The 144,179-nt window shown below is 40.8% G+C and overlaps 5 protein-coding genes across 10 annotated transcripts; 2 read left to right on the top strand and 3 right to left on the bottom strand.

Annotated features, from left to right (window-relative positions):
• Positions 1 to 28,620: 28,620 nt before the first annotated feature.
• LOC308084037 (protein lifeguard 1) lies at positions 28,621 to 38,024 on the top strand. The gene is made up of 11 exons (XM_080426508.1): positions 28,621 to 28,653; positions 29,650 to 29,767; positions 30,472 to 30,646; positions 31,166 to 31,244; positions 31,586 to 31,639; positions 31,981 to 32,071; positions 32,225 to 32,262; positions 33,626 to 33,713; positions 34,275 to 34,364; positions 36,546 to 36,593; positions 37,676 to 38,024. The coding sequence occupies exons 2-11, from the start codon at positions 29,666 to 29,668 to the stop codon at positions 37,826 to 37,828; spliced, it is 918 nt and encodes a 305-aa protein (XP_080282634.1). The 5' UTR covers positions 28,621 to 28,653; positions 29,650 to 29,665; the 3' UTR covers positions 37,829 to 38,024.
• A 1,171-nt stretch (positions 38,025 to 39,195) lies between these two features.
• On the bottom strand, positions 39,196 to 85,901 carry LOC308083245 (ankyrin repeat and IBR domain-containing protein 1-like). Of its 4 annotated transcripts, XM_080425498.1 has the most exons (21): positions 85,748 to 85,901; positions 85,362 to 85,537; positions 83,798 to 84,080; positions 82,733 to 83,033; positions 81,829 to 82,011; positions 78,519 to 78,636; positions 75,838 to 76,046; positions 73,066 to 73,154; positions 70,569 to 70,713; positions 65,098 to 65,264; positions 63,409 to 63,497; positions 61,074 to 61,204; positions 57,357 to 57,491; positions 56,244 to 56,330; positions 55,806 to 55,872; positions 54,339 to 54,484; positions 53,727 to 53,905; positions 53,062 to 53,113; positions 47,784 to 47,889; positions 46,897 to 46,940; positions 39,196 to 43,262 (listed from the first exon to the last, which is right to left on the bottom strand). In XM_080425498.1, exons 3-21 carry the CDS (start codon positions 83,983 to 83,985, stop codon positions 42,297 to 42,299), a joined length of 3,402 nt encoding a protein of 1,133 aa, XP_080281624.1. In that variant the 5' UTR covers positions 83,986 to 84,080; positions 85,362 to 85,537; positions 85,748 to 85,901; the 3' UTR covers positions 39,196 to 42,296. The 4 variants fall into 4 exon arrangements, with proteins under 4 accessions (XP_080281624.1, XP_080281627.1, XP_080281626.1 ...); XM_080425501.1 differs by lacking the exon at positions 85,362 to 85,537 and having other exon boundaries at positions 83,798 to 84,071; positions 85,744 to 85,901; XM_080425500.1 differs by lacking the exon at positions 85,362 to 85,537.
• A 2,233-nt stretch (positions 85,902 to 88,134) lies between these two features.
• LOC308083300 (eomesodermin-like) lies at positions 88,135 to 95,206 on the bottom strand. Of its 2 annotated transcripts, XM_080425575.1 has the most exons (10): positions 95,183 to 95,206; positions 94,955 to 95,016; positions 93,708 to 93,798; positions 93,096 to 93,373; positions 91,786 to 92,076; positions 91,024 to 91,178; positions 90,492 to 90,610; positions 89,915 to 90,079; positions 89,626 to 89,687; positions 88,135 to 89,361 (listed from the first exon to the last, which is right to left on the bottom strand). In XM_080425575.1, the coding sequence occupies exons 4-10, from the start codon at positions 93,356 to 93,358 to the stop codon at positions 88,581 to 88,583; spliced, it is 1,836 nt and encodes a 611-aa protein (XP_080281701.1). In that variant the 5' UTR covers positions 93,359 to 93,373; positions 93,708 to 93,798; positions 94,955 to 95,016; positions 95,183 to 95,206; the 3' UTR covers positions 88,135 to 88,580. The 2 variants fall into 2 exon arrangements, with proteins under 2 accessions (XP_080281701.1, XP_080281702.1); XM_080425576.1 differs by lacking the exon at positions 95,183 to 95,206 and having other exon boundaries at positions 93,708 to 93,795; positions 94,955 to 95,156.
• Positions 95,207 to 113,258: 18,052 nt separating this feature from the next.
• On the top strand, positions 113,259 to 124,579 carry LOC308084029 (COX assembly mitochondrial protein homolog). Its single transcript, XM_080426496.1, has 4 exons — positions 113,259 to 113,355; positions 114,504 to 114,593; positions 122,977 to 123,067; positions 123,987 to 124,579. The coding sequence occupies exons 1-4, from the start codon at positions 113,319 to 113,321 to the stop codon at positions 124,105 to 124,107; spliced, it is 339 nt and encodes a 112-aa protein (XP_080282622.1). The 5' UTR covers positions 113,259 to 113,318; the 3' UTR covers positions 124,108 to 124,579.
• Positions 124,580 to 125,600: 1,021 nt separating this feature from the next.
• On the bottom strand, positions 125,601 to 143,610 carry azi2 (5-azacytidine induced 2). Of its 2 annotated transcripts, none has more exons than XM_080426628.1 (8): positions 143,457 to 143,610; positions 140,938 to 141,170; positions 139,206 to 139,322; positions 137,382 to 137,487; positions 135,609 to 135,742; positions 135,073 to 135,122; positions 133,661 to 133,785; positions 125,601 to 128,420 (listed from the first exon to the last, which is right to left on the bottom strand). In XM_080426628.1, exons 2-8 carry the CDS (start codon positions 141,154 to 141,156, stop codon positions 127,975 to 127,977), a joined length of 1,197 nt encoding a protein of 398 aa, XP_080282754.1. In that variant the 5' UTR covers positions 141,157 to 141,170; positions 143,457 to 143,610; the 3' UTR covers positions 125,601 to 127,974. The 2 variants fall into 2 exon arrangements, with proteins under 2 accessions (XP_080282754.1, XP_080282755.1); XM_080426629.1 differs by having other exon boundaries at positions 137,388 to 137,487.
• Positions 143,611 to 144,179: the final 569 nt, after the last annotated feature.

The following is a 144,179-nucleotide window of genomic DNA, read 5'->3' as shown; positions in this document are numbered from 1 at the left end:
ATGGATTCTCCTGTGTCTTTTCTTCTTGTCACAGAAATGTTTGGGGGTAATGTATACGTCTGCTGTGTAATACATCTGGCAAACTTGACATTTTACATGTTCTTAATACTGTCTGTGTTCTCTGAACTCGAGCATACAAATGAAGCAGGGAGGAAAGTGTGTCACATAAGACGTTATCTTAAGCACATGATTGAGAACATTTTGTCCAAGGAAGAATATTCAAATGTATTTCTGTAGCTGATCATGTGATATGCAGTGTCAGCTTGTGAAACGGGCCTACAGAATGTATCACCCTTATGTCACACAGAGACTAAAGGATATCATTGCTGTCGCGCAGAAGCCAAGGCTTGTATCTCCATATTTCATCGTATACCCCCCCCCCCCTCATGAATTAGTCCTCTATTTCATACTTTGGCATATCAGACTGTCACGCAAAAGTAGCGAAAATAGACGATCTTTAAGCTCCCAATGTGTCGCGTTGTGAGGTTATGCTATTTTAGCTGTTTTTGAATAAAATAAAAACTTAAATTAGAAAAAGTTAGTGACGTGCCCAAAATATGGAAGCCAGGTTGAAAGTGGTTAAGTTTGTTTCTGAGTTTTGTATTAACAAGAGCTTGTGACCAAATAATAACGGCATTTAGTCCATGGGCCAAGACCCCATGAAATGTAACAAATCGGTACCATCTGGGTGGGCAAATTCTAGGTGTGATTTTGTTATTCCGAGGCATCCCTGGATTATATTTTTTATATAATAGACCTTGCTGACTGGTAGCTTATTAATGTTAAGCTACGACTCTGGGGCGGCCATAGCTGAGTGGTTAGTGAGCCCACCTGGGGAGCCATGGGGCCTGGTTGTCCCACTGTCCCAGGTACGATTCCAGGCCAGGCCATCAATGTGTCGATGTGTGTCCCTGAGCAAGACTCTTAACCCCTAATTGCTCCCCGAGCGCCATAGAATGGTGCTCACTGCTCACTGCTCCTAGTAGTTATATATAGCAGTAAATGCAGAGGACAAATTTCATGTATGTGCAAACCTACAGTGACAAAAAACACCCCAAGGAGTGGCGACCAAATTATTATTTTGTTTTCACTAAAGTAATGGATTGATGTCATTGAAAAACAGGAAAGCGCCTTCCCTGGAAATAATCTTTATTTTATTATATCCTCTCCCTGGGGTGTGTCTGCACTACTGGCCACGAATCGATAATTGTAATACGCTCCTATGTCATGTTTGAAGTAATTTGTCTAATACACAGTGGTATTTAAGCTGCCATACTCTTTCAGGTTTAAATAATTGCAATGTAGTTTCCAACAAAGGTAACACTTCCTATGTATTTCATATAAGTAAATAAGTCGGAGAGGATAAATGCATTATAAACATACTTATAATGCATCATATTTATACAAACTCATAACAACATAACATAACACATAGCATTTTACGATGACTTCATTAGGTCAAGTATTATAATACTTCATAATTACTGGACACTCAATAGACTGTTTTTGGCAAGGATCATAGTGTTGTATAATTCTCATAGTTGTAAAACATTATAAAAATGTGATTGTTTATTATACTGACTGTTGCATGCATTATAGAGTGATTGTGAAGGCTCTATGAGTGGTCAATGGGTGTTTTAACCTTTCTCCAGTGTTCGTTGCCATCCCGACTCATTGGTTGTCACAGTGTATTTTGGAGTCTAATCAACACCTTTAACACTTCACTTTAGCACTTTAGCATTCACCTCCACTGCTCGCAAAGTGTTTCTGGACATTGGGTGGCCTTGAGTGGACAATTTCACCTGCTGTGGTAATAATAGTAATAATAATAATGAATTGCATTTTTATAGCGCTTTTCCAAGTGCTCAAAGCGCTTTACAATGGTTCATTCATTCATATAGGGGGGGGACATTGGGAGGTGGAGCGGTGAACAGTTGACGCCAGCGTTCCCACTTTTCCCACATTCACACACCAATGGTGGCAAGCTAGCGCCGACCGAATCATTGGAGGCAATGTAGGGTTCAGTGTCTTGCCCAAGGACACTTCGACATGTGTACAGGAGGAGCCGGGATTCGAACCGCCGACCCACGGATCATTGGACGACCTGCTCTACCTCCTGAGCCACAGCCGCCCATGGTACACAAGTCTCTTTTGATTTTTTTATGATGTAGGATTTTTATCATACACCGAAGGGGCCAGTCATCTAGGTGTGTGATGATGATGATGACGATGATGAATATTTCATTAGAAGACTACATTTTCATAAAGAGACTGGGAGGCAAAGACACTTCAAATCTGTCAATTCATAAGATTGGTGCGTGCGTGTGCATGTGAGTGTGTGCGTGTGTGCATGCGAGCAAGAGAGAAAGAGAGAGTTTTCCATCCACTGGATATAGTCTTACCCATTCATTTCTGTCCAAATGGCGGTGACTTTTGACCAGGTACGCAATAACACAAGACTCGACACAGAGGTCCCCCAACCCTGCATCTTGGAATCTTTAGACTGCAAATGGTGTGGAACTCCCCCATCCTGGTGACATGATGGGGGTGTTGTTTTAACTTGTCACACTATTTCACACTATTTCTGTTTCCTTGACGTATAATGCCGGGTCAAACACACATCTTTCTTTTTTCTTTTTTTTCAAAACAGCAAAATGTGTATGCAGATTCAAACACATAGCTTTTATTACCTTTATAAATATTTGCTCATTCAAATGGTACCAATATCTGGTCTGGCCCATGGGCTAATTGGATCCACTGGAACACAGGTTCTTTTTTTTTCTTCTTTCTTTTACGGTTATGGACATACAAGGTTTCCACCCAACTGCAACGATATTTGTTTTATTACCAGAAAATCCTTTTGAAGTCATACTCAAAACACACACTGTTTTTTTTTTTTGTTTCTGATATAGTGCAGAAGGGTTTTTTTTTTTTTTTAGCAAAGATTGAGGTTGAAATATTACAACAGAATACTTACGCACTTTCATAGACAATGCACATAAAAGACCATGTACATTTTTATCGAGTAAACGATGAAAGAAAAAAAAAGGTATATATTTATACAAAGATTTCATAGCACAGTAGGCAGTCATGTTCCTTCAGTCAAGGGAATTGTTTAACTTCAATATGTCCGTTTAACTAGGAAGCAAGCTGTGTCTTTAAACTGACATTTGACCACTGGCTGGTGGCAGCAATGGTTTGTCACGTCAAAGCCGAGACGAGAGTGAAATGCCAGCGTCAGTTATTGTTCCATGGTTGTCATGGCTTATGTGAAATCCATTTTTACTGTATGAATATGTTCTGTCAAGGAAGAAGAGTCCCAAACTCTAATCTTCTCCCTTTTCTGACAGGGAGAATGTGACATGAAATAGTTGGCTAGTATCGTCTGTCTAATGCCCGATTTATGCTTGGTTGCACATAGTGTCGCGCACCAAAAATAGCCGATCTACAACGTCACAACGCATCACAGCACGAGCTTGTGAGTTTGTAGATGGGCTATTTTCAGTGAGCGACACGGGCATGCAACTAAGTATAAATCAGGCTTAATGTTCCCCATCTTTCACTGTGGGTTCAATAATAGTACACAGGTTAGGCTTTAGGCAGTATGATATAAACCTCATCAAGTTTGTTTGACACAATCTTAACAGGCCCGATGGCCCGTTTCATTTGCACACTACCATTAAAGGGCATTATAACCTGATTATGCTCCGTTTGCTATGGATTTTGAGATTGTTTAAATGGATTTGCAAGTGCACATATTGCAGTTATGCAGTCAGAAAAAAAGGATTCTGTCCTCCATATAATGAGAGCAAGATCCGATTACATGATTGTTGTTCCTTTTAGATTTCAGTCCATACAGATATATTTTTCTTCCATATGATCAAAAGGATTTTTGAAAAATGTTTAGATTCTGTAAATTGAAGTAGTATTGTAATATAGACTGGATATTTACAATGATACTAAGTAGATACAAACAGGACCAGAGTGGTGCCAAAACAAAAGACAATTAAAACAAAAAAAACAATTCCATATCAGTCCAGACCCCATATCTGTCTGTCTATCAGCTCTATATAGTGAAAAGAATAAAAGAAAACTAGAGGTTACGTATGTAACCCCAGTTTCTTTACTTTCGGAGTAATATACTCACTATGGGATAACAGCACCCCCTGGCGATGCACAGAGCACAACACACATTGACTCCCGCGACAATTCTGATTGGTTAGGGTCATGTTACGCGATCCGGCAGTCCGGAAGAGGTATATAGCCCCTCGTGTAACTATACCACACCCTCTTAACAACTTCCCTCTGCACGCCAAATGAGCACAGAAGGGGTGTTAGGTGAGTATATTACTCCGAAAGTAAAGAAACTGGGGTTACATACGTAGTCACACGACCCTTACAGACCCGCACGCCCTCAGCCCCAGGTCCCGCCCCACAGGCGAGACCCTCCGGGCATGGGTGCGATAAGTACCAGAAGGAAAGACCCTGACAGACCACAAGTCCAGGGGGACCTAAGAGGAAGGAAAAACCAGAATATAAAGCAAGACCCCTAGGCCTGCTCACCCCTCCCCTGGCTCGTAACAGCTGCTACACCTAGGACAGTGTGCGCCATTGACGACGACGCCACGTCCAAGCTGTAGAAAGCCGCAAAAGTTGACGGAGACGACCAGTTTTCCGCCAGCATATTTCCTGCATCGAGACCCCCTTGTAGAGGGCCCAAGATGCAGCCACGCCCGAGTAGAATGAGCCCTCAGTCCCACAGGAACTGGAGTGCCACTACTCACGTAGGCCAGCCTGATTGCCTCCACGATCCATCTGGACAGCGTCGGCTTAGCTACCGCCTTCCTCTGACCAGTCCGGCCAAAAGAGACAAAAAGCTGTGTCGACACACGGCCGGCCGCTGTCTTGTGGCAGTAAAGCTTCAAAGCCCTTACTGGACAAAGGCGAAAGGAGGCGCCGAGGCGAAAGGAGGCGGATGGAAAGCCACCAGCTCAACTGGGGCCCGGGCCACCATCCCGGTCTTAGATACAAACGCCAAGTTGGGTTTAAGCAGAACCCTCTTGTCGTCCTTCGAGAACCACATGCATTCCGAACTCACTGAGAGCGAAGGACGGCAGAGTGCATCCAGCACCATCGCCAGGTCCCATGTTGGGAACAGAGGCCTGTTTACCGGCCTGGCCCGCCTATCACCGTTCATGAAACGGGGCACCAGCGGATGTTGACCAACCGCCTTGCCATCGAACCCCTCGTGACAAACGGAAATGGCCGCCAGGTACACTTTAACAGTTGAAAAGGCCAGATCCTGACTTAACCTGTTTTGCAGGAAAAGGAGGATGCTGCATACCGGGGCCTGGAAAGCCACCACTGACGGTGACTGTTCCAGACACCAAGACACAAACATGTTCCACCTGACGTCATACGCCAACCTCGTGGAAAACGGCCCTTGCGCCCTGGATGGTAGCCACTACATCAGGAGGTAGACCATGCGAACTCAAATTCGCCCTTTCACGGGCCAGACCCACAGGTCCAGGTCCTGAGGGCGCTCGTGGATCACCTCATCTCCTCCCTGTCTCAGCAGGTCTCTGAACAGGGGAAGGGGCCACGGCTCGCCGGAGAGGAGGGGAGTTATCTCTGACCTCCACACGCCCCATGCCGGGGCCACCAGTAACACTGATAGACCCTGGAGCCTGATCCTCTCCAGCGTTGGAGGGATCAGTTCCATTGATGGGAAAGCATACAGTAGTACGTTCGGCCAACTGTGTGCCAGGGCGTTCAAGACTGAACGAACCGACTTCCGGTATGGCGACGAACAGGACGGTCGCATAGAGCAGTGAGCTCCCGATCACCAACTATTTAAAACCGCGCTAAAAACTAGAAAACAGGACAAGAAGAAATATAAACTGATGGGAAATGAGCGCAAGACAAAGTACGAGAAACCTTGACAGAAAAAATAAAGAAAAAGACCAGAAACGAGACGAAGAGGAGCGTGCGCTAGCACCCGAAGCTAACAAACAAATCATGGACACACTTCAGGCTAGTTTGGATGGGATCAGTAATCAGATATCGGCCCTTCGGAAAGAAATGAAGGAAGACCTGAGATCATTCAAAGAAGAAATTACAGCCCAGATGGACAGTAAACTAACCGGATTCAGTGTGGACATTAATCAGAAATTCACCCACGTTAACACGGTGATTGAAGAACAGAAAACTACAATGGAAGCCGCGTTGGAACGCGCAGAAGAAGTGGAGCAGTGGAGCACAGCAGTTAACCAAACACTACAGGAGTTGCTGGAAGAAAGAAATAAGATCATGATTAAAATAGACGACTTGGAATGCAGGCAAAGACGCAATAATTTAAGAATCTATAATATGAAAGAAGAAGCTGAATCAGAGAGTGAATCGATGGCACAATTCATGGCCGAATGGCTAAAACAGGAGTTGGCAATTGACACTGATTTGTCAATACAGCGTGCCCACCGGGCACTGGCACCGAAACGTAACCCAGATCAACCACCGAGATCAATAATCATCAACTTCCAGCAATTCGATGTGAAGGAGAAGGTTCTGAAAGCAGCTTGGGGGAAGAAAATAGTGAAATTCGGCGAAACAAGAATCTACTTTGATCATGACTACTCTGAAAGGGTGATGCAAGTAAGAAAATAATTTGCAACAATTAAGAGCACATTAAAAGAAAAGAACATTCGCTTCAATACACCCTTCGACAAGCTGCATATCCACTGGGACACTGGGAAAGTTGTCTACTACAACGCCGAGGATGCAGCCATGGACATGCGTAGGAGAGGAGTGAGGAACCAGGGCGCAGAGGACGGCGGCGAGGGCGACACAGAAGGAGACAGCGATGATGGCGTCGCGGGAGAGGAAGAAAAAAGATCCACTCTTATTGAGAATCTCAAAGCAGCCAAACTCGCCTCTTGGATAAGAGTTGACAAAAGAAGGAACCGAACCACGGAGGCAACAACAATATATCGACGTTAACTTTTTATCAGACATGTAATCCAACGACGTGAGTTTAATAATGGGAAAAATAAATAACTGAAGTCAATTAATGTTAGCGTGGAGTGTTAAACATGTACATTCCTCGTTAAGATGTGTGCAAATGGGTGGGGGGTTTGTGTGTGTGTGTGTGTGTGTGTGTGTGTGTGTGTGTGTGTGTGTGTGTGTGGACGCTTTGAGCAAGGAGACAGTCAGCTGAGAGAGAAGAATTTGAGGAAGGTAGGAAGAAAGTAGACAGAAAGGTGGGGGTGAGGAGAGAGAACGGAAAGTTAGAAAAAGAAAATAAGGAGACGGAAGGGGTATGGGAGGGTGGGTGTGCTTGTGTGTGTGGGCGAATGTGTGTGTGTGTATAATTGGAGGAGGGAGGGGGGGTGAATGGGGGATGCTTTAATTTTAAGAGCGCGGGTGCACCGACGCTCGGTTAAATCTGGAGACTAATTGGGTCTGAAAATATATATAGCATAACTTGTTTAGTTTTTTCTGTCACTGGGAAATACCTTAAAATATTTTGGTTGGTTTGAAGGGAAGCAGAACAGCTTTCAACCTAGTATGGGTAATCCTTTTGGGGTAATCAATACTGGATGGGGGCCCCTCCTTAATGAAGGGCTTTCCCCCACAAAATCAGAAGGGGGTCAACGGGGGAGGAGGGAAGTTGACAACTCTTTTTGGAGGTCCAAGATGTTTTTGTTTTTGTTTTTGTTCTCATTTCGAGATACAACTGAAGGATACTACTTTATGTTTGTGCATTTTACGTTTTTGATCATTAATAACTTAGTATGTGACCGCAGTAATAACCTAGGGGGGAAACGCCATGACCAAATTTTCGTACCACTTTTATATAACCATACATGAATACAAAACAAGAGATTAGACTTATGTCTCTGAATGTTAATGGATTGGGAAACCCAGTCAAAAGAGCTAAGATTATGACTAAGATTAGAAAAGAAAAGACACAGATAAACTTTTTGCAAGAAACTCATCTGTCACGAACAGAGCATGAAAAATTGAAGAAATTTGGATACAAACATACCTATTACAGCTCGCATACTAACACACGTAAAAGAGGGGTTGCAATTTTAATCTCCAATCAAGTTAAATTTGAGTTTCAAAAAGAAATAAGAGACAAAGAGGGAAGATACATCATTGTCAAAGGAACGATTGATGAGTCAAAAGTAACACTGGTAAATATATACGCGCCACCGGAAAGCGATAAACAATTTTTCAAGTTGTTATTTGATACTATAGCACTGGAAACAGAAGGAGTATGTTGGTGTGCAGGGGATCAGAACGTGATTATTGATTATAACCTGGATACCACCAGCCTAAATAGAAGTAAGAAATCTATATCAAAATTAGTGAAACATACATGGGAGGAAATGGGTTTTATAGACGTTTGGAGGGATCTCCATCCCTTACAGAGGGACTATAGCCATTATTCACAGACTCACTCTGTATATAGCAGACTAGACTATTTCTACACGCAGAAAGAAAACAGGGAACTAATTCAGGACTGTTATATTGGAGTAGCTGATGTGTCTGATCACAGTGCGGTGTATATGAGGGTTTGTTTGTCAGACAGAAAGAGGAATACGTTATGGAGATTGAATGTTGGGCTATTGAATAATAACCAAGTTGTAGAACAAATCAAATTAGATATAGAAAATTATTTGATTGAAAATATTAATGATGAAACTAATCCGGCAATTTTATGGGACTGTTTAAAATCTGTACTTAGAGGAAAACTTATTGCAACCGCAAGTAGAATTAAAAAAGAGAGGATAGCAAAATATAAGCAACTAACAAGTGAACTAAAAATTTTGGAACAAAAACACAAATTAAAGGCGGAGAATAGAATATATAAGCAAATGTCAGAGGTGAGGAAAAAGATAGGTGATCTTCTTCAACAAGAGGTGGAGATGAAAACTAGATATTTAAAACAAAACTACTATGAAACAGGCCCCAAGGCGGCAAAGCTGTTGGCAAGACGCCTAAGAAAACAACAGGCAGACATAACCGTTCATAAATTACATGACCCCGAAACAAATCAATTAAAATACAAACCAGGAGAGATAGAAAATATATTTAAGGATTACTACAAATAATTGTATACTCAAACACCCACCTCCACCGAAGAAGACACCAGGAATTTTCTAGATAATTTGGATTTACCCAACATTGGCAAAAAACAAAATGAGAGAATAACAGAGGAAATAAATATAGATGAAATCACTAAAGCCATAGGGAAATCAAAAACAGCTAAGGCCCCTGGAACGGATGGGTTCCCTTGTGAATTCTATAAAAGATTTGCTAAAGAACTAGCTCCAATCCTGCTCTCAGCTTGTAACTGGGTTAAACAGAATGACTCTACTCCCCCCTCCTGGAAGGAAGCTGTAATAACAGTCTTGCCTAAGCCAAATAAAGATAGGACATATTGCCAGAATTACAGACCAATTTCTATGCTGAATGTTGATTATAAAATCTATACCTCGATTCTGTCTGACAGGCTCCAGTCAATCATACCAGAGCTGATAGACGAAGATCAAACTGGCTTTGTTACAGGCAGGCAAACACAAGACAACATTAGAAGAACGCAACACATTATGCATAAAATTAATAAAAACAAAACACCGGCAGCAGTGGTTAGCCTAGATGCAGCCTCTGCCTTTGATAAGGTTTCTTGGAGGTTTCTATTCCTAACATTAGAGAAATTTGGGTTTCAAGAAAAGGCGATTCAATGTATTAAGTCAATTTATACCAAGCCAACGGCCAGAATAAAAGTAAACGGCTCACTGACAGATAGATTTGAGCTAGAACAAGGTTGCAGACAAGGGTGCAATTTATCACCATCGCTCTTCGCGATTTTCATAGAACCACTGGCTCAAATGATTAGACAAAATGAAGTAATAAAAGGTATAGAAATTAATAACCATAAGCATGTCATAAGTCTATTTGCAGATGATGTAATGGTATACATAAAAAATCCACTGTCCTCAATTGAACATCTGATACAGACCCTGGACCAATTCAGTTCATATTCAGGTTATAAATTGAACAAAACCAAAACTCAGATTCTCTTGCTTAATTGCACGCCAGACCAAAAACTTAAGGACATGGACATAAATTGGGGAGCAAAATCAATTAAATACTTAGGCATAAATATTACTAAAAATCTATCCAAACTTTACAAAAATAACTATGAAGAAATTGACAACAATATAAAAAAAGACATAGAAAGGTGGACTACTTATCCAATGGGACTCAGTGATAGGATATGTTCAGTGAAGATGAACATATTGCCACGCCTACTATATCTGTTTCAATCTTTACCTGTGCCGGTTCCACTAGCTCAGTTTACTAAATGGGACAAACTTATATCAAGATTTATATGGGAAGGAAAACGGCCTAGAATAAGATACAGTACATTGCAGTTACCTAAAGATAAAGGGGGGATGGCTCTCCCAAACTTGAGAGAATATTACCATGCAGCACAAATACGGCCACTTATTTACTGGTGTAGTGCAGATTACACAGCTAAGTGGAAGGATATTGAGACACCTGGGTTTGCATTCCCGATTCAAACATGTATTGGAGAAAAGGAGGTTCCGGCAGGGGTGAAGAGTGCAGTAGATCTAGATCCAATAACAAGCTATACTTTAAATATATGGTACTCTATTGTAAAACAATTGAAACTGGGAAAAGAGCTTGGCCTGCTGAAATGGATTGCATACGATGGGGCATTTAAACCTGGAGTGCTGGACCTGAGGTTCAGGCAATGGACGGAACTGGGTGTAACAACCATATGCCTGTTGATTAAGAAAAATGAAATGAAAAGTTTTGAAGAATAAAAAAACATGTACAATTTGGCAAATCAAGATTTATTTAGATACTTCTACAGAGAGAGAGAGACTACTACAATAAAAGAATTAAAATAGCAGAGGGTGAAATACATCCGATAATAAAACTCTTTGTACGGGCATATGGTGAGGTTGTACCCAGGACTGTATCTAAAGTATATTCATGTTTGATGGAATCAAAAAAACATTCAACAATATATGTCAAGAATAAATGGGAAAAAGAGTTGGGTGAGAATATTCCAGAGAAGACTTGGCATGATATGTGGGAAATGCACCAGACAACAACACAATCAAAGGGATGGAGGGAATTTATATGGAAGAATCAAATTCGGTATTTCATCACACCCCAGATTAAGAGTAAACAAATTAAAAACCAACAGTCATGCTGGAGAAATTGTGGAAACATTAACTCCAATCATGCACACGTCTTCTGGAATTGTACAAAAATTCAACCTTTTTGGGAAACTCTGCACTCAACCATATGTGAGGTTCTAGGTTACGAAATTCCATGTACTTGTCTTGTATTGTATTTGGGTCAAATGGAAGGAACTGTACATCCAGGAGACTGTTATCTAGCCAAAATCCTCCTGACGGCGGGGAAAAAGGCTATCACCAGGAACTGGCTCAAGACTGATACACCGGACTATAAACAGTGGAGAAACATAGTGGACAATATTCAGGACATGGAAAAGTTAACATTCAAACTGAGAATAAGGGAAGATCTCTATGAAAAAAGATGGGAGAAATGGTTGATATATATACTCCAAAAAGGAGAGATGTGAAACTGGAGGAAATAAGGTACATGCGCACCCTCACAAAGGTTATAATTATTTAATTTACTTTATTTATTATATTTTTAATTTATTTTTTGTTTGTCTTTAAGTACGTGTAATTGTCTGACTTTTATGTTTTGTATTATTTTATTTTTTGAAGTGATATATGTAACTGTTTGGAAGTATCCTCAATAAAAACAAAGTTATAAAAAAAAAAAAGACTGAACGAACCAAGACAGAGGCAGAGGGTTTTGAGTGCACAAAATAATAGATTTATTGGGGGGATTCCTTACAACAGCAGGGTGAGGGGGGGATTAATCAAACAATTCCAACAAAACTTCTTCCCGGATCGGGGTATCGTTCCAATTAGGTATGAGCGTCCTATGTTGCCTACAAACAAATAGAAAACATCAAATTAGTTTCATGTCTTAACTACACAACTAATATTGAGGAAGTGGAGTATGTCGCTTACCGCCCAAACAGAGTCCTTCCACCAAGGAGAGCCAGCCAGAACTGAGGGAGTGTGAGCACCTTTATAGCTAGAGCTTGATCAGACCCAACTCAGTGCAGCTGTCTCCAGCCTGTTAGTTGGAGGGCAGGTGTCATCACATCAAACTGATTAAGAACAGCCCTAGGTACATACCTCCCCTCAATGAGCTGGCCCAGGGGCCGGACCTGGACTTGGTGCTGAACTCCTCCCTCAGAGCTCGGGCTAACCCGGTGGAAGCGTTCACCTGGCGTTCTAGACAGCGACACTCCACAGCGTCCACGCCCAAAGAGAGGTCCCCTTCCTTCATCGAGAAAAAACGAGAGCACTTCGCGTTCTCTCTGGATGCAAACAAATCGACCTGGGGCCGGCCAAACCTGGCCCAAATCAGGTCTGCTACCCGTGGGTTGAGGGACCACTCCCCGTACCGAAGCCCGCCCCTGGACAGCAGGTCCGCCTGCAGTTCAGGAGACCCGGTACATGAAACGCTCGTATTGACGCTAGGCGCGAGTCGCACCCAAGCGTCAGATCGCGTGCTAGTCTGTCCAACACTAGGGAGGCCAAGCCCCCCTGTTTGTTGACATAACACATAGTCGTGGTGTTGTCTGTTCTGATCGAGACATGGCAACCCACGAAGTGTTCGAGAACGAGGTGTATAGCTGAAGCCGTGAGACCCGCTGCTTGCATGCACAGCCTGTATGTGATTTGTCGTCTCACGCGAGAAGACCACAGGCCGAAAAGCTGTCTATCCCGTCCCGGGACAGACGTGGCGTGAGTGTGGTCAAATCCAGCGAGATCCCCCTGAAAGTGGTCCGCTGAGACGGGACCAAAACGCTCTTAATGGATGTTGATGGTGAAAACCCCCTTCTTTTCCATCAGAAAGTATTTTGAAAAGAAAACCAGTCGGTTCTGATTCGTAGATAGTTCTCTGATAGCGCCCTTGCTCAGGAGAGAGAACCTCCACTCTCAGAGACATGGCTGCATTACCTTCCGCATGAGATAAACCACACTTTGTCTGACATAGGAGGTTATGCATAAAGGCACTTGGGAAATACACCAGTACAAACCCAGTGTGTTGCTGTTGTCCAGGGGAGCTGAGCCGTACAACCACAGTGTGTTACTGCTGTACTGAGCATGACCAGTACAAACACAGTGTAAAACTGATGTACCGGGATTGGCCACCACGGTGTTGCAGTAGCAGGTGCTGCACTAAAACAACATTGTGTTGTTAGTGAGGCTAGTTAGCCGCTAAGTGAAACAACAGTAGCCTGACTGGGGGCTATGCTAGCATAGTAGCTATCAAGGCTAGCTCACCACGAGCGAAGAAACGTTGATGTCCGTTTCCAAGGGAGCCGGTGATGTCGTCACGAGATCCAGCGGGCCCGGTCGTGCGGCGCCCGTTAGAGACCGTGGAAAGGGTAGCGGTGGTAGGTGGCCAACGCGGTGTTGCTTTAGCGGGGCTGGCAAGGTGCTGCACTAAAACAACGCTGTGTTGTTGTTAGTGGGGCTAGTTAGCTGCTAAGAGAAACAACAGTAGCCTGACTGGAGGCTATGCTAACATAGCAGCCATCATAGCTAGTCAAGGCTAACTCACCACTAGCGAGGAAACGTTGATGTCCGTTTCCAAGGGAACCGGTGATGTCGTCACGTGATCCAGCGGGCCCGAACGTGCGGCACCCGTTAGAGACCGTGGAAGGATAGCGGTGGTAGGAGGCCACCACGGTGTTGCTTTAGCGGGCTGGCTAGGTGCTGCACTAAAACAACGCTATGTTGTTGTTAGTGAGGCTAGTTAGCCGCTAAGAGAAACAACAGTAGTCTGACTGGGGGCTATGCTACCAAAGCAGCTATCATAGCTAGTCAAGGCCGACTCACCACAAGCTAAGAACGTTGACGTCCGTTTCTATGGGAACCGATGATGTCGTCACATGATCCAAAGGGCCCATATGCTTATGCGTGGCGCCCGCTGGAAACAGTGAAGTCGGGAGAGTCGGAAAAGTCACGTGACTGGTACACGAGAACATTCCACGCGTCCGTTCCCATAGGAACCGGTGACGCCGTTACTCTGATCGACGGGGCCGTAGGTGAGACGTCCGCTAGGGACGGTAGAGGTAGCGACAGTCCGTTCGTGAGACATGGGGAAGTCACGTGACCAAACACGGAAGTCTTCCGCGATGTCAACATCCGCCCTGCCTTGGTCGCCGCCATCTTGTCCCGGTCTGTCGGTCGCGCTGGGAGTGACGACAGAAAGGCCCTCCCCGAAGGAGGCGTTCTGCCGCCCTCCAGAGGCGAACGAGGCACAGTACACAAATGGTTGTAAACACGACAGGCTTCCCGACCCACCATTTTGGAAGGACTCGGGGCCCGAGCGGCCATTTTGTGTTCCTCCCGTCTCACAGTGGCGCTTGGGCGCCCCCTGCTGGACGGGGGGGAAAACCGGCGTGACCCTGTTAGAGTATAGGCGTTTAAGGGTGACATTGGTTTTATTCTTGGATTTGATTCATTGCATACACAGGATTTGTCCCAGCAGTGTTTGGAACGTCGCCAAATGGACATTTAAAGCACTGTGGGCTCATAGAAGTGGGGTGACGATATCGAGGGCCTCCCTTTTCGGGGGCCGACCCGTATCGCTCCCTGACAGGTGAAATAATGTTCACTTTGGGCTTATAGAGGAAAACCATCGATGCTGAGGGACCACCTTGGGACCCGCCATGCATCGAGGCCTCCTGACCTGGGGCTGGATAATGTGCTTATGTATGTTGACACATCTTTAATGGAACAAAAGGAAGCACAGAAACAGTGTAAACATCATGAACAGTTTTAACATACACTTATGAAAACTCAACATGTGTCTCAATGGCGCCCGATGAAACCTGTTAGCGGTTGTTCTTCTCATCCTGGAGCCTCCCTGGATGCTGCTGAGAAGGCTAACAGGTGATGTGCTAGTGAGCCAGGTTAAGCTAGAACAACACTGCTAAGAATCCGTTGCTTAGAGAGGCCTCCCTGGATGCTGCTGTGAAGGCTAACAGGTGATGTGCTAGTGAGCCAGGTTAAGCTAGAACAACACTGCTAAGAATCCGTTGCTTAGTGAGGCTAGCTAAGCGGTAAGCCCACAAAAACCCTGCCTGACTGGGGCAACGTTAAACTAGCACTGCAGCAGCTAACGTAGCTAGTCAGGGCTAACTCACCCACGAGCAAAGAAACGTTGGTTAGATGGGGCCTGTGCCGCCACTCGCAGCCGATGGGCCTGTGGAAGTGGGGCGGGAGGGCTGCCACGGAGCATAGCACGACCGCTAGCCATCCGAGCGCCGCGGGCCCCGTCGTGAGCTGGTGCTCGTCCGGGTGTGTCTCGAGCAGGGCCGCTTGGTCGGCGACAGAGAGAGAGAGCCTCACCGTGTCCACCGCTCGTCCTGCCTGCAAGAGTCCTAGCTCAAGCTAGGCGGGCGTCGAGGTGCTTCATCAGTTGGAGTTGCCTGGTTGGTAGCCTCGTGGCACCGCTGACGACCAGCGTCCTGAGGCGCTACTGCTGCCGGCGGGCCCATGGCCTGGGGCCGCTCATCCTTGAGCGGGGCCGCAAGCCCCGCGGTGAGGAGAGCTCTGGGGGCGACGCCGCGCCGTCCTCTGCTAGCACCCCTGCTCCTCGGGGCAACGTCTGTTGGGGGACCCATGGCCCCACGGCTCTCGGCGAGGGGAGCTCCGCTGCGTCCACCGCTGACTATGGCTGCGAGGGACCTAGCCCTCGTGAGTCGGCCGTCGAGGTGGAACACGGTGTATATCTCACACGCTTTGCAGGCGTCCAGGTCACCGGGATGCCATCTGGCGACGAAAGCGTGGTCCACCCCCAAGCATGATAAACAGATGCGGTGGGGGTCGTCTGCGGCGACAAGGAAGACGCAGTCCTCCAGGCCGCACTTTCTTGGAGACTCCATCCCGTGGCGAAACAAAAGGCTAACTAGCCGCCTAGCCTAGCCTAGCTCGTTAGCCTAGCCTAGCTTACACAGTAGCCTAGCCTAGCTTACACAGTAGCCTAGCCTATAGCCGCTAACTGTAGCTTCAAGGCTAAAACTTTGAGAAGATAGGAAAGAAAATAAATAAATAAGCCGCGGGAGCGTGCTTAAACGATAAAATAAGTTACGAAACTCCCGTGGGGGACACATTGACCCCGCTTTGGGTTAAAGGTTTTCGTAGAATTTTATCCGGAGTGTGTTCTTGGTTCGTGCGCATTCGCGTAGCAGAGTGAAGTAAGTAAGAAGGCGTGGTATAGTTACACGAGGGGTTATATACCTCTTCCGGACTGCCGGATAGCGTAACATGACCCTAACCAATCAGAATTGTCGCGGGAGTCAATGTGTGTTGTGCTCTGTGCATCGCCAAGGGGCGCTGTTATCCCATAGTGAGTATATTATGGAGAAAGGAAAAGAGAACCTGCACTGGCTATTCCACTACTCTCCCCTATGTGCAAACTTAATACAAATACTGGCAACTACACTCTTACCCAGAGTGCTATACAACCGGTTATCTATATGAAAGTGAAAATCAATAATATGCACTTACAGTACTTATCTTGGTTCAGTACTCCTACTATAATGCAAGTATGCTTGTTACCACTCAACCTATATTAGCTAATCTGAATTCACACAGAACGGCACACTGTCTCAATGATAATCAAAATAGCCACCTCAAATGGATAAAACAGCAATTTTCTACAGGCAAGGTGAACTTTGATTGAATGAGTCAGTCTTGGGAGATGGGAACTATGGAGGAGATGGACTGTAGTGCTGAGCTGGTACTCAATTTGACTGCTCAAATCATAAGAAACAAACCTTTTGGTTTATTTAATAAAACCTGATAAATGATTAACCTTACACTGGACAAGTGGACAAGGCAGCAGCCAATAGATTCTCTGTTCCGTTCTTATGTCGAATCTCAAGGTTATACTCCTGAACTATTAAGGCCCATCGCATCAATCTTTGATTGAAAAGTCATAGCTGCCTTGACAGGCAGTGATAAATATCTGTTATAGCCAAGATGACTGTGTTGAGACCCCACAAGCCTTAGTCAGTCGACTGCTCACCCCTTGTCTGTCAGTACTGCTGATATGGAAGGATTCCTGGGTCCTTTTTCCATAACTTCCTCTCCCTCTTCTGCTGCGATCACCTAAAATGTAATATTTCTGCATGTCACACTAATCTGATCTTTTTTTTATTGCTGTCCAACCAGAAAACAAAAAAAACTAAAAACAAAACAATATTTATGTGGGATTTTCATCTCGAGACAGCAGTGGAAAGATTGAATCGGTGTCACATGATGGATGAAAATATACTGTAAGGTCTGAGCTAGCCAAGGCTATATATTTTTGCCCTTAATATGAACAAGAAGAGCATAGTAATCCATACTGCAAGGAAGGGCCTTGTAAAAACCCAGCATGATGTGATTGCGGTATACCTGTGTACCTGCTATGAACTCTGATGGAGACTTTCCATGAAAGTGCTTGCTCTAGGCCCAGAGGGAACTAAACGCTCTCTAGCCGGCCTTTGAGATGGCAGTGTGTACCCAGCCTGTCAGACACTCCCACTGCTGTGAAAAAGCTTTCCTTCACCCCTTCACTGGCATCTTGACACTCCCTCTTGAGTCAGCCCCAAAAGCTCCAACTCAGCATCTTAAGCCGCTTTTCCATCACAGCTTAAGCACGACACTGTCCAGTGCAGTCCAGAACCGCACCGCACCGCTTCAAAATGTCTTGCGTTTCCATTGCACAAAAGTCCCCACTCGCAAAATCCCCACCATCCCCTCCCCTCCCGAAGGAAATCAACGCCCCTTTCTTTAACACACCAACTTAGCCTCAGGCTACAGGGTTAGCCTAAATGCTAGCGTGTTTCCTCAGAGCTAGTTTGGCTCTTAAGTTATTATTTGGCCATGTTCACCCTGACTTTAATCTTCGCTATTGTTGGGAAGACCTGTGTGGTGTCTAAACACGTTGCCATCACTTATATAAAAAACATTATTAGCGTGTATCGTCGCACATTCATTGTTGCCAGGTTTAGCAGAAAAAAATAAGCAATTAGGTCTATGAAAACAATCCCAAAAGAAGCGACTATCTATCTTTTTAAATAGCAGATCTACAAACTCACAACGTGTAGCGATGCGACGCATTGTGAGTTTGTGCATCTGCTATTTAAAAAATATCTATACATATATAATGTTGACAAATACATATTCATTTGGGGGTCCTTGACATGAAAATGTTTAAGAACCACTGGTTTCAACAACATATGGAAACAAGCCCCAAATAATCAACTACATTTTAGAAACAAGCAGTGGTGGAAAAAGTACTCAAATGTTTTACTTAAGTAAAAGTATCAATACTGCAATGTAGAAGCACTCTACAAGTGAAAGTCTGGAATTACTTGAGTAAAAGTACAAAAACTATTGGTATCAAAATTTACTTAAGGTACCAAAAGTAAGTACTAAAATGTTTGAAAATAGCAGATCTACAATGATGCGATGCGTTGTGAGCTTGTAGATCGGCTATTTTCAAATAGCCTAGGTATAAAATAGGGCTTAAGTGGTTAATGTATGTTTTATAATGTAATCATTTATATCTGAAAAGTAACTAGTAACTAGTAACTAATAAGTTTTCAGATAATTGTAGTGGAGTAAAAGTACTACCAATATTTACAAGCAACTTTACAGAAAAATAAGCCCTATGTCGCTTATAATAAGTGGACATGGCAACACTGCTACCGTAGTGTTTACATTTTACAGAGACCTGAGTGGACAGACACAGCTGTGAGCCGACCAATCAGCTTTATCACAGCTTTAGCCCCGCTTAGCCCAGCTCAGACCTACCCAAGACTGGGTACTTTTTAGGCACCAGTTTAGTACCACTTACACACCACTCTACCCACTTCATTGTAGTGGAAACCGTTGCTGTGGTGGGCGGTGTGGGGTGGGGCTAGGTAAGTCCATGTATATGGAAAGCCGCCTTTAGACACCTTCACAAAGCTGAGCAGTTAAGAGTAACTTTAAATCCATTTGAGATACTCAGGTCAGAGAGGAACAGGGAGTCATTTTGTGTGACATGAATTTACACACCTGGCTCCAGAGTATTTATTTTACCAAGAGACCGTGAGCTTTTAATTGAAAAAGGGATCTTGTGTTCCACCGCTCCATTGATCATAAGAACAACTTGCAGTTTAGTAAACTAGTTTAGTTTGAACTTCCTAGTTTTGAAATCTATATACTAATAATAAACTTTATTTGTATAGTACTTTTTAACGACGTTACAAAATGCAGAAAAACTGAAAAAATAAATAAACTAATAACAGGTCAAGAACAATAGATAAAAGTGAAAGAAATGTAAGCAACACGAGGATAATAAAACATCCAGGGTTAAAATAAAGTATACTGTATACTTGTGTATATATATATATATATATATATATATATATGTGTATATATATATATATATATATATATATATATATATGGTTAGGGGATTTAAATGTCACTAATAATGTAGCCTGTCTGATTTCAATAGGTCGAATGTTCCACAGTCTGTGGTCACAACCTGGGATCTAGGAGTAGAGCAGAGCTGCATCCACAGATCTCAGAGAATGGCCATGCATATATGGAGTCAATAAACCCTTTATATAATCTGGAACAAGGCCATTCAAAGCTTTAAAAGTGATCAATAACATTTTAAAATCAATCCAAACTAAAATGGGCAGCCACTATAAGTTTTGATAGATGCTAGTTAATACTATGCAGATAGTTGCTCACTTGTATAGCCTACTGATTTTATTGTTAGTCGTCTCCGCCAGGCTGAAGGCATGGCCGAGACTATGTTTTGCACCCTGTCCGTCCGTCCGTGTGTCCGTGTGTCGCCCCCTCCGTCTGTGGACAGCTAATCTCCGGCACTGTTAGCTTGATCGCAGCGAAACTGTGCACACATACTCCCTGGATGCCAATTCAGAACTTCTGCCCTAAATTTTTCACATGGGACTGTTATAGCGCCACCAGGAGTTCATTTTTGGACAGTACTCCTACAGATTTTATCCAAACATCACACAAATCGGTGCACAGTATACAGACTATACTCTATAGTCATTAAACAAAACCGGTTTTTCAGATTTTTCATATTCCATCCTGATTGGCTAAGCTTCCAACGTTTACAAGAGTTCTCCGTTTTGAACAAAATGCCTCAAATCATGAACACAGCATGCAATTTCCGTGAAATTTTGCACGCACATTCTCACTAGGCCGAGGAAGAAATGCCACTTAAAATTTTTAAATCAGCCTCATGGTGGTGCTATAACTGGCATATTTGTGTTTTAACCTATAACTGCACCAATCTGTGTAAAACGTTGTACATGCACTCCCTAGAGGCTAAGGAAAACCCTTTCCCCTGCATTTTTCACATCTGCCTTTTATAGCACCACCAGGAGGCCGACTTATGTAAAACACATTTTTGGATATTACTCCTTCAGATTTTATTCACACAAATCGGTAAAAATATTCGAATTCCGAACATTGCTGGCCCGCACTAACCTGCCTGACCTGGCGGAGACCTGTGTTCCGAGAAGCACTTTTTCTATTGTTCTATTTAGATTGCATGTTTGCACTTTACTTACAGCATATGACTATAATTAATTTGGGACGTTTTTGGTCAATGTATATTTGCACATACGTATATTTGTCCTCTGCATTTACCCATCCTATAACTACTAGGAGCAGTGAGCGTCATTCTACGGCGTGCTGGGAGAGTTAGTGTTGTTAACTCTCCTGCTCAGGGACACAGTGCTGTGGCTTGGAATTGAACCTGGAACCTTTGTCTTCCCAGGCGGGCTCTCTAACCATTCAACTATGGCCGCCTGACAGAGTTTTTACCCTGCCGTTTGTTGAATAGAGTTCATGCTTAGGCTACTCTGATTTCACACATGTCACACCGGATAAGAGCATCTGCTAAATGCCTAGCACAGGAGTCAAGTGTTCATATTTCTTGGTATCTGTTCAAATTCAGGCAGCAGCTTTCTACACTAGTATAGTTGCAGTTGTTGAAGCCTGATACTGGCATAAAGTAACAGTAGTGCACCAAGAATGGACCCTTGAGGAACACCACAGTTCAAATCAGCAACAGAGGAACTGGTATTTTCTACCACAACAGAAAAGGTTCTATTGGACAGATATGAACAGGAATTGTAAAGAAGTTCCCTTAAGACCAACCCATGTGTAAAGATGGTGCAGGAAGACAGCGTGATCAATTGTGTTGAAAAAGCACAAGGACAGAGCAGTCACTCTCTGCTGTTAACAGTAGGTCATTTGAGACCTTAACAAGGGCTGTCTCTGTGCTGTGGTGAGCTCCAAAACCTCACTGAAATCTGTTAAAAAATAATAGTGCTTATAAACGTGATTAATTTGGTTTCAGGACTTCCTCCAGTGCCTTAGATTAAAAAAATATATATATTGAGGATCCAAATAGTTTTTTGCTGAAACTGGAAATTGGCCAGTGGTCAATAAAATAAAAGGACAGTGGAGAAAACCTTAAAGACGGGGTGCCGTGATTTTCAGTGATCCCCCCCCCCCCTAAAACATAATCATCAGGTATTATGGTTATACTAGGAGGATTTCTTTCGCCTCCAGTTCATTAAGTATACCTGGTTCTCACCTCAGCACCTCCTCCACCACATTAGCACCACCCACCTGTCCTAGTCCCTCCTCCTCCTCATGCCCACACCTGTTGTGTTATGATAATGAGGGGGAGGGTATGTTTTTACTGTCACTAAAGCGCTGTTTCTCTATTGGCACGTTTGACCCTCAAGGTTTCAGCCTCCAGGTAGAAACTCAAAATAGTCAGAGAAGACATAAAACACCATAAAAACACCACCAGGGGGCTTAATGAAGTTCTATCAACCTCATAGACACATGAATAAAATCACACTCTGTGTGAAGTGGGCGGTGTCTTGCTAGCTAATCACAATACTGAATGGAGTCAACCAATCATGTACAAAAAATAAATACATTTATTGAAACACTTTATGATGGACGAAACCATAACTTAAAAAAAAAAAAAAAAATTAAGTTATGGTTTCTTATATAGGGCTATGCACATGTGTCATGTGACACTGGCCAATCACAGTCCTGAATAGACTGTGATTGGCCAGTCACGGTGCAGGGTTAGGCGGGGTACTTTTTGGCCAATCACAGCGCAGGATTTGTTGTACAAATATCCAAACCTCACTTATAGGGGCGGTTTCACCGCCCAAAAAACTGAAAAAGTGCAAAACCATGGCACCACCTCTTTAAATGGGCAGAAAATGTCTCTATCCTATCATTTCCAGGTTCCAAATCTGTACTGGTTGGACCATTTATTGAGAGCTGAACCAATAATATTGAGTAACATTTTGGGGTTATGATTGTTTTTAGATATTATGTCAGAAAAGTAGTTTCCGAATGTATTCATATTGTTTGCAGAGGTGTGTCATTGATCAGGTGTGGTGCAATGTATCCAGAATGGAAAGACATTGACTGATAAGAGATTAATAATTCATCCAGATTTTGTGGATGTTGTAATAGGAATGAAACAATTGGAGAAGGTGTCACTGAATTTGGCCCCAGAGTCAGCAGGAAAACTGTGAGATTCTTTGATGAGTAGAGATTTAAAAAATGAAGAAGTTTATAAAGGAGCTTCAAAATAACAGTATAGCAGTATATATGTTAGTACAACAGTAGCAGATGCTCCTTTATTCTGTCCCAGGGGGGGGCATGGTGCTGCTGGTTTTCTTTCTAATCTTTTCTAATCAGGAACTAATATACACTTGGGAGTTGGGACAGAATGTGAATGCAATTAACTGAATGGTAAAATAGAAACCCATCAATACTCTCGGTCCCCAGGACTGGAGTGGAGAACTGCAGTCATAAAGCATTCAAAGAACTAACCAAGTTAAAATAAACAATACACATAAAACAAAAAGTTTGGTAGATTATTTACTTTGTATGTACCCAATGTATCCACAGATGCCCCCAGATACAGTACCATGTGTATCTTAGAGCACATGGGTCATGAAGCTCAAAACAAGATTCAATAGCAACAGCAGAATAAGCTGTTTGGCATTGGCAAATTTTTCATGGGTGCAACCCACATACTGTACTCAGCTGCACTGCTCATACCACAAATGCTGTTCCTTACAATGGGGCACTATTTAAAAGGGAAACAAACAGGCTTTCTAAAGATATATAAGTTATTGTCAAGAAGCATTGTTACAACTGAGAAATAGTCTATTAAACACACATTTCCAAACGTTTTGTTTTTTGTTTAGTTTATTTATCGACTTTCAAGTGAAAATGATTTTGTATTCTCACGACTTAATATTTGGTCTGTGTTAACCCATTGAGACCTGCTGCTACCTATACGTTGTTATACCTTTCAATCCGGATGCCACCTCTGTGTCTCATTAGTTGTTGCTATAATATAGTAACATAATTTTTTTTATTTTTTTTTGTAAGAATTTGAACGTTTTCAGAAAACTATGGTTGGGTTTTAGAAGGCGTTTTCAGAATCAGCCTCAGGTCTAAATGGGTTGTTAAGTGTTAATGACATAAAGAATAACATTGGTCTGTTTACCTCACAGATGCCTAGATATGCTAAACATTAATTTGATTTAATTATTTCCCTCACCTTTAGAGTGAGGTTTATTTTAGGAAATCATTCATCAAATTGTTGGTAGTGTTATGGTATCGTAACCCATTTTCTATACATTTAGTTCAGGAAAATAACAAAGTAATAGCTTTGTTAAGTGCTTGACGATGCTCAATCAATAAAACGTCCAATTGAATATGATTATATAGGATCTTCCAGGAGCTTATTTGCAAGTCATCTGATGGAGAACTCAATGTGGATAGTGCTAATGTAAACTATGACCATTATCAGAGTAGAGTTTTGTAAAATGTTACGGTCACTCTGTTTGAATAAATGTATTGCATAAATATATTTTATGTCCCTGAACAAGACTCTTAACCCCTAATAGCTCACAGGCCCTCATTGAAAACAAGACCGCAAGGACTTTCATGAACGGACCTGTTAAAGGAATTATCCTTATCCTTCCCTTCATTATGTGAGTTAATATGACGTACTGGTATTTTTTTTTCATTTTTTTTTGCATTAATTCACTAAATATAATGTACGTCATTTTTAATCAAGCACTCATCTCATGTCCATTATGTACGTTTTACGACATTTCCCTGAAATAATTTGACATCGTAAAAAGAAACGCAGATAAATTGAGCATTTAATTTTGAGTATAGATTTAAACAGTGTTGTACTGGGAAATCTCAGTGTAGGTAGGTCATGGTACAAGTCCCTCCCATCGTGCATCTATCTTCTATCTATCATCTCTTATAGTCCATTTTGTTTCTGACCTGTAAATCTGATCGAAAGGTCATCGTATTATTTCTGGTACCTTCTGATGACTGGAAACAAGACCACCGTTTCCAGTCAGTGGATATTGCGGCAGTAACTCACTGAGTAAACACGGGATTTATGTGATGGCTATATCTGTTCTTCCCCCCCCCCCCCCCCACACGCCTCTGCTGGAAAATCCCAGGCAAGCGCCTTTCCCATTTTCCAAAAAAGAACCCAGTTGGTCACCATCTAGCTATCATCACCCTGTATCACAGAATGTAGACAGACAGCCAGTGCATAGAGGCATACAACACCCGTCTGTCTAGTTTTGCTAACTAGCTATTTTCCCACATTGTCTCAGGATGTTGCATAACAGCTACTGTATAACTGCCATCAGATAGGGAACATAAGTCGCTATGTGACATTGGTCTGATGTGATGGGGTTTTTGTGTTTGGACAACACTGTGACAAATCAGATCTGTGTTAAATGCAGCATCACACTCAGCACCATGTTAAATGCTGTGTCAACAACACTGGCCTAATTCAAACTGCCTTCCCAAATCTGACTTTGTTTTGTCACCATTCCAAGCAAACCCCATGGAAAGAAAAAGAACGGATCAGATTTGAGCAGACTGGTCAAAGCCTGTATTGACTGACACGGCAATCAGCACAGAGCAGAGTGAGTTTGTATTTGTAATTTAAAGAAAACCCTCTGTCAGTTCAGCGCCTACATAATAATATATTCATTTTCTCCTCATTTTCAAATGTCATATTAGTTATCCTGTACAGCAAGCAAGACATGCCATTTGTACTGATGTCTAAACATAGGAAAATGACAGTCTGCCTCATTTACAGTACCTCCGTGCTGTGACAGAAATGAAAAGAGCAGTGTGAAAAATAGATTTGATCCAACAGTTAAAATGGATAAAGCCCAGTGCAGAGAGCTCTGTGGATACTTCAAGCCTAATTTATACTTAGTCGCAGATCGCGCCTGTCAGCGACGATAGCCGGTCCGCAAGCTCACAACGTGTTTCATGGTGACGCGTTGTGTGCTCGTAGATCTGCTATTTTCGGTGTGTGACACAGGCACATAAGTAAGTATAAATCAGGCTTAGTGGTAGCAGAGGAGGATATGGGGATAAATGATGTACAATCCAATCAGAGAAATTAGTGGGAGATGCACTGGAGACTAGTGCCCTCCAGTGTTTGTTGACTGTAAGCCTATATTAATAGTCATGCTGTTTTCATATGAGACCGCTTTATGATAAAAGTACACACACATTTGAAATGCTGTGAAATAGTCCCGTGTGTATGGGACACAGATTGATACTGTGTCTTTGGAATTCATTTATTTCATTGTTCAAGACCTCGTGACAACTCATTTGAAATTATTGATAAAAAATGATTCATGGAGCAAGCTTGTGCTGTACTGTACAGCATTCAAAATGCATTGGAATGATTTTGTGAAGACAAAAAACTGTTTTGTGAACTCACACCAGCTACAGTTAGGCTACTTCTGGCTGTTGGTTCCATGCCAGGAGATCTATATTTATATTGATCTCTTGTCAAGATGTTGGAATGCCTTCTAGGGGAATCAGTGGGCGCTTGAGTGTCCTGCTGTTATCTGCATTATGATCACCATCAGTATATACTCACAGAGAAATATATAGAATTAAGTTTAGATCTCCCAACAATTAATTACTAGTTAATTACTATTTTATCTGAAAATGTATTAACCCAGGGTCATTTTAATGAATTAAAAGAATAAAAGTCCGGGGCGCCCGCTGGCCAAGTGGTCCAGGCGCATACCACATACAGTATAGGCTCTATTGCCACGACCTTTGCTGCGTGTCACCCCTCGTGGCCTCGTCTCTCTCTCTCTCGCTGTTTCCTGTCTCGCTACCCTATGTAGGCTACTATCAATAAAGGCAGAAAAGCCCAAATATTTTTAATAAAAAGAATAAAAGTGTTTAGTTTATTTTTAAACACAGAAAGAATTACACGGTTCGACGTTTCGGCCACAGTTGGCCTTCATCAGGTGACATCATTTGTGACCCACCTCCCTTATACTGTACGTTTAGTGGTGGGTCACAACACGGGACCACGGTGACGATAGGGCAGAAGTAGGTTACTTTTAACACCAATCTGTTAATGAATAATTACTATCGTGGGTATCCCACACATGAAGTATAAAGACATGGTTAGACATTCTTTTGCATTTAAAACAAATATCTTTTAAAGTTTTACTTTTTTTTTAATGAATTTTCTTTTTTTTAGTACTACAGTGCTTGAGGCTTAGCAACCTGCTCGAGGAGCACAAAGAGTACATTGTACAATAATAAAGGTGATGAAGAACTCTAATAAAGGTGCCTTTCGAGGCACACTAAAGGACAAGGAGGCAACAATCCACAGCAAATCCAATTGTGGCCGAAACGTTGTTACCATGTAATTTTTTTTGTGTTTCAAAGTAAACTAAACACTTAGGAGCAATGCTGTTGGACTTTTATTCTTTTGAACTGTCACTTTGTGTCCAGCACCAGCAAACAACTGGATGTGCGCAAACAAAAAGGATGTGCGTTTAAAACAAATAATCCTCATTGATTCCCATGTTAACTGATACTTAAGTTGTTTGTGATAGTAGACCTCCACAAATGAGTCATTGGATGTTCTGAAGTGTCTTCATTTTGTACAACTTGGTATGTAAAAAGTGCAAGTGGTCATCATGAGGATGCCGGCGTTGCTCAGTCAGTTGGTCCAAACAACGCTTTGGTCTAAAACAAGAAATCTCGAAAACTACAGCCTCATTTATACTTAGTTGTAAAACGAAGTAAAACAGGGCTTTACAGGCTACTGGAGCTCATTCATTCTCCCAGTATAAGACCTTCCCATTTGAGTGACCGACCCCATGGCCTTTCCTCTAGTGCCACCCTTTGGCCAAAAGGCACTTTGTAGCTTTGTAATTATGGTACTTAATGTGATTTCACTTGAAAGAAGGACTTGCAGACTAGTGGGATGTGCAGAGAGGAAATTGAACTGGGGGTTTCATTGGCCCTTAAGAGCATTGCTTTCAATGGTGATTCTTCATTAGGAAACATGTTCCCTCATGTTCATGTTCATTCCGTATTAGGCTAGTATAATTGCACTGTTTCTCAACGTTGGGTCTGGGGACCGCCAGGAGGTCCAAATGGACCGTTTTGCGTCTCTCTGAGAGTGTACAAATGGAATGGATTTCATTTGTACACTCTCAGACTTAAACTAACACTGGATTTTACAGTGGATATCGGGGTCCCAGAGATAAAAGAGGGGGGAAAAAGAAAGAAAAAAGGTATCTGACAGGAATCTGTTTCACCGGAGAATGATTCTCAGTCGGTAGTGGATCTTCAATGTAGCTTTTATTTCATGCAATGTTAGGTTAAAAGAGCATAGCATAAGTGAGCAATGGTTACATTCTGAGTCTCCACTCTTCACATATTAACTTTGATATCAACTAATTTCATGTTGTGTCTAACCCTTTATTTTTTTCTCAGATGGAGAACTGAGATGAAAAGGGGTGAGAATCTCTGATATATTGTATGATGTATTTTCATCACACAGTAAGTCTTTTGGTATTATCAGCCATGGCTCTTTAACTGTGGAATATCCCTACATCCCTGGATGATTAACTGGGCAAGTTCCCATCAATGATTAACAAAGGTGAGCCATGAAGGTCATGTGACACTGACACAGTTTGAAAGGTGCCATTGGAGTATAATTGCCTTTAGTGCCCCTTATCACATAGAGAACATAGAGAAGAATAATGATTAATAAGGATGTATAATCACAGGATATAAAAAGGAAACCTCGTTGTTGAGGCGTATGAACATTCCCAAATTAAATATTAAGGCTTATGGATCAATGTTAGAAGAAAGGATAAAAAAAATAATGAATTTATAAAAGGGCGGGGGGGGGGGGGTCCTGAACTTCATTTGAACGTCCCACTGAGCCTAATGAGGGATACATCCTTTTTCCCCTGGAGCCAAAGTCCTGTCTCCGTGGGAACAGGCTGATAGCAGGTAGACTTTGCCCTGAAGGGAAACCAACACTACAGGAAGCGCCGCCCAGCAGATTCCTGGACATCACGCACCAGAGGTAAGTGACGATATCATGAATTAGAATTGTTATTAATTGAAACACAGGGACAAAACCTGGATCGACTGGCAGCTGAACTCATTCCGAAGACTTGTGAAATGTCTTTTAATGTTATCTTGCAAGTGATGAGTCCATCTGCAGTGCTGTTCAAGTACAAGGTGCCCTCAAGTACAATAAGCCTTAGCCAAGTGCTCCTGATGTTAAAAAAAAAATAAAATTGAATGATATGTTTTACCCAGTTCTGAACGTCATAGTTTTTTTTTATTGTAGTTTTGTTTTTTTATTTTTGGTGGTACAGTGTAACCATCACTGATAGGTAGCTCTGTGTTCCTGGGCTAATGCTCATTATTCCATAGCACTGACAAGGAAGTCATGCTAATGCTATAGTTTACATGGCAACGCAATGACGTAAATTAAACTATTATGCTTTAGGCTTCACTGTCAGTGTAGTCACGGACAGTTACTGTTTATGTGACATTTACTGACATTTTTTATCTCCCTTAATTCAACTTTTTAATTGCCAAAAGCAATTTTGTTACTCAAATACTGCACCTGACCATAGATTATCATTCCTCACCTCTCCTTCTTGATGATAATTACATTTCCTCACAGACTAATAAAGCCTATTTTATCTGACCATAAAACAGCAATGTAGTTTCCAATGGGCGTCAAGGCCATAAATGGAAGGAAAAAACCTGCACTCTCCGTTCAATATATCTGAAATAACTGATTTAATGCAGCACACAAACTAGCATGTGTAGGTATATAGTCTTAACATCTTGTGAATTGGGAAATTCGCCAAAATATGAATGTTTTTGTATTATTCACATTTATTTACATTGTTCCGGTTGCCAATCGATGACCATATTGAAGGGTTATTATCTTTCCCCTCTTTGTATCCTGGCTTAAGATGTCTCTTTATCACTAAACTAACACATACACACTCACATCTCTACTGTGTCTCCTCTCCTATTTCTAATTTATGGAAAATTCCAGTTGAACTCCAGGAAGAATGGACCAAACTAACGGCAGCGGTGACCATGGACCTCGTCCCCCACCTTATAATGCCCAGGATTATGGTCCCCAGGGCCCTTATCCAGTGCCAACTTACCAGGTTAGTAGTTCTTGTTCAACGTATTAATAAAGCTCCTGTGGGCTTGATGTAGTTATGGTGAAACTAATCATTCAGGGGGAAAATAATGTACTATTTAAAACTAAATGCAGTCAAGAGTCAGTACTGGAGAGACTGAGTTAAAACATTTATTTTTGTGCTGTAAACTTATATTAATGTAATATACATTTACATCAAAATATTAACCCATTCAATCCGGGAAAGCATCTCTATCATTGTAGATGTCTTTGGCTCTTCAAAAATAGCAGATATACAAGCTCATAGTGCGGCACTCGGTGCCGCGCTGTGAGTGTGTAGATCTGCTATTTTTTGTGTGCAAATCTTTGGATATATATTTTATAACATTTGTAAATTATTTTGTTCCAGGGACCTCCAGAAGCCAAGATTTGAGTTACAAATGTTAGCTTTAAAAATATATATATTCAAAGATTCAAAGAGACACATTTTCACGATTTTTCAAAAATAGCAGATCTGCAAGCTCATAGCGCGGCACCCGGTGCCATGTTATGAGCTTGTATATCTGCTATTTTTGAATTGCCAAAGTATAGAATAATGGTTATAGCTCAAATCTAAAATGACACAGATGTGTTCCCGGATTGAATGGTTAATATGATTTTAGTTTTAGTTTTAGAATCCACCTCCTGATTTGATTAATTGAAATCAACCTTGTTTATATCTTTGACGAGGTTGGGAAGGGGAACATCGCCGTCGTCTCTCCCGCTGGTCCCTATGATAACGCGGTTCATCCAGGGGGCCGTAGTACAGCTGGAGATGGTCTCCAGTTTACTGAAGCCCCCGACTATCAAGACTTCGGAATAGAGGAGGATGAAAACAGCTTCAGTGATGGTGGTATAAGGAGAGGTGAGGAATGGAGAGATTCCCCCGCTCTGGGAATAGGGAGTGAGAGAGAAAGAGGAAGGGAGATGGATGGAGACAGCGGCAATCAGTGCATGTGTGTGTCTTTTTGTCTGTGAGTTTGCATATGCGCTCGCGTCTGTTCATTTGGCTACATCTGGACATGAATAATCCCTATTTGCTCCCTCATTTGCTTTGTGTTTGCAATGTTTTCTTGAAATTGATTTGAAATTGAAACTCGGTTGCTCTGTGGCTGCACCCTGTCCTCCTCTTCACCTCCCACACAGCACACTTCATTTATACAAGAGGACCAGTGGATTCAATGAAAATAGAAACATTTCTCAAATGCTTTGTGGCATAAACAACTGAGCCTGCTGCCTGCCTCCCTTGCTGTGTCTCTGTCTGTCTGCCTTTTTGTATGTCTTCTTACTTCTTCTGTTTCAATCTGCTTTCATCTGCCTGAGTCTCACCCCCCCCCCCCCCTCTCTCTCTCTCTCTCTCTCTCTCTCTCTCTCCCTCCCTCAGCTTTCATAAGGAAGGTCTATCTAACCTTGATGACACAGCTTCTGGTGACTGTTGGGATTATCTGTGCCTTTCTCTATTGGTGAGTCATCATTGCACAGGGGAAGGAAAATAAACCACATTACAGCGTGAACTTCATCTGTCTACCCTCAGTTTAGCCTGTTCCCATGTAAGAGCACCAATTTACCACAAGTGGTAGTTTGAAAAGCTTTATGGGTTCAGTATAATGTATGTGGTCGAAAGCTAGTCCTGTACTTCTTAATCGTAAATTGTACATGGCTCCCATGTGCACAATGCACTGTCCTCTGTTAATATTTAATAATAAATAAATAAAACATTGCAGTGGTTCTACTTCTATAACATAAATGCTGCTCCTATAAAGCTGTAACCCGCTCACAATCTCTTCCTTTCGCTGATTTCCAGGGAACCCCTCAGGGAATTTGCATGGTCCAGCTCCTGGTTCACCTCTGTCATGATGTAAGCAATCACAACAAATCAACACATCTAGTTATGCTGCTCAGTATGTTTTTTTCACCCCTCACTCTCTCCCTCTCTCTAGCTCTCTCTCTCTCTCTCTCTCTCTCTCACACACATTTCAACCATCAGTAAATTATCCAAATGAAAACATCACCCTGTGAAAACCATGGGGGGAAACCTTGGACTGCCACTGTGCTCTGATTTCTGTCTGCACTAGCAGCTAGTATATACAGTATACATAAATAATGCACTCCAGAAATTAAAATTTTGAGCAGTGTTTCTTCACTTTATACCCTCTTTATTTCCTATTTACGAGGCACTCTATATTCTCTGTGAAACAGGGTGAGTGTGGTGGTACTCATCGTGGCCTTGTCCTGCTGTGACAACCTCCGACGTCGAGTCCCCCTCAACTTCATTGCCCTGGGCTTGTTTGTGAGTACCCATCAGCACCAGCCAGGCATCAAATTAAACTCCACCACACCTGCTCTACTTCACTGCGTCCCTGGGTTCTTTTGAAATGCATTTGTTTTCTGTGGTATTGTCCCTTTTCTCTCTTCGATCTATCTCTATCTGTCTGTCTTCCAGACTATCGTGGAGGGCCTGATGCTTGGATCTGTTGCAGTGTGAGTACACAGGACAGTATGCAGAATGTGTCCTCGGACAAACCCGCTACTTTGATACAGATGAACAAACAAACAAAACAACAAAGCCCCGATGGCCCGTATGTCTGTGATAGTTTTTCCCATGAAACATGGAACGATAAAATCGGATTAAAGCTGTATCACTGCAGGTATAGCGCTTTTTTTCCTGGTTTATAGAGATTCCGTCCTTGTGTTGCTTTTGACCTTAAAAGCAAAGCTCGTAGGGGAGCTCAATACTAATAAAGACTATGCAGACAAACAAACAACAAATATTTCATTGAAAACCTCAGATGAATATTCACTGAGAACAGAAGGAGGAGCTCTCTCTTTGTGGCAGAGTAAAACACATTTCATTGCAACTTTATTCACCAAGATTTCAGTATATTTTCTTTATAGAGAGTCTTTATAGATGTGTGCTAGGGAACAGAATCTCTTGGTGCCTTTGTAAACACAGACTTTAGATCAGCCATTCCCCCCCCACCCCGCAATCAGAATATAATAACTCATCCCAATTAGCATATTTTTGGCATATTGCAGTAACAGAACCTTTTCAGTGATATGACAAGAACACAGCTAACGCATTACACAAGTCACCTCAGTCTCTGGCACATACAACAGACTCTATCATGAACAACAACACATCTTCATGAGAAGAATTGTGTTTTCCTTTTGGGGTAACATTACAGCATCGTAACGATACAGTAACTGCATCGATACATCGATTTTAATTTCAACAATCGAAGTATATCGATATGTAAACAGCCACATATCGTATCGGTTGACTTTGTATTGTATCGTTTTGCAATGCAAATAATCGGTATCAAATCGTTTTGCAATGCAAATAATCGATTATATCGATACTAAGTACTTACTTACATACTGCGTTGTATTTAGCAATTTTAAGGAAAAAAAAGAAAAAGAGGGCTTTAATTACTTTTCCATTCCATATAGCTACACTTGGTCTATCGACAAATGTGTGCATTCTCTGTGTTCATGTCAAGGTGCGGGTTTGTCCATACTGTGTTCAAATACAATGTCCATGTATTTGCCAGAGAATCACTGTGTTTACTTATTTATATCCATAATAAATGTTTCCCTTAAAAAACACTATCCACACGTTTAACACAGATTTGATTTCTTTGCTAAATAGTTACTGTATCGATTTTAAATAATTGAATCGTATCGCCATGAAATGAACCAATAGCGTCCATGTATCGTATCGTCAACCATGTATCGTGATGCGTATCATATCGCTGTCAAAATGTATTGTTACACCCCTAGTGACCAGGTAAGCATGCCACTTTTGGATTCCATTGCCAGTACATTTGTCTATCTATCTGTGCAGATTCTTTGACGCTGAGGCTGTTATGTGGGCTGTGGGGGCCACTGCACTGGTGTCCTTCAGTTTAACATTGTTTGCTATGCAGTCAAAAGTAAGTTCTCTCACATATTATGAGCTCTTTTTAAATGCAAGAGAATCCAGAGTTGCTTTTATTTATGTAGACATAAATACATATTTTAATGGAGTATAAGGTTTTTTGTTCTGTATTTGCCATGCATCATGTCATACAATTGTTACATACAAAGTGTTTTTGTGGATTTATTTTGGCTACTGTACCTACTCTTCGTTCTCTTTGTAATCCAAATTAAGTTTTGTCATTCATTGCTCACCGTTTATTCTATTTACTTCAATACAACAAGGCCAGGTGGTTATCTTGCAACTGACTTATTCAAACACTTAAGCACCGAATAGGTGTCTGTTTTCCCTTGAACTGTCTCCTGGATATGTGCTGCTGAACTGCAGTGCGAGTACAGTGCCCTCCATGATATAGCCCTCTGCAGAGCTGCACAGTACAGCTGCAATGCAGAGGACCTTGTGTGCCCTCGCCTTTATGACAATGACGAGTTTTAATGAGAGACATTCGGTCTACATTTCCTGTTTGAGCTGCTCATCATATTCAATCACCCCCCCACCCCCCACCACCCCCACCCAGGTGGACTTCACTGCAGCCTACGGATGTGTTTGGGTGTTTGGCTGGACCCTCATGTCCTTTGCATTGCTTTGTGGAATCATGCGATCCCAGGTACAGTAAATCCATCCAATTTCTATGGTGTTTCTTTCTGGGAGAGTGCCCTGATGTTGAGGCAATACAGTATTATTGTTGCTGTCGGGTCGATACCTTGTATGTCCAAAACTCTTACTTTCAGGGAAATGTAAAAAAGAAAACTGTGTTCCAATGGATCCAATGTACTTATTATTTAGTCGCAAGCTCTTCTTAATACTTTTCATTGGCTCAATATTTATAAACTTTCTCTTAAAGAATTTCACAAAAATAGCATATCTACAAGCTTATACATATCACATCACAACTCGTTTGAGCTTGTAGATTAGCTATTTTTGCAGGACACTATCGTACAAAAAAAAAACAACATAAAAAGTTGTAATATGAAGATACAAGGTTTCTGCCTGACAGCAACGATATCCACAACACAAAGAGAGTGTTTGTCCACAGGATTGGCACCTCATGAGACATCACTGACCTGTGGGTGAATTTGAATACATTATGCATGTACACAGTAAAGTCCTCAGTGTTATGGTTCCATTTGCTTCCATTTGTTAAATTAACACTTATAACTTTACTGTGTATGCATACATATGAAAATGAACTTGAAATTATACAGTACGATATACAATTACAAATTGACACTTTCTAGCACGGGACATGGTTAATTAACCAATAATTGTTGTTTAGTAAAGGGTTAATAAGTATAAAATAACATAATATGGTTTATAGTATGTGTTTTTAGACATGGCCTCAATTTAGTATGCATCTCATATATTTAGTAGCTACTAAGCTCTCGAAAGTACTAAAAAGTAATTTGGCATAGCCTACTAAATAGTATGTTAGTAGCGATGTGATTTCGGACAGGGCATCAATTTAGTATGCATCTCTCACATACTATTTATTAGCTAAGCTTTTGGATATGCTAAAAAGTAATTTGGCATACTAAATAGTAGGTGATTTCGGACAGGGCCTAAATTTAGTATGCATCTCACATACTATGTAGTAGCTACTAAGCTTTCGGACACACTAAAAAGTAATTTGGCATACTAGTATGTTAGTACCGAATGTGATTTCTGACAGTGCCCAGTCTTCTTGCAAAATATACAAAATGGCTCCTCGAATGGTGGTTACACCACCTTGACAATTCAGTTAGTTGACTTGACTGACATTATTCCCCAAATTAATTATTATATTCAGAGCTTTGGTGATCCATTTCTTTCAATGAATATTAAATAGTTCTAATGTAAGATCATGCCCTTAACTAGTTGATAGTGTTTTTGGAAAAACATTTTTTTTAATACTATACTGTTATACAACAAGGCAACCTAGAGGTATGCATAGTTGAGCAAAAAATTTAATAATAACTTCAGTGGTAGTATACATCATTTTACAGCGTCTAGGAAAGAACGCCCAGAATGAAAGGGCTCGAGACAAGCTTTCAAAGGCGATCAATCAGTCTGGTCCTTCTAGTCTGATTAGTTATGTACAACAATGCGGTAATTAATCATTTACTCATTTACCTTTGAACGTGTCATTGATCCATAAGTCTGATACAGAGTTAGAGATCTAATTTATCACTGTTACTCAACGTCTTCCCGGCCAATCTGCACTGTAAAATCCAGTTAATTTAACTCAGAGTGTAAATGGCTAGGTTTGCAACAAAGGAGGAAGCTCACACAAACCTTAGATGTTCAAAGGAACAAACCAAACTGCAACAGAACTCAAAAGTGTGCTCCTCGGAGCACAGGTCTCTGCCAGGGCGGGTTGCCAACCCAGGACCCGCAAACTTTGGAAGGCAGTCATAGCCAAATGGAATGATAGAGATAAAGTGCATCGATTTGTGTGAGTTTTGGACAAAATCTGTAGGAGTAATTGCAAAAAGTGTGTTTTGAAGAAAATGCAAAATGGCAGAAAATTGAATCTGGCACAAACGGGCCATGATCCAAGGAATCCAAGGAAAAAAGCTGTTGATTGTATGACCTACGGTTGAAGAGTTATAGGCCAAAACGTGAAGTGGGCTGTTGTGTGGCATTTTGGGCAAAGCAGGCCCCTCCCGCAAACTTTGAAAGCCAATCGGAATGCCCTGTGGAGCACACTTTTCTAGTTTATTTTAATCTTCTCATAATTTCTTAGTTAAATTACATATATAAGAGAAGAAACCCTAAGCCCTTTGTTTTGTGTCTCCATCTCTTTCAACAGTATCTTTACATTACATATGCCTGCCTTGGAACCTTGTTATTCTCCCTGGTAAGTAAACTATACAATCTACACAGAATCACTTTCCACACTCAAGATCAAAAATGACTATTTCAATACAGAGAGGTTTAATGCCAGTTGAGCCCATACATTATATGAGACTTGATCCAGAGCCAGGCAGCCTGCTTCCAGTGTCTGTCACAGTGGTTAGATTTAAGAGAGAAGCTGTGGTGCCCTCGTGCCCTTTAATTTCAATTATGCACAGCTGAACAGCAGTGGTCTACATTTTCATAGCTACAGTAGCTCTCTGCGGCCCTGTGGCATTAACAGCAAAAGTGGTGACCTGCTCGTTCAGCTGGTGGAACGAACTAGGCCTACGCACAGCTGAACAGGCTGTCAACAAGCAAGTTACAACTTGCTTTGAACTGATTCTCAACACACACAGTCACATACCCAACCTGCCGCACTTATAGTACATCTTATCCCTTGGACATCAGTGTTCTCTGTGTTGTTGCGATGTCACACTTGCACGCTGTGGAAGCATCTGATCTGTTCTGTAACTCAGTGGTAGCAAACCTTTTTTGTCTCATGTACCTCTTGAGCTGTTTTGCCATGCCGATAGTACCCTCACTCGTGCGTTTTGATGATTCTCTTAAATTTGTTCTATTACTATCCAACAATATTAATGGACATATCATAGATCTGACAGGACACAGTGTCGTTTGATAATGGAACTGTCTTCGGTGCATTGGCTGCTTTCTTGTCAAATGTGATGTGTCAAATGTTTCATCCAAACCTATGACTGCAGGGAGAAAGAAAGCGACAGCGACTGTTGAGCCATTTATCCATGTTTGTGCACTAATTGTTTTGGGTGCAGATTTGACCATGGATGTATTAGTTTTGACATGCATGATCATGACTTCTTCCCATCGTGTAATAGGTGAAACCTGCTGAAAACTAGTTACGCACACATAACATTTTATAAGATTACATGGAATATTTTCTCATAATTTGGGAAATACATTTTGATAAATCCCCAATCATTCCATGTACCCACTGCAAGCTGCTAAAGTACCGGTTGGGAACCACTGCATGAAGTCTAACGCTCGCTCTCTCTCTCTCTCTCTCTCTAGTACTTGGTGATGGATACTCAGCTTATTCTAGGAGGGAAACACAAAAAGTACTCAATCTCTGCTGAGGAATACATATTCGCTGCTCTCAACCTGTATCTGGACGTCGTCTCACTATTTCTTCTACTGCTGCAGCTCATTGGCCTCTGTCGCTGAAAGGCTGTCTTGAGTTGTTTCCCAGATGCTGGTTATCACTTTCTGCTTTAATCAGTTTGATTCCACACTAATTCATACTTTGTCGGATGACTGCATCACTCAGTGAAAATAACTGATCATTATCAGTTACTTTCATCAAAGGACATGATCGCTCAACTGAAAAAATGTATTTTGGAAAATTATTTGCGAATTAGGAATTGGGCTTAATCTTTGAGATGTTGGGGACGGAGTCTGCAGAGAGATAAAACTTAAAAGCTACATTATACTGCCGATCTACAAGCTCACAACGTGCCATGCTGTGACGCGTTGTGAGATTGTAGATAGGCTATTTTTGGTGTGACACTGGCATGCACGATATAGTATAAATCACCCTTAAAGACAAATTGAGGTGGTAGTTTGAGAGCATTTACTTTCCGTATAGTGACATATTTCCTAGTGAGACGGGAGCTAGCAGCGTCTCAGCCAATCACAGCAATGGGGGACAGGGTTGGAACGCATAGAGCTTTCCAACCCATCTCCCCGTTTCCAACTTTCACATACCAGCTGTCCGCACGTCTTTTATCTGCTTTTAAGCACAGATTCTGAGCATTGCCGAGTATCTGACCCGCCTGGATGTCATGCTGCTCTACAAAACTTTACAAAGTAAAAACATATCAAACAAGGCAATGCTGCATCATGTACTGCATTGCCTATTTCTCGCCTCTAATGTTCTCACAAACGTATTTTAGTGTACTGTTTAACTTTAAAAATAGATTGATTGTAATAGATCGTTTGTAATGCGCATCTGTCATGTTTGTTGATATTCAACAGAGTAGCACCGCCCTCTAGTGTCTAGCTGAGCACAAAAAATCATTAACATCGTTCCCGAACGTTTGTATTACGTGCCGAAAACGCTGTTTTTATATAAAGAAGTGTGGATGTTGGAGGATAAGTGTTTTGACATTGCATGGCAGGCACACTTAATTACTTTGGCATCTATTGTTAACCATGTCCCCAATATGACCCCACATGCTCTAAAAGGGTAGAAAACATGTTTTTCATTTCAGCTCATCATCTTTAAGGGCCTCTGTACTGAAACTTTTCACCCCAAGCACTTTCCACAAAATACAGGTGTTCCTGAATGTTTGCCCAGTATGCAGCTTGAGTATTATTCTGGTTGTTATATCCTGTAGAATCTGACATTCATCACAGTGAATGTGGACTTGGTTATTCTATAAGCAGTCATTTTAATAACGTAAATAGTGAAAATGATACCTTTGTTGACCACTATTGTGTTTCTGTGCATATTATTAAAATATGGAATTTTAACTGGACATCTGAATGTGTAATAAATAGTCTTTTTTTTAATCAGAGCACCATTAGACCACTTAAAATTCAACTCGTAGTTTATTGGCATCGTCACACATCAAACATTTTTCTTTCATATAAAGAGGGAATGTATCAAGTATAGGCTATGAAAGTGCAAATAGCATTTCAAGGATTAGTTGCTTTACAATAGAAAATCTCCACGTGTTATAAAATGTGTTTGCCATTTAAAAATAAATCACCTGGACATTGGAAGTGAAATGCAAAGGAAAATATGAATTCCATGTAGATTTGTACCCATTTCATGCACAGCATACTGTTGGGTGGCCGTGTCCACCAAGACGTTTTTTTCCCCCTGAGCGTAGTGTATGTTTTGAATTTCTTACAATGGGAGCGCAGCTTTTTTGGAAACCCCAGCAGTGTGACTAGGCGCTGAGCATTTATTTTGTGCTCCAGCGTTCACGTGTGGTGTTGTCTTTACTTGCCGAGAGCTAAAATATTTTCAACTTGGGCGTTTGGGTACGTTTTTAGGCGAGTGCCCCGGGAAAAAAACGCCTCGATGGAGACGGCCCCTTACAGAAAAAGGACAAAATATTTTTGTTAGCCGGCTCCTCCACTTAACAAACCAGTTTACATAACTTAAGACCAACAAACCTAGAGCCACTAAAGCCTGATTCTTACTTTGTTGTACGACGAAAATAGCTGATCTACAAGTTTGCAATGCATTTTGAGCTTGTAGATCTACTACTGTCGTATAACAAAGTATAAATTAAGCATAACCGTATGGCACTCACAGCTTCACAATGTCAACACTGTACATTAAATTACTAGTGTTCGTGATGAGAAATGAAAAGAACTTCAGTACAGTCAGGTATCAGTTCGGGGGAAAACTTAAATCAATAATTGAAACTTACAAATATTGATCTTACTTATATGCCACATACCTTGTAGACAATTTTCTATATCCTTATTCTCTGACAATGAAGGAAATAACTAATTTATATGGCGTGTTTCTTCAGTTTTAACGCCTTCAGCTAAGATACGCTGTACACATAAATACAGTAAGTCAAACTCTCCAATGTCAATACCCACAACTTTTAGTTTCTAAAGTACAGACGAACCAATTGTACTGTATACGAATTACCAATGTGAAGAAGCCCTACTGCACAATAATGAGAAAGAAATACAACTATTTTATATATTTAAAAATGCGATGGATTAACCAACTGCTACCCACAATACAGGTAAAGATTGTGTTCTATATTAATACCTTTTGAAGACAGAACAAAACCTCAAAGACCCTCAGGCTACAAATATTGTTGGGAAACAAAAAAAAAAAAAAGTCACATTTGGACATTGGTTAGCTCAATGTTAGAGAAATAATCTTAAATTAAGGTGTTTCTTTTGTACACACCATTAGAAATTACATTTTAAATAAGCACATGATAAAAGTGGCAATAATTTAAAAAAGTGATTGACATAAAGGCACTGTGATTAATTGCGTAGAAAACCATCTACGCAAGGGTTCTCAATGTTTTTTGAGGAACAGAACACTACACATACGTACATGTTTTCTACAAGTATGATACTGGGGTCCTACAACGGCTTAAGCATAAGGAGTTTACAGGGACTCAACAAAGTAGGCTTCATTAATTAATTCGCAGGATTCAATGTGATCACCTGATTAGATATTTTACTGGCCTTTCCTGTTTTATGCTAACAGCAGCACTGCTTGCAGTATATTTAATCTGATTTATCACTTGGAAATGTGCCACACTCCCAGGTTATCTTAACAAAATGAATCCTTCAAAATCAGCTACAATGTAATCAAGAGTATACAGTTACATAGCGATGAACTGTTAATCTACAACCCTGATGTGACTACATTTATTGTATCTGAAGCTCATAGAAGGCTTACTGACAAACGAACAGTACAGCATTCTGGAAATTGAGGCCTTGACATGAATAAAGTCCATTTCAGCAGCTTTCAGTTCAATAGAAGAATCCCGCTCATTCTGGGTTATGTGTGTACAGTATACATTACTGTTACGCACACAGTACCTACTGTGTCTATACATTTATTAAACTATGGTGGGATTTGACAAAAATCTCTCACCTTTAATCTAAAAATGGCATTTTTCTGTTTGAGGCAATATTAACTTTTGGTTGGGTCAACTATTGGGATTGTAGCAAGCAGGCACAATTTGCTTTAGAGAATCCACTTGGTGATAGCAAACTACGCTTTTGCCATTCAGTGTTTGGCACCTATAATGTAGACAGAGATGGACAGGAGTGAAAGTATTTCTCAGACTGTACAGTACAAAACTTACATTAGATTAAAATAAGTCCACTGGGTACAGCTGAAATAAAACAAAAGAAAAACACCCTCAAACCTGACCCACCTCATACAGTAGGCTTTTACTCCAGTGGAAAAAATATATATATATAAAAAACACAAACCTGCATATGCATGAGGCTAAATCTTCTAAATATCTTATCTTACTTTCTAATCTATGACAGATTTAGAAAAAGCAACTTGCAAATTTTTTATCAGCACACGATTCATTTTCAGATCTTGTATCAATTTGAATGTCTACATCTCTTTCAGTTAGTGCCCATTTTCCAGGAATGCAATCTCTTAGCCATCAGTCCCCCACCAGGAGGGCACTATCTGCTTATGTGGTGGATGAGATAGTAAACACAGGCAACTGATCTGATTGCAACTGTACTGTCTAGGTCTCTGCGCTACAGCTGAGAATCTATCTGTCATCCCCTGACCTCACGTCACCAGGCTTTCTGCAGTAGCTGTGGAAAGCCTGGATTCGATTTATTGTTCAGTGCTCATATCCGCTCTAGAGTCCACCTACTGTATCCAGTCATTTCCACCCACCCACACACACATATGCAGAGACACAGGCCATTTCCGTGTCCGCTCTAGACTGGATATGCAAACTGCAACAGGGATTGATCCTAGTCTAACCATTAACCAGCCTTACTAACTACCTATTAGCCTGTGAGGAAACTCCTCATTTCCACATACATTCCAGCAGAGTGCTCAAGGAATATGTTGAATCTATACATACTCCCTAAGTCTGCTTTGCATTCCAGAGTGGTTTTTGGCCTTCACAAAGTGTTCCTCCCTGTCCCCGGTCAACCAATCACATCACACCAAGTGCACTTGGTCCTCCCACTCGGAGGAGCTGCTGCTGGGCAGCTGGTCGGACATTGTGTCACATGTCGGAGTGTCGACGCGGTTGCAGACCTTTGCACTGCCCCGCTCAGTGTCCTTGCCACCTGCGTCCAAGGTGGCCATGTAAGGTAGTGACACGGTGTCCAAACCTACCAGATCTAACTGTGTGGGCCTCGTAGCAACAGCAGCAACCTCCTTCTCCTCCAGGTCAGTCAGTCTCTGAGGACAGAAAGAAATGTCCACCATCCCTTCCTGAGGCTTCGGGATTTCCAAAAGCGCATCGACCCCTTTCTCCTCCTCCTCCTCCTCTTCCGGGTACCCTCCTTCACCACCTCCCCAGGCTGGGTGGAGTGTGCCCGGGTCTGGGTCTGTGTCAGTTTCAGAGGAAAGGGCAGGGACCAGCGTGATGCCTTGGGGGTTCATGTCATGGAACCACGCCATGATGTTACCCAGCAGATTGGCGTTTGTTGCTGCCAAGGAGGATGAGGAAGGGTCCTGGCTGCCACACGTAGTGGAGTCCAACGTATCACTGGAGGAGGAGAAGAGACCCGTTGATGAGCCGCTGCCGCCAGGAGCCAACGGCATTGGCACAGAACCGCCGAAGGGCCGGTGGTGATTGTCGCAGTACTGCAAAGGGACAGAGGTGGGAACACCTGCAGAAGCAGAGTATGGGCTGGTAATGTTGTAGTTGCCCAGTCTTGCCAGGTTATCTCCCAGCTCCAGCAGCTCGGTGCTGCTCAGAGACGCTCTGTGGAGGACGTCCACACCCGGGTTGCTCTGTTCTAACCTAGAGGGCAGAGATGTGCCGATAGCGCCGAGTGATGCTTCATTGGCTAGGGAGTCCTGATTGAACCCATCCCCTGTCATCCCAGACTCCTGGAGTGACAGCTGAATGGCCAATAGAATGTTGGGATCGTCGTCCTCCAAAGAACCGAGACCCTAGTAAAAAATAACAAAATACACAAAAAAATACATGTTATTTTTGGAGGTATTTTAATTTGACAATAAAAAATCTTATATTCGCTAACTAACTACAGTTGACTGTACGGTCAGCTGTTATGGTCGAACAGAAACAACTATTTGTTGAAGGTGGAAAAAACAAAAATAAGATAAGACGGGGGCCCCAGTCTCAGCAAAGGACTGTGTCCCGCATTTAACCTGCCTATCCGTTAGTGTTGTCTGAGTTTTTATGGTCTTCATTTAATTTAGCAGTTTCAGTTTACAATAGTCCCTCAATAGAACCTTATCTCCATCAACATCCGAGAACAGAGCTGGGGTTACCATGACTTATTATTTTCACCTTTTCACTCCTGATTTTAGTACACATAGCTAAATGTAACGGCAAACCAGAGTGGCAGTCTGCTACTTCACAGCCGTTGACACGCAAACATAATTGTTGTTGTCGGGTGGAAAGCTTGTATGTCCTATACTCTTTCTGTTGCTCTTTTGTAAAGCAGGGTGGCCAGTGAAGCACAACTGATGCCCACATTCAGAATACTATTCAGAATTCAATAGGAAAGTCACAGCCAAAATCTTTCGAGACAACATAAACTTTTGCAGCAAACTTTTCTCATTTCCACTTATTTTGGGGACTGTGGTGTCAGTGTTTCCTCTACAATAGTACATGCTTGGCACATTGCCAGACCAACAACCTAACCCAACAAATCATTAATGCAAAATAGCCAACCCAATCACTTGGGAATCGATCATTTTCACTTGGGAGCGTCTGTGTGGCTCTGTTCCAACTCAAAGAGTGTGCAAATGCCATTTGAACACTCAGAGTTAAATTAACACTGAAGATTGTATTGTGTACTCTTTTGATTTCAACCGGCGCTCGTGTCAGGACTAGGATCAGTACATAACCGACTGCTGCAAAGCCAATCAGATGTAGCCTGGTTCCAGCCGAATCTGCCTTTGCAAAATCGCATCGCACTTTAGCCCTCGGCAGATTAGGTCTGGCCCCCCTCCATAGAGATTCCATTTCTCTCCCTCCGCAGTGGTGTGGAGCCAACCAGGGCCCAGTATCCAAATGTGGGCGGGCTTATCACCTTATTTGGAGCAATGACGTACAAGGAAGCACTGCTCTGATTAGTTCGTGAACAAGGAAGCACTGCTCTGATTGGTTTAAGTCTAACCAATAGAGTCCGTTTGGATCTTTTTGTAACCGCCCCTTGGAAAAAAATCTATCGTTGATAGGGACCAGACTAATATCCACGCAGTGTGTCGTGTGATATTGTCTGGCCACGCGAGGCTAAATCAGATGAAGCTTTGGAAAAATGGACTGTAACAGCAAGCGGGGACGCCACCTTCCTAGGCCTGTCACAATTATTACATAATCATCTAATCGCAATTATTTGAGATCGCAATTTTTTTTTGCATAATCGTCAATCATTTCCATGTAAAAAAAATTCAAATAATTTCAAACATTTTCAAAGATTGTGGAAATAGCCGATCTACAAGCTCAAAGCGTGTCACGATGAGACACATTTTGTCGCATCTGCACATCGTCTATTTCCACCATTTATTTTTTAAGAATTAAGTTATTAAATATGAATGTTATTTGTCATATCTGGCCTGTGCAACTTTTGCTTGCGAAGCCTAAATGCCCAACAGAAATTATTTTTTTATTCTTACTGTTCCAATGGTCAACGACAGAAGCAATTATTTGATTGACAATTAATCGTCAAGTAAAATGTTATAATTGTGACAGCCCTAGTTATGAACCGAGCCCATCGCTGGCACCCCTTCAAACTGTGCTGCTTTCCCAACCTACTGTACCTACACATTATTGCTTCTCTATTGGGATTACTACTAGCTATAAACTACTGTATACAGATCTCTGTGCAACAGACTTTTTGGTAAAAGTCTGTTGCACTTTAACACATTAACTGCCATTGGTATTTTCATATTTTTTTTGCCAGTGCCAGAGTTTTTCATTGAAAAAAAAAAGTACTCAGGAGCCGAACTACAGAATTTTTAAGTTTTAAGTTAAAGTTGTACAATGCAGAATCACAAATAACGATTTTTAGCAACCTCTGCTGGTCACTACCGTCACTGCATACAATTTCCCTAGTCCTCGATTACCCAGAATTCCATTCGTTTTCACCGGAAGCCGGAAGCGTTTCAAAAAGCGTTCTTTTAATTGTTTTATACTATCTACGGATCGTTTCTCTTAGCCAGTGGAGCATTAGTTACCATGAGCTGTGCTTTCTTTTTCTGTTCTTTTTCGATCTTCCAATCCTACATTATCTTAAAATCAGCGTGAGGTTCCTTTTTGTTAATAGCGCGGTAGTTCCTGGCCAAACAGGAAACCGTGGCGGTAGTTCCTGAGGACGTCGGCCACGACGTCATGACGTTGGCCAGGAACGTCATTATCCCGGGAAAGTCCCCCCCGTACACGTTCAATAGAAAATATATAAATAAAAGGCTTCCGGGGGTGAAATTCACGGAGTGGGTGTTGTGAAACTTTTGCCACTCGCAAAAGATATACAATTTAACTTTAGTTTTGTTGAAAACGTTACCTAGTATTACTTTAACAAGGAAGTGGATAGGAGTCTAGATCTTTGACTAATCATATCTCCTTGGTCTTTGGGTCAAATTGAAAAAAAAAAAAAAAAAAAAAATCACGTAGATCTACGCGATTGGCACGTGGCGGCTTTAAATAGGTTCGCGTAGATCTACGTGATTGGCAGTGAATCAGTTAAGAGCGTCCATGCAACCTGATAATGAACTGGAATAAATTAACCACTTAAACCGTCTATACAAAGTTGACCGGGGTCCCCCAGGGGGCTGTACTTCACCTTATTCTTGGCCACGGCCACTGTGGCCACATCTTTTATGTCAAGGACCCCCAGATCAATATGTATTTGTCCGAAGGACCCCCCATCTGAAAATATTTTGTGCCAGGGACCCCATACATATTACATGTTGTTGCATGTTTCAAAAATATTCAAAATATTTCACTTTTTTTCAAGGCCCCTACAGGAGAGGAACCAAGAATAAGGTGAATAGAGCACTGAAGTCTGACATCACTGCCGCTAGAGGGCGCTATCCCCCTGGGTTACAGTTATTTTTTACATTGGAAATCCCATAGGGGAATCTTAGATCACGTCATATAAGAACTGTGTTCCAAAAATAAACAAATCAGCTGGGTGATTTTACTCAAATGGATATGAAGCATCAACTGGCAGTGAAAAAGTACTAATTTATCCAAAGAGTAAAACAATTTAAGCAAAATCCACATACATACGTACATACGTTATTAAATGTAAGTCAATATCATAAAAGACACAGAGTCGGATACTTGAAATAATCTCCAGGCAGATTTGTTTATTTTTGGAACGCAGTTCTTGTATGATGCGATCTAAGATTTCCCTATGGGAATTTCAAAAGAAAAAATACTTCCGTGACCCAGGGGTAGTGGGAGTGACATCAGGACTTCAGTACCGTATGTACAAGCTCGCAAAGCATTGTGAGCTTGTAGATATGCTATTTTCTCCAAATGTTTGCCTATTTTATACAAGATGCCCAGAACAGGGTCTTGGAGACATGAAACTGATGACAATCCACTTACCGTCAGAGGACCGTGTCTGTGTCCACTTCCAATGTCCTGCATATCTGTATTAAAAAAACAAAAGTGGGAAATTGCCAATAGGCAACAGTACAGAAGCATCCTTCAGTAAACACTGCAGAATTAGCAAGTAATGGCTAACTGACAAGACATTTACAATGTGCCATTCAGCATTTTGCGTGGAGAACACCATCTAAAATTGACTGAGTTATTTTTCTGCCCTCCATCAATCTTCTTTGGCACAAAAGAAACTAATAGTTTATCTCTTAAGTGCAAACCTATCCATCTTCAACTCCATGGGCAAAAGCAAGTAATCAGTGTAATGGGCATGAGTTAAATAAGTGATTGCTGTCTATTGCTCATAAGTGAACAACTGTCTAAAATTGTGGTTTTAAAATTTTGGCTCGTTTATCCAAAGTTGCGATGAAAGATTAAAGATGGATTCCCAAATGCCTCTGCCTACAGTAATAGCCCTTCAAAAGTTTAGTTATTTCTTTTTTTTTCACACTCCCTGTAACATAAGGGGATCATCAACATAAAATAGTATGTATTCTAAAAAATATAATGTTGTTGGCAAAGAATACACCAGTGGTGCTCAACCTGTGGTCCGAGGCCCACTAGTGGGCCATGCAGATATTGCAAGTGGGCCAGCCAAATAACTGGCAAAAAAAGATTTAACTAAAAGTAAAAATGTCATGGTATTTGTGATACAGATAAATAGGAACTAAAAGTATACTACCAATGATTCAAGCCAGATCCCAATCGATTGATTGATCATTAAAATAAACATGCTCTGAAAATGCTTGTGGCCCACCCATCTGGGCCCTGATCCAGAAAAGGTTGAGAACCACTGGCAGTCTGGCATACACAATCCTGCTGGAGTACTGTACCTAAAGGGCTCTCGTCATCGGGGTCAGGAGTGTTGCTACGCAGACTAGACATGTCGCCTCGTCTCCTCTGCCGGTGTCGCCGTCGGTACTGGAACTCTGCATACTCCTACAAAAATAATGACATCAAAGAGCACCAATAAAATAAAAAATAAAAAATCACTTTTTTGTCCCGCTGTACTGTTTTCATTCCGTACAGTTAGTTCCAACCAAGCAATTTGATCTTCTATACGTGGAATTCCATGAGTGCTGATAAGAGTATAACAGCACAGGGACGTTTGCCCATCTGTATCACTCCACTCCAGATGTTCTGATTACCTAATGGTCGGTTGTTATCCATCTTAGCTACACTGCAACAAATTATGCAGTGCAAAGATGGACATTTTCCACAAATACCTTTTCAGCTAAATTATGAATGGTCATCAGAAGAGGACAAAGGGAAGGAAAGAAGAGATATATAATATTCTGTGACTACTTGAAAAGGTAAGAAAATCGCAAAATCCTGGCAGTCTGGGCTTTTTTTTTTTTGGCAGTGAATGAGTTAACAGACTCTTATTTCACTGGTTGCACAAAGTCAATGTAAACATACAAATCAATGTGCATGTTACAAAGAAGCTGGCTAACTGTACCATAGACCTAGCATTCCCTCATGTGATATAGCAATAGATGCTCTTACCATGCTATCATCCCACAGATTCTGCTTTTCCCTTAGGAGTCAAGTCAGGTTCACTATCAGTGCCAATCTCAAACTAGATTTTTTTTTCTCCCTGCATTATTCATGTTGGACTCACACAAGATACAGATTTAACCAAACGGTTAGTACTTCTAGAACTCTAATTTAAGCTAAACTCTGGTGCAAGTCATATGTTCTTTCATAAGATCAATTCCTTTAAACAAGAGCTCCTTTCATCTTCAGACCTGGCCAACACACACAGCAAGGCGAAGATTGGGGTTCAAATGTGTGTACAGCAAAAGTCAAACCATCGTCAAAGGGTAGGTAAATAAAAGTAATTTAAAGTTTACTTTGCAGAGCAGTTTAAAATGTAAAATTTGTCAAGATTTACAGTGCATACAAAAAGTAGTCTTTCAAATTTTCCACATTTTTCAGATTCATGTTAAAATAGATTCCATTTTCTTCTTATTTTTCTACCCTGTCTACACACAATACTCAACAATGATGAAGAAAAAACTTTTTGGGAGTGTTTGTAAAATGTATTAAAAATAAATCAGATAAGTACTCAGACTCTTCACATGTAGTTGGTTAAACCCCCTTTGGCAATAATGAAAGCCTCAGGTGTTGGGAATGATCCTACAAGCTTGGCACATCTTTTTTGGAAGTTTCCCATTCTTCTTGGCGGAATGGTTCCAAGCTCAACCAGGTTGGATGGGGAGCATTGGTACACAAGCATTTTCAGGACTCTACAGAGATGCTCTGTTCTATTGCGTTCAGGTCCAGACTCTGTCTAAGCCACTCCAGCGTATTTTCTTGGCTGTATGCTTCGGGTCGTTGTCTTGTTGAAATGTAAACCTTTGCCCCTAGCCTGAAATCCTGAGCACCCTGGAACATCTTTACAATCAGGACTGCATTCATCTTTCCCTCTATCCTGACTAGACTCATGGTCCCTGACTGTCGCAGAAAATAATCCTGACCGCATGATGCTGCCACCACCATGTTTGTCTATAGGGATGGTATTAATGAGGTGATGCTCAGGGCTTGGTTTCCTCCATACACACACACCAATAGGAATTGTGGCCAAATAGTTCGATCTCATTTCATCAGACCAGAGGATTGTGCTATTTATGGTCTGAGAGTCGGTCACGTGCCTTTTGGCAAACTCCCAGCTGGCAGACATGTGACTTTTTAGTGAGGAATGGCTTCCGTCTGGCCACTCTACCATAAAGGCTTGATTGGTGTAGTGCTGCACTGCCGGTTGTCCTTATGCAAGGTTCACATCTCCACAAAAGGAACTTTAGATCTCATTCATACACCAGAGGGTTCTTGGTTACCTGTCTGACAGGTAACTATCATCCCTGATTACTCAGTTTGGCTGGGAGTTTGGAACTACGAAGACGACTGTCGGTAGTTCCAAACTTCTTCCATTTGAGAAGGATGGAGGCTATCACGCTCTTAGGTATTTTCAATGCTGCAGCAATTGTATTGTATCCTTCCCCAGATCTGTGGCATGACACAATCTCTCTCACAAGGTCTATGACGATTTCAAGTGTCACAACAATCTCTGGAGAGTCTTGAAAATAGCTGTTCACTGACGCTCCCCCATCCAACCTGGCTGAGCTGGAATGAGTCTGCCAAGAAGAATGGAAGAAACTTAAAAAATAATAATTAGAAAAATAAAAGGTGTGCCAAGCTTGCAGAATAAAAAGACTTGAGGCTGTCATTGTTTCAAAATGCGATTTAACCAAGTACAATGTGAAGAGTATGAGTACTTATGTAAAAATGATATTTCTGTCATTTAATTTTTATACATTTACAAAAAAAAATGTTTTTAATTGGTCACCGAGGAGTATTTTGAGTAGATTTATGAAATGCGAGTCTGAAACACAAAATGTGGGAAAACTTGAAAGGGTCTAAAAACTTTCCATATTAAAATAATAATACATGTCACATCAGCAACACTGGCTGCAATAATGGATGCATGATAGTGCCAATTCTGTTTTTCTAGCCTAAAAGCCATCCTGTGCTTTGTCCATTTTAAGTAGTAAATATAGATAGATGCCATTTTCATTACCATTACCTCTAATTTGCTGTAGATTTCCGTCGCACTTTGACTCAGAATCAATTAAAATGTCCCTTTCACCGAGGTAGTGGTAAATCACTGTAGCTAGGGTACATCCGTAAGCACATACAGTATGTCAATGAGAGAGACAGGTCGTGCAAAATATACACTGTGTAGTCTGGTTGACACTGTACACAACCTCAGCCTCATACCGTATGTGCTGTCCAATAGACCAGTGTTGTACAAAATCACAACCCATTTAAACCGCAACTTGGCCGTGTATAAATCTGTGTATTTGTGCGTAATAATGAAGCGCTTTTCATTGATGAAAATGTTGCGTATGGTGCAGTTCATGTTTTTAGTGTTCCTGCCATGGTGTTTTGGTGTGCACCCTCATGAAAATGAAATGAACCCCTCCTGTTTATTTGCTCTGGCGCTGGGCCTGGTCAGAAGATTTCTTTGGCAGGGGGTGTGGATGTTTGGGATGCATGCAGAGAAGCACCAGGCACAGAGGTGCAATGCAGCCCACATTTTAATAAACAATGTGGAAAATACAACAACAACTATTTGATGCCATGCTGTGAAAATACTTTCCTATATTACAGTGCATACATAAATTGTATTAACTTATTAAGGCAGTGACTTTGTAATAGTGGACTGCTATGACCTCTTTCATAGTTCGGAGCAGTCATGTACTTGTTTGCAACTTCTGCTCCAAAACTCTGCTGAAAAAGTATGCCATCTGGCTCTCATTTCGCCGCCGTCGGGTAGAAACCTTGTATGTCGAAAAACCATTCATTTTTTTATTATTATTTTAAAAACATTTTAAAATAGTTACAATTGCTGATCTACAAGCTCACAATGCAGTGAGCTACAAGGTTTCTGCCCAGACACCAGTGATATGGTTCTACAGTTGGAGTCTCCTGCGGCCAGTGTTGCTGATATGCTGTAGCATAGTTTTAATTTAACTGTCAAAATGGTGCTTAGAAAATGTAATAAGTCCTCTGGTTTCCTAACGAATATGAATGGGGTGGATGAATGTAATATTGAATGTAATAAAAAGTGACAAGAAAGAAAAAGTGAAATGCAAGTAAAACAACTATATTGTAGAGAAGAATAGGGGTAAGCAAAATCTCAATTTGGCTCAAGTGTAAAAAAATAACCAGGCTACAGCTACTATGTGGAATATGTAATCAAGGAAGCTAAGTTCAGTGTCTTCTGGATTGTGCGGTGGTGCTGCAGCAAAGTTAAAAACAACAAACAAAAACTATTGTAGAAAACAACAAAAAATTAAATACCCATAGTTGAACCTTGAATAGACTCTGGGGGAGAAAATGCACAGTCAGCAAAGAAATATATATGTAGGCGTGGCTACCGCTTAATGTTTTATAATGACAATTCAAACAAGGCAGAGCATGCTGACCGTCTTCCATACTGTGTAGCCTACATTGAGTGCATGTGCAGAAGCCAAAACACATTCCACATTCATAACAAGACTGAAACCCCCAAAATCCCCAAGATTCAAGTGACGTGATTATTTGTATCTGTCCGGGATGAATGCACATCAAAAAGGACTTAACACTGGACAAACAAAACAGATTTTGGTGGACAAATAAACTACTGCAGAGTTTAGCTGACTTTGGACAGGTGGGCAACTATAAACTATAGCAGAGCCATTATGGGCTCTATAACCATATCTATATCGTTCACCACTGCCCTCGTTATTGTGGTGTGGACTCTGCCATCCACTTGAGTTGAAAACAATATATTTATAGTTATGCTTGGTGTGGACAGCTCTTTACACAATCTGATAGTTCTACTTGAATGCTGTTCTTGACAATTGTATGCGAGCGCCACCTTGTGGATATAACGGTAGTTCTGACAATTTATGTGCATAGTTTTCTGTGCAAGTTATGATAGAATGTAATCGAAAGTCGGACAGTTCTAAAGTCATTTCTGAGGTCAGTTGACAGCCCCAATGGATATACATACCGACGTGTATGGAAACATACATTCCCATTCCAATTCTAAAAATAGCCGTTGTGATCTGATGAAGTGATCCGCAGGCATCGTAGGAACCATGGAGAGGGCCATCTGTAGCTGTGCCTCTGAGCCAGAGTCATCAAGCTTTGATTATTAGTCTGGTGTTCGTCTTAACCACTTTAGCGAGACAGAGACTCTATGAGAGTTATTGTTAGGACGGTTTAATGTTGGGATGATGGTACCATTTCCCATGAACCTCCCTACAGACAGAAGCATTTTCATATTAAGTTGTTTACTGAAATGGAATAATGACAGGCTTTCTTATTTAAATCATGTGAGGAAAAGAGGGAGGGAGGCTACCCACACTAATCTGATATATTGGTCTTTTGAAGATACGCCTCGTCTTTGTAGTGTGTGTGCCTTCAACGCACAAAGTTGTCCTTCAGGTTTTTTTGTTTTTTTTTCAGTCAAGCCGTTTGCTTGGCTGAAAATAAACAGTCGAAAAAGCATAACACAGCACAGGACAGTACATACAGTATAAAGATGCATATTAAGATCAGTACCTCAGGTGATGCGAAGCCTAAATATTCCCAGTCCCATGTTCCGCCAGCAAAACTGAAAGTTAAGAGAATAGAGACAACATTATGAACGAGCAAACAATATGACACATTTACTTTCCATCAGTGGTGGAAAAAGTACTCAAATGTTTTACTTAAATAAAAGTATCAATACTGCAATATAGAAATACGCTGTTACAAGTCCAGAATGAAAAATGTACTTGAGTAAAAGTACAAAAGTATTGGTATCAAAATGTACTTAAAGTACCAAAAGTAAAAGTACTAAAATATTTGAAAATAGCAGATCTAAAATCTCACAACACGTCGCGATGTTACGCGTTGTGAGCTTGTAGATCGGCTATTTTCAAATAGCCTTGGTATAAAATAGAGCTAAAGTGGTTAATGTATGTTTTATAATGTAATCATTTATTATATTATTTATCTCCAAAGTAACTAAAGTTTTCAAATAATTGTAGTGAAGTAAAAAGTACAATAGTAGCCTCTGAGATGTAGTGGAGTAGAAGTAAAAGTATAGACAATTGGAAGTACTCCAGTAAAGTAAAAATACCTAAAAATTGTACTTAAGTGTACACCATTGCTTTCCATTCCCCAATGTCTATAGGCTTTACTATGCAGTGAACCTGTACAGAACCAACAGCAGTGTCCCGCACCTGCGTCTGGGGGCTTCTGGAGAGTCGTTGGGCGCAACTCCTCTGGCAACCGAAGCCAGGAACTCCTGTCTCTTCTGCTGAACTAAACATGCTGCACGGATTATCTTATGGCGCGGTGTGCGTAGGTATGGTCGATTCACCTTCTGTGCAAGGTCCTCAGTCACCATCTCCAAGTCCGTCTATTGACAAAAACACAGAAGAATGATTAATTGTCTGGATGACAATGAGGTTTGCTGATAAATGAATGAAGCAAGGAAGCGATGAGAGGTTGATTGTTAATATTGAAATTCTCTATTTGTTCGAAAAGGTAATTCAGAGTTTCTCAATTTAGGCAGTAAATTCTATAATTACAAACCCTTTATTCATTTCTAAACCCAACGCATCTACCTAACACATAAGACAGCAGCGGCATGCATGATGTGTTAATACCGGCTGCTATAAAAATCCAATATACTATATATTTGACTAAAAGCTGGCATATCTGCATTTAGAACTGGGTCACAACGGGAAAATTGGCAAGCACAATACTTTGGTCCCTTATCTCTAATGATTCATACAGGACTGCCTGCTGTGAATTCTTTACATCTTTGTATCTGGGAGCAGGTCCAGCACCTGCATAAGCTCGTAGATCTCTTTCTTTGTGCTTTTAGGTTCCAGAAAGAACCCATAAGGATAAGAGCACTTGAGGATGCGACGAGTCTTCAGCAACTCGAGGACAGCGTCTTCGATGAATGTAGTGTCAGGTGGGCCTCCTTCCCCTAGGAAAGAAACGAGAGGAAATGGTAGGGTGGGCGGGGGGGTTCAGAGGGATGAGGGGGTCAAGAGAAAGAAACAGATCAGTTGAATTACAAACATTAAAGCCTTTTCCACTACCCTCCACCCCCACACACACGTTATTGAAATAAGGCCTTGTGCCAACCTCCAGAGGTTACGCATCTTAATAGATCAGTATAAAGGGATGAACAGGCAGCTGCATGGTGAAACATCATTTAGGACATCAAAGATGGGGTCCACAGTGTTAAATATATCATGCATCCTGTTCTTTTCGATCACATCACAAATGTCTAGCCTAAGGGAAGATCATCTACTGACTGATCTGGCCAGTGCTATACTATGAGTTTCATTCTTTAGTAAATACCAAGGTGAAAAGTTGAGTCTTTATGTGGATCATAAGGTCATTGTCATGAAAAAAAAAATCCCTCTCCATTTTCAACATGGGAATGCAAATACATAAAATACATATAGTTACATACATAAATATATCTTAAAATAAATGCACAGAATCTCTGTACGTATGTACGTCTGTAATTCATGCATCGCGGGAACCATCCGACTGACCGACTTCAAATTCGGCACACGACCCGAGGGAGTTGAGAATCCCGGCGTTGAGTCGGTCGGATAGGCAGTTGTCCAGAAGCGCAGATCCAACCGCGTTTCCCATATATGGGCAAATAATATACGACCGACTTCAAACTTGGCGCGCACATCGGCGAGGACTTGAGGGAATGCGGTGCCCGCTGTCGAGACGTTCGGATAAGCGGATGTCCAAAATGACCGATCCAACTGATATGCCCATATATAGGCATATATGGAGATCCAGTTGTCCAGAACCTCCGATCCAACCGATATGCCCTTATATGGGCATACCCATATATGGGAATATACTGATGACATCAGGGATCTCCATATATGGGCATAAAAGGGAAAAGGACAGGCCGATACAGAGATCTCCATAAATGGGCATAAAAGGGACAAGGACAGGCCGATACAGAGATCTCCATATATGGGCATAAAAGGGACACAGGCAGATAGTCCTGAGCATCCTAAGATATTTTCCACTACTGTTAGCTAGTAGCGTGTTTTTCCCGTTTTAAAGCGATATATTAGATATAATCAGAAATGTTAGAATCTCAACTTAAATGTAATAGTGAATACCGTACATCAGAGCAAAGCCTGGTAACACAAAACATGTCACAATATGCACAGTTTTAAGGGGTTGTTGGGTGGCTGGCTCTTTGCATGGACTGAAATATGTGAAAATGTCATGGACACACAGATTGACACAGGCTGTGGACTCACTTCCATTCAGGGCCCTGCTCAGCTGTTCCATCTTCTCTTTGGCTGTTTTCAAAAGGCGCTGTTCCAGCTGGTATGGGGATGACAATTGATGTTTTATTTGTATTGTTCATGAAAGAAAGAAAGCAAATACACTTTCATTAAACACACCCTTATACCTAAATTATTACACTGATACAATCAATGAGCAACAAAGGCATCAGTAAAATGCTGAAATATATATTTTTCACCAAAAAACATCATTATCAGTGATAGTGATTTATAATCTTTACAATGTCGAGCAAATTCTTCAGGATTACCATTTAAACCATAATCTTGCGGCGCTAACATGAAGGCACCAGCTGAAGCAGGAACATCCAAGTTGTAATGTGTTGCTGTCATAAGCAGCAGAGCCTCCTTGTTAATAGACTATGTAAAGCAGGCATCATGGGCCCTGCTTACCTGATAGCTGTGCTCATGGTTCTTGAAGCGAGAGTAGTAGTGCATAAATCGGTCGAGCTCCTGAAAGCTCTTGTGCTTCTTGTCCGCCTGCGACATAGAGACAAGACAACCAGACAAGTCGATAAGTGTACATAATTGCGATGTTTTCAACCTTATGTCTAACCTCATGTACATACTTGCTACTTTTTTATGCTATATGTACATCTCTTTTGAACCGTTTCTTTCCTGTGCTCTCTCTCTCTCTGTCCCCCGCCTTTCCTGAAAACTATGACTGATGGAGCTTACACAAAAAGGAATTTCACCCCGCAGAGAAAAGGGCATGTACTTTTGGTTGAGAGGGCGGACAAAGAAATACACCGGGCTGCCACAGGTAAAATCACCACTTATAATTCAGAGGCATGCGAGCCAGCACTGCGGCTGAACTTCTGTTCACATTCAACACACAGCATGTAGAAAGAATTGATTATGGATGGCTCTGTGGTGAACAGTGAATACACCACGCCATGTTATGTGTGTTAGGTGGATGAAATCCTAGTATAGGCTGATTTAGTAGTTTGTTTTCATGTGAAGGTTCAAAACTACAGACGGATAACATCATGATTTCACAATTTCATTTAAAAATGAAAAATAAACCAAAATCTAACACACCCATTATTAAATATATGTATTAGCTGCAGCTGCGTTGCTTACATCACAGTGTACTAAATGTCAGCCTGCCAGGGCTCTTTAACAGCTGGGAATTTAGGATAGCTGCTGTATGTTTGTGTGTGGTTAATCAGACAAATCAATTTAGTCAATTACAGTATAAAACATTAATTACAATTGAATGCTGATTGAAGTATTTTTTTAAAGAAAAAGAACGTCTCAATTATTCGAATAATCTCAAAAGTAGTCGACAGAATAATCGCCAAAAAGAGAATCGATAGTTGCAGCAGTCCTAGTATACAATATTATATTTTTGCCGGACATTCAGTCATCTCTTTATAATGTTCTACTCTTTACTGAATAACTTTGTACCACAAAAAGCTGTCATTTCTATTTCTGTGTATGATCTGTAAGAATACGTTTGTGTGTGTGTGTGTGTGTGTGTGTGTGTGTGTGTGTTTGTTTTACCTCCACAGTCATCTCTTTGGACTGCTCCTCCACTTGTTGGATGACTTCATAGCGGGTACAGCGGTAGTAGCCTCCTGTCGAGGAGCTGTGCTTCTTCCACTCCTCCAGACAAATCCAGCAGAAGTCATACTTGCACTACGAGGAAAAGGGATAGTACACAGCAATGAGTACACAGCATTGGTCAGCTGTGGTACTGAAAACACCACATCTCCAACATAGTAGAGATGGCCAGACAGCCTAATGAAAACTCAACATGAGCGCAGCCATGATTTGAGTATCCAATAAGGAACAACGTTCAAACATATATTATTACTGTCACAGAGACAACAGGGGAGCACATTGTAATACAGATAAATATAACTAGATTAAATATTGCGCTCTAGTATATAGTGTATCCTTCATCAACGCTATGCAGTTGCCAAGATAGGTCATTTCCACAAGTCAGATACAGTAGGTCAGCACTATATTTATTCAGAGACTGAGAATTAACTCTACAGCATCCTCATTTTGTTTGATTGGGCCAATGAGGAAGGGGTAGCCTCTTATTTATACTGATAGGCACACAATGTTTCATGGTGTTACATGAATCCATTCATAAGTTTAAAAAAAAAACTTGTGAGAAGCCATGCCTACCACCAAACCTCCCTTCCAAACTCCCTTTGGCCAATTTGTGCAAAGACATCAATCAGTACTTCCATGGACCCCATGAGCCATACAAATCCAATCATACATTTTGGAGATATCCTGCCAACAGAAAGACATAAATGCGGTCCAACTCCATTGGCAGAGGTGTCAAAGTATTGGGCATTTGGGCTAAGACGTTAAAGACAATTTATAGTCCAGATGTAGCATACACGGACCAGACTCCATTGGGGTCTGCACAGACTAAAACAATGGAATAGCGGACTTCAGCATATGTCCGCCTAGGTATGTCTGCGCAAAGCTACATTTTTGTGACCGCACATACATAGCTTTCTCATACCAGCATAGCTCACCATGAAACTGTTTCACATCGACATGCACCATCACAGTGCAAAGCTGTTTCAGCTGTTCCGTCTTTAGCTTTTAAATTGCAGTTTCTCAACAAAAAAAAGATCAGTAAAAATAATTGATATGTAATGTGAGAACACAATTGGTGTCCTGAAAAGGAATCCATTGCATTTGTTGCAATCTATGTGCTTGTACAAACGGCCAAAGTTGGAGATTGATCAAGACCGCGTTGAAACCGGTAAGCCTCATCATGACTGGACTATGAAAAGGCAAACGACTGCAAAATGCCTGTCCACACAGCGCCCTTTACTTATAGACATGGTCAGGCCTTTTACTCCCATATGATTGAAGAAAAGATTTGTGACCAATCAATTAACTCTGAAGAGAGAAGTTTTTATTAACTACTGTGAAAACCAATTGAAATGACAATGTTTAAAAGAAGTCACACTCACAGGCTATTGTTTAGACCCAGTGCCACTAGAAGGCACCTCTGCAGCTAAAGATCACCAAATCCCACAGGCCATTGTAGCAAAACAAAACACTACAACCAACCACTCCAATCCGTGAGTGATATGACTCTCGCCGTGACACAAACACATCTCTGTGGATGACAAGGTAGCCGGAGTACATAAACACAAAAAGCCCTAACGGCCACAAGACCGCCACTGTCCTGGAGACACTGTGCTTACATGACACTTCAGAAAATCAATATAGTACAGCTGGAGGGCAGGAGGGACAGAGCGAGAGTAGGGAGGGAAGGAGAGAGAGAGTGATATTGAGAGAGTGATATAGAGATACCGTAGAGAGCGGGCCACAACAGAGGGAGGGTAATGGCAGCAAAGAGAGAAAGAGACATCCCATGGCAACAGCAAGGCGAGTGTTTCTAAGCAACTGGGGGAAAGCCATTTCTTACCAGGTAATAACAGGTCAAGAGGCTGGGCCCTGGATGGCCTCTCAACTTGTGAAACGTTGCTCTATTCCTCCCAAGCTAATCTCTTGTCTATGGTCAGTCTCTTTAGTAGCCAAAACTAGGACAGCAGTGAGGCTGTCATAGGGACATAGATGAGCAGCCCAGCAGCTCCACTACACTATGCTGTACAACAAGCCTGCCCTCCAGCGATGGAGGAGCTCAGACAGCAGTACCCAGGCAGTCTCTCCCTCTCTTTGCCACTGCCCTTCTGAATGTCGTTCTTTCACATCTCTTTCTTCTTTCTATCTTTCCATCATCCTACATTTCTGACAGACTCCCTCCTTCTCATCAATCTCAGTCAATCCCACAGTCTGCTGACCGACTGGCAGACAGACTGTCTGAAATATTGAATGATTTATTGTTTCATAACTTCCCATGTTATAGCCAGCTTGTTAAAGATTTTAAATTGTTAAAGATTTTAAACTGCTAATGCTGTGTTTTAAATAATACTAGTCTTTATTGTCCCACAGGGATATTCAGCTTCACAGTTTGTTCCACAGAAAACACATAACAATATAGCACAAATAGTGCTAACAATAATTTAAAAATAACAATATTTTAACAATATAGTAAAGCCTTTAGGTTGGGTGTATCATCATCTGTGCCAGGAGATCAGGTGTTCACCCGTGTCCCTCCACAGCTAACTTTGTACTACTATGCCGATTATCGTCACATTTCTTGAGTATTTTTCAAACCCAGCAATAACAACATGTCATTGTTATGAATTTATAATCACATGGTCCATTCCAGGCTATGGGATAAGTGTCCAGCCAGGCTAGCCAATTACAATGCTCCTGTCCCTCCAGCTTATGGGATGTACCGGAACGAGCCAATCACAGACATGCAAATTCGTTGACATTTGATCAATACCAGAATACACATTTATAAACTTGACAACACACCCCAAAACCCCCAAGTTACGAGAGTCTTAATGTCCATGTACATTCCAATTCAGTCCTAGGTGTCTTAAGTCAGCTTTTAGCGACTGTTTGATAGGCTAACTGAATACTAAGAGTTTACCAGGCAGATCAGAATCGATGGCTCCCGAGTTGACCTGAATATATAGCCTTTGGGAATCTAGTCAACTAAGTATAGGGTTTAAGCGTGGTTATCCCATCAAAGTCAAAGGAGAAAACCCGGAGTTTAGTCTTGAACAAAGCTCAGATGTGCAAACACATGGGGGTGAAAAAGGTGACAAGTTCCGATATCAAACCCCTGTTAGGGGGTCCGGGGCATAGCTTGCTTATCTACCCTGGCAAATGTAACAGCCTATCAGAATAAAGGGCCGTCCACACAAAGAATGATAACTAAGGATGTAAGCAGCACCCACAGTGATGAACTATAATGTTCTGTAAACATGTGGAACGTGAGTGATGTGTTTAACGTGACGTGTTGAGCGGAACGCCCTGTAAATTCTAATGGATTTTGATGGGCTGTCTTTCTATCATTCATCAAATCTCTCTGAACGTGATCCCAACAATATCGTTCGTCATTGTCGTTGTTGTCACAGTTGTGTGGATTCCGCCATCCACTTGGGTTATAAAGATTTTTTAAACAATATATTCAAAGTCATTGTTATCGTTGTTGGTGTGCTCTTAAAACAATTATCATTTAGTGAATTCATAAGATCGGAGTGTGTGTGTGTGTGTGTGTGTGTGTGTGTGTGTGTGTGTGTGTGTGTGTGTGTGTGTGTGTGTGTGTGTGTGTGTGTGTGTGTGTGTGTGTGTGTGTGAGAGAGACATCCCAGCCTCCTTTACCTTAGCACACTGCATGTGGTTACAACCCTCATTCTTCTGTATTGGGGACTTGCAGTTGGCACAAGGCTTGGCGTTGGAGAGCAACCACAAGCAGTTGGCTGCGTCCTCATAAGCTTCACTCACTCCGGCCACTTTAAGAGAAGGAGGGGGAGAGAAATGGAACAAATAAAAGCATAATGAGACAGAATGAGAATGGCTATTATACTGTCCCATAAACTGACTATTGCACCGAGTGGGAAATTGTCCTGGCTGACTAATGTGTATTGCTTATAAGTTTTTCTAACGCCTCCCAAGATGCCTATGAGCCCACGCAGACGTGAATGCATGCACACACACTCATATAAAAAAGAAAACACACACACACACACACACACACAGAAACACAAACACACACGAACAGACAGACGGACACACACATACAGAATAATTGGCTGTTGCCAATGCACCTCTGATGTGCCATTTGCAATGCCTAGATAAAACACAATCTGGGGAAATTCAAAACAAAATAATTGCTTTTATCTCAGTCTCTATCACAGCTGCAAACTGGCGATTTGGGGGCCATCTTCATCACCCATTAGATTGCCTACAGTCCTACTAAGGCTTCTAAACATTGCACAATGTCAGTGTGTGAGCTGTTCATCTAAATTAATAATTTATCATCCACAAACTGTATTCTAATCAGCTTAGCTCTAATCTGTTTGTAATTACCGGCCAAATTAGGGTGAATGCCAAACAATTTAGCTCAGCATCAGTCATAGCACTTGATACACAGCCCACAAATCCAGACAAGGAAGTTGACAGCATGTCAAGGAAGATGCATTTCCTTTTCATCTCAATTTTTCATTACGACTTATCTCTGGCTGACTGACTGGCTGGCTAACTGAATGAAATGGGTCAGATAAGATTGAATAAAGCTTTCCTAAAACACTATAGCACTGACGGGTCAGAAAGGGTGCCATCCTAATGATCAGAAGAAGAAGAATACCGTATTTATTTTGGACTGAGAGACAAAAGGACAGATTACTATACTGCCCTACAAAGCTTAAGAGCAGTTACTACACAAAGCATCAAACTGATAAAAATGGTCACTTAAGGTCCACTCCACTAAAAAACATGTTTTGTTTGTGTGAATATGTTTTTGAAGCTTAAACATGAACATCCTGGTGTTTTTTTTGCACTCTGCATATCTCTAAACTTTAGAGATATGCAGAGTGCAAAAAAAAAGTTGAAAGTGGAAAAAATCCATATTAATGCTTTAGAGTCTAAAGCATTAATATGGATTTTTTTCCACTTTCAATGGTAATGTCGCAACCTGCACCTTGTATGCCATTCACAGAATGTTTTCCCCTGATAGAGATGCTAGGGTTCATGTGGTTAGTGTTTCAAATGGCCAGCCAAATGGATTATAAGTGATACTGCACTGTTGAAGTAATTGTTATCGCCTCAAATCACGAATGCTGATTTGACCTTTGACCCAAAAATGTAGTTACTGAACTTAAAAGGACGACTTCACCGATTTTCAACCCATCTTCATATAATTGGTCCTCACTAATGCTCATGATAAAATTTAAAAATAATTGTAAATAGAGGGCTGTGGACAGTTCAGAAACCCGCTAGTGAAATTGTTAGGCAGGGTTTATTTTCAGACCTCCTCTGACACACAGACTGAGTAGACAAAAATGGTACCATATTATCATGAGCATTAGTGAGGACCAATTATATGAAGATAGGTTGAAAATGAGTGAAGTCATCCTTTAAGCATTGTAGGGCAGTATAGGTATTCTAATAAATGCTGCACAAAACAGTAAACACTTCAAAATTCCATAACATTTAAAAATGTATCATATGATACTTGGCAGTGTCGTTTCTGAAGACAGTACAGTTCCCCGCAGGCAATAACACAATATCCCATCAGTGCAGAGGATTAAGAGCCCCGAGTATTGTTAGACTAAGCCGTTGCCATGGGTGTGGCGTTCTTGAGGTGGCTGTGTCAGCAATATTCCGCTGACAATTCGCAAGTTTGACTAATGTATTACCCATGACTGCCATAACAGGCAAACAAATATTATGTCCCTATTCCCCTTTATTTGAAGAACAGCGTAGACTGGATGGGGCACACAGCCAGAGAATAAAATGAAATCAATGCCAGTGTTCTTGTGGCGGGTTGTCCCTTTTCATTAGACCCTTTAGTGCCACTGCTGGGTCAAACTTGCAAACACAAATCGATTGTGCTGCTGATAAACATTAAAGTTTACCAGCCTCAAAGTAGAGGACAACATCTTAACACATGGTAATGAACATTGGCCAAGTCTAGACTGGTCAAGTAGCTACTCACATTCTCCAGGTTGCATCTCAGACACCTTCTGTAGCCACAATTTCCATATATCACAGTCACAGGGCTCATGAGCCTCACCATGACACTCCCTGAAATACAGAAACACAAATATAGAGAAATATATTTACACATGGATGAGAATGTATAGAGAGAGATGGACAAAAATTAACTCAAAGCAGATGGGACAGTTAAACAGGGACACAGACAGATTGAAGACACTAAGCACAGTTGAAAAAAGATGGACAGACTGACAGGCAAGGAAAGAGGGAGACATATAGACAGACGGAAAAGGTAGAGACACACTTCCATAACATAGTCATCATACATCGTTTTGTTTACTCCTAATGGACTGTTCCCAACTTCACACCCTGTTCTTGTGATAGACACAGAGATTGAGTCACTGGTGAGCATTAATTTCACAGCACTCGAGATGCTGTAAGCATATATACCACCCCCCCAACACACACACAATTTCAGAACGTCATGTCAAGACAACCCTCGAGTGAAAGTGACAAGTGAACCTAATGGCTGCTTGCAGGAACCAGATAGCAGGTTGCAGTGCAGTGAAGCATGTGATACTAAAGGTGGTGAGGTGGGGTGATGGAATGAATGTGAGAGGCTAGCGAGAGATCGAGTTAGAGCAGTGCTTCTCAATCTTTTTTGGCTTCAGTAGCCCTTTCCCGGATTTCTGAATCCATGTACCACTACCACCTTAACCCAACTACAACATTTTGCTTAGAAAACTCCAAGAGCAAGCCATAGCTAGCATATGATGCTATGAATGAATGATAACCTACCTTTTGAAGAACATAACATTAATAAAAGGAATGAGAGTTGCCTCCGAGTAGATTAAATTTAAATAGTAAGTCCAATTTAGATTTTCATGATGTTAAAATAAAAGAGATTAACGGCAAATAAGTATTGCTTTCTATTCAATAATAGATGTGCTTATTTTTGTGGTGTTGCATAAATCAATTTGAATATGTGCCTTTTGGTAACAGGCCGCACTCCTCACAAAACCCCCTTTTGGCTGATAGGTGTGAAAAATTAATTAATTCTTCCTTGGCCCATTACCAACCTTTCTACAAAGGGTTGTGCAAATCCATGCAAACCTTTTTAAGAGATCCTACTAACAAGACAGACAGACAGACATGGGGGAAAACATTACGTATAAGATGTTGATGTGCATTTGTATGTTTATTTAGTGTGACTGAAGTATCAGATTTTTTTTAATGCAACAAATGTGATTGTGATGAGGTGCTGGTTCGAAAAAACATAAATAATAATAACTTAAAAGATAAAATGTAGGCTAGTAGCAGCATTTTAAGTCAAATCAAAAGAGAAAAAGTAAATGTCTGCCGGGCTATTTAGTGAACAGTCAGGGAATTTGTATGACTTTTTTTGGGGTCTGCACGCAATATTTAAAAAGATGAGGAGAACATTAGGCTAGTTTGGGTTTGGCTAATGTTTAGTGCTGTTGTCCAGGGAAGTGACCTGCATAAAAAACTACTATGTCCTTTTTAGTTAGCCTATATATATATATATTAAATTAAGCTGCCAGTCTGTGGTCAAAGATTAGAGGAAAATCGGAGGTCACCCTGAGAAATATCTTCCAATTTCTGCCAGCTTTTCTGCAATTACAGTCATCCTCGCAAACCTTTAATGACACCAACTATGATGGAAACTGACCAGCAGAAGAGGTGGCCCTTGCCACAGTCCACAGCAGGAGCCCTGAGCAGAGGAAAGCTGAGAGGGTCAGAGTTGGAAGCCCCAGGACCGTAGGTGCTCAGACGCACAGCTCTTTCGCATCCTGCCCGGGGACACCACCTTATGGCTGGGTTGTTCTCCACAAATGCCTGTCAACAAAATCGGCTCTCAATTAGTGGTTTTGAATCATTTTTCCTGAGTACCCATAATTCACTCAAAATGTATGCCATTGTCATTGTATGCCACTGCCAGTGCACAATGGCAGATTATGCAACTTTCAGAGACACCTTGCTCATTATTTTGGAGAGAGGTCTATCTATCAGTTATTCTGCTAAATGTGCGGTACTGTACACACATTCCCATTTAGTCCTAGATACAGTGGTGGAAAAAGTTCTCAATTGCTTAACTTAAGTAAAAGTATCAATACAGCAATGTAGAAATATTCCGTTACAAGTAAAAGTCCGGAATTCAAAATGTACTTGAGTAAAAGTACAAAAGCATTGGCATCAAAATGTACTTAAAGTACCAAAAGTAAAAGTACTCATTATGCAGAAAGTCCCATTTCAAGTTTTCAAATGTATAAAAATCTTTTGAAAATAGCCGATCTACAAGCTCACAATGCGTCGCATCATGACGCACTGTGGGCTTGTAGATCGGCTATTTTCAAATGGCCGAAATACATGCAGAGCTGAAGTGGTTAATGTAGGTTTTGTAATAATAATCAAAATCTACAAAGTAACTAGTATCTAAAGTTTTCAAATAAATGTAGTGAAGTAAAAGTACAATATTTGGATCCGAAGTGTTGTGGAGTAGAAGTACTGGAAATTGGAAATAGTAAAGTACAAATACCTCAAAATTGTACTTGTAAGTACAGTACTTAAGTAAATGTACTTAGTTACTTTCCACCGCTAGATCTGAAATCAGTAGCCTTAGAATGCACAGCAAATAATGTTTTGTGTAATGTGACATGCATTCTTTCCATCTAATTAAGTCTCATCAATTATTACACCAATCTCTTATCCAAATCTGACATCGTGGCAATCCTTAGCCTGGCATGGCCAGACTAATATCACAGCGTAGATATTAGTCTGGAATCTCTGTGTGGAACCTGCATTTCCGAGGGGCAAATTAAAAAAATGCCTCTGGTGATAAACCGGACCCATATTTGCATACTGGGCCCTGATTGGTCCCTCACAACTTCGGAGGGAGCGAATCTCTATTGAGAGGGGCCAGACCTAATCTGCAGAGGGCAATTTTTATTTCCAATGGCAGATTCGTCTGGAACCAGGCTAGGCAATCCACCTGTGACTAACAAACTGTGCCAACTTCGTGCGATACGTTTTGTTTTTCTTTTTTAAGATTAAGCAGGTGTCTTTGTTTAAGTAGCATTGCTGCTGACCCAGAAGAACAGTAGTAGGCTGGAATAGGTGCACACTCAGCAATAGGCTTTCTTTGTAGTTAATGATTTATTGATATATAAAGAAAATACCACTACAGAATTCATCAACAACCGTGCCTTTTTCTGCTGTCAGCATTGACAGGATAAGTAATAATGTCATGCCAGACTTCTTTTTTTTTTAATCTGTTCTCATCTCTCCACTACTTACACTTTCGAAAGATTGATTTCCTATCAGCTAAGCACAAATTCTATTTCAGAGTTTAAACAGCTTGTCGCCATTGGCTTATTTGCACACAACCCGTAGGTCTGCATTCCATTTGTGGTGTTGACAGGTGCCTACCTATGCAAATAAATGTGATCAGGCATGTGCATCCAATCTAGGAATAATTTTCATTTATCATGTGGTACACCTGGGGCACGCACAACATCGATGGATTCCTCATGTTTCATGAATCCCAAGGTTTGGTTTCTCATAGGCTCTTTTCTGAAGAACAAATCTAAGAATGTAAAAGAGGTTTTGTGGATGAGGCCCATTGTTCCTTTAACAAAACTCCTGAAATAAATTGGAAGTTGTAATATTTTAGGCTATGTTGTCGTGTAAGCCACTTGAGATTCTCATCAGATTCATCAATCTGGAATACAAATTAGATTTAGTTGACCGAGACCATTCTTAACTAAATGTATTTATTTGTAAGGAAGTTGTGCCCAAAAACTTTTCATACAGTAGTTGCATTCATTCATTCGTGAAGTCATTAAAGTGCCTGCTGCAGCATGGCAATGTTTGTGTTCAATCATTGTTGAAACTAATGTGGAACCAATTTTCTGTTGTTTAAAAGTAAGATACATTTTGAAAAAGATCATGAGGCTAGTCTAATTAACGTACACTACTATAAAGTTGTGGTGGGCGGGCAGGAAGATATGCCCATATAGACTCCTCAACATTAGCAACACCTCAACGCATTAAGCCTAGCAACGACAGACAGGCTGATAACTTGGTGCTTCACGCCGCATTATCAGGCACGAATCTGCCTGCCTTTTATCAGCTTAAGCGCAGTTATGCCAAAAGAGAGTGAGAAAGGAGGGAGAGAGGAAGACCTCAATCAGCGCGAGAAAGAGAGGGAGAGAGTAGAAGGTAGCATGGGTCCAAAATAATTGGACCTGGTCAGAAACGTACCCGAGGATAATTCAAATTTATTAGACCTGGTCCGACCGGCTCTCTAGACCTGTACTGGACCCGATGCACAGGCTACATTATTATACGCTCAGTTCACCGTGGCATTAAGACTAGCCATCAGTGAGTGTTCCTTCCCCATGCCATCCGGAGGTCTCACAGACAGAGCTAAGTTGAGACAGGCACTGTCTTGGCTGCATTAAATCTGACGAGTGCGTTCTGCGTTGCAGACAGAGTACATTTTCGTCTACTTTCTTACCGCCCCTGCCGATAATGACCACAAACATGCTCCACACATGACGTTCCAACTTCTGTGACTTTTGTATGAGTTTCACCCCGCTAAAGAACACCTGATATTCAGCAGGCAGTGTACACTGCGTTGCACTGGTTGAGATTGGCTGCGTTTCAAATCGGTTAACGTTTAATGTCGCTCATTCAGAGCCGGGAGAACAGAATATATGGATTTTAGAACGTAATTACAACGCATATGTCTCCTTGCAGGTCCATATGGGTCCATCCATTTCAGATTCACTTAGACCCGTGGCAATTATAATAGTTCTGACCCGTACTCGAGGGACAAGTCAAGTCAATATTTTGGATCCAACTCGGGTCTCGGGGAAGGGCCTCAGTTTTTTGGTTCCATGTTGACCTGTGCTATCCTATTGGAGAAAGGGAGAGAGAGCCTATTTCACCCTCGCAATAACCTGGCCATTGCTGGGTACCGGAACACGTTGATTGACGTATTACAAAGCGACATTGTCAAGCACAATAACCACCGAGCTGCATTTTCTGCTTGTAATTCAACAGTAAAAAAAACGTTCAGTGAATTGTGAGGTTGGCCGGTGGCCAACCGGGATTATGCCCAAATATGGACATGCTGCAGAAGGGCGGATTTGGACCGACATCAGTGTAATTAAAGGTGCCAAATAAGTGTTATATAGCTCTATATACTGATTGCTATCATTACTATAGAGTGTTTGTTCAGTAACAGGGGTCTACCCATCTCTCCAGCTCTTTAGTAAACAGAATACCAAGTCAGGATACCAATTGTATCCAATCAGGAGAGAGAACTCATACAGGATACAGTATAAACAAGGGAAATTGGAACTGATGGCACAAGGTGAGCAGACAAAATTGTAACTGGGACACAATGAAATTTAAGCTAATAAATGGGTCGTCTCTCCTGATTGGCTGAAATTGGCAATCTACCTGAAATATATTTTCTGTTTATTAAAGAGCTGGAGAGATGTGGAGACCCCTGTTATTGAACACACTCTCTATAGAAATTATTAAAGGTTCGATGACATTCATTTTCACATTTTTAATTTTTTATGTTTTTTTGGGGGTTTTATGACCTCAATTACACCCAAAAAATCTGAACTTTGAACATTCAGTGGATTTTCTGTGGTCTGGGGTTTTCTGAATAATTAGGCTGAAAAGTAATCTGAGCTTGGCCCTTCGACAGTGAGGTCACAGTCGATTAATCCCGCCCACTCTCGTCCTCGCCCCTCCCCTTCCCTATCCTTTCCTTTGGGGGGGGGGCGGAGCAGAGGCGATGATTGACAGGCAAAATCCCTCACCAGCGACACCCGCAGGCAAAGATTTATTTTTTCATTGCAGTTGAAAAGGCTTTAGAAATGTGAGACAAAAACACCTACAGTGAATCACTGGAGTGGAATTTTCAGTTAAAACTTTTTGTACACGTTTGAAGGACCAGGACAAAGACTCTGAATGTGGTGTAAACATGAATGTCATGATACCTTTAATATCAGAGTATAAAGCTTTTAACTTTTTAAACAAAAAAACGTTTAAATTTAACCAAATAATATTACTTACACTGCTGATTCTCAACGTCGGGCCAGGAACACCAGGGGTAAAATGGACCCTTTGAACACTGAGAATTTAACAGTGTGGACCTGTGAGCGTCCATGTGGTTCAATTTGCTGGGTACCGAAAGACGATGATCAACGTGTGACTTTGCGCTTTGTTGTCAGCGCAATAACCCCGGCAATGGAGGGCAGACTGCTTGTCCTCTCTAAAAACAAACTTCCATTTTAAGCCAGGATGAAATGCTGCCCCAGTCAAGCGCTTGTCAGTTATTAACCTTTGACCCGTAAGAGAAGAAAAATGACATGCTACAGTACATGATGACAGTGCCTGCGTCAGCCAGGAAAGGTTAATGTTTCTATGACAACCCAGAGGTGAAGTCCATTTCTTTGAAAGCTGTCAGTCACAGACATGGTCAGTTAAGAACAGCTACTGTTCAAACTGTCAAGAAAAACGAGGGCGCTGTGTACGTTTAAACTAAGATTACGTGTGTGTCACTCAAGACAAATGTCCAATTGTGAGTTGTACTGCATTTGTTTTTGCGGTTTTAGAGGTGGAAAAATAAATTGATTCCACTCCGATCTTTCCTTGTAATGAAATCCAAGTCTAGTTTGTTTCTATTCCATCCTATTATAAAGCTTACTTTCCAGCCAATTACAAGGGTCTTTCTGCTCTCCTCAGTCAGTAGTCGGTTTTCATCCATATATCTCTGTAGACTCAGAGGTACAATTATCTCTTCTCTGTGATTATGTGAATTTGAAAACATCTGTCTGTCTCGCTGAGTGACATTGTTGGCATTGTATAGCACTTCTATTTAACACTTTGCAGCGGACTCTCTAGTCTGTTAAAAAACATCTCAATGTAATTTTCCTGATGACAGACAAGGTGTCAAATCACATTTTAAGAAATCTACCGTATGGCAAGATAATTGTCTCAGATATCAAAGTTATGCTTTATGGAAGCAGAGAAATTTACTTTGAAATCTGAGACAATTATTTTGCCGCTTTGTCATTGTCTAACACTGTACTTTCAGGTGTATTTTCATGCGTGCAGTACCTTTATATCAAACTGGAGGTAGCGTTTGTCCATCTCCCTGGAGACCACGCTCTCTATAACCTCCACAGGGACCAGCTGGAAGCAGTCGAAGGCTGGGCAGAAGATGTTATGGGCCTCACCCTCCTGGATCTTTATATTTAGAAACCTGGGAGGCAATGCATGAATGCTTTAGAAATGGCATTTACTGTGAGCTGGGAAATGTTTACATCAGAGAGGTGTTTATTAGACAAGATGAAGAAAGATCACCATTGTTGGATGTTATGATATTGTTTCACCCTTTGAGGCAGTCAAGTTGGACAATATTGCCTTGAATTGATATTGGCAAACAGAAAAACAAAACAAGCCCGTAATCTGTGATAAACCACTTGGTCGCACCTAGAAACGATGTTGATAACACGAGGGGAACGAGTAAGCTGGTGATCTATAGTGTCGTGGGCGGTGGGCCCCATGTGTATTGATAGTACACAGTAGAGAGAGACAGGAAACAGGGATAGAGACAGGGAGGGACACGCAGCAAATGGATTGATTGATCAATAAAATAAACATGCTCTGAAAATGCAGGCGGCCCACCCATCTGACCACTTAACACGGCAGCCGGGCCACGAAAGCTTTTGAAGTGTTCAAGTGGGCCCTGATCCAGAAAAAGTCAAGAGAACCACTGTCATCGACGCCTGACATCATAGATGTCTGACATTACAGGTTGAACATAATATGAAGTCTAAGATCCACGCCTTTCCCATGAGGATCCTAAGATCCACATGATTAGATTTTATTTTCCCCCAAAGAAGTAACCGAAGGGGTTATATTTTTCAAAGATGAGAGTTCATGCGCAAAAAAATATTTTTAAGGATGACAGCAGGTGCTTCTCAGACAGGGACCAAAGCAGCATCAAAAACAAAAAAGCTGGAGTACACGGGTCATCATAAAAACTTCTTATCTTAAAAAAGAATGAGGTGGTGCAGTCGGTAGCGCTGTCGCCTCACAGCTAGAAGGTCCTGGGTTTGATTCCCGCCGGAGACACTGGGGGCGTGTCTTCTCCTCCAAGTCATCAGTGCAGTGCCCATACGCTAGGTGAGGTTGGCAAAAGGGCCTACTCTGTGTGGAGTTTGCATGTTCTCCCCGTGTCTCCCAGGTTAGTTAATACCCTCACAAAAACATGTAGTAATCCTGGTCGCTATACCGCCTCCCCCATGACAGCCGGGGCGCCTGATGGAGGGGAAGAGAACTGGGAAGAGAACTGGTTGGAATAACGTGTTCCTTCCCAAAAAACTAGAAAAAGTGCTCCTCGGAGCACAGGTCTCCGCCAGGTAAGCTACGTTATTGGGGCTTCCTGGTGGTGCTATAAAAGGCCAATGTGAATAGGGTGCCATTTATTCTTAGGCCTTTCATGGCAATTGGACACTGCATTTATGATTTGAGGCATTTTGTTCCAAAAATGTGTTAAATTAGAGCTGCTGGTGGCGCTATAACAGGCCAATGTGAAAAGGGTGGCATTTCTTCCTCGGCCTAGTGGGAATGTGCGTGCATAATTTGAGGCATTTTGTTCAAAACGGACCAATCCTGCAAACTTTGGAAGCCAACCTTAGGCAATGAGGATGGAATATGGGAAATCGGACAGATCGATGTTGATCACATGACTATAGAGATACTGTGTACCGATTTGCATGACGTTTGGATAAAATCTGTAGGAGTAATTAAAAAAAAAGGGTTTTGCACAAATCGGCTCCTGGTGGCGCTATAACAGGCCCATGTGAAAAAGTTGGGGCAGAGGTTCTGAATTGGCATCCAGGGAGTGTGTGTGCACAGTTTCGCAGCAACCGGGCCAACAGTGCCGGAGATTAGTTAGGTGCTCGCGGACGGACAGGACACACGGACACACAGGGGGTAAAATATACTCTCTCGCCATGCCTTTCGGCCTGGCGGAGACAAACATTTATGAGGTGAGGTTATATTAATTCAGTCTCTTTGAGTCTCTGAATACCCGACATTAAAATGAAGCACACAGTGTCAAAGCAATTCATTTCAGACACTTTTTACTTTATTGAACTTCCGTTTCTAACTATTAACTATTCTTAAGTCTCCTGTTACAAAGTTTGAATGCTTTAAAACTATTTCATGGAAAAATCTATTTTAGATTGAGATTCGATACAGAGACCAAAAGCCATATTCCTGATGAAGATAGAGTAAAATCGAAATGTTGAGAACAGCAATAAACAAGTAGAGCTGAGAACCAGTGTGCAGATTTTATTAATATTTTTTCTGTTGATCATTGTTTGTCCGACACCTGAATGAGAGATTGGATATGCAGGCATATCCTTTGCTAAAAAAAACATGTTTCCCTTTTAGTTTGATTACCATTTATGATTGAGCATTCTTAGAACTTAGAAGTGAGCAAAGACTGACATGAGTGGTTGCTTTAACTGGGCTTGTGTAAATAAGGAAAAATTGAAATGTTGTTCTAACTCAAATTAGATGTATATGTGAGAATATAACTCACCCTTCCCAGCATGCTCGGCAGAACTCGTGACCACAAGACATGTCAACAGGTTCCTCAAACATGGAGATGGAACACATGCAGATACCACACTATCAGAGAAGCACAGAAGAGAATCATTCAGCAAGTTGTTTTTCATTTAGTATAGTTGTGAATATCTCCTTGAGGGATTTAACGTTTACTCTAAAAACTTACTTTAACTTAAAAGGATAGTTCACTTTCAAAACATGTTTGGGGTTATTTTAATGTATACTCAGGCTTTTGTGAAAACCCCAGACAGTTTTTAAGTTGCTTGATTCAGTATTTAGATATTTGATATTAATTTAATCAAACACGCCCCCTGCCTATACAAACCCATTGTAACTTAATACTCAATTTTAACCATGATAGATTCATCGACAACACCCGTCCTTGGTTCTGGTGACTCATACTGCCCTACTAATGCGTGAGGGGGCCATGTTTTTTCAGTTTCTTTTTTTTTCTTGGGAGAAAATGGAAAAAATAAAATACAATAAAATAAAATTAATGAAAAAACATGGCTCTCATTTATGAGGAGGGCACTATGAGTCACAAGAACCAAGGATGGGTGTTTTCGATGAATCTATCATGGTTAAAATGGAGTTTGACGTTACAATGGGTTTGTATAGGAAGGGGGCGTGTCTGATAAAATGAATATGAAATATCTGAATACAGAATCAAGCAACTTATAAACTGTCTGGGGTGTTCATAGTAGACGTTAAAATGACCCCAAACATGTTTGAAACTGAAATATCCCTTTTAAAAAAACATCTGTCATGAAACTGAACCCTCAAGTCCACAGTACATTTTCCTAAAACAGAATGGATCAGAAAGCTTACATGAATGCACTAAGGTTTCATATAACACCCCATGAGTGAAATTCCCTTATGGTGAATTCACCTTAAAATCCACAAGCTTCAAGTCTCTGATGTAAATTTTACTTTTATCATCAAAAGTTGTGAGGGATAGATGAAAGGGCACAAGATCTGCTCAAAATCTTGTAATATGATATAGTGTGTGTCCAGATAAATAAAGTATCAAAGAATGTGTGCCCACTCGTAAAAAAAACAAAGATAAAGGGCTTTGCCAAATGCAAGACCATGACAAGAAGATCTTTCATGTGGCTCCCTGTGATCACTACTTGAGCTAAGGATATATTTTACCCACACCCACTGATACTCAAAATAGAGACACAAAACAGATACAAAGAGAGAGAGATACATTTTTGGCCTTGTTATATTGAGAGACGGAGAATAACAATGGACACAGAGGAAGCCATTGTACCTCAACAATTGATTCATGAAAGGGCTCATTGTGATATAATCAACTGTAACCTTTAAGCGGGCCCTCGAGAAGAACTGGTCGATTGGCACCGCAACTTTCAAGGCTTGCCTTGTCAGCCTCACAATAAAGTGTACTGTCAAAACACACTCAACCCGTAGTATATCCTCATAAACTAACTGATAAAAATCAAGTCTGTGACAGCATATACCATCATTTATCAACAGTGTTGTTTGGTAGATTGTAAAGAGAAGGCTTTTTATTAGCATAATTAAAGAGTACAAGGCTTGTACTGTACGGTATTGATTTGTAGTACTACGCTGTTCTACTGGTAGTATGCATATTATTGGCTCTGATCCATAAATATTCCTACCGCTTTGAATATATGTTTGAGGGGAACCGCATGACTGCCATTATCATTAATCAAATATCTCATAACACAGACCATGTATGGTCTGGCCAGAAAGCCAGACAATAGAACATCTCCAGCGGCTACTTTTTTTATTGCCTTTAAATTTTTTGTGAGATCCTTCAGCTGTGTGATCACCCTATACCTCCTTACAACAGCGGTGTAAGGAGCTTTGCATCCAATTGTGTCTAGCATTATTGTGTAGAGCATTTATCACGAAAACTAAATCTACAGTGTCACTTACAGTAACTGCTTGTATGTGTATAGACGCAGTTGTCGTCACACACCTACAATTCGCCTCGTCCAAATCGTTATTTGCTTCGTACCCTCACGTGAGTTTATTGCTGATTAGTCCAGATGCTGATTAGTCCAGATTCAATATTTAGTTTCCTAGATAATACAGCTGCATGGTGCAAACTTCAATTAACCTGCATTAACTGCTACTATAGGTTAGATACACTTGATAACACTTGAAACACTGAGATTGCAAACATCACACGTTGATAATGGACTGCTTTCTGCATTTTAATCTCTAATTAACTAAAAACGTGTATTTCAAGACATCGTGTCTTATCTCGCTTTAGCTTTACCAACGCAAAGGAAGATCGTCTGCACTGTAAAATTAAGAATTTTAATCAACTTCAGACACGATTGCTATGGTTAGAAAAAATAGGGTTGATTTGCATTGGTTCTGATTTTATAAATATTAGATTAAAGCTGCACTATGTAGCTTTCCTCTTCTTGATTTTTTTTTTTTTTTACAATTGAGCTAATAGAGCCTGCCTGCTTGCTCAGGGGATAAATTGAATCTTGACAATCAGGTCAAAATTTGTGTCAGATCCTGTGTCTAGGTGAGACATGACCTTTGACACGATCTAAATGTCTCAATAGAAGAGCAGTGAGACTAAATGCAACAACCCCAATTGTATAAGTTATATTGTATTAACATACTCTACCATACAGATTGGACAAAATTAAATTGTATTCATTAACAAAAAGTTACATAGTGCCACTTTAATTTTGGATGATATCATGCGATTGGAGCCCTGAAGACAAGTGCATCTCACCATAGTGAAGTCCTCATCCGCCGGGGTAAGGCTGATCTGGTCTGGAGAAGTGATGGAGGATCGGGTGGTACGGGGCGTCCGAGGTGAGGGTAACGTGTCCCAGGCATTGTAGCCACTAGGGGGTGGGTTGGGCATGTGTACGCCCGAACGCTGGCAGCAGTCCTCTGCATTGGTCATCCAGGCTTCTAGAAGCTTCTCTCTGTCCCAGTCTGAGAGAAGAGAGAGAGAAATAGAAAAAGAGACTAGAGTTAGCAGTACAGGAAGATGAAACGTAGACAAATGTTTTCAATGCTGGTCTGGAAACTGAGAAGATGATGACAGTAGACCAAAATAAATATCCATTCAATCATAATTTAAACCAAGGGGTCTGTTGTTCCTCTATGGCTTCTGAATGCATACTTCTGAAAGTATGATCGTTCTGAAGGATGGAGACTTCAATCTTCCCAAACATACATAACACCAATGGCAACGACGCTCATAACTTAGATGGCAGCGACGCTGCCATCTAAGCCTCTAAAACCCCTTTGAAAATGCTGACCTTATGGCTTCATCACACTGCCAATTGCAAATTAGTTTTTTTTATAATAATTCAGCCATGTAGTGTACTATATTCTGAGAATGGACAATATGTCATTGTAAATGTTAAATGAGTTCAGGACTTTGCCAGAGTTACAATTTTCCCCCTGAAAAAGAACAAGACACATGACCCGGTCAGCATCTGAAATGAGGTCATTATGAGCGTAAAAACAAATTTACCCACCAGTCAAATGCAGCTAAATGACTTATTTTAGATAACAAAGCAACAATTTCCCTCGCCCACCTCCAACTACAAATCTGTGAATCTGACCGTATCGCGGCATGCTTTGGGCCATTAACAGGGCTTTGAAAATAGACGTCTTCACATTTAGACCTCAATAAACCATAAACCATGCATGAGCAATTCAATTTCAGCCCAAAGATGTGGCATCCCAAGAATGAGAAAGAAAGACGGCAAGAAAGAAAGATAGAAGGCAAAAATGGATGTAATCAGGACACTGGAAAAAAGGAAAAGATTTGAGCAAATGTGAAAAAAATTACTCTCCATTAAAGACAAATGAGATGACAGTGTAAAAAGCCCAATTCCCAGAGTAAAAAATAAAAGTTTCATCGCTATCAGGCAGTTCTCCATTAATGTAGGTGAATAAATATAGCAACATCCTGGGGTCAACCTCCCTGGAGCCAGTCTTATATGTAGCACACCATTTTGCCAGCCAAGTGCAAGCAACTCAGTGCACAGGACTGTAAATCAAATCAAAACGGTGACAAATGTTTTAAACTCTCAACACATAATTTTTTTGCTAGACTGAGTTAAGCTATGTTTGAGAACTGGCTGTGAAGGCCAAAACTAATCAAAACCGTGACATATCGCTGAAGCCCGCACTACAAAAAGAAATTCAGCTATTTGACCACGGCCAAGTCGGAGGACCATCACTGGGGTAATTCAAGGCTAATGGTTGATGTCTGGGGGCACGGGGAACGTGTCAAAGTGCTATTTCTCAACAGTGAATTGAAAACGCCTCAGGATTTAGTCTCTTGGATGCATTTGCTGTGTGACTAGGTATCTGTAACAGTATGAAATGATAGACATGAGAAATATTGTTTTATTCAATGGACAGGCACACGTGTGTGCATGCCTCTGCGTGTATTTAACTGAAACTCTTGTGCATTAGCTTTGTAACATTTACAAAAGCTGCAATCCAGGACTTCTTTTAATGAATACAATACAATTTCAGCCAATCTGTATGGAAGAGTATCGTAATACAATATAATTAACACATCTGCAGTGGTGCAGGGTGTCTTCCAGGTACTCTTCCATTGAGAAATGTACAACCTGGTGACGGGTAGAACACCTACTGGTTGAAAAGTAGCCATTAGTGATGCGCGGGTCGGGTTTTTTCATAACCCGCCCCGGAACCCAACCCAACCCGCAAAACAATATATAAATCAACGACTGGGCCCACCCCACGGTGAAAAAAAAGAAAATAATCACCATCATATTAGCTCAGATTTATATAGCGCTCTTTTAAGTACCCAAAGTCGCTTTAAGCAGTTAAGTGGAGAGCCAAATTGAGCTTTCCTTTAAGCGCCACAACTTCTGCAGCTTTACCCATCATGTTTAGAATTTGCATCAAAGCCCTAATGATAATAAAAATGAGACTGTATTTTTAAACATGTGTTTATTAAACACAGAACACTTGTTTAAACCGTAGGCTAAAGCAGCCTAACTAACGAGGCTGACGTTTGACAAATAGAATAATGTCAGACTGAGCTCTCCGTCCCGATGCCAAATAATAATAGTAACAAAACAACACGTTCAACAATATATAGCTATATAGCCTCATACTGTATATACTTTTATAACATCTTACGGAGCATTTGGTAACCTCAGCGAGGTTCTCGCCCTAAAACACTGTCGCCCCGGATCAAATCCGGCGACCTGGGAACGGTTTGCACACACACTAGTACTAATTGTACACAGAGGAGACAGGTCGTCTGGGTAGCAGGAACCCACCAGTGCTCCTCCCAGCTTCGGTACCCACTTGTGATGGAAGCACTAGTAGATAACAGTAGACAGTACAGGTGACACATGCGTTGTGTGTGTGCGTGTGTGTGTGCGTGCGTGCATGCATTGCTAACAGTACCATGGGCCCGCAGCAGCGCTTCTGCAGTGAAGAGTGGGGCTTGGAGCATGTCGGCTGTTTCCACTATCAGCATGTCCTTCAATCTCCTCAGTTCCTGTGGCCTTAGGCCCTCATACTGCTAGAAGGGAGAGGAGAGGATGGAAGGATAGAACGAAGGGAAGAAGACGGACAAGGAAAACAAAGAAAAACAGGGAGAGGGTGTAAAGAAGAAGGGGAGGGAGACAGAGTTACAGAGTGTGAGATCAGAAAAATAAGGCAGAGATAGTAGCAGGAGTGTAAAATACAAAGCAAAGACAGCTCATTTCCAGTTCATGACTCAACCAGCATTGGTGTAAACACAGACCCACTTAAGATAACAAAATGGTGATAGACATCCCATGCCTCATAGCAAACATTAACACTGATAATCTGTGCACGTGTGTAAACGTCTACCAAGCACACACCTGCACTATAAAGCGGTCAGCTGATTTCAACAAACAAGTAGTACGCTGGAATGCTGTCCAATAGATACTAACTAGGCCTCGTCAGTTCTAACAAGACACAGAAGGACTGCAGACTTCATGACACAGAAAATACTTTGCCGGCTGACTTTTATATCCATTACGCAAGGCTGCAACAGACTGTCGATAACACAATCAATAGCGGAAGCATTGTGATCGTGTACTAAAGTTCATCTTGTTTGTTGATGACCAATTTGTTCCAAAATATGGATTCATCGTTAAATGATGAATGTGAGGTAAAAAGCAGTCGCTCAGCCTTTGATAATGGGTCTTTATCAGCAGTCATATTGAACTCCTTTAAATGAATGAGTCTAAAAGATCAACTTTAGTTTACTGTCCTACATTTTATGCTATTAACTGAACATTAGCCCAAGGCTAGTATGGCATAGCTGCATAAGCAAGTGTTTGTGCTTTAAGATTTCATACAATGAATTGAACTGTTGCAGGGTTAATTGCATGTAGCCTATGACAAATTCCATGTATGTGCAAATGTACAGTGACAAACACCCCAACAATAACAACTACGTTATGACATGCTATGCGTCTTACTTACTCAAGAGAATAACTACAGCAATGGACTGTGATACGTAATATTATAGTAGGGTGGTTAAAACTCTCAGGGACAAGGGAGAAAAACATCAGATACAGATAAGGAGTGTTTCACAAACCTTTTATTTTAACACCCACATATTCACAGTACATTTTCTTATATAAGATATTCAAGACAATTATTGAGTAGACAAAGTTAAATTTATTGTTTTAAAACTGTTGACTGATGCTGCAGGGATTGAGCTTTATATATTAATTGATTTCAGAATGGTTTTAGAGAACCTTTTTAATACAACTACAGCTCAACTTTATAGTGTGTGTTATGGGTCATATCTCAGTCGACAGTAATGTGCCTGTCGTCGTTGCCATCTGATTTATGCACTTTCTACATTTTTTATGTGATGATAATGCTGTCCCAGACAAAACATCATAATTGTGAAAGAGTTATGTTGTGGAGAGACAGAATGTCTTGGAATGCTTAGTATGAGATGTTCACCGGTGGCTGACTTCTGGGAATGTCTGAAATTTGTTGCATAGACTTTTTTGGGGTCATATCACACATGTGACATGCAATAAACATAGAACACAGCTGATATTGCACAGTGTGCAGCAGCCTGGAAGGAAGGAGATGTGGACATCTTTCGTTCGGACCACTGCCATATTTCTCAGAAGACACACATAAATAGATCATTGACTACACTAGCATTCTTTCTTTGTTTTCATTAAAGACATTTTTTATCACATGTACTTTCAAGTTACTGATTCTAAACATAATTCGGAAAGCTGTGGGCATATAGTGAATCTGAGGTGAATCTGATACACCAGTATTGTATTGTCTGTGAATCACTTTATTTTTAAGTTTCATACTAATTATCTAGCATAGTTACTAGAGCTGTTTAAATCATAATTAAATTGCTGCTGATTGAGGAATGTTATTGTGCCCTTCCCTCATCCCGAAAACACATTTTTAGATTGAGTGCAAGCCATAGGGCTCACGAAAGGGTCCAAGTCTGCCCACTGGATGATTTGGGTTAGAAAATATATATATATCTATATATATTATGTATCTGTAGGACAGCCACTCTCAGGCTGATTTCTCACTGCTGCCAGGCAGTTTATTGTGGGTATTTAGGAAACAATATAGGGTAGCTAACGAACCATTGTGCGTGACTTGTCAAGGCCACAACAAACTTGTTACGGAATACAACAGCCTTTGTGCCTTCCAAATTAAATTAGACATGTCGCAGGTGCAATTCTCCCAAAGCAACCCAGCACACATCTCCCCTCTTTGCAGTCAGTGCATGTCGCTCATGGGAATAATTACATGACAGGTATTGTACACGGACCAAATATCACAGCTGAAAAGTGAGTTTCAGATGTCTTTTCAAGTCTTCACTCAGAGCGATGTGCAAAGTGAGTTTCAGATCTCTTTTCAAGTCTTCACTCAGAGCGATGTGCATGTGATGAATTAATGGTATGGGAGCTATGAATATAGCCATGCGTAATGGTCGTGCCACCTCGTGCACAATGACAGCTGTTCTCGCGCTGTCTGAGAAGTCTTCCTATACAACAAAATATGTGAAGTCGCACTTCTTTGCCCTTCTCCTCATTGACAGGTCTAGTAAGTGGTGGCATGGGCACAAGTCCTACAGATACACCAGCAGATGTTTAATTTGAAGGTGTTTCTCCATTTATAGCGAACCGTGCAGTTTGGTTTTTGCAGGCGTGGTCACTTCCACTTCGTTTAGATTTATAAAAAACTAAATCCGTCGAATGTGAAGCTTTATAAATCTGACAACAAAAGTGTTTGCATGTAAGGATTTTTATGATCCACTGTACAAAGAAATGGCTAAAGACCCCTACACACTGTACGATATTTGACCCGATTTGTCTGTCGGGGAGTTTTTTTGGTGATGATCGCAGACAAAAACCACCGATATGAGTCAAGATCGGGCGTTCCTCGGCAAGGTGTTGATTGCGCAGTGTGTAAGGTACTCCGAGAAGAAACACCCCGATAAAGTACGGTCGGCGAGGTGTTCCCGACAACTTTTAGAATTCAAACTTGTTGGATATTTGGGGCTATCGGCCCCCATCTAGTGCACGCTACAGCCAATGAGAGCACATTACAGCCACGCACCGTGGCTAGTCCTCCCGCATAGAACCGCAATATTACCGTCCAGACAGTCCATAAATAAACATTCTGAATTTTACTATGCAGTACATTGGGTATAATTTGTTTGTTTGCTATTGGTATGTTGTACCTCTCGGCGGTCAAGGGCTGCATACTCTGCCTCAATGGCCTCTGCTTCGGGGGCCAGGGAGAAGACCATCTGGGACTCTAGGCTGAGGGCCAGATCCTTGTGGTGTTGCTTCTCTGCACAGTCGCATGGTGTCTCACGGTTCTCGTTCTCCGCAAACAGGTCTGCATCTCTCTGCACCAGGAACTGCATGAGGGGTGGAGAATATTGGAACGTGATTAAAGGAATTGTTCACTCAACTCATGATTTCATTTCTTCCTGAACACACCACTAGAAAATATTACATCGCTCAGCAGTCTGTTAGTCCACCTTATACATCCAATTGTATGTGTCATATAGGCAATTGTTAAAACCCACATATTTAAGGCATACTGTATTCAAGCTTCCAAGACCGGTAGTACCACTACTGTGACAGGCTGAGGCACACATCCACCCCATATAAGGGGGTATAGAGAGAGCCCTGGGGTATCCCGGACAACGAAGTATATAGGATGTAAGTGGTTAAGTATATTGTTGTATTGCATCTTCACCGACACCCTTCTCATCAAGGGCTGATTTTATTCAAACTCAATAAGACCGATGACATACATTCCTTAACAAAGATCCTTGCCCTGGTTGAAAAAAAGACTCAGCCATTGTTTCTCTCCGGAACTCTCCCCTAAAATACATAGCTGACAAAAGTGGGTCACTAAATAATCTGTGCTAACAAGAATACCAGCCTCCCTCATCACCCACTAAATTACCCTCTGTCCCAGTGTGGCTATTTGACTGCTATCGCTGTCCCCACTCACCCACCTTTTAATCCTTACTAATTAAGGCAGGTTTGCAGAAGGGTGGACTGAATGGTACAGGCTAGCAAGGCCGTGTTATTTCCATGTCATATGGTACCCTTCATGGAAGCCCTCACCTCCACACAGATTTTCATGCCCGAGGCAGCAGCATAGTGCAGGCAAGTGTTCTTCTTGTTGTCTGTGGCATTGATGTCAGCACTCTCATACTCTCCCTGGTCCAGCTTTGCTCCTGTCCATGTCAAGATGATCTGGAGGCACTCAGCCCGACGATGCTCATCCTCATATGGCCGTATGATCCGATGCTGCAGGATCCCCTCTGAAGTTAGAATCAGGGGGCTCATGCAGAGAAGGTGCAGGGAGGTCTCATTGTGCACATTGCGCTTGTTGGGGTTCCCATCCTTGCTGAAAAGGAAAGACCTGAGGAGAGACAGAAATTTAACAGGGAAAGTGTAATTGGTTCATTAAGCACAGCAAGTCAGTTTAACTTTTATTGTACAAAACCCACATGTTCCTACCCATGTTCACTCTTGGTGGTAAGGGGCATAGATTTTGAAAGATGTGCTTGCCTCAATGCAGTCATCTTTTTGATTTACCACTTTGCATCCCCCCAATCAAGTAGTCAGTTTAACTCAAATGGGAATGCAAAATGGAGCAAGTGCAAAAAGCTCATTAGAGATGGGGGAATAGGGGCTAAACGGAGTGAACGACGAGACACGCCAAAGGAGATAGTCTGCACTGCAGAATGGATGACTCTAGGAGTTCCATCCTATCCCAGCACAGCATGCAGAACTCCCATGTGCCACTACCATATGGTTATGTGGAGGGGCATGTGTTATGAAGAGAAACAGACCTGTAGAGACGAAAACATGAGAGCAAGGGAGCATTTTCTCTGACACGGCAGTATACAGTACTGGATGTGACAAACAGTACACTAATAGAGAGACCTACCTTATAAAAGACAGGATAAACAAGCAATGTCATTAACACAATTCATGAAACCGCAATTAAATTATGGAACGGCAAATATCAATTTGATTTCTCTCATTTCAAAATGATCAACAAATTACCAAATATTTATTAAATCACTCCCTAAATAATATATCATTACAAATATTGGTATGTGGTTTGCATACAATATAAAATCAGTAATACAGTTAGCCTAAGTTCTAGCAGCTTCTGACCTGAGTATTCGCGCCATGGCGTGCCGGGAAGCGTAGTGCAGGGCCGTGTTGTGCTGGTACTGCTCTCCATAGGTAGTGTTGGGATCCAAAGCCTCCTTGAACTGCGGGTTGCTCTCATACAGCTGACAGGCCAACAACTCATCCCCGTTGATGAGAGCTTTGCGAAATTTGGTTGCTGTATTCCCCATCTCTTCCTCTTCACAAGTCCGAGCTCTGACTTCGGGAGCAGCCTCTCAGTTGTCTTCAACTTGTCCAAGTGCAAATGGCCAGCATGCTGAACATCCTTAGGAAAGCGAACAGCGAGAAAGAGAGAGGAACTAAAATCAGATCCCATCAATATTCGGTCCAACTTCAAGTAGGTTATTCATTCCTATCCAATCAATGCCTGAGCTTCAATCTTGATTAAAAAGGCTGATATTCAAGTCGAGACCTCTATCTCATCCTCAGGCAATGCAATGACATATACTGTATTTGCACCACTTCTTAAATAAATCTCTTGTTCACAGCTGCAGTACGAATCCTGTCTACTCCTTTGAAACCACAAGGTCAACAACAGCATCTCCCAGGCTGAACAAGCTGCTCTGAATCAACAAATCGCTGTGGCACTGCAACCGGTGCATCACCTCCTTGTTTTTGTCTATTTTTCCCCCGAGTGAATCAACATTGTGCCATCTGAGCTCATGTGGAGTACGGGACAAGACTTCCTCTGGCATCACCAGGGCCTTCCGTCTCTCCCTGCCAACCCTGGTCATCCCACTGAGACCAGGGCTCAATGTGGAGCATGATGCCCCCGACACAAAAATAACATGCAGAGAGTCAGCATATCATGTCCACCTCCACCATATGCCATGATTGTGTAGGCGTTGGGATGCCATTATGTACCTTGCTTGGCATTAAAGCAATTCAACAGTCTTCATCAGGACAATCCACAAATAGAAATGTGACATTGTAGAGACATGTTATGTTTCTAACTTTTAGACGAAATCTAGCATCGGTGGCTCAATAGAAATAGAAAAACTGTGAGAAAGAAAGAACATTTTATATTGTTAATAGAACCTCTAACCCTCTTCACACTCTCTCTATGAGTTATTGATTATTGGGAATTTAACATCTTCCCATGTGATCCAATCCCGACTGTTATTTGGTTGGCTTGTTGGCTTACTTTAGTACAACAATGGGACATATTCAGCACTCAGTTATGTGTCTAAAAAAAAACTCAAGCATGCATATAAGGCATAGTAAACAAACAGAAAAGCATCCAACTTGCATGCATCCTGTGTAGTCATGGCAAAAAGTTAAGCCGCAAAGGGAATCTGTGTCAACAAAGGCAGACATTGGGATATTGATCTTCTAAACACAATGCCTGATAGTATACAGTACAGTGCACTTTTGTCGCATATCCCAATGTTATGTCGCCTAGTTAAATAGCCCCAGCTGTGACCTACTTGTTAAATATGTAACCGAAAGGCAGGCAATGACTAAACCACATTAACAAGAAGTTATGAGAGGAAAACAATGCATATTCTGCCTGTCTGTCCCGCATATATAGCTGCCACACACTGACCGTCTGGAAGGCAGCTGATGATGAGTGTACATATGGGTGTCATATGGGTGTCATCATCGCCAGGCCCCTTTCTGACGTTCTGTACAATGTTTATCATTGTTGTGATGAGTAATAATAATCCATGCAAAGTCGCACAGTCAGGTAGGTATTAAGCTGCATCACCGGTGAACGTTCAACTTGAAATAAAAGACAACGGGATGACAACCGTTATAAAAGTCTAGAAAGTGTGTTAAAACAACAAAAAACCCACCATCACAGATGCTTCCATATGGTTAGGCTACTAACGTCATAGCAGGCGCTAGCATTTTATGCTAACGACGCTAAGGTAGCCAAGTTAGCTAGCACAGTTGATGAAGTCAGAAATAAACAAAAGACTTGAGACTTACCTACCCGGGCCGTGGGTTATAATATGGACACTGTGGACTCCTTCACACTGCCATACGGACAGGACTATACATGGAATGCCTCTTTAGTGAAGCGAGGCTCTGGTTGTACTTCAACAGTGTGGTGTTTTTATTGTTGCTGTTATATCTCTCAACTCTCCCGTTGTCTCTCAACCTGCCTGAAGCAGTGTTGCCATATACTGTGAGAGAAATAAGCAACAATGGTCTAGGAAAGCAAGCCCAAAAGAAGCAACAACACATGAGCACTTTGACGGCAATTTGAAAATAGCAGATCTACAAGCTGTAGGTCTGCTATTTTCAAAAATAAATCTTGGACAAAAAGAAGTGAAAATGTGTATTTTTGAAATATTTTAACAACACAAATCTTGTATGGGGGGTTGCTGATGATATAAAATATTTTCAGATGTGGGTCCTTCGTCCTTGGGATAATTAATTACATACAATATATCAAATATAGGCTATAAATACAATATTTGAGAACCAGTGGTTCAAACAACATTAGGAAGCAAGCCCAAATGAGCAACTACACTTTAAAACAAGCCCCCCAAAAACCGCAACCACCAATATTTGCAAGCAACTCTACAGAAAAAGAACCCCAAAGTCCCTTATAATAAGCGGACAGGGCAACACTGCTCTCAGTCTGCCTGAAGTTGTACTTGGTCGCGCGCCGGTGTCGCGCACTGGGGAAATAGCCGATCTACAAGCTCACAACGCGTCGCGCCTGCTACGCATTGTGAGCTTGTAGATCGGCTATTAATTTCGCCGGTGCGCGAGCGACATGACCGGCCCCCTGCCTTGTGGGTTGCCAGGTGGGTTGTCAGCAGAGGAACGGACTTAATCTTTTATTGGCAGACTGATTAATGACTTGCTGCTGCGCGTGTTCTAAGATAAGTTAGTAATGTGATGATGTCCAAATCAGTCCGATAACTTAGGCAATCGTGTAGAAACTACATTAAAATACCCCACGGCCCCTCACCGCGGAATGTACGTTTCGTGACGAGCAGGTTACGAAATTGAGACAGAGAGAGAGAGAGAGAGAGAGAGAGAATGCAAAACATTGAAATACTGCTGTCAACTTTCAAAAGTTTACATCAAGCTAACCTCTCATATAATGATGTTTAACTATTTCTGACAGAAAATATACAGATATTTGTTAGTTTATGATAGGCTTCCCTCAAAGTTGCAATTTAATGTAACACAGCTCTGTTTAAACTTTTATTTGTTTGAATTATATTCAATATTTAGTTGTACATACATTGTTGAAATACTGCTGTCAACTGTCAAAAGTTTACACCAAGCTATTCTTCTCCTATATGTTTTGACTGTTTTGTTCCACTTTTGCTTTGGCAATGTAAACGTATGTTTTCTCACGCCAATAAAGCTCCAAATTTGAATTGAATTGATATGGATATATGGCCAGGTTTAAAGCCATTGTCTTATTTATATTAGCCTACTGTTCCTTAAATATGGAGTAGCCTACCCTACATTCACATTGGTAAAAGAGAAACCCCCAAAAAGGAGAACAGAGAAAAGTAACAGCAACATTTCGCATTTCGGTATATGAACAGGAACACGTACACACATTAATCCATAATTTCATGAACTAAATAATACATTAAATATTGTTCAGTCATTTCTTTTTGAATGTGGTAACTGAGTCTTTGAGTCTCAGTCTGCACCAAAGGTGAAAGAAGCACAAAACCTTTGCTTCAGTACAATTAAGTTACTGTAATGTGTAATGTGTAATACAATTAAGCTAAAAGTTATTTAAATATTGTAGCCTACTAAATTATTATTATTTAGTTGATTGAGGTTTGCAGTATAAACACGAAATATATTTGTAATGTGTGTAATTACAACACATTTCCACTAGAGTGTGACAGAGTACACACAATAGATATGCAATAATCAGAATGCAGGATATCATTTGTGTTACTGTTGTGTTGTGATCAGAGCACTTGACTTAATTTGTTTCAATGTTTCAGTTTAGATTCAAATCAGTGAGCAGCATCTTGTTAAAATTAACATACAAAATTGCACAAAGCAGCTCATATTCAAAGCAAGGGCCCTTTTTATATGTATCAATGTTCCCCAAAAAATGTTTGTGCATGCATGCTTTATTTTTAACTCAAATGGAAACACAGGGACCCGGGTCCAGAACCCGGGTATAGGGCATGGAAGTTATGTATTGCAGCTTTAAAACATTTTGTATTTGAAGATAGGAGTATGATAAGCATTTTCTTATTTAGGAAATTAAACACACCCAGACGTCCTGTAAAACCAATAGGCATTTTATTATCAAATCTGTGAACATTGCAATGTAACATTTTAAAACACAGCATGTACTTCACATTATTACAGTCCACGAATGTTTCATTGACAAGCCTTTGATAAATAACAACTCATGTTTTGTAAACAGGAAACTTCAATGTGAAGGCAATGCAATTATTTTCAACAAAACATACATACAACCAAACATACTGTACATGACATTGAATAAAATCATATATAACAATGAATAAAAAATACAATTACATTGACAAAAAAGACAAATGCTTCTGCACTTTCAAAAGTGTAAATATAGACTTAAAGATAGAAGCTGATTGTTCAAAAGCTGAATGCAAAATGTACTTTTCAGGTAGGATTTCAGGAAAGTAATACTGAAACTTTCAGGAAAGTAATATTGTACCCCACTTAACCTGTGTCATAAAGAAACAAAAGTCTGATTAAGTTTCAGGTTTCGATGACACTGGAAACAAGAACTCAATCTACCACAGAGATGAAACAAGGCCAAACCTTTCAGAGGCAAACAAATTCAGTGGTTTGAGTAGAAGGCGTAATAATTTGCTAAACTTTTAGACGAGGCCGTTTCCTTGTTGTAGGAGCTACTGTTGTGTGCAGCAGAGGCCAAGTCTTCACACTTGATGTTGCTGGGTGATCTCGGTGCGCTCGGCTCACTGAGAGACAAACGTCTCCTCTTGCAAGCGGTGGAGTGGGCCCCAGAGTCTGCCTTGTCTAAGGGCGATGCCTGCGCGTCTGTCCATGGCGAGACCAGACCTCCATTGCCACTGATCTCATCCTCCATCTGTGGCTTATGCTTGTCCGAGTCTTCCGGGTAACCCGTCATGGGGACAGGCCTGGGAGACCAGGGCAGGTTAGGGGTGACCTTTCTCTGGTATGCCCCCCGGGACCCCCAGCCTGTAGACATGGCGAAGGGAGATTCCGGATAGTAGGTGAGGGCATGGGATGTTGGGACGGACAGGGATTTGATACCATATGTAAGCAGGGAGCTTGAATAGTCGCCCTCATATGGGGTGAGTTCTAGCTTATTGGTACAGCTGCCACCTCCCCCTTGCTGCATGGAGGCGACAAACCACCTCTGTGTGGCTGCATCCTCCATCTGAGGGGAGAGCAGGCTGCTGGTCTGTGGCACTGCCCTCTCGCTGTTGTAGAAGCGGCTCTGGGGCAGGTTGTTGACGAACTGGTCCTGGAAGAAGGGCTGCATGGCGTAGCGGGCCCCGGGCACGATCTGATGGGAGCGAGGCAAGTCAGTTGGGGACGGTGTGAGGCGATCGCTCTCAGTGGCAGTATACATCCTGAAAAATATGCAGTTATACATTTGATATATTGTACATACATGGGCACAGTCGCGGTAGCAAATATCATGATGTGTTGTAAATAAGTCCCTGTCAAAGGCAGCAAATGTTCATATAGAATTGGGGCATAAAATGTGAAAGACTTTAGGAAATGAACATGCCAAAACAAAATTTGAATTATTAAAATTAATTGTCATATACATACAGACTATACTGTTAAGTAATGTATAACAAGAGTATGAAGTATGGTAGGCTACTACTCACGAATCATAGTTGTCCCTGAATCCTTTTGCAAAGGGGTTGTGGTCTATTTTAAGTTGTGTGATCTAGAAAACCAAAGACAGCAAAAAAAAGGAGAAAAAACAACAACTTTATTATAAGGCCATATTTCACTGCAAGGATAAACAGAAAAAGTAGACTAAAACAAGAGCATGCTCTTAAAAATATTTTAGTAATTCTAATGCTTTAAGTATATGATATTAATACAACAATTCACATAATAATAATGATAGATAAAAACATGGGTATTTAGATTTCCCAAGGGCATGCTTACATCAGTGTTCTGGTAGGCAGTGACAGCTATAAATTGGTTCTCTGGAAAGGTATAGGTGTGAGTTTTGACATCATTGTTAATGTTAATGCCCCCCACCGCATCCTCAGTCACCTCCACTATGTGCAGCCTGGGCTGGTACTTATGTAAAGACTGTAGAACAATCATCTATGTGTGCATTAAAGAAAGAAAGAAAGAAAGAAAGAAAGAAAGAAAGAAAGAAAGAAAGAAAGGAAGGAAGAAAGAAAGAAAGAAAGAAAGAAAACAATTAAGGACAAAGACATTTTATTTTACTGTGATGAGACAAATTCCTTATTAGGCCTAAATGGGCACGATGGTCAAAAATGCTAAAGAAAGGTCAATACGTCAAGTGGTCCATTTATGACCTTACAGCATCTTTTATGATTGTATTTATCTTATTTTGATTATGATTTTAATCAAAATAAGATTCAAACCCTGATTTGATAAAACGTGGAGAGCATGATTTCTGTAAAAGATGAACAGATTGATAAATAAACAAAACAATAGCGTATTCACCAATGCAGATAAAAATAAATTAAATGTGTTTGTTTTTCCTAACCTGCGAACTGTTGCTGCCCCCCTTGTTGTTGGTGAGTTTCAGCTTGCCAAAGGAAATCTCCTGTCTCATCCAGTGGGACCCACTGTTCGGAGATTCTGGATGGACATACACTTTGTTCCCTAAAAAATAAATGTATGTTTTCACTGACTTCAAACGTTGTTCTGTCTGCCATACTGCTCATAAACAATGTTGATTAATTTGTACTAAGGATTAATATAAAGACATAGGCTATAGCTATACACTCAGTGAAGAATATTCCCCCAACAGGGGTTCTCAACCTTTTCAGGCCACGACTCCCCAAAAGAATCATTTTTGAACTGGGGACCCCCCACCCTGAAAAGCACTTAGAATTGTATGAGTTGATTACATATTGTTCCACAGATAAACATTGTGAAGATAACAGATCTACAAGCTCACAACGCCTCGCAACGCCACTTTACCGTCATCTGGGGATCCCCCAGAAAAATCATGTGGGGACCCCCTGGGGGTCCCGACCCACAGGTTGAGAACCACTGGGCTAACCAATAGATACCTTGCATATTGTTGTCTGCTTTCCCGCAGGTGACCCATTTGCCTCCTTGAAACCGCCAGTGGTTAGGATCCGCCAGCACGACTTCCACAAACACGTTGTAATGTGCCGTCAGGTTGAGACCGGTGATGTTAAAACTGAGAAACGGGAACATCCGTCTGCACCAAATGAAGAAACAGCGAGAGATGAAGACACAGGATAGTAGACAGATAGATAGAGAGCGAATAAGGGAAATAATACAACCATGATCAGAACTTCTGCGGCTAGTAGCCTAATGCAGTGGTTCTCAACCTGTGGGTCGGGGTCCCCATATGATGTTGGGGGGTCCCCAGGTGACAGTGAAGTGACAATTTAAGGACTTTTAAGATCTTTTTAATACCTAAAAAAAAAGAAAAAGACCATTACTCCATCAAAAGTAATCAACAAACTATACAATAAAACTGGTCAAACATTGGCCAAATAGTCAAATTATATAATATATTATACACAAATATTGTGAAAAAAGCTGATCTACAAGCTCACAACGCCTCGCAAAGCCAGGCGTTGTGAGCTTGTAGATCTGCTAATTTCACAATATTTATCTGTGGAAGCAAGTCAAACTAAATGTAATGCCTAAAATTCCCAGAGATTGTCAGGATGGGGGGTCCCCGGTTCAAATATGATTATTTTGGGGACTCTGGGGAGGGTCACGGCCTGAAAAGGTTGAGAATCACTGGCCTAATGCATAGATAGATAGTAGCCTATATAATGAGACCTAGCCCTCACCTGCCCTGTTTGGTGATGATCATCTCTGTCTGGTGCCGGTGGAACTTGAGCCACAGCGGCCGGTTACAGAGGTAGACCTGGGGCCTCAGTGCCGATCCTGTGGCATGCAACGACAGTGTGCCGAGACCGGCCCCTGAGCTGGGGTAGGGCGGGTAGATGCAACCGGCGGCAGCACTCTGGCCCAACTGATGATAAGGCGAGCTGAACTGGTTCATGCGGCCGTTGGCACACATGGCTCTCATGGTGGGAGGCAAGCCGAGGTGCAGTGCAGAGGGATGATGATACCTAGGGCTGATGTCAGGATTACACATTTAAGATGACGATTAATTGTCTCTTAAATAATTCATGCGATCAACGATTATTTGTGTTTTTGGCATTGAACATTGGAACATTATGAATACAAATGTTTTTGTATTATAGTTATAATACAGTATACTATTTATTATAGTATATTATAGTTTCCGGGTTTCTCCTGATTAATTGTGTTTTTGGCATTGAACATGGGAACATAATTAATAAACTTAATTTTTGTTTGCCTTATAGGCTTCATGATCAAAAATTGGCACAGGGCAGATATGACAAATAACTTAAAATATATAAAGAAATGACTGACAAGTTTAATACTTTTCTAAATAGCAGAAAAAGCTGATCTGCAAGCTTAACTTTTTAGCTCCTGACCCAAAAGAGAAATTTGATGTCTCCCCGGGATCCAAACTATAGTGAAAATAGCAGATCTACAAGCTTGAAACGCGTCACTCTGCTATTTTCACTATTTCTTAAATTAAGCGCCTTAGTAAACTTGTAGATCAACTATTTCTGCAATTTTGGGGAAAATGTTTGAAAATGTATGAAAATGTTTCAACATGGAAACGATTATGTGATTATGCAAAAATAATTGCGATAATCTCAAATAATTGCATTAGGCGATTATGCAATACTTTGTTTCTCAAAGTGGGGTTCGGGGAACCCCAGGGGTCCTTGGGGGGGTACCAGGGGGTCCCCAGCAAAATGTGTTAATATATCAATTCAAAACAATCATTTTAACCACTTTATACTTTGGCTATTCAAAAATAGCAGATATACAAGCTCATATAGCTTGTCACTTCGATATTTGTAGATCTGAATTTTTTGCAAATCTTTGAATATTCATTTTAAAAAGCGAATTTCTTTTAACACAAGTCTTTGCTTCTGCAGGGGTCCCTGGCACAAAACATTTTCAGATGGGGGTACGCGGCCAAATTTATATCAATTTGGGGGTCCCTGACATGAAAAAGTTTGAGAACCACCGTAGGCTAATAATTGTGACAGACCTCCCGCTGTGTGGAGGAGGGTACATCGCCCCGGACTGGTGGCCCGCGTAGGGGACAAAGGAGCAGGGATTGGTCGCGTCTGGACTGTGTTTAGTGGAGATGTAGTAGCGCTCTGCTGCTGTGTATCGGCTGATGCCACTCGTCAGATCGTCACCCTCCTCCTCGGTCGTGGTGGGAGATTTTTGCCTCGCATCGTCACCCGCTGCACCCTTAGGTGAGGATGAGGGGAAGGTGTTGTTGCTCTCTGCTTCGGTGCCGAGCATGTTGCTGCTTTTCTCCTGATTGATTGATTGAATACTTTATTTAGCAGTTTGCAACACAAAAAAAAGCACAGAAAGTTAGCCCACAGTTCTATATTACAAAGGGATGCTAAATAGGTTTAAACCCAAGAAAGCACTATCTGGTTTGTTTCATTGGGGTCCGGTGTATTCAATTCATGGAAACATTTAATGACAATAGTATGCAAAAACATCATATAAACGAGTAGTAATCAAACATAAAAAATATGTATATGTAGGCCTACAGTAAACAGTTCGGGGGGCATTTTTGGTGATATGCTTGGACTTTATACAGGGGGCAAATATTTTTTTGACAGAATTAGGAATTTCTTACTTTTCTCCTAAATTATTAGACAATGTTCCAGGTCACCGGTCAAAAGTCACTGAATGTCTCCGTTGCGGGTTTCTTCTGATTAAGTGCTCTTCTGTTGTAAAGAAATGTAAAAATGTCCATGTTAGTTTGCCCAATCATGTTAGCATAATTTATGAAAGACATATGCAGCATCATTTCGAAGCACAAGACAATAGTGCTGCACTGTGATTCTTCTGACTATATATAACCATTATAGTTAGTAATTTTTTTTTTAAATGTTCTCCAACTTGCTTAAACTCCTTCTGAGGCAGATTTTGCTACAACAAAACCAATAGCAAATAATGGTTGCTTTCTTATTGATGCTTTTATTGTTCCACAAGAATATTCCACACACGGCTGTATTCTCTTTTAGTTTTGTGGACGTTTTTGTTAGCCTACTAAGTCATAATCTGATGTTACAATTATTATTATTATTATTATTATTAGCTATAATTATAAATAATTATAAGAAGAAGAAGAAGAAGAAGAATTGTTATACTATTATTGTTGTTGTTTTTCTGAAAGCCAAGACATTTGGTGCTGCATTCCCTATATTTTCAAACTGTTGGTTTAGATTTAATTATGATAGATGCCAGCATAGAGATTGTGATTTTTGTTTTATGTTTGTTTTATTGTTGAGTGATAATTTTGTCCCATATAGGCCTACAACATAATATAACATTCTGCAAAAAGTATTTGCACATTTATCAGCCTCTAACGATGTAGAAAACATTGCGGTCGGTCGGTATGACTTGAGAAAGAAAAACACACATCTTTACTTCTCGTAAATTGCAAACAAATGTAAAATTGCACAAATCGCAGTTGGGAATTTTTATTTTATTTTATTTTATTTTGTAGGCTATAATGAAACATGTATTTATTTAGCACCGCCATGAGTAGTCAATTTAAATTATGTAGATTCTGAATTCCACTGAGGCCCGAAGTGAAGGGACTCAACTCAAGGGAGGATATATTTTTCTGTTCAATAAACCTGTCATGTTTCTCAAAACAAAACAAAGATGTCAGAAAGATAATGATGAACAAATATAAACGGCATAGCTTAGTCAACAAACTAAGAAAAAGTTGGATACTTGACAAATCATGCATCCATGGATGTTAAAATAACTGTTGTCTGAATTAATAATCCCTTCATTACAGATGGTCCCGTTTTTACAAATAATTGACATGTATACTATAGGCCTGGAGAATAAACAATACATTAAACTTACCAATTAAGGCTACGGTCCTGCTGTCCACGTCCTTATCAGATTCATCATGTTCATATTCATATCTTACCGTTTGGAGAAAAAAAAGAAAACAAAAAGGGGGGAAAAAATAGGAAAAAAATACAATATAAATTTGTTTTTAGGAGCTTCAGCACATGAAAACAACAGGCTTTATGTAGATTATAACGGTAGATGTAGGCTACATGGTAATATGGCTCTATATATACACACCCTATAAAGCCTGAGGAGGTGTGGATCAGAGGTGCAGTCAGTCAGTCTGTCTTCAAGCCTCTTTGCGCTTCACAAAGTGTTCTATGTGCTGATGACGACATAGATGGCAGCCTATTATCACAGTGCTACCGATCTCCAGGAAGGTGTGTGTGGGAGGGGGGGTCCTTCTTCCATTATTGATATGACTATAGTGTAATATTATTACATTGATTCAAATGATGGTTGTATACAATATACCACGTTTTTATGCACATGTAGGCTACATTTGATGATGCACATGTTTGTAGGCTACATTTGATGATCAATTCGATGAATTGAGTACAAAGGACCCCAATGGAAACAAGCCATATAGGCTTTCTTGGGTTTAAAATCCTCTTAGCAGACCTTGTATTGAACTGTACTTTCCTGTGCTTTGTTTTTGCGAACTGCTAATGAAGTATTCAATCAATCAATCATGCTCTATTTTATTCTCCTTTTGCTCTTTTTTGCACTCTCTTTCTTTTCTTTAAATCTTTTGACGATTTTTGATCATTGTTCTGTTGTTGTTATTATCGATGCTGCTGCATTGTCTGAAGGAAGCCAAGCCAAAATATGTTTTACTCTTATGTACCTGTACACAAGATGTAACAATAAAGTAGGGTAAACCTTGAACCTTGAACCCATATGGGTAACCGGAGTCCCTCCTCAGGGCTCAATATAGTGTTGTTTCTGTTTTCTGTTATTGTGGGCAAAGCTTTTGCTGAAAATAGCAGATCTACAAGCTCACAACGCATCACAGCGCGATGCTTTGTGAGCTTATAGATCTGCTATTTTCAGCCGATGCTGGGGTTTAAGTTGTTAAGGGATAGATGTTTTAGATTAGGTCATTCTTCACTAACTGTGAAAATGAATCAAGGATATCAGAAAGTAATATTATTGTTACTTAAATGTAGTGTCTGTTAACTTGTGCCTTTCATTTCTGAACCTATAGAGGAAAATTATTACACTTAATATAATTAAAAAATATATGCTACTTTTGTGTTCTCACAAAGTAAAGATAAGGGATATTTAACAATTATTTTTGAACCTTTATTTATCCAGGGCTCGCTGAGCATTAATGGTCTTTTTCAGCAACTCCCGGCTTCACACTCACACAGAAACACATTCACTAGCTGTATACGTATAATCAATCGATTGATTTGTACTGCTGGTCACTGAGACAGTTGGGGGTTCAGTGCCTTGCTGAAGGGCACTTCAACAGGGTGTTGGTCATTCACTTGAACTTCCCCACACAGATTTTTCCTGACAGTCCAGGGGATTGAACCTTTCGGCCACTGCTGGCCCCACGCCTCATTAACTGTCATGAACAGTTATAAAATGTGTTATATGTTGCAAACAGGCTAAATACTTCCACGTTGCTGTCTCTGATAGGTGGGCTGCTGCAGTAGTCTTTTGGCATGTGTGGCATGTATGGCTGAGATGAAGTGGACATAACTCACCCATGTGAGTGGTAGGCTGATCACTTTAATGCACATTTGTTTCCTCTTAAATTGAATCGTTGGGGTCGGCCACCATAAAAAAAAAATTGGGGTCAAAGGCTAACTTTAAATGTTCCATTTTTGTGTCATGATCCCTGCCCTCAGCAATTGATAAAGACCCATTCACTTCAAGTAACTTGAACTTCAAGTTACTTGAAGTGAACGGGTCTTGAAGTAAGTAAGGCCAGGTAATGTTTATTAGAGGAACATTAACATGTCAAAGAGGCACCAGTGGTGAGAGGATTAGTGTTGACACCTCTCAAATAAACACTCCACACATCAAATAATTGACCTTGCTTACAAAACAAACAAACTTTTTGATTAGTAAACAGCCCACGGGTAAATCACCTCTTCTCATTGTATTGATCAATATTTGATTTGATGGAAACAGAAGTTCAGGAATATAGTGTGAAACAAGTGATGCAATGTGCTCATAGAAATATGAGTATTTTAAATTTAGTAGAAGTATTCATGTCCTCATCTACGATAGAGTGCGTTCTCCAAAGACTGAAATCCACATCTCCAACACACACACACACACACACACACACACACGCGCGTGCACGCACGTACGCACGCGCGCGCGCGCGCGCGCGCGAGCGCACGTACGCATGCGCGCGTGCACGCACACACACACACACACACACACACACACACACACACACACACACACACACACACACACACACACTGTGGGCCAACCATGATGTCACACACACACACACACACACACACACACACACACACACACACACACACACACACACACACACACACACACACACACACACACACACACACACACACACACACACACACACACACACACACACACACACACTCACACTCACACTCATGCTGTGATTATGGCAAAAGCAGTGAGTCAGAAGTGTGAATGTGGTGTTTTGACACTCTTCGTTTTTCCACAGTAGGAGTGGCTTGACATCCCCTCACTGACTAGTCTGACTCACTGAGTAACATCCCCCTTTAATGAAATCAGAGAATTAAGTCAATATTTTTCCTTTACTTTTAACTTTTGTGAAACCTTTTCTCCAGCCATGCTATTATAGATTTCTTTTGTATTCAAATGAATCCGGATTCATCCGATCATGGAGATTTAATACTTCTGTCAGTACTTACCAAATTGTGCCTTTATTCTTAGATTACTTTAATATATCATAATGTGCTCCACTTCAATTTGGTACATATTGGCAAAGACAAGGCATGTTAATTATAATTTGGATACATTTCAACATCACAGTGATTCCAAGTGATTTACATAAAACCTTAAGCATTGAGACATATAAGCAGTAAGAGACTGCAAAGGAAACACATTTAGCTTTGATTTAAAAGAACAAAGTTACAGATTATGTGGTGCATACAAACTGAATGAAGCTTCTCCATGTTTAGTTATGATTCTGGTTCTGGGTCTAAGAAAGACTTGCCCAAGACAACCTGAGAGGTCTATGGTTCATGATAATGCACACAAACAGAAATTTGCACTAAACCATTCAATGCTTTATAAACCAACAGTATGTTTTGAAATAACTTATTTGACAGACAGTAAGCCAGTGCAAAGATATAAAAACTGGAGTGATATGATCCCCTTTCTTGGCATTAGTAAGAACTTGAGCAGTAGCGTTCTGATCATTTTCATTTCATTCTGAAGACTGAAGATGAATGCAAAGACAGATTCTTCCAAGTCCTGCTGATGAGACATACTGTAAGTCCTTTAATCCTTGCTAAATTCTTAAGGGGATAGTAATCTGACTTTGTAATTGTTTTTTATTAAGCCAGTCCGTGGAATGGTCTGACTCTTGGTCACAGTCGAGGTTCCCCTAGCTGTGCTTGGTTTTTGACACATCTAAAGGGCTATTTCTGACATATTGCCATCAGGCCTGCCATCCTACTGTGGTGCCCATGCCAGGCAGGAGGAAAGAGCTGGTGACCTGGCTGCCACCACCCTGCCCTAGGCCACTGCCACCCTGGCGGGAGCAGAAGGTCTGTTGGCCCGAAAGCCATGCCAGGAACTCTGCACTGTGCAGAACTCTGCCCGGCTATAGCTTGTGATGTCACAATGGGTATACTCTCAGGGGATTGACCGGAATGGGCCCCCCCCCCCTTTCTTACCTCCTAGAACAGTCTTTCAGGAAGGACATACTGTACATGCATTTATAGTTTAACCAACCAGATTAAATAAAAGTCAGTTGTCTCACTTGTCTGTTTGTTGACACTAATCGGCTGTAATTGTGTTGGAGGGATTTAGGTGAAATGACAACTGCCCTAACCAATTGCAGACAACGGGAGTGAAATAGTTTTCATGGGCTTCAAACACCAGAAGGTTAGCCTGGGCACCATTCCTTTTCGGGTATATGATCCGGTCGGGAGCTCTACGTCATCCGCGTCATCAGCGACCGGATCGCGACAAACCGGAAACACGTCTCACCCCAAAATAGGTCCGTCCTATAAAATCCTTGATGCGGCGTAGTTTAGCTTATTTTTTAAATATAAATGTGAGTGTACTTTCCGGAGACTATTTAGCGTCTGTATTATCCGTATTATCCCACGGGGAAATTCTATTCCATTTAAATAGGGATTGGGGAACCAAAACAAAGCGGCACCGCAAAACCGGATTGCGACAATCCGGAAACAGGATTCTTTTTTCTTTTTTCTTTTTCAGTAGGCGTGACCTAGACCGGATCATATGGGCCTTTAGTAACAGACACCAGGCTTTCCTCCGAGGTGGAAAGACTGGTGATGCGAGGTTACCAGAAGGTGAAGCCCTCCAGAGATCCCCTTCCTTGACTTCCCCCCCTACACTTATATTTATGGTTGAGTCCTGTGTCCTGTAAAGAGTAGCAGCAGGAGCGGACCATCACATTTGGTGCCCAGCATGGGGGCTGTTGGTGAGCTGATAATGTTCCAGCTATCCCACAGAGATACACTTCTGCCTCTCCGTCAAGATTTGGTGTTTTCTCATTTGCATTTGCTAATGAGATCCTGTTTGCACGACTTTATAATGGAAGACACTATCTGTCTGAAGGAAATGACTCTCAATAGCTCTGTGCAAACACAGTGGGCTGATTAAAAGAAATATATTTAACCATTTTTAACCAGGTAGTCTCTATTGAGATTAGGCGGCATCACAACAAACAAATGTTACAGACAAGCACATACACACTATAAACAAAAACGACAGTAAAGCCACACTGACATTAAAAGTCTTGACATTCAGCTTATGTACAGTATGTGAGGCCTGATTAAGTATGGAAACCATACTGGTATTCACCACAAGTTGAAGGCTCACCTATGGTGATAGCCACTGTAGAACGCTGCAGTGCATCAACCCTACAGAAGGATTAAAAAATGATTTATTTTCGGGGTGGAGCCACAATCCGCCATCGATGTAGTGTGAGTTTAAAAAGTAGGCCACCCACTCAAGCTGTGTTTACTGTATGCTGGAGCTTTATTGGTATTCAACAAAGGTTGACAGATTGTGTCCGTTTTGTGTATGACCTTACGAAACTGATGGACAACTGCTAACGGTTGTTTGGGATTTAGTTTTTATGGTGTGGCTCTGCAGGAGGCTAACTGTCAAGAAGGCGTCTGTGTCTGTGTCTGTCTCCAGAGCTAATCTCACAAACCGAAACCACTGGACCGATCAGCACCACATTTCTTGTGCACACTGACAGATATTGTTCTTGTTTTATACCTAAAAGAAAATATTTAACGTTAGTCAAAGAGGCTTGGATCAGGCTGAAACCTTGGCCAAATCTGCAATCATACATCACAAATACATCATATACGTCAAAGATATGTCAGAGGATTGACGTCACAGGCTTGCCACGTGAAGTACACATTAGCCACTCATTTTTTATGAACCACTCAAACTCTAGTGTTACTATGAGTTTATGAGCTTGCCTTGTAGAATGCAGATTGGCTGGTGTGAGAAAATGAGGGGGACAAGGATAGACCCCTGGGAGACCTCGTCATCAAATGATTAGGGTTTGATTGGTTATGGGTCTGATTTGCACCATTTCTTTCTTGATAAGGTGCTAACATGCACCAGGTACAGTAGTTAGTGCACAGCCAAACTCTTTACTTATTTTTGACAGGAAGTCAGAGAAGTCAAAGCCAATACTAATTACAGTCCATTTAGACCTAATTTAAGAGCCTCTGCCCGCCAATCAGCCAATGTCAGCTAATGTCAGCCGCACCCCTAAAAGACTGTCACAAGCTACTGCCTCTCAGTCCTCTGGATTGAATGTATATAATAGTGTATAGAAAGGACCTCGACACAATCTCGATTGTGGCGTCATTATCAACATGCTTTGTGTGGGCCATCATGCCTTTACTTTTACAAATCAGGGATAGCTTTCAATGCATCCTCTTTTGATAAATAACACAGCAATAGCAAAGGAACAAATACATTATCTGTATTGTTTAATAAAATATTATTTTATCCAGTGGGGTGGAAGGAATATTTTCTACATTATGTGCCCTCTCTGTGCAAGCCAGCAGAGCCTGAGTATGTTTTTCTGATATGGGAATCTGCTGACTGCAGTATCACTTTATGATTAACAATTTAACTATGATCCCCTTCCTTCCCATTATTATTCCACAGATGACTGCAAGTCAGAACGAAATACGAGCAATGGCATGCAGGCTTCATTAGATTCATTGATTGATTTACTGTTTTCCATGGCTGTAATCACTTCCCCACCAAGGTAATTTGTAAGCTCTTTATGGTTCAGAGGTATAAGCCTGAGAGTTAATTAATCAGCTTTGTTTAGAAGTTTTGAACTGTGATAGTGGGTGATGACTGGGGAAGACCACACAACCTTTGTGGGATAGAATATCTTGTTTACCATGACTAAAGTAAAAAAAACTAAACAGGTAAACACAAGATGGTTGAAAGTTAGATTTGATACCTTGGCTTTATTTATTTTCACCTTTCCTCTCTTGAGTTTTCATAGTGTTAAGGCTAGATGTGACTCAAGAGCATGGGTGTTTTGTCGCTTCTTTGTTCTAAACTAAATAAGACAACAGAAGATTTTATTTACAAGTATTTCATTTATTTAAGATGACCAAGTCATCACCATTATTTATTTTGCTCTAGCCAACTAGTTTTCCATGTCAATATTGTCATTAGTGTATCTTCTGCACTGTAGTAAATTATAAAAATATATATCAGCTACTTTGATGTTCAATCTTTCTTTTGTCATAAAAGGTATGTAGTGATACTGCCAGTCCTATAACTCTGTTACTTCCCTTGTAGTCCAAAGCGCTGGTATACTCTGGCCTTTGTCAGTCATAATTGAAGGCCTTCCTTGCTTTAATTGGCTTTTCCTAGTATGTGAATGGAAGCATGTCTGCGGGTTAAATGCATCTTAATAAGAGCTTTAATCCGGTCATTAACAGAGAAACATGAGGTGTTGAGAGCAGTGAAGAGAGGTTGATAATTGAGAGGTTGGCTTCTTTCTCCCTGTGCTCTGTGTGTGTGTGTTTGTGTGTGTGTGTGTGTGTGTGTGTGTGTGTGTGTGTGTGTGTGTGTGTGTGTGTGTGTGTGTGTGTGTGTGTGTGTGTGTGTGTGTGTGTGTGTGTGTGTGTGTGTGTGTGTGTGTGTGTGTGTGTGTGTGTGTGTGTGTGCAACATGAAGACTGGGGATGTGGGTGTCGGAAAAAAGTGTTTGATGTAAGTGAAATGGTCCCTTTGAGATTCATACCGTGACAGTATGAGGTTTACGGTTTTATATTTAATTAAATTAAATTAAAACATTTCAGAGAAGATGCAGATGAAAATATACTACTATAAAAAGTTAAAACAGGCAAGTCTTACACGTCTCTTCTAAGCAACCTCCTGCTTCTCTACTACTCTGCTGTCACATTCTCACCAAGTTGTTCTCGCTGTATATTTTAGCACCTATCCCCCGTGTGAGGCTTGCGTTCTTCCATACCCCCCACCCCCGAAACGCACACACACGCACCCACCCACTCGCCGCGCGCGCGTACACACACACACACACACACACACACACACACACACACACACACACACACACACACACACACACACACACACACACACACACACACACACACACACACACACACACACACACACACACACACATCTAATGGGTGCACAGAGCTGTGGATCAACAACGACTGAAGAAACTGAACAAACATGCTGCTTTACAATTCTGTTAAATATCCTGATTTGCATTATCCTTTCAAGTTATTTTTCACCTTTTTTCAGTGTAATTTATTAGACACACACGCACCTTCTGATCCTATAAAAGCAGTGTCAATTGGTCACAAGCCTCCAACATTATACACCTTTTCAGTGATGATGTTTATCAAATAAAACACTGGAGAAAAGCCATTCACATTCTGATGTGCCACAGAAACAGCAAAATGCCTGAAGAGGAGGTACAATTTTAAACAAATACAGTGCATTACCAACACACTGCTTGCACATACAGTAGGCCTATGTGCATAGATACATGGTGGCAAGGAAACGTCATGGCCAACATACAATCCTTAACACTCATAGTATGGGCTTAGCACGTCTATTTCTTGTACGGTACGGTATCATGGAGTGTCCGTGGGCTTGACAGGCGAACATATGTTCGAAGAAGGTCGGGCTGGAATCCTTGCATAAAGGCCTGCAGAGCCAACGCCTGCTAAGCAGGACCCGAGAAAGAATGCAGCATAACTGCATTGAGTCAGTAAATGCAGGTCAGCGGCACAAAGTTCCTATAAGCTCTCTTTCCCTCTCCTCATCCTGGCCGAGAGTTGTTCCTAAGAAAAGTGGTTCTCAACCTTTTTCTCAACCCCCCAAAATAATCATATTTGAACTGGGGACCCCCCACCCTGACAAGCACTTGGAATTGTAGGAGTTGAGGCATTTTGTTCCACAGATAAATATTGTGAAAATAGTAGATCTACAAGTTCACAATGCCTCGCAACTCCGATCTACAAGATTGTAGATTGGCTATTTTCTTTTTTTTGCCACTTTCTTATATTATTTGACAGTTTGGCCAATGTTTGACCAGTTTTTATAGTTTGTTGATTACTTTTGATGCAGCAATGGTCTTTTTCTTTCTTTCTTTTCTTTTAGGTATTAAAAAGGTAATCACATTTGATGATTACTGCATCAAACTAATCAACAAACTATACTATAAAAACTGGTCAAACATTGGCCAAATTGTCAAATAATATAAGTAAAGAGATTTTTTAAAATTTGTATATAGCTGATCTACAAGCTTGTAGCTATTTTCACAATATTTATCTGTGGAACTGAGTCAAACTAAATGTAATGCCTCAACTCCTACAATTCCAAGTGCTTGTCAGGGTGGGGGGTCCCCAGTTCAAATATGATTATTTTGGGGGATCACGGCCTGAAAAAGGTTGAGAACCACTGCTCTAGATGGCATGCCACAGAGGCAAGCAGTCAGAGGCTCCTGGGGTTGTCGGCGGATACTCTTTTAGTAGCTCGCCGGTGAGGCTATGTGGGTGCCATAGGAATTCTTTGATTTCTTCCAGCCCGGCCATGATCCCACTAATCCCACTGTAATGACCGGTTGATTGAAGATTTAAAGGAAGCGCCATGAAAATGATGTTATGCAGAAACGAGTTTATTTGCAGCCAAAATGGTCTTAAAACCCATGGATCATGAGCAACAACCCCTATCGCCCATGGTTCCCATAACCATTAACACATATATAAAGTAATGATAAACACCATAACATACTGTATTAATCACAATCAACCCATGACCCCAACCCAACTTTCTAACTCAATAATTCACGCTTTATACTTATAGTAGTGAATGTCCATTAGCGTGCACCCACACATACACACAAACAAGTGCACACATCATTACTTCTGAAAGATTTGAAAAACTTCTCTTTTACCCATCATCCCCCACCCCCCCGCCCCCAGCCAAAAAAAAAACTAGCGATCTTGAGCTTTGCCTTCTCTGTGTGATGGGTTCTTTCTGTCATAATGGAATGGCTCCCTGGCCATTTCTCCAGCCCATTCTTCATTTGGAGTAATTATAGATGGAGAGGTAAAAGATGTTTTTTTTCTCCCCCTTTCCCCTTTCATTGTATGTCCTTCTACCCTGTGTGCATTCAGTGGAGCTCTTACCACTGCATTCTTATTAGGGATGCGTCTGAAAGCCCATCCACAGTATGCGGTGTCCTCTGGCAAATCCATGATGGCTGCTCATTGTTGGCATTAATGAGACAAGCAAACGAGGATGCCTTTTCAACAGGTACAAGTTTTATTTTTTGATAATTAACTGCATTCAGGCACCCATTGTGCATTGCCGGCAACAGGGGTTTATAAGCCTAGAGAACACCAGGTACTAGAGAGAAAACAATGAGACACATAAAGAAAAAAACTTTATCAAAAGACAAGATGTTCTCTTATTGTTCAAAAGTACCTATTCAAATGACATCTTCATATGTTTTCTTTTCTTCTCTTCCTCGTCTCTCTTTTTTTACCACATTGCACTGTGTAAAGGAAATACTCGAGTCTTTGTGGAACGGTCAAAGGTCCGCTGTCTTAATGAATGGCGAAGACACAGAGAAATTGAGTCATCTTCCTTGTTCCCTTGTTCCCAAGCAAAAGCCCCAGGATGTCTCCTGAAGAAGGCCTCATCATCCATCGACATCATTCAGCTGATGTCGACTTGTTTCTTGTTAACAGGGGCATAAAGCGAAGGTAGAGGGGAAAAGTAATTTTCTTTCCCTGGCTATCTATTCTTTTGGTGGGGTTCTTCCACTTCCACATGGGTTTCTTCTACTGTGCTTTCATAATGCTCATAATTATCTTGGCGAGAGGTTCTCAAGTGAGAACGAATGGGGTCTATGAATCCTTCTTTCTACAACTCTCCTAGCAAGAGAGTCTTATTAACATTTTATTTTCTGGCTTTACCAATACAGACTTGTCTGCAAGCCCTATTTCTGTCAAAAAAAAATCTTGTCTTAGCATTTACTGGGAAGTAATCTCTCAAGACAGATTAAGAGCTCCAGAGCTTTTCTTTTTTTTGCTTCCCAGATTGACTGGGAAGGACAAAACAGCGTTACAGTAGTCTAATTGAAGGGAACAAAATATATTATTGCCATATACAGTACAAAAACCCATAGATATTCAACCTGAAGAGGAAAGGAATGATGTTGTTTCATATCAAGAGACATGATGGAGATCCACACAGGATTGAAACTTTGTCACATTAAATGGTGGAAAAGCAAGTCTATGCTGGCTTGTTTGGCTTCTTTAACTTAAAACCTATATACTTAGTTGACCACACAAACTCTCGTTGCTGAAAATAGCTGTTCTACAAGCTCACAGTCACAGCACATTGTGACGCGCTGTGAAAGAGCTTGTAAATCTGATAGTTTGCTGAACGTCCACCCGACAATAGGGATGCTAGTGCTCATTTGGTTAAAACAGGTGAGAGTTCAATAAATATTATTCCTATACTGCAGGGGTGGCAGTGGACTCAGGGATACTTAGGATGGATGACCATCATCTTCCCTTGGCCCATACCCTTAACTTTTGTAAATACTGTATCAGATTCTATTAACCCATTAAGACCTGGAACTGTGTCATTTTTTGATTTGAGCTAAAAAGCATTATTTTACACTTTGGCTATTCAAAAATAGCAGATATACAAGCTCGTAGCGCGGCACCGAGTGCCGCGCTACGAGCTTGTAGATCTGCTATTTTTGAAAAATCGTGAAAATGTGTGCAAATCTTTGAATATAAATACTTTTAAAGCGAACATTTTTAACTCAAATCTTTGCTTCTGGGGGGTCCCTGGAACGAAATATTTTGATGGGGGTCTGCGGCCAAATACATATAATTTTGGGGGTCCTTGACATGAAAAAGATTGAGCACCACTGATATAGAAACATACGTTTTTCAGAATACTGTTGAGATTTAGGAGACATGTAGAATCGGCTTCAGGTCTCAATGGGTTAAAGTGTCATGTCCGGGGTGGGAGACATCATATTGAGTTTTGTGCGGCAATTTAATGTAAAGACAAGTGAGAAAGTCTTTAATGCGTTGTAACATCGTCGGTGTTAGTGTCAGAGAGCATTTCCAAAAGGACACAAACGGTCCTGGCCTGGCAATAGAACCACAGCAGATTCTATGGACTGGTAAAGCATATATCAGGTTTATAATCAAAATTCCCCCTATCCCCCATCATGCAACCCCACTAACAAACCCCCACCCCACCCCCACTCTTCTGACCTCCATTCCCAACTCTTCCGGCTGATTACTCGTAATGTAATTTTAATTAAAAACGGTGGTGTCAAAGGGTTTAGCCTGCCTGAGAAGCGGGTGCAGATTGTGGCGCAGTGGCAGACCCCTTCATTTGGTTGAAAGGAAATGCATCCTGACACCACTCGGGTGGCACCAACAAGAGCAGAGCCAAGATAAACAAAAAGACAACATCACTGTGATCTACTATAAAGAAGGGGATTTACCCAAAGACAATTTTATTCTAATTATAATTATAATATAATATTTTTTAATGTATAAATAAATTAATTAGTTTTTCACCTTAGATTTTTTACATTTAATGTCCACTGCTTTCATTGTGTGAAAGATGTAAAATACTACAATCTGCAACTCATCATGCCATCAGTACAGAAGACCTGAGAGAATGTGACATGAAAGGATGATGATTTGATCGCTGTAATGTCTAAAATGTAAAATCTTACCTTTGTGACATGTTAGATTTAACTAATTTAAAAACAGACATGGGGTAATGCGATCAATAGCGAAAATGTGTGATAATGTGAAAAGGGATGGAAATGGAATGAAGGGATTCTGGTCTTTGGCCACCACTAAAGACAGCAGTATGTTTTCTTATGTTGATCTTAAAGGGATAGTTCACCCCCAAAATTACTTTTTTTCTATCGATTACTCACCCCATGGAGACTTGAATTCATGGATATTTTTTAGTTTTTGTCGCATTCCTAAGCCAATCATTTGATGACCGGCAGCGGTTCCGGTAGGAGACACAAAGAGTATCCTTTGTGTCTCTTACCGGAACCGCTGCCTACCGGTCCGCTGGTCATCAAATTATTGGCTTAGGAATTCGACAAAAACTAAAAAATATCCATGAATTCAAGTCTCCACAAAAAACTTTTTTTTTTTCTGAGTGAAGTTCAGTGAACTATCCCTTTACGTCAGAAATCTAGCAGTGTCACCATTACACACTCACATGCACGTACACACGCCCCCCCCCCCCCCCATGCACGCACGCACACACTACAAAAACAAAACCATGAGTAAAAAGCTACAACATTACTCGGAGTCGTCATTCTCCTGTCACAATGCTCGTCGTGCTCCTGTCATCATCATACATTTTGATAGAAGAATTTCTGCTGCCAAATTTGATGCCGGTGACCTGTGGAAGGCGCCCCACAGCAGGACTCAACAGTTGAGGTCCGCCGACAGGTTTGTAATCCCATCACCCGAGCCGTTGGATTATTTGCTTTCCATCGACCCTGAAGAGGCTCCCCACCACTCCGGCTTTACCACTCTCTAAAATCTCATCTCCACAACCCATCTGCTGGTCGCCGCGGCACGACGTCTTGGAAGTCACAGACTGTAAGAATGGAGTCGTGGGGATTGAGGCAAATAAGTCAAACTAAGCTGCAAGCTTTGGCATCCTCTTCATCAAAACCACTGTCAGCATCTATTTCTGCTTTAATTAACGTAATAATGAATTAATGTGATTAGCTAAATCCTCTCTTGGAGCCTATTCTAATAACAGACATTTCCTTCTATATTACCCCCCTTCTTTTTATGCGCTTGTATAATTGGGACTGCACAATGAATCGAAGGTAAATCGTAAATCATGATGTTATGTTTCAGCTGGCCATTAATTCAAACATCTTATCTGGTCAGCTGTTGCTCCTTGCCCTCATCTCCTCACCTTTTAAAGGGTTAATAACCAGAACATTGTACAACCTATCTCCCTATTCAACAGGCTCAGAGGCCCAATAAAATAGCAGAGGCCATTACATACCATTTGATCAAAGCACACAAAACCATCATTATCAATTATCTTGTGTTATCCTTTTAGCACAACCTTTGACTGCACTAACCTGGCTGTACTATTAACAATCGTGTTAATAAAGTATTCAACAATCAATCAATGTTTCTGCAGAAAGCAAATAAATGAAAAGAACAACAACAACAACAACAGCAACAACCCATCAATGACTGGCTTTCAGGAGGCGTCTAGTGTCAGTGACCCTTTAACACTCTCTGACAGGGGCCTTGTTGTGTTCCCGTCAGCGGACAGTTGGAGTGACCATGGGTTGGCCCCCGGGCACTGAGGCATGATGTAAGAGGGTTTAACTTTGCTAACCTCCCTTCTGCCAGGTTCATGAAGCCCTGCTGCTCGGGTAATATTGGATCGGTGGGTGAGAAACCCAGGCCTCTGCCATATCAGTCAGCATGCCAACCTGGTCTTGTAATAAAGAAGCATCCGCAAGAGGCACGCAGTAAAATCTGGAGTGTTAATGAAGTCTCAAAGTGTAAAAATAGACCCATGAGCGTAATTTTTATGCGCTGCTTGGCTCTGTCATGAAAAACTGGCACAATGCTGTTGGTTCTGGAAATTTGATTTAACTAAAGTCTCCCTAGATAACCCCCCCCCAGTGTCAAAAAGTTTACAGAGGAGTGTGCTGTTTGGAAGCTGTGGTTGTGGTACATGCATGTCTCTGTCCTCAGGTCCTCGGGTGACAATGAATGTGCATTTCACACAGGTGATAGAGCATTCGCGTGCATTCGTGTGTAGGTGGTAGACTTAGACTGTGGTCTCTCGTCAGTTGTGAGAACTTTTTCCTGCTTGTGGTAAGCACCTTGTTTTTCTTACTGCCTTTTGTTTGATACTGATAGATGAAAAGGACTTGCTAAACCTTGAGACTGTGGTGCTCCACAGCGGAGTCTGGGAGCGCCGTCATGTTTATGGGCCAGAGAGCTGTGAGAGCTTAGCAGACAGATGCTGCATTTCTTTCTTGCCTGCTGGTAGCGGTGTGTCTCTGTGTGTGGGTGTGTGTGTTTGTTTGTTTGTGTGTGCATTGACAGGGCAAATGGCATTAGGGAGTGTACAGTACATGAATCTCATGCTTGTATCTGCCGGTGTCACTGAGCAGGTGTGACTACTTCACATGGGATCCAGACAGCATGTCTATACCTCATAGCTGATTGTGGTCAAAGCTGCAGGCTGCGCTCTAGTACACGCTTAAAGTACAGTGTGGTTAGATCTTATTGTAACCTTTCTGACAGAAACGTGCATTTATATGGTATCACATTTCCAGGTGAACATATATGGGTAGATTTAAAGTGCACCAGTTCATCCAAACAATCTGTGCAAGTGCAACCCTTAACAATGAGCAGCTTCAAGTGAATAAAATCCTTACCTTTAAGCCAGTGGAGGTAAATACCTGCCCTGAATTTAAACAATACAAATGAAGGAGAGAAAGCATTTTGTGCTCTCATAACACTTGGATTTGACATATTCAGTTCAGTTTATTTTCAGCAATTTTTGGACAACAAAATTAATACATGTCTGTGTAATGTACAACAGTAGCCTGATATCAGCCTGAAGCTGGAGCAGTCCACTCAGAGAGTGGGCGGGGTCTATGGTCTGGAACCAGGCTAGTACAAACAGTGCAATTGAGAACAAGGCACAATCTCAAAAGGTCCACGGTACAAGTTGTCACATCCATTTGACATAATAAGGTGTCCAAGATGCCAAAAAAGTGGACAGGGAGAAGCATAATGCTTATCGAGCCCTAAACCTGTCCCAATTTGCATAAATAAATTAAATTGTCACAGTGTTTACGGCACACTTCAAGAATACATACTTAACATGGTGTTTTTCCACACATACATACATACAGCATACCCTCCCACACATGTGACCCTCACTCTCTCTCACGCACACTCACAACTCTCTCTCTCTCTCTCTCTCTCACGTGAGAGACAAGATGGCAAAGAGCTATACAGAGCACGGGTGTCACTGTGGAATGGGTGGCGCAGATCTACTTGAAAGTATGATAATAATTACAATAGAACAATATAATAATTGCAGTAACTATATATTCATTAAGGTATAATTTAGGGTATGTTATAAGGTGTTGTCAATACTTTTGTTATGTATTATTATTAGGTTAATATAATGATACAGTATATGAAAATAAATGTTCAGTCTAGTAGCCATTAGTTGATTGACTTTCTTCCTGTTTGTAGACGTAAAAGATATACATTTTTTATTTTCCTTTTGAATTGATAAATGTTAATACTTTGTTGAATATCATCGGCTAGCCCACTCCACAGTGACACTCCGCAAGATGAAAGACACATGATCTTGAGGGTAGTTCAGACTGGCGGTTTTTACTAGTTACTCTCTTTATCTGGGAATCTGTTCTGTACATTGGTTGGAAGTGATTTGTTTCTTGCTCTGTACATGACTTGGGCTGTTTTGAATTTGACCAGATCAGGGAACTTTAGAATGTGGGAATTCAAAAAGAGAATGTTTGTGTGATCACGGTACCCAGTATTGTGTATGACTCTTATGGCTCTTTTTTTTAGAATGGACAGAGAATGAATTGCTGTTTTGTATGTATTTCCCCATACTTTTTCCACAGTAGGTTAGGTATGGTAATATCATGGTGCAGTACAGGATATGTAGCGATTTTGTATTGAGGCTGTGTTTTGCCTTGTTTATAACAGAAATGCTCTTTGCTATCTTGACTCCCACATGCCTTATGCCTTATCACATAAAATATGACATTGAAATATGTTCATAAATAATAATACAAATGGCTTAATTGAAAGTACACTATGATTGGGGTTTATGTTTGATGGTATTCCCATGGAAGTCAATCATGCCTCAGTGAGAGCATAGCCAATTTGTGTGTTTTACAATCTGCTCGAAACTAATGTCCCTAATGCTTCTCAAACATTTTCATGTCAAATATGCCAAAATTTACATGAACTGTATTTGGCCATGGACGCCATTTGAAAGGATTTTGTGCCAGGGAATCCCCATGGGAGAAGAAAATCTTGCATTGAGCTTAGATCGGCTATTTTCTTATAACCAAAAAATAAAGGTGTTTAATGTTGAAACCACTCAAACCCTATGCGTAGTTGACCGGGGTCCCCCAGGCATCTATACTAGGTCTGCTCCTTTTTCCCCCTCTAGGGCCTACACCAAATCTCATTGCTGAAAATTGCAGATCTACAAGCAAACAACGAGTCACACAATGTCGTGAGCTTGTTAAATCTGATATTTTTTTCCAAATGTTCGTCCCAGAATAGGGACACTAGGGTTCATGATTGTTCTTCATTCTGCTGGCGACCCCCTGGAACCCCCTCACGGACCCCCAGGGGTTCCCGGACCCCACTTTGAGAACAAGGGCCCTATCTTGGGCGAAGCTTTACCCGTTAGCCTTTCCTGCGTTTGCTATAACCACACCAGAACACAAGCGATTGCTGTAATTTAAAGTTTTCTATAACCAGCAATGTGTGAGTGATAATTCTGTGTATCAAATATAATTTTATTCCAAGGCAACGTCACTCTTCCATGGGCAGAGAGGGAGAGCGAAAGATTGCACTGGGGACAATGGCTTGTTCGCAGTGGTGGAAAAAGTACTCAAATGTATTACTTAAGTAAAAGTATCAATACTGCAATGTAGAAGTACTCTGTTACAAATAAAAGTCCGGAATTCAAAAGGTACTTGAGTAAAAGTACAAAAGTATTGGCATCAAAATGTACTTAAAGTACCAAAAGTAAAAGTACTAAAATGTTTGAAAATAGCCTATGTATAAAATAGGGCTAAAGTGGTTAATGTATGTTTTATAATATAATAATGTATATCTGCAAAGTAACTAGTAACTAAGGCTTTCAAATAATTGTAGTGGAGTAAAAGTACAATATTTGCCTGTGGAGTAGAAGTAAAAGTATAGACAATTGGAAATACTCCAGTAAAGTAAAAGTACCTCAAAACTGTACTTAAGTACAGTACTTGAGTAAATGTACTTAGTTACTTTACACCACTGGGCATATGGCATTGGCACAGTGATTGGTTTTATTCCCCAAACCACACCTATGCATAATGTAATGGGTACTAGCGCAGTGTTTTAGGGATAAGGGCTGGTGTCCGAAGATAGCAACTTTTGCAAGGGAACGCCCCTTGCGCCATGCTGAATCCCCAAATAGTGGGTTGGCCAAGATAGGGCCCGTGCCCTAATGGGATTAATACAATAATTTAAATAGATTTTTACATCAATCTACATCTGCTTAAATACGTCATTTCGTAAGTTAAATAATTCATATTAGTGTTTCCCATTTCGATATGGTGGTGCACACTGCACAGTCGTAGTAGCAAAATCATAGTTAAAAATAAGGGTAAAATTACTAAAATACATTTCTAGCTGACCTCTCTGGGTGTGTTTTGCCTGGGAATTGTAGTTTTCTAGGAGTCCTCAGTTGTTACGTCAGCGGAAGTGTTTGAATGTTGCTTGGAGGAGAGGTCACATTGGTTCCGTTTGTTTGGTAATGTTTTGCTTGTTATAATGGAAATGGAAATGGATGCAGACTATGCTCGGATAGGTAATACAATCTATTCACTCTCTATTAAATGCTTGAGATTCATTTAGAATATTGACTGAAGGCTTCCATGACAACGTGCTAAAGTCGCGAGTACCAACACTTCACCGAACAGCATTAGATTGAGTGTGTAACCGGTCTATGTGTGTAACGCAGCTAAACTAAGCTAAGCTAACTAGAATACAAGAACGCTCGCCCCAAAACACCCTCGCCCTGGGTCTACTCCGGCGACCTCCGAACGGTCGCCACCAGGTATTCCTAAACGTAACCTCAGCAAAACCATGCTTAAACCTAGCCTTATTCATAAATGCTATAGTTTTACTGAGGTTAAACTGTAAAACACATAGTTTTACCCTAACCTCAGTAAAACGAATACAAGAATACAACAATCACTGGGGGCGAGCGGTCCGTGAAATAAAGGGGGGCGACCCGGGCGTGTGTGTTTTGGGGCGAGCGTTCTGGTTTAATAATTTAGGTAACGTTATCTGGCTTTAGCTGATAACGCGGACGAGTTTGACTTTTACACAGAGATACTTGCATTGAACGCCCATCATTACCTTTTAGGTTCCATATCGTGTCAATATTGGATGAAATTGAATGAAAAAAGAAGAATTTTATTACTACATAAAGTAATCAATAAACTATACTATAAAAACTGGTTAAACATTGGCCAAATTGTCAAATAATATAAGAGGCAAAAATTAATAAATAAATTAATAAATAGACGATCTGCAAGCTCGTTGTGAGCTTGTAGATCAGCTATTTTCAAAATATTTATCTGTGGAATCAGGGTGGGGGCATCCCCAGTTCAAATATGATTATTTTCACGGCCTGAAAAGGTTGAGAACCGCTGGTGTAAAGTAACCAAGTACTCAAGTACTGTACTTAAATACAATTTTGAGGTATTTTTTCTTTACTGGAGTATTTCCAATTTCCAATTTCCAGTACTTTTACTTCTACTCTATTCTACACATCCCTATAAGGCAAATATTATACTTTTACTACAATTATTAGGTAACTTCAATTACTAGTTACTTTGTAGATTTTTATTATTATTACAGTAGCCCTATATACATTTTGGCCATTTGAAAGTAGTTGAGTACTTTTCCCACCACTGTTGATGATGGCGGTGGTCTTTCTTCTTCTTTCAGAAAGGAACCTGAGACATGTGGAGACAGATGTCCTGATTCCAAAGATGATGAGGGAGAAAGCCAAGGATCGATGTGTTCAAAACGTTGAAGGTGTGTGTGAGCAGCAAGAGACTCTTTATGTTGTCAGTAAAATTATTTTGCCATGCTTAGTAAAGTGATGATGGTATTGTACTAGGCAAGATAGAGCTGGGCTATATTGAACTACATATATAACAAACGTATTAGGCTGTTAGACGGTAGCTGAGTGAAAAGGACAATGAACAAACATCAATTGAAAGCACCCAAAATCTCATCTATCCAAAAATATAGGCCTTTTTTGTCAATATCGCCCAGCTCTAGGTGTGGAGATGGGTATTTTTTTGGCGCCTTTGAGGCGACAACGGAGGTAGTCACAGAGATGAACTTGAAACGACATCTGTATAAAAGGCACAGCTGGCATGTGCCTTCTCTTCAATGTATCCTGAAATGTAGTCCTATTTCTGATGGCACAAACACGTTGCTTGCACAAATCCCCATTGTAACGTAATGTCCCTCACTCACACACAACGCTAGTGATGCACAAGTCTGTTTTATTTTTTTCCCCTTTTTTGGTGCGACGTGAGTCGCACCAAAGAAATTTAAATCGGTTACCCTAATTGATTAGTCTAAATAAACTACATATATATGTTTTGAGGAGATTGCATCCTTATTGATGCATACATGAATAAACTTAAACTTCGCCTCCTTGATTTTCTATTCTCCACTTGTAAATGTATTCTGACAGATATTTTTACCAGGTGCTCGAAGAGCGCCTGAGTCTACAAACAGTCAGACTAATCATCATCATTCGATACCTAGTCGACACCTAGTCGCCACCTATTCATCATTGGCTGTCATGGCTGTCCTTCACTCCTTTAAGCCAATGGGGAGACTCCGCAGTAACCGCCCTCCGCTCCCCTCTTTCACACTGCAACAGTTGCAGACAGTGCAAGTTGCACTGCTGCCTCAGGGAACAGAGTTAGCCTAAATGCTAGCGTGCTTCATTAGACCTAGTTTGGCTATTAAGTTATTATTTGGCCATGTTCACACTGACTTCAATCTTCGCTATTGTTCGGAAGACCCGTGTGGTGTCTAAAAATGTTGCCACCACTTATATAAAAAACATTATTAGCGTTTACCGTCGCATATTCAATGTTGCCAGGTTTGGCGAAAAACAAGTAGATCAGGTCTATGAAAACAATCACACACACACACACACACACACACACACACACACACACACACACACAGAGAGCACCTGGTAGAATATGACTTTTGTCATTTCGTTCTTGTTTTATATCTAAAACTGTCCCTAGGTCGTTAGCCCAAATCTTTAATAGATGTAGACAAGATGAATACTATCTTGTCTACATCTAATAAGAGAATCTTCCCAAAATCAAGACTGACAGTTGTGATTAATAATTGTCATCACAATATATCTAGTAATCAGGAACATGTATTTTAGCTGGCATTATTTTAACCTTGTGTCCGCAGTCCACACTGGGAAAAAAAGTCCTCTTTATTTGCACGGTGTTGCTAAAGCCTGTGTCCTGCACATTTGCTGCAGAACATCAGCTATCAAGTTTTGGAGTAGGCGATGTGGTTTCAAACAACCTGAACACACAGGCCAGTATGCCTACTGCCTACTGCACGCCCACCGCTCAAGACCACACACAGGCAGCTTGAGGTGTGAGAGTAGTGGAAACCCCCCTCACTGCACATGCCTCACTTTCACACCTCAAACCCCTCATCTCTTTTTTGCTCATCACATTCTCTGTATGTTTCTGTTCGGACTGGACTTGTTTATGTGTTTGTGGGGGAAGGACGTGAGGAGCAGGCTGCAAGCCTCTCTTTCAGTTTCTGTCTGAGATGAGATTTTAATATGCTTCTCCACATCGAAATAACCTCCAAAAAACCTTACGTCTTTTTAGTGTTTCACGGCGAAATAGGCATATAGTGTTAAACCACACACCGCATACTCTGTGTAACGTTTTCTTCATGAAACAGTTTTGCCTTAGTATAGTTATTCATGCTCATACTCGCATGTGGTCACATAGCCAGACCAGTTGCTTATTATTATTATTATTATTATTATTATTTTAATGTTTTATTTTGGACATACAGTAGTTCTGACTAGATCATTATTAGGCTGAATAGCCAAGCTGAAGTATAATGTTTTTTAGACTTAATTTCTCGGTGTGTGTGGTTACACAATGGAATAATATTGTCACCCACTATAACGGCAACTAGCAAAACAGTTTTAGAAACAGTTAGAGGTTTCACATGTTATGAGATAATGGAATAAATGATGCTATAATCAACAGTGATTATTGGTTGGCTACAGTATATTGAAGGACGCCTGGTATTCTTTTATGTTGTGGTTATGGGAGGGAGTAGGGTGTTGATTGTCCATAACTGACTTTTTATTAATTGTGTTTTTATCTGTGGACCCCAGGAAGAGGTCCACAGTTTAGATTGATTGTGTGTTATTATTTGTTACACTCCTGAATGGTGAAATAGAACTGCTGTGATTGCCCTCATTACAGATGTTGACTGTGTGGCTGTCCTTCTGTTTCTGCCTATGATGAGCTTTTAATATGCTTGTAATCTACATCAAAATAACCTCCCAAAAACCTGGTCTTTTAGTATTTCAGTGTGAAATAGGCAAATACCACACACACCACATGCTCTTGCTCTACGTACGTAACATTTACTGATGTGACTGTTCAAAGACACTAGCCTCACCATTGTAACCACTGACCTAGCAGGAACATAATGACCCCCATAATGAATGGATGTGATAGAATAGTGTGGAAGCGTATTGTTGCCATGTCACGAAAGAAAAAGAAAAATCTGGTTTTAACAAGAGTTGTATCACGTTATAATGTGATTTTTTTTATAATAATAGTTTTTATCCTCTGTGATGTTTGTGTGATGTCGATGCTGTTAGAAGAGCTGATGTGGCCTTTCTTTTTCATCACCAAATAAATTAAATGAATCAGTCTGACAAATCAATCAATGAATCAATGCTGACTCTAAAAGCACACAACACTTTACCCCTAGCCGTAGTCTGCACCGCATACAGCTTAAATCACTTTTAATTGATTTTAATTCTATGGTTAAGGCTGCGAGAACTGCCTTTTTTGCCAAACTCATTTTATCCAGTAAGCGTAACCCCAAAGTCCTCTTTGACACTATTAATAACATCGTCAGTCCACCAACACCCGACCCTCCTGTCTTCTCTGTCAATGACTGCAACAACTTCCTTAACTTTTTTGTGAACAAGGTTGCCAGTATTAGGGCAGGCATAACCCCCGCTGCTCCCACCCCTCATCTAGGCCCCAACCACCAGTCAATCCTGAACCACTTTGAACCCATTTCCCTCCATCAGTTAACAAAGCTTGTGAGCACCATGAAAATGTCCTCCAGCCCAGTTGATGTGATTCCAACTACTCTTTTAAAGGATGTTTTGGGCTCTATGGGCCCCTCTCTACTCAACATCATTAACCTCTCGCTGATTTCAGGCCATGTCCGCTCCTATTTTAAAACGGCTATTGTAACGTCGCTCTTAAAAAAGCATGGATTAGATCCTGGACTTCATGCTAACTGCCGGCCTATTTCTAAGCTTCCTTTTTATTTCCAAGATTTTAGAGAAAATTGTTGCTAACCAACTTTTAACAGTTTTAAATTGTCACAACATTTTAGATAAGTTTCAATCTGGTTTTAGACAATGCATTCCACTGAGACAGCTCTTCTTAGAGTGTCCAATGACCTATTGATGTCATCTGATGTTGGTAAATGATCTATCCTTGACATGAGTGCTGCTTTTGACACAATTGATCACAATGTTTTTATAGATAGGCTCAGGGATCAGGTAGGGGTCACTGGGACTGCCCTTGACTGGTTTGCCTCCTACCTTACAGGTAGACGATTCTCAGTAGCTGTGGGCCCACATGTGTCAGATTCTGTTCCCCGTTCCTGTCGTGTCCCACAGGGCTTGGTCTTTGGACCAACTTATTTGCACTTTATATGCTACCACTAGGACACATTTAGTACTTGTCAAACAATTTCCTCCAGCTAAATGAAGCCAAAACTGAGGTGCTTATTGTTGCCCCTGACAGCATTGTTCCTAAGGTGGTTGATGTTATTGGTTCCCTCAGAGACGATGTGCGCCCCCCAACCTCAGAAACCTTGGTGTTAACTTTGATCAGTCCATGCATCTTGACACACACATCAAATCAGTTACCCGGACATGTTTCTTCCACCTTAGGAACATTGCGAAACTCAATTGTCTCCCTCCCAGAACTTGAGAGTGATTACCCATGCATTTGTCTCCTCACCCTTGGATTATTGCAATTCACTTTTCACCTGCCTCAATAAATCAACCATGGACCGCCTCCAGCTAATTCAAAATGCTGCTGCCAGACTGTTGACCAGGTCCAGCAGAAGGTGCCACATCACTTCAGTCCTGGCCTCTTTACACTGGCTTCCTGTAAACTTTAGGGTCCATTTCAAGGTCCTGGTGCTCACCTATAGAGCTTTGCATGGTCACGCCCCGGAATACCTAACTGACCTGGTCCCACGTTATGTGCCAGGGAACGGCCCTAAGGTCTGCTAATTTAAGAACAAAAGGTGACGGAGCCTTTCAGGCTGTAGCTCCCAAGCTTTGAAATGCTCTTCCACAGGTCTTGAGAACTGCAGCCTTTGTGGACATTTTTAAGAACAACCTTAAAACGCTATTATTTGAACAAGCTTTTGCAGATGTTATATGATTGTATTTCCACGGTTGTGTTGTTTTTTGCTGTACTGCTTGAGATTAATTGTTTACATCCGTGTTCACATCGTGGCTTCCGTGGATCTTCAAAATAAGGTAAAAACGCTGGCAAAGATGATGAATGAATGAATTAATTCCTGGCAGTGTTAAGAATGTGTTAAGAATGTTTTTGAAAACATTTGAGGCAAGAAAGAGACAATGCAGTAACAGAATACAGAGGGAGTGCTGTGCTGTGCGGTTTGGCGCATAGGCCGTTGTCCAGAACTGCCAAACTTACCGATACGCCCATATAGGCATGTCCAGTTTGTCCAGAACCGCCGATCTGGCCGATATGCCGACCGACGTATTGCAGAGGACCCAAGTGCGTGATGCACTGAGTGGGAAGCCGTCGGATCAGTGGATCTCCCAGAGTACGCTGAAGTAATCAATATGACGTCATAGACCGGCCTAGACTACATATTTGGGCATGCTTGATACGTAACTCCATATATGGGCATAAAAGGAAAGGATATGACTGGCAACGGTAGCCCCTAGGCAGGGCAAGTAGATATTTGGGGCAAGTAGAAGTACTTGAAGTTCGGCTCAATCAGTGTAAAGTTAAGTAGGAGAAGGAGGGACATGGGGCAGCAGCATTTTATATACACAGAACATTTATCTGTTTCAGTCTGGTTGTGAAAATGAGGCGATCATACAGTATGTAACGATGAATGTCTTGTCTACATGTTGGCGTTAATCTGCAGATGTCTTTGCAGATTTTACTCCTGTGGTTACACACACCAGGACATCCTGTTTATGCCCTTCCTTCACTTTTCACAAAACATTATAATAAAACCAGTAACCACAGAAGAAAGGCTGTTAACCTCTAAATTTGATGCCACTGCAGACTGATGTGAGCACGCTTGACGCTTGTGTGAGTTACAGCAGTAAACTGCAGGCATGCAAAGCGCCGTCTGCTGCAACTGACTCTCAACTATGATACACAGGGCTTATGAAACATTGAAGTTGTAGCCGTAATTAACAGGACAATAATGTGAAATTATAATATGTTGTGCTGGGTTTGATTTCTCCGGCAATATTTAACTGTGGAACATGCAGTCAGATGGCCCAGAGTGTAGGCCAGGGTCTCAACAGTTCGATCGATTTCCGTTCTTCTCGATTATTTGTTTAATTACAAATCTGTATTTCTGGGCCAGCAGGCCATTTATGAAATAAAACTTTCAAATTGCATAAAGCAAAAATGTATAGTGGAAGGCCTATAATCTGGCCTTCAACATGCCTAATGATATGCGCCCAGAAAGACCATGCTTTGCAGCCTCTATTAGTACCCAGGGACAGAGTTGTGGGAATTGCTGATTAGATTAGTCGCACTGCTTTGCTTCAACAAATTGCTTTTGCTGAGGTTTTTGACATCTGCATCCTGATGAAAGTGTCTGTGTGATAACCATACAGATGATGATGATAAAGGTAATTATGATGGTCGGTTGGTTGTTTACAGAGGATTTGTGAGGGCGTTGCAGTGTTTGGATGGAGAAGGCTGAGGGGGGACCTGGTGGATAATTAAGGCCTTGAGAAAAAGCTTGCTAACTGGGTGAAGACTCAAAGCCTTCAACACCTCTTTTACACTCGGAACCTAGCACCTTTCATCTCCAGTGCACCGCTAAACCAGGACACTGCTTAGTGATACATGCATCCAGTGAAGCTGTTAGCCTTTCCTTATAAGCATAACAGAGAGTGACCACATTTAGCCCACCCTTTCTTTGCCTTGTTTGACACCAGAATAACACGGTATGACCCATCTCACGATGGGTGAGATGACATACAACAAATGTTGTAAATTAGATACAATTAGATATGTGTTATGCCTTACATATTAATAGTAGGGGTGTTGGAAAACATTTATTCATGTAAAAATCGCGAATTATCAACTATTCCAAATCGATTCACAATTTCCACACGAATTTTGCTGGTGAAAGTTTAAGGCTCCTGTAGGGTTTAACGTACGTCGGGGTTGAGACATTTTTGTACAGTTATTACGTCAGTGGTATGAAGTCTCTTAACGTTTCTTACGTGTAATTAACTGCCCCTGCAGTTGTCAGTTGTCGCCAGAGGTATTGTAGTTGGACGTACGGTGAACGTACGTCAGGTTGAGCTCTGAGCGACGGATGACATATTCGACTGACAAACCCCCCACCCCCTTTTGTCTCTCCCTCCGTTCCTAATGCGGACTTAAGGGTCGTACGTCGACCTTAAATGGCACTGGAGGTCTTACTGTATGGTGTGTGATAGTAATGATATGAAATGTAAGCTTACCATAATCACATTGAACAATCATGTCTTCAGTCATATTCAAGGGCTTTAGGGGGTGCCATACACTATTAATGTAGGGCCAGTTATCCCTGACTACGTTACCTAGACTCTCAGAACATGTTATTAATTGTCAAGCCTTTGACCTGATGGAGCTTGATTGATTGAATACTTTATTAGTCGGAAATGTAAACAGCACTTGGTACAGTAAGACATTAAGGCTACAAGCATAACACAGAAAAGTCCTGGGGACTTGTTTACATTGTGGTCCTATGTATTCAATTCATCAACATAGCATAAAAAAGGAACACAATAATTCATGTCATCAACAAATACATATGTACAAAGGAGAAAAAGAAAAAACGGCGGCAGTGAATGACGCCTCCTTTCGACGGGAATTTACATTTACCTCCCCTTGTGGTCTATTGATGTTTTTTCAGGCCAATTTAGAAAGAAACCAGTGATACACATCCTTTAATGCATGATTAATAATGAGTAGCCTATATTTGAAACCTGGTGGCAAATATCCTTGGGTTGCGGTGGGTTGACTGGTGCAAAACTACTGTATCCAAGGCCCCTGCGTGCTACCAAATGAGGTGGTCACCCTACCACCTTTTAGGTGATAGAGTGATCACAGAAATGGTGGTTTGGATACTAGGCACTCATACTCGGGGTGATGTCCTTAAGGATTGACCCCGCCTCTCTCTGGTTCAGACGCGCCACCCCGCCCACTCTGAAATCGGTCTTCCGTAAACAGAGCTCACTGTGCATTGTGGGGGACAAAATGGAGGAAGAAACGGAGAGAAAAATTTGGAGAGAATGGAAGACGAGGCAGAAAGGGTAGAAATGGCCCTGTGCCTGCAAAAGAAAGGGGGACCGCCCACCCAACTTCTAGGCCAATCACACTGCCCGGAATGCCGCTCGAGCGAGCCAGCGGTGAGTTCGGTCAGTAAAAACAGAAATGTGTCTGGATGAGCGGTGGGCAGCTCATCACCGCGCCTCAGTGACGTCATGTTGTAGTTTTCAAACCAATGTGGTGATAAGGTGACCACCGAAAATGGTAGCATGCGCCGGCCTCTGGTGACACAGATCCAACCACAATGGCCAACAAGGAAACACAGATTTTGACTCGATAAGAGGACTTGACTGGCATTATGACTTCAGTTTGACCAGACCAGGTCCCAGACTGCCAAAATCGGGTCATATTTTCTTTTTGGTTAAAGCTGCTTGTACTATAGGCTGAGGGGTAGTTTATCTGTAGACTTGAAGGGTAGATTATTCATAGATCATTTTAGGGTTGAGGTGAGCTTTGCTTGTGGTAATAATGACTTAGTTTCTACTTACTCTATTCCCTCTGTCTCTCTTCCCTCATGCCAGCCTTCAACCATTGCTGTAAGGATGCCGGTTTCTTCATGGTGTTTAAGTGTCGGGAAGAGAATGCTGCCTTGAAGGAGTGCCTCACAATACAGTGAGTGTTTTTACAGTTTTCCTTGCACTTAGACACGTATCATTGCTGTCGGGGCAGAAACCTTGTATTTCTACGTTTTATGTTTATTCGTAAATTCTTACAATAGTGTCACGAGACCCCTTTTAGCTATTTTGAAAACATTTTGAAAGTGGTTAAGTCTGTCTGTGGCATTTATAAATATTTAAGCAAAGAAAAGTCTCAACAAGAGCTTGTTGTGACAAAAATAATAACTACATTGGATCCATTGGAACACATTTCCTGAAAAGTCACGGTTTTGGACATGCAAGGCTTCCACCCAACGGCAACGATATAATAATACACGGTTATTTAAAGTTCTAAACACTTTTCACACTGACACACATTTTACATAGACTTGTTTTATTATATTATCACAGTCTGGCAGAGCATGCCACACCAACATTTAGCACACATACTTGTATGAGTGACAAATCAATCTTTTGAATCTTGAATAAAGCGGATACACAGCCGATCCCCGTAAAAATAGACCATTAAGGGTCAAATTTTGACTCATATTTTACCATGTTGTATTGCATATTATACTACTATGTGTAATTAAGAACACATGGTTTGAATTTAGCATAAAGCATTTCAGCATACTCTGGCATTCGTTTGTAAAGTTGCTTTTAGTCATACTTTCTGCAGATGTATTATGAATGTATAAAACGTTTAAAAGGGAACAAAATCCTGGTGGTTTAGATGGTCTTTCTTACAGTATTAATCTCTTTTAATCTTTGGACTTTGGTTTATTTGTCACTTTGTTCTGCCTTGAGTGCATTCCATCTTTTGTTACTCTCCACTGTTGTGGTGCTAATTATTTTTGCAATGGTTCTCAGTACAGCGCTATTACTGCTAATAAAAGCCATGTTAATAATTTTGTTGATTTACTCTCTTCCACTAGCTACAGAGACCCTGTCTTCTTCGAGGAGTGCAAGAAAGAATACATCCTAGAGAAGTTGGAGTTTAAAAGGACAGGAATTTCAACCAAGAAAAGGGTACAGAAACTCCCAGCCAGCATGTAAACAAACTAGCAGAAATGAAAGCAATAAAGGAACAACATCCCTTACTTTAAATTGAAGGCCTGGTGGGAGTTGGCAGAACCAACCCCAAACACTCGTCCTGTTTGCCCTGGATATGGCTGATCTGGTAGTTTGGTGCGTTTAAAACCACCATGGTATCTGTTTTGGTTTGTGTGGACTGAAGTGACACTAAATTATTTCCTAATTTTAGTGGTCTAGGTGGCATATACCCAATCATTTATATTCCCATTTACAGTACATCCACCTAACTGATCAACTACCACCAGATTCAATCTAGCCAGATCTACCCAAGAATAAAGGGTCAATTGACCTTTCAATGAGCTTTGGTGTCGTTGGCTATTTGCTGACCTTATAGTAGTGTGTATATTGTATGTATATTGGTTTATTGGATTGTTTAAACAAAGTGGTACAACAAGAGCAGCAGGAGGAATGATGGTGAGGATTCTGCTTTGCTGCCTTTTTATAGGGGCTTCATAGTACTGTATGTCATCTGTTGAGTAAGATGTGTATATGTACTGGTACACACTTAACCAACCAGGCTCCTACAAAAATAAAACACGATAAGTGTGTAAACTGAGTTTGTTGGAAGTTTCTTGTTTATAAAATACAATAAAATGCATTTCACTGGGAAATTTAAAGGAGTCTATTCATGTGTTTTAAGTAACCTTTGGCCAGCCACTTTGCCAGCCACTTTGAAAAATGTGAATTACATACACTTTATAGTATACTGTATGTGTATTTGGTTTTAGGTGGAAGATTACAGCCTAGTACAAATACCAAATGCATTTTGTTTGTATGTGAATTTGATGGGAATTTTTGGGAAATATTGAATTAAAAATGATCTGAAAAGTGCATTCAGAGATTTAAAAAGTACATAATAAAATGAATGGGATTGGTTGCTATGTTTGTTACATGTGAACAGGTAGCATATATATATATATTAACCAATTAACATACAGGAATTGAAAAAACCTGTCAACTAAACTAGTGAGACAAATTGGTAAACCAAATATCTTGGTGTCTGTTGCTTTCTAATAAACATGCGTGGTTAGGGTCTCCTGTTTAACCTGACTTAATGCAAGACGTGTGCAAAATGAAAAGATATTAGATCAAGATGTCATTAGAAAAATGTTCTACAATTAACAGCACTACGTTATTCTATATTCACATTAATCGTCTTCGCAAAGCCATAACATTTTATGCTGGCCCTACATATTTTTGTATGCGAGATGGCCCTCCACTAAGTCTGATTCTCTTAACCACATTAGCCCTGTTAGTTTAAAAAAATAAACGATAGCAAAGGTCAAAACATATTGGGAAGCCTTGAGCTTGTACATCTGCTCTTTTCGCTATTTGTCGTTATTGGAGAGCTGGTTTCAACTAGGTGGATATGTTAAGTTAGAAGAGTGGTTAGATAATTTCCCCAAATTGAATTTCAAGTATATTAATAGAGGCATGGAACAATACCATACAGTCACATTCATTCTTTCATTTAATTTAAGTCATATTTACAAACAGTCTGAAGTGCAGTAATTCTAAAATATAATCCATATCTACTGTACATTGCATTTTGGTTTGCAAATTGTTCACAGAATTATGAAACTGCTGCTGTAAAATAACATTTCTTATAAATTAAGAAATAATAGATCACAATTGCTATGGAACAGACTGAAAGAAAAATGGAAGAAAGATAAATCTCTAATGACCATGGCCCTTTGTGCTTTGTGCACCAATTTCACAAGTCATAAATCACATTACACTTCAGGTTATAATTCACTTATCGTATGTCTTTCCCCCACAGCAGATAATTATTTAACACACAAAAAAATCGTAAGAGGGTAGAGGGAAGGCCAAAACCAATGGTTTGGAGTGCAAAACTCAGCCTGGCAGAATACTTAAAGCCCGCCATATACATTTATACAGATATGCACAGTCTTGTACTGTATACTTCATTCTGTGTGCTCCTGATTCACACCTTATAAAAGTTTCACAAGGTTTCTACACGCTGTTCTGATTATGAAGACTGAATGATAATCCCATTGTCATGAGCACCTTATTAAGCTCTGTACTTACATGTTTCAACTGCCCTCATCACACAACAGCCTAACTCATACTCACAGATAAACATTTCAGCACAGTACAGATGTTCCTAGTTGCTATTATTCAGAACCTGCACCCACAATAAGGTGTCAATGCAGGGGAGTGTATGGAACCTATTCAGTAAATCCTCAAAATAAACGCACAAACATTCCCCTAAATACTCTTTGACTTGTGCGAAACCCTGTGCCCACAAGGCAAAGAGATTGCTGCTGCACATAGGAAACATTTGACTCAGAGACCACCTTGAAATCACTCTTACAAGTCATTGAACACTTCCAACAAACAGCAGATATCAAGGTTGACCGTCTCAGTGCAGGGGGTTGCAGAGAGATCGTTGGTTCAGCTGTCAACCACACTGTCAATCGGAGAGGTACCTTCATAGAAACTCCAGCCAAGAGCCCCATGTTCCCCTGGTTTAGGGTAAACATATTGTAGGTCCTCTCCCAGCCTGGCATCTCCGTGTCCCTTTTATAATGTCTGTTTTTTTGTGTGTGGCTAAAGAAAGAAATGCTACACATATTCATTTGACAAAAGGTCTGCGAGAGCTGAGTATGTGTTAATAGGCAGGTTTAAAGAGAGGCTTGCTTGAGTTGTAGAATTGTATCATGAGTGAAATAGTAAACAGTTGAGCTTTTTTGTTTGTTTTTTTGGTGCTAGTGAGGCTAGAGAGTTCCATTCCAAAGGCTGTACATCTATTTTAGAATAAAAGTATGAATTGCTATTTATAACTTCTCAAAAATATAAATGCAGCATTGCATTTTAATTTACTGTAATTTTAAACTTTTTTGCACTTTTCAAAGCAATGGTATTTCAAGATAGCTAATGACTTGTAGAAGGTCTGAGAATATTTCATAATTTCATTGCAATGCCAGCAATCGCTTCAGCAGAGAAAGTGGAGCAGATGTACGATTTTCAATTGCTGGACGCACTTTATTGGAATGAAACTCTTCGGTTTATCCTACTGGTTTAACTGTACTGTTGTCTGTATCCATCATAGTACAAAAAACAAACACATTGAGTCCGCATACCTAGACATAGCCTTCACACTATCATGAAACAACCATAGCACTATATACCTTTTATACGTTACAACAATCACATGTAAAGAGACTTACATTGCAGGGGGTACAGTTTTATAAAATCTAGTACTATGCATCCAGCTGTGGAATTGGATCAGTGTGGCCACAGTGAATGTAAAAGTAGGCCCTCGAAGCCCTATAGGATTATTATGAGCTGATGATGCAGGCAAGCAGAAGATGCTTTTTCACCCACACACGTTAATTGGCACACACACACACAGACACGCTCTGCTCGCATACATGCTTGTGCACACTCATGCATTAATGCATTTATGTACTTGCATACATCACAGACACGCACGCAAACACCCACACCCACCTCTACACACACACTAACACACACACACACACACACACACACAGATCTATCTGCTGAAGGCCTCTCAACAACTTTCCCTCTGTTAAGTTCAGATATGTTCTCCACCAAGGCGTCAGATATGTTCTACAGAGGTGCCACATTAACAATGAGTGTCCAAGAGCTATACTTAGAAAAGTCCCCATCTGACCCTGTGGTTAGTTCCCATGGTCAGTAGGTCCGGTCCAGTCCAGTCCAGAAGAGTGGTCTTATCAACTTAAGGCAGGTTGGGTGGTAGCTATGTGGCAGGGTTGGAGACTCCATTCATCCATTTGTTTACCCAGACATTCACATATTTGTTAATCAAAGTCTTCCTCAGTAGGGCTTGGCCCACTTGGTATTGGGGGGGCTCTTGGGGCTACAGTTCCCCACTGGTGAGGAGGAGGAGTTGGAGGTGGTAGAGGCAGCAAAGATAGGGGGGCTACTGGGATGTCCCTCCCAGAACATGGCGTCACTGGGCTTGGGGGGGCTGGGGAAGGACCAAGAGCTATCATCCAGGGAGGCCTGGTTGACAGGAGGGGGAGGCAGGAGGTTCCCACCCATGGCCCCAGCGGGGCAGTGTTGGGTGGACCAGGGCCCGTTGTTCCAACAGTCTTCCCTCAGTCCGTCAAGCAGTGGGGGTCCCGATGGGGCGCCGACAGGGGGGCAAGGGCGACCGGAGCTGGAGGGGACTGGGGGGGCGCTAGGAGGCACAGACACACGGAGTGCTGGATGGTTGTTGTTCTTCTCCACATCGTCCAGGCACTGGACAGGAACGGTGTCTAGAAAGAGAGAGGAATGTGGGAAATAAGGGACGATGGGAGGACGGATGAAAAGAGGGATGGAGGGAGAGAGCAGGGGATGGAACGAAAAAGACCAAAACAAATTATGATGACATGATGACAAATTACATGATAGTTGATGGGAGGAACATTCTGATGATGTGGGTACTGGTAGTATTATCAGCCTCATTTTCGGGCTGTAACTATCGATTATTTTGTTAGCAATTATACTAACGATTCCTTTTTCAGTAAATTGAATAATCGAGAAGCACTTTTTATATATAACAACAAAACAATACAAAGACATTCTAATCGATTTTTTAAAATTGATTAAATTGATTAATGTGATTAACCACTTAAGCCCCGTTTTGTCATTTGCCAAGCAGTGTGTGTTACAAAACGATTGCGAAAATAGTCAATTTAGTGTAAGCAATTTAGTTTAAGTTTGTAGATCTGCTATTTTCACTATTTATTTAAATCAATGATTTCATTAAAATGGATTATTTTTGAATAATATTAGTTTGCACCCGTACATCAATAGATTTTTGTTAGAAAGTTTGTAACAGAGCACTCATTCATGAAAGCATTTGATTGAAAAAGAAAGGAAGCAATTTTGTATATCTGCCACATAAATAAAATACCTTTATGGATATGTGGCTGGAATGGTTTCTGCAAGAGAGGATATGAGCACAGTCCAGTGCAAAAATCCAGAGTGTTAATTTGACCCTGAGAGTGTGAAAATGTACCTATGCAAAAGTGCACTGACAAAACAAACTTCCATTTGCAGAAAAGACAGAAAGAAAAAAGATTCTATAGACTTGATATCTATTAAATATTTATAATAAATTTCAAAGCACCACTTTTTGTTACTGATTTGAAACTAATCTGACCTTTTCCAAGTTCATTTGAAAAGGGAAACGGATTTCTCATGGTTTAGACAGGGAACAATAAATCTCAAATGTGAGCGGAAAGTTCAAATGAAGCCAACTACTTTAGCTGACAGCTGCATTTCACACTTTGGCAGGAATTACACTTTTGTTATTTGCACTCTAATTACTTACTCTACGTTAAATATGAGTATGGTTACTTCTGACCGAAGACATAAAAAAAATCACATTCAACTCCTTACAAAACAAGCTGTGTGGTAGAACAAATACAGTAGTTTGAGACCTCTGGATGGTGTAAATGTCAAGGCCACTAAATAAAAAGGATATCAAACAACAATTGTGAAACTAAGAAAATGTTGAAAGTCCAGGCAGTAACTAGACTTTGAGTGTAAGATATCACGCTGTGTACAAAGCCAATATCCTAATCATGCACACACCACGGCTTTGCCATCGAATCATCATCTTGAGCGGATAATAAAGTTTAAATGAGAGTTCCTCCTTCGCCTTTCTTCCCTCCAGTCATCCATCCATTCATCCCTCCCTCCCTCTGTTCTTCTCATCCCTGAGAGGGTCTCGTGAGGCCCGGATTTGAATAAAAGTGATTCCAAAGGAGGGACCTTAGAAGAATACAGATGCACAATATCTTTGAATAAATACATAACCATCCCTCTTCCCCTCACTACCCTTCCCCTCCCCCTCCCTCACATTCTCTCCCTCTCTCTCTCTCTCCCTATTTCTCTATCCGTCTCATCTACGTTTCAGGATTACATCCTTATTTGGTGGAATAAATAGGCCTATGTTTATTTTCTTGCCATATTTCCTTTTAATTTGCCCATCCCCATCTCCTCTTCTGTCACACAAAGGGAGCAGTCAGACAACAAAGGGAATGTCTTCTAGGGTGGGAAACATCAGGTCAGAGGGACAGACCTGGAGGGAGCAGACCAGTTCATAATATCCTTACAGCATTGGTTCTCAAACTTTTTCATGCCAAGGACCACCAAAATTGTATTTGGCCACGGACAGGGACCCCCAGAAGCAAAGATTTGAGTAAAACATTTTGGCTTTAAAAATATATATATATTCAAAGATTTGTGCAAATTTTCACGAAAAAAGATAAATAGCAGATCTATCTACAAGCTCATATATTTTCTAACAGCCAAAGTATACAATAATGGTTGAAGTGGTTAAAATGATTGTGACGCTATATTAACTTATTTAGCTGGGGACCCCCTCGTACCCCGCCAAGGACCGCTGGGGGTCCCCGGACCCCATTTTGAAAACCAATGCCTTACAGCATTTTAGCACTTGGACAACGTCTGTAGTTTTCTCACAAGCCTTATGAGTGAAACTGCAAGCATGAGCTGAGGGAAAAGTCTTACAGTGGTACAGCTGGTAGAGTATAATACAGAGAAGCACACAGACAACTTATTTCAAACTGTCCGTTAGATCAGTGGTTTTCAACCTGTGAGTCCCAGGGGCGTCCCCACATGATTTTTTGGGGGGTCCCCAGATGACAGTCAAGTGACAATGTAAAGACTTTTAAGACCTTTTTAATATTAAAAAAAAAGAGAAAATACCATTACTGCATCAACAGTAATCAACAAACTATACCATAAAAACTGGTCAAACATTGTCCAAATTGTCAAATAATATAAGAGCTAATTTCTTTTAAAATAGCCGATCTACACGCTCACAAGATCAGCTATTTTCACAATATTTATCTGTGGAACAGAGTCAAACTAAATGTAATGCTTACAATTCCAAGTGCTTGTCAGGGTGGGGGGTCCCCAGTTCAAATATGATTATTTTGGGGGGTCACGGCCTGAAAAGGTTAAGAACCACTGCGTTAGATGTCAAATTCCAGTGATTACACATCATTTCAAATTCCAGACTAGTTAATATGATGCCAGTCATCTATATAGCTCATTTTTTATTGATGTTACATGTCTTTTTGTGTCCAAAATGGACTTCAACTGCAGAGCAATGTGGCTCCAATTTCTTTTATTTCGTTTTGGTGGCTCCAATTTGACTTCCTTTTCCCCTTTAACCACATGAATCCTAGCGTCCCTATTCTCTTGCGAACATTTGGCGAAAATAACCGATCTACAAGCTCACAGCTTGTAGCAAGTATAGACCCCTGGGGGACCCCAATTAAGAAATGATATTGGTTTAAATGGGTTGTGCATTTGTAACACAGGCCTGCACAACATTAGTAAGTCATTCATAAATCACCCACAAGATTCTAGTAATTTGCTACAATGACACTGAAAATTACCTACATTTACCATCATAAAGATTACAGTTCAATCAAGAGCAACAACAACCTCTGCAGCTACACTCTATAATCACTGAAAGTTGCTTTCTGCTACCATGTACAGTCATGTAAGTTGGATCAGCATTGTCAGGTAGCTGCAGTAGAGCCACTGTTTAAAGCCCAAAGTGCAGAGTTGTGACAGGATGTTGCAAGTCCCTCATGTGCCGGGGTTAGGGGCAGGTTAACACAAACATAATACACAGCTGTTTAACCCTCAGTTTTGCCTTTTTTTTACTATAATTAGTACTTGGCATTCCATTCATCTATAGAAAATGAACCAGGCCAATTCACGGATAATGCACACAAAATATCAAACATAATATTCAATTCAGCAGGATAATAAACTTGGTTCAATTTGTTAAAACTGCAAATAGCTATTTAAACTATTTATGGCGCATGGTCTACTCTAAAGTGCATGGCACAAGTGCATTTGGGTGCTTCAGTCCAACTCCACTTTTCTCTCATTAAACTGTGCATAATCTGGGCGCAATGCACGGCACAAGACGCAACAATTGTTTTTAGTCTCCTCATTAATCATGGGTGGCTTTTGGGCATAACATGAATTAAACCAATCGCGAGTGTCATCTCCCATTGCCTTTCAGAGCCAGGTGCCTCTGCACCTTGCGCATTTCTATGTAAATTGCAGAGTTGGCAATTTGGAGGAGAAGCAAACGTTTTTCTGCTGAGGAAACGGGTCTGCTCGTGCACTTGTCCACATCTTCTGGCATCACCAGAATGCCCGCTCAATGCTGAAAGCGAAATGATGATGCCAGACAGGGAAAACTGAAGCCCACCGCAAACAAGAGATGGACCACAAGCAGTGACTAGTGGCATATTTTGGCATGAGTTCAGAATCATGCCTTCCTAAGTCCTGTAATGTGTCCTCATTTGCATGTCCAAGAGACACCTGTGATATCTTGACATAATCGACGTTTCATAATCGACTAGCCTGATTAACTGCTTAATCCTGTATAGTACTTCGTTGTACAATGGTGGCGTACAAAAATAGTGAAAATAGCCGATACAATGTATTTCAAATAAATCAGCATTGTCAGGTAGCTCAGTAGAGCTACTGTATAAAGCCCAGTGCAGAGTTGTGACAGGGTTGCAAGTCCCTCATGTTCAGGGGTTAGGGGCAGGTTAACACATTCAATTCCGGGAACGCATCTCTGTCATTTTAGATTTCTGTGGCTATTAAAAAATAGCAGATATACAAGCTCATAGCGCGGCACCGAGTGCCGCGCTATGAGCTTGTAGATCTGCCATTTTTGAAAAATCGTGAAAATGTGTGCAAATATTTGAATATATCTTTTTTTTTTAAGCGACCATTTGTAACTCAAATGTTTGCTTCTGTGGGTCCCTGGAACAAAATATTTTTAAAAAGTTGTCTTCAAAAAATATATATTTAAAGATTTGCACGATTTTTCATTTTCGATTTTTTTTTAGATAATAATTAATCAGGCTAAAAATAATTTGTTCATTAATCGTAATCGAGGCAAATGTATGAAATAATCGTGATAGGTCTACGTCTATACGTTGTTAAGAGAAAGAAAAACAAAACCAGAAGTGTAGGGGTTCACTAAATTCTTCAAAGACGAGGGGTCCTTGAATATTTAATAATATCAGAAATGAAGTGTACCTATTGAAATAAACAGTATCTCTCTCTCTCTCTCTGGCCTCGCCGCTCTCCTCACCTCCATGGTGCTGAAAGTAACGTAATAATGTATTAGTTATTTCTGAACCGTGGTGATGAATATCTCAGTAATGTTATCTGCCACGTTGAACCTGAGTGGCGTGTTCAACCTGACGCCATGTAAGTTGGCATGGTACAGACTGTGCCCTACCCGCCTACAGTATGTATAGGAGAACTAACTGTCGGTCGGAAACTAGCAATGACACTTGACCGCAATGGCCGGTTTGTGCTATGTGTGAGATGTAAGTATGCTACGTGCCTACTGCATACACCCACATACACAAAACCACATTTAAACAGAGGAGAGAAACTGTGTGTGTGTGTGTGTGTGTCCAGCAGGCCTCACCTTGTCTGTTGTCATTGAGCAGTGGTTTTAGTTTCCTGACCACGCTTGTTTGGTGCTTCAGCTCAGAGTGGAGACGTGTAATCTCAGAGCACAGAGCTTCGTATATCTGCTGCATGTTCCTCTCCCTGCAAATATAGTCCATTGGTTTGAGATTAATTTTAACAGATGCCCGAGCACTATCTTTAGACGCTGTGGTAAAAATGTTGGTGTGAACTTTGAGAATGAGAATAAAAGTGTGGAGAATGCCAAAATGTTACAAATCAAATGACAGATCGTGTTTATTTAGAAGTGGTTTGATCGTCATAATTATCTTTTTAATTAAATTAGTATTTACCACTATAAAAGTGATTAAGTGAACCAATACACAGTATTTAAGCGAAATTAACAAAATGCTGGTATCATAGTTAAGTGTAATCCACCAGCACTGAAAAACTGGCCTTTCCACACTTTTGTTACATGTGAAATCTCGTCCACACTTTATCTAAATGTCAGCGACTGGCTTAAAAATGAAAAAAGATAAGGATGAAAGAGAGAGATTTTCTTTCACAGATAATTCCCAACTTAATTTCTTATGCCAATTTTGAATGGGCAATATTTGCTATATACCTCCCTCTAGTGTCCAAAGGAGTCAACTACACTATGGTCTACTCTATATCCTACTATGGAATCCTACTACTACTACTAATAATAATAATACATTTTTATTTGTAACACACTTTATATTTGACACAAATCTCAAAGTGCTAAGTACTATATCCTACTAGCCTAATACAAGAAGACAGTATGATATTCAACTATACAGAGGTGCACTGTGCAGAGATGTAGAGTTGAGGTCTGCACAGGTCCAAAATTACAAAACCTAACCCTAATGGACCCGTGGAATTCGTTCAGAGATCCGATTGGTAACAACATATTTATTACAGAAACAACCTGGTGCATGTCCGAGATGAGAGGGACCAGAGAGACCCTGGACAGGTTGGGTACTATATGGACCCAACAAACCCAATAGAATTATTATGCCATTCTAACAGTAGATGACAGTGACAGGTTACTCCATTATAATTTAATCTACTACCAGCTACATAGCAGCCTAAAATAAGTGATCTTCTCATTTCTTATAAAGTAAGTGAGAATGAAATTAAACTGCATGTTAAATGGATTATTAAAACAATAGTTGCAGTAGCCTACTGTACATGGTTTACATTAGTCATAACTTAGGCGTATGGCTCTTCAAGTGGAGTGTAAATTAATTAATTTTTTTTGGAGGCGAGAAGACACGCCTCCAGCGCCCACAGCGTCCGCGGCAGGAATCGAACCCAGGACCTTCTTGCTGCGAGGCGACAACGCTACCAGCTGTGCCACCGTGCCCCCATTTGTAACCCGATTTCTGTAATATTCTTTAAGTACTGTACCTGGTGTCGTGGTCCAAGTCCAAGTCTTCTCCGTTGAGACCTTGTGGTTCCTAAAACAAAATAAAGTGTCAAAAATAAAAAACAAGTCTAGTGAGGTTTGAGGAGCAGAAAGTGATTTTCTTTTGTTGGTAATCAATCATTGCTATAGCGTATTTGTTCAGATAGTTCTTTGGTAAACTAAAGATACATTTTCAGGTGATTTTCATCCAATCAGGAGAGAGAACTCAACTCATACAGGATACTGGATAAACAAGTGAAATTGGAAGTGATGAACAAAATAAATGAGCAAACAAAATTGGAACTGGAACACTATAATATTGAACCTGAAAATTTATTTGCTGTTTATTAATGCGCTGCAGACACGGCGAGACCCCTGTTACTGAACACTCTATTGTCTATAGCAATGATTACCATCTCAATAAAGCAATGATTACCATCTCAATAAAGAACTTTAACTTAACAAAAATATTTTAGTTTTAACCACTTACTCTACCTTTACATACTAAGTGTGTAGAGGTGCCGTTTAGTTTTCTTACCCCAAGTCTCTCCAGCAGTCTACCGTTTTGCAGCGTTAACCTCTCCAGTTCCTCCTGCAACGTGCGGACCTTTAGTTCAGAGTTGACCCTGTCCACCTCCAAGTAGTCTGGGGGGGTGGTGAGACTCTTCATCACTGGACATGCATGGACAAGAGTATAAACGGGATTATTACACGGCTTGGTTGAATGCTTGATTCTGATTGGTCAATCACTGAATTCAGTGCTGTGTTATTTCTGGATAATGACAGATGAGCTCAATAACAGCCCTCTGTGTAATCAAAGGCTCAGAGCACCTGGCTCATATCAACCTGCGCTGCTTGATTTTATGCTGAATCCAACATGAAAGCCATGTAAACAAACACACCATGTCATTTACAACTAAACGTTGCTCTCAAGAATATTTTTTAAAGTATTTGAAGAGAGAAATAGACGATGCAATAACCGAAAAGTGATTCCATTTGAGCCACTACACTTCCTGTTGTTTTCCGAGGCGACCGTGTTGCACTGGACGGACGGACGGCCGCACCCGGCATAAATTAATGTAATACTTGCATTACCGTAAGCAAGAAAATACTTTGTTTTGTTGCTACTTTTGGGTCAGTTTATTAATGTATTTATAAAGTAGTCGTGTAAGAAGCATTACACCCCGATGACCGGCTCGCTGTCAATTATCCCTTGCTGAAAAGATGAAGACGGTAAATATAAACCTTTTCTGAATATATGTATATTGTAAGTAATAATAATTCATTTCAGAGCACTAACACTTAAATCCATCTTTGCGTGCATTGTGCATCCATCTTTACCTTGTCTATGTGTTTTTGGGGCAATGCTACCATTACAGTAGATACAGTTGAGTTAGCAGATGATTATTGGTCAATATTTCTAAAATACACATTATCCTATGACTAAAGGAATTGCACTCTAATGTGAGATGCTCTTTCATTTACAACATGGTGTGTAGAGTCGGGTGCCTGGTGGCTCAGCCAGTTAGTGCCCACACCATGCTCCTACTGAGCACAAGGACCTGGGTTCGAATCCGACCCCGTCCTGTCTCGCATGTCTCTCCTCTCTCTTTGTGCTTAGTTTTCTGTCTCTCTACACTGACCTTGTGAAATAAAGCATAAAATGCCCGAAAATAATCTTTACAAATAAAAACAAAACATGGTGTGTAGATTTAAGTGCTGTGCCAGTGCTACTGTCAGAGGTGATGGATGACGCACTATGCCTGAAGTGGTTATCCTAACTGAGTTTTCAGTATGGTTTTCCATTTCTGCAGTATTATTAAGTCTTAAAGGACCACTTCGCCCATTTTGGTCATATATCTTCATATAACTGGTCCTCACTAATACTCATTATAAGATGGCAGATTCATTGGTGGGCTATCGACAGTTCAGAAACCTGCCTACCAATAATTTACATAATTCATGAGGATTCCAAGCTAATATAAACTAGCCTTTCTCATTTTTCTTGCATAATGAATACATTAAAAAAAGTCTGAAATGTTGTTTGAAATGACCAAACCTGCCTACGAGTGACTGTCCACAGCCCTTCATTGAGACACAGAGCGAATAGACAGAAAATGTTGGCATCTTCTAATGACCATTAGTGAGGACCAATTGTATGAAGATAAGTTGAAAATGGGTGAAGTGGTCCTTTAAGAGCACATATTATTATTAAATTGAATTTGGAAATACCAAAAACACAGCAGTAATGTCAGAGTGAACAATAGATACACATGAGCAAATAAATGCGATGGATTTCTGTGTGCTGTGCCTCTACCTTGGCTGGTCTCCATCTCTGTCCTCAGCTGAAGCACCTCCAACTCTTTGGCCTGTAGCTGCTCTGTCAGCAGCTTCTCACTCTCATTCTTCTCCTTTTTCTGCCAAAGACAGAAGGAAGACAGAGAAGAAGGAGAAAGGTGGACATTAACCCATTAAGACCTGGAACGAGTGCCGCGCTACGAGCTTGTAGATCTGCTATTTTTGAAAAATCTAGACAATTTGTGCAAATCTTTGAATATATATATATTTTAAAGCGAACATTTGTAACTCAAATCTTTGCTTCTCGGGGTCCCTGGAACAAAACATTTTGAGATGGGGGTCCGCGGCCAAATACACATCATTTTGGGGTCCTTGACATGAAAAAGTTTGAGAACCACTGACATAGCAACATAGGTATTTTCAAATAACTGTTAGGATTTAGAAGACATTTTGTAGAATTGGAACCTCAGGCCTTAATGGGTTAATATACGTGTTAATAAATACAGTAGTACTATTCACAAGTGAGCATTTGAGATGTACCAGTATTTGGTACTATCTGCAGACCTGACTCTTATATTTAACAGTAACTTTTATCTATTTTTTTAAATTATATATATACTTTATACCTAGGGGTGAAAGTAGGCCAGTACTAAAAGATTCAGTGCCTACCGGGAAGAGGGGACAGCATCTGCCTGCCAAAACCCACAAACAACCCATCATGATGACATTTCCAACAAGAAAACACATCTGCTAATGTTAGGTCAATATAAACAACAGTTAGGTTTCTTGTAAATTGCTTCTAAATTGTTCCAGTGCGTTTGTGCACAGCACAGGTCTGTGCTGGAGGGAGAGGAATACTGCTGTGCAAAGTCTTTCCAAAACGGTTTATTTACTGGATAACGACAACTTCTGCTGCAGCTGACTGTCTGATATAGAGTGCGGTTGGTTTTTGGCAAAAACAATTCAAGTAAAATGGCAAAATAAGTTGTGATGCTTCATGATGTTCAGTATTCCAACATAGACAGCAGGGTCAAACAAACTATGCAACTGCACAGTGCATAGATGGGTGCGTTTGATTCAGTGTTCCCGTACTTCATGATCATTATTTTTTGATTTACACTGGACAAGGATGACATTAGCTCTTGTAACAGGCCCACAGATCCTTAACACATTCCCTGCCAAGGACGTAGATCTACGTCCGTTCAGATCCAACCGTTGACTGCCAGTGATGTAGATCTACTTCGATTCAATTATTTTTTTATTCCACAAGAGGGCGCTCTGACGCAACTTAGGAACGATCCCTCGACGCTGATAGAAGGAGTGGACGGATGTGACATCATCCCAAAAAAACTCCCTTCCTTCCATTCCTATCTTAGGATTTGTGGAAAAACACTTCTTGCTCGGATTAATTTTTTTGTGTAAAAACAAGCCATTTTCAATGGCCGATCCCGGTATAAATGTTTTTGTTCCAGTGGATAGACGAGACCCTCCCCCACCCCCCAGACACTTTTTGTTTACATCCGCGGCTCTCCAAAGATCGTCAAAACAGGTAAAAAACGCTGGCACCAGCGGAAAAAGCGGATGCATAGTACCTACCTGGCAGTGAATATTAAGGCCGCCCCTGACCTTATTAGTATATTTTATACTTTTCTTTCTCTCATCTGCTGTATATTTTCTTCTTTAATTTAATTTAATTTAGTATTGTAAATTTGTATTTAAGTTTGGGCTCTCTGAATGCTACTGTCCTTGGTTTGGGGTTTATTAGTAATGGTTGAGAAATTAGCAACGTTGCTCATGTCTCAGCTTGAGGCAAGGATAACTTTATCAATAAACTTACCAGTTTGTTGAGTTCAATCTGTAGGTCCTCCTTTTCTATATAGATACCTCGGTAAGCACTGAAGGCCTTGTTTACATACTGGGGACCCTCTGATGGAGGAGCCTCTGGCCTGAAGAGCTAGAACAGAGATCATAGAAAGAAAAAGAAAATGACAGTAAGGTGGAAGAAGGTGTAGAATAGAGAGAGAAAGAGAGAGAAGATGGTAGTAGAGGAGACAGATTAGTCATCTTCATACATCAGCTTTACTGTAATTTCAGTGGTAGGAAACTGCTCTCTAGATCTCTTAGATCATCTCTAACTATACAGTGTTCTCACTAACTGGGTTTCCATAAAACCTGTTGAAAATATGAAGCGAATTTTCAGAATTTCAGAGGACAAAAAGCATCACAGAATAAGTGCGAAACTTTAATTAATGGAGCCGCAAGTTGCGCACATAAACTCATTCATGAAGGTGAGTATATGAAAGATGTTATTAAGATCTTATATTAAAGTGTACTTTATAAAACGTGTCCACAAAATTACAGCATTCATTAGCCTAATTTTATCATCTGAACTTATTCTGTGTAGGCCTACAGTTGAAATGAGGGCTACATGTGTTCGGAAATGTGTTTGGTTAGTAAACCCGACGTCACGAGGTGGCTTCCACTTATGAATAACAACTACTATAGGCCTACTTAGTTATAATTCTGGGCTAATTATAATACAAAATATTAAGCTATAAACTGTGCAAAATCGATAGTCATTCGAGTTCAATGCTTTATTCTTAAAAACCTATTCGGCAAGTGTTTCCATCCACTATTTGCGCATTTAATATTTTCGATAAAGCCCCAAAATCCATCACCCTCAAGCGCAAAAATGAATATTTTTCCATTCAAGGATTTATGCGCAAAATGCGCAAAAAGGGGGTCCAGGCCCGGACCGCGGGACACCTCCCTGTGGACCCTGGGCAATTTTTTTTTTTTTTTTTTTGGGATTCTTGGAGGGGGTGTGAAAAAGTATTTGAATTGTTGTTCTGTTTTGTTTTCATGTTTATTTTCATGTATGTTTTCATACTCTGCACCAGACGGGGAAATCCCAGGGGGTACGGGGGAGATTGGACCCCCCCCCTCCCCCCAAGTCATTTATAATAATAACAATAAATGTTAAAATAATTAAAAATACTTATTTAATAGAACCTGAACCCACTTATGCATCGTAAGTTATTAATAATGAAGAAGAATTAACATAACACAGTGTCAAATTAGCTAGATTAGAGGAAAAGAAAAAAAGAAAAACTCAACATTTTGGCATGCGGGGGACCCCCTTTAGCCTCAACCCAGATTTGCGCCACTGCTCTGCACCCCAGTTTTATTAAGTTGGTTGGTTGGGAGGGGATCCGATTTGATAAGCTAAGCTCGATTGACCGACTTAAATAAACGGACCTTTGTCTTATTCAAAAAATTATTTGTGGACCCTCAAGATTTGTAGTTGAGTACCCCTGGTATCTAATAATGCCCTATGTATCTTTCACTTACCTATTCCTTTCCTCCTCTCTCTTTCTCACCTTACTAATCTCCTACAATCTCTTTCTAAGTCCATGCCTTGCTCTGTAGCTGTTATATCTATATGTCACCAGTTATATGTCACCTGTTATATCTAATGTCACCAGTGTTCTTCCACTTCCGGTTTCTTAATCTTGACATCTCTCTCTCTCACACCATCCCCAACATCCTTTTCCTCTCTCACTGTGTACCTTATCCTCCAGCTGTTTGACTCTCTTCCTCAGTATAGCATTCTCCCGTTCTGTGTCTCTTAGCCTCTTCTTGATGTCCTCGTAGGCCGTGACCAGGGCAAAGTGTGATGCCACGGACTCGTCGCCAGCACACACTGACACGGGGCTCTCACCAGATGCGCCATAAGCTGTCTCGTGTTTCAGGATGCAGATGTCATCATCCACCGCCAGGGGCTCCATGCCTAGTGCACAGACTAACAACAGCAGCATACAAACAGTAGCATCACACCACTGGACAGTTACAAGAAAGCGTTACATTCCTAAATCTGGTTTCTACGTTTGAAAAATGTACTCTAAAAGAAATGTCTGCTTGCATCAAAATAAATTGTACCACTGCAAAAAATAACCAACGTCAGGAGTAATCATTTTGGCAGATAAGGATGTCGGGTGGCGTCAAGAACACCTTGTCCATAGTCCATTCACCACCATGACTGTTAGTAAAGGGCCAATTAGTCACTCACAACATTGGCTTTTCCAGATAGAATAAAAGCAACTGTGTGGCATATACAATCTATGTCAATCTTTAAACTATGTCAATCTTTTGACAACATAGGGAGTACAGCTTGGGGTTAGCCTAAGCTTCCTGGCACTTGAATATTTTAACTATTTACACAGTAGTATGATAAGGAAATTAATCCTACTGTACAGTATATATCCCAAGATTGATTACCTCCTAGTAGGACAGCTATATTGCCACTAAGAGTTTTAACATCAAACTAAACCACCATTAAATGTACAAAGAAAGACATCACTGTTAGGTTTCCAATGGGCTACAAGGACAGGATGAGCATATAAAAACGAATGATAATGGTAGATAGGTGGACTCATACAGACAGCAACAGGTGACCACAATGACTATGAGTCTATGACTATTAACTTTCCTTCTCTCATGATATATGTTTCATTGTCAAATACACTGACCTACACTTACAATGGCAATTACCCTTGTAGGGCAATTTGTAAACGTTTGCTTAGTGTGCATCATAATCTGTCAGAAATCAGTCACGGGCAGCATTGGCATTAGAGTATTTAAGTGGCTATCCAGCCGTCGGCCTGTAATTGTTAAATGAAACATGTCAACAAGCTGATCATGCCAGCCATCCATGCAGCATAAACTGTTTTAACTCAGCTGACTCTCTAAATGCAGAATCATTCTGAGTGGGTTTTTGAACGTCGACAGAAGCAGTGGTGGAAAGTAACTAAGGACATTTACTCAAGTACTGTACTTGAAGTTGAGTAAATGTACAACTTTTACTTAACTGGAGTATTTCCAATTTTCAATACTTTCACTTCTACTCCACTACATCTCAGAGGCAAATATTGTACTTTTACTCCAGTACAATTATTTAAAATCTTTAGTTACAGGTATTTCTACACTCACTTTTACTTAAGTAAAACATACGAGTAGGCCTACTTTTTCCACCACTGATTCTGAGTGGGTTTTTGAACGTCGTGAGATCCTGACAGAAGTACTGTCAGTATCCATAGGTCAGGATCTCACGAAATCGAAAGTGAAACAGTCAGTTGCTTACAACGGATGTAGCTTTCGTTCCGTCTTGATCGTAACGAGCGAGCATACATTTTCAGGTGGATAGATCAGTAAATATCCAGGGAGGTGGTCACGTGAAGCATGACAAGCTCGTACAATTCAAAGAAAACGAAAAAAGCCAAGTTATCTGAACCCACACGATGTAAACAATGAATGACCACTGCTGTTTGAAAGCTAATATTATGGCGTTGAACCTCGGACAGTCCAAAGTAAAACCTTTTTCTACATTAGGTCCACGGTTGCAGAACATTGAACGTTGTAATATGAATAACCAACAAGGTATAAACAGTATTACGAACATCGGTGTCTCTGGTGACAAGGGTCGATGATGTGACATGCAGACATGATAACATTAAGCTAATGCTAACCAGTGTTGCCAGGTTTTGCGAAAGAAATAAGCAACCAGGTCTAGGAAAACAAGCCCAAAAGAAGCAATTTAGGCCACATGAGCACATTAATTAAACCTATATGCATGCATATTTTCAAATAGACGATCTACAAGATCGTGACGCGTTGTGAGCTTGCAGATCTGCTATTTTCAAAAAACTCTTGCAATAAAATGTGGAATATTCGGGATATTTATTAAATATTCTAACGACACAAATGCTCCCTGACACAAAACATTTTCATGAAAATATTTGACGTCTTTAAATTTAAAGTAAAAAATAAATAAATAATACATTTAATCATTTTAATAATTTAAATAATATTTTTTGGGGAAACAAGCCTAAATAAGCAAGTACACTTTAGAAACATACCCCCTCAACTACCAATTTTCCAATGCAACTTTACAGAAAAATAAGCCCAAAGTCGCTTATAATAAGCCGACATGGCAACACTGATGCTAACAGCAGCTATATTGGCCATTTAACACTAGCAGGTCGAAGCTACCGTCCGCAACCTATCGTTTTACATGTCGACAGCCACTAACCTTGTTAATAGATGCTGTTTTTCTAATTATATCACGTCCTGTCTGCGTTGGGACATGTGGTAATGTTGATTCAGAGGGTCTAGAAACAAAATAGCTGTGTTTTTGTAAGAGGAAAACAAAGAAACGTAGCAGAGGGTCTCTGTGTCTGAGCTGACAGGTGAGGAAACAAAAACTTCCGGGAGTCACTTGACTTTCAGACACACTTTCAAAATAAAAGCACTGGGTGGTTGTTGGACAAAAAACGTGATTACAAGTCAAAGTCCGGAATTTCAAATTTACTTTAAAAAAAAGTACAAAAGTATTGGCATCAAAATGTACTTAAAGTACCAAAAGTAAAAGTACTCCTTGTGCAGAATGGCCAATTTCGATGTATAAAAATCTTATGAAAATAGCCAAAATATATATAGAGCTTAAGTGGATAATGTATGTTTAGTAATAAAACTCAAAATTCTACAAAGTAACTAGTAATTGAAAAAATATATATATTTTTAAGTGGATAAAGGCTACAAACAAACGACTTGGAGAGTGGGTTTGGTTTCAATGTGTATGTGCTTCATTGTCTGTCTGTCTGTCTGTCTGTCTGTCTGTCTGTCTGTCTATTATAGTGAATGTGTATACCATATATTGTATAATAATACAAATAATAATATAAATGTGATAATAAAACAAACTGAGATTTACTGTATGTATGAAATCTATACATGTATGACACTTTCTTTTATT

Source organism: Gymnoscopelus braueri (genome assembly GCF_963280865.1).
Source record: "Gymnoscopelus braueri genome assembly, chromosome: 4".
NCBI classification, from domain to species: domain Eukaryota; kingdom Metazoa; phylum Chordata; class Actinopteri; order Myctophiformes; family Myctophidae; genus Gymnoscopelus; species Gymnoscopelus braueri.
Note: the sequence above shows the minus strand (reverse complement) of the source record. Positions and strands in the feature narration are given on the sequence as shown.

Bases quoted from the DNA above. Each gene is read 5' to 3' on its own strand.
- LOC308084037 (XM_080426508.1), top strand. From the start codon at position 29,666: ATGGACCAAACTAACGGCAGCGGTGACCATGGACCTCGTCCCCCACCT. The intron at 31,245-31,585 runs GTGAGTCATCAT...GCTGATTTCCAG, and splicing joins ATCTGTGCCTTTCTCTATTG to GGAACCCCTCAGGGAATTTG. The intron at 33,714-34,274 runs GTAAGTTCTCTC...ACCCCCACCCAG, and splicing joins TGTTTGCTATGCAGTCAAAA to GTGGACTTCACTGCAGCCTA.
- LOC308083245 (XM_080425501.1), bottom strand. From the start codon at position 83,985: ATGGGGAATACAGCAACCAAATTTCGCAAAGCTCTCATCAACGGGGAT. The intron at 82,012-82,732 runs GTGAGGGCTTCC...CCCCTCATGCAG, and splicing joins GCATGAAAATCTGTGTGGAG to TTCCTGGTGCAGAGAGATGC. The intron at 55,873-56,243 runs GTAAGCAGGGCC...TCCCCATACCAG, and splicing joins ACCATGAGCACAGCTATCAG to CTGGAACAGCGCCTTTTGAA.
- LOC308083300 (XM_080425575.1), bottom strand. From the start codon at position 93,358: ATGCTCGGCACCGAAGCAGAGAGCAACAACACCTTCCCCTCATCCTCA. The intron at 90,080-90,491 runs GTTAGGAAAAAC...ATGCACACATAG, and splicing joins GGGGCAGCAACAGTTCGCAG to ATGATTGTTCTACAGTCTTT. The intron at 89,362-89,625 runs GTGAGTAGTAGC...CATATTTTTCAG, and splicing joins TTCAGGGACAACTATGATTC to GATGTATACTGCCACTGAGA.
- LOC308084029 (XM_080426496.1), top strand. From the start codon at position 113,319: ATGGAAATGGAAATGGATGCAGACTATGCTCGGATAG. The intron at 113,356-114,503 runs GTAATACAATCT...TTCTTCTTTCAG, and splicing joins TGCAGACTATGCTCGGATAG to AAAGGAACCTGAGACATGTG. The intron at 123,068-123,986 runs GTGAGTGTTTTT...CTCTTCCACTAG, and splicing joins AAGGAGTGCCTCACAATACA to CTACAGAGACCCTGTCTTCT.
- azi2 (XM_080426628.1), bottom strand. From the start codon at position 141,156: ATGGAGCCCCTGGCGGTGGATGATGACATCTGCATCCTGAAACACGAG. The intron at 137,488-139,205 runs GTAAGTTTATTG...TGTCTTTGGCAG, and splicing joins AGATTGAACTCAACAAACTG to AAAAAGGAGAAGAATGAGAG. The intron at 128,421-133,660 runs GTGAGGCCTGCT...CTCTCTTTCTAG, and splicing joins GCTCAATGACAACAGACAAG to ACACCGTTCCTGTCCAGTGC.